The sequence below is a fragment of the Ciconia boyciana genome, chromosome 11 (assembly GCF_034638445.1).
Source record: "Ciconia boyciana chromosome 11, ASM3463844v1, whole genome shotgun sequence".
In the NCBI taxonomy this organism is placed as follows: domain Eukaryota; kingdom Metazoa; phylum Chordata; class Aves; order Ciconiiformes; family Ciconiidae; genus Ciconia; species Ciconia boyciana.
The window spans coordinates 881252-1010142 of NC_132944.1; the positions used below are offsets into that span (position 1 = coordinate 881252).

The following is a 128891-nucleotide window of genomic DNA, read 5'->3' on the forward strand; positions in this document are numbered from 1 at the left end:
AGCAGACATGCCTTTTTTTGTTTGTTTTGGTTTTTGTTTGTTTTTTTAAACCTATATTAAATGTTGACCTAAAGCTTGCTGTGCCTTGGAGATCTGGCTCAGGAGTTAACTGCATGAATTTTTATTTAAATAGCACTTAAGTTTGAAAATAAGACAAATACAGGTGAACAGGACAATTAAATTACAAATTAAATTCATACAAATATCTCTTATTCTATGCACTAAATCCTGTCAATTAGCTGAGATCTTTTAAAAATTCTTGAAATACTTATGAAACATTATTTACAAATTATATAAATAAATCCTAGGTCACTTTTAAACTAACCAATACAACAAAAAAGTCACCTTTTTGTACTGTGTGTACTAAAAATGTTCTTGTTTATTGATCATAACCCAGTTTGCAGTATAAAACGTTTGTTCACTTACATCAAAATGGGTTCAAATAGAAGGAAGGAAGGTATTGGTTTCAAAAGAAAACAAAACAATCTTATAAATGCTTAAAATCAATGAGGCTTCTTAATGTTCTTTTCTGCACAGTTTGCAGTCATTTTTAGAAGTCCCTTCTACAGTATTTGTCTTGTGAACAGGTCATCTCAAAATAGCAGAGACATAGTTTTAGCAAAGGGAAAATATCCAGTACATTGCTCACACGTCACAAAGACCTTTTACCAGGAGGGAAAGGACAGAGAACGGAATGTCAGTGGCCAGCACAAGCCTTTACAACATTTAACTTAAAAGGCAGCATTTATAGAACTAATCACAGACTATACACATCCTGCACTGAACAGCAATCAAACAGACTGGAAAATATACATTTAGGAAAACAAGAGACTGATGGTTTTCCATTACCTTTGTTAAAATTAATGCTTTTCTCCTTGTCTTTTGTTTTAAAACCAGCATCAACACCACCAACAACTACAACTACCTTTGCCTTTAACATAATATATGCCAGGTAACTACTGTACGTGAGAAATGTACAATAAAAGGAGAGAAACCACTGAATTTCCTATGCAGACACATGAAAATATAAAGCCATACAGATTCCAAAGTGCCATGAATACCAAATTCAAGTGATGGTTTATAGCATGTAGGAAAGAATCTAAATGGAACTTGCTCTATGGGTTGCCGAGCCCTTCAGCTGTATCTTCAGTTTCCCCTCTGGCTGCTTTGGTGAGAATTTCCATCCATTTCATCTGCAGTTCTTCATCTTCCGCACTGAAATACAGAGTTTGCTGGGACTGGCAAAGCTTAAAAACATGCTTCACTTCAAACTTCTCACCAGAACCTGGTAAACTGACTTCGTATCCAGGCAGAGGAATAGGACGTGGGCCCCGTCCATCCTAAAGAAGAAAGAACAAATTCAGCAACAAATGGTATTTGAAATGGGAGGAGCGGGGGTATACTACGCGGGGAAGAAAGATTTCCTCTCAATGGGTTTAAAGAAACGCCTGTTTCAAACAGTTTAAAACTTGCTTTGAAGTAGTAAGATGTGATTGGAGATACATTACCCTACACCCGAGACACGGTCACCAGGCACACGCTCAGGCTAGGCGGCTACACCACAACTCTCACCAAACCAGAGTGTCTCGGTGCGTGCCGCTGGCTGACAACCCCTCCGTGCTAGAGCCGCAGCCGGCCATCCCTACCCACAGAGCAAACACGCATGCACACGCTTCAATAAGCACATGAACGCAGTTCCAGAGTAAACGTGCATTCGGCTCCTCGTTTGGTACTGTACTTAGAACAGAGAAGAGGCGATATCGACTGCTTAACTTGAACCAGTAAAAGGCAATGACTTATTGGTGCTTTACTCTTCTTATTTAACAGATTCCCGTTCGCAGTAAGAATACAGATCCAGCAGTGGCATGGCTGGGGATTTTCATGTAATTTCATGTAACTTACGCATGTTGGTTTTTTACAAAAAAACGCTTTGCATTAGGTACAGGCAATCAGATCCAGATGAGAATAGTTCTATGTAGTCCTTTTTGAACCTCATGGGACATTTGTAAGATTGGTTTAAAGGAGACAAATAAGCAGAGCTGGACACTGAGAGACACAATGACAACTACCAGGGAAGAGACTTTGAAATAAAAGAGAATTTCAGATTCTAAATCAATCAGTGAAGCTTCTCAGAAGGTCTTAGGTTATTTATGATGCCTTTCAGACTTGTCAAGGAAGTCGAAGCTCAGATTCCTGAGCATCCTTTAAAGGCCAGATTAACTCACAGATCTAAGGAGCGATACAACTCTCTAAGAGTCACATCTTGAGCATCAACCAGCTCCTCTACTAAGCTCTCAGGAAATGTGTACTTTGGCAAGGCAGGGTGTGCCATGATCAAGCAACTCGTTTCAACTAATGCCATCAAAGCATTTTCAAAGGTGGGTCCCCAAACTGAAGTCTAAACCACACAGGCATCAAACATCTGTAAGAAGTCATCGCCTCTTGTAGCAGCTACTTGTGTAGCAGCCTACTCAAGTTCAATGCCTCATACCAAAGTTAACAAGGCAACCCACAAAGAGGTGGCAAAGTCATTCTTTTGTCACCCCATACTGAATGCAGACAACTTAGTAAATCTGGAAGGGGACCACAGCTCTGAGAACAATGGCAAAAAAAAATCTACTTTTCTAATACTTAGACTAAAGTAATTCAAGTTTCAGAACTGTTCGCATCAATGCAAACACAAACATTAACTAAAGGGGCAAAAAATACACAGTCAAAAATGTGTCTACACATTTTATTAAATCAATACAAGGTTCCTGATTTATTAATCTACTACTTGTTATTGTTATGCAAAAACGCCAGAGTCCATCTGGTTGAAGACCAAGCAGTATTCAAGGAGATTTACAGCAACTTTGGGTCAAACACTAAAGAATTCAGTTCTTATTTGAGTGCAAGTCATTGTGTTAAAAGCAGCATACAATTTCTAGATCCTGACACCACAGCCACATCCGTATAAACAGGGAGATCTTGCACATGCAGAAGTTTGAACTAGTATGTACAGAGTAGCTCTAGACCTGCATACGTGGCAGTGCTAAAGCGAGCAAATATGGGACTGATGAACACAAAATGCACAAGAGCACATGCAAGCTCAACCATACCTGCTTCACTGATCTTGTTTTACAAAAAGAGATACTAAGACTTGTCACATGTAAAATTGGAGGTTGCCCATGACAATGAAAAATGATATCGTTTGTAGCCAAGAAGTGCAGCATAAGAGCAAATTGATGTTTGAATTGTACACGTTACACCTACCCAACACGTGCAGACACAGGCAAATTAAGCAGACTGCCTTTGGTCTTGCTTCCTCCCTTTTCTTAATATGATGCCTTTGTCACTTTCTCTGTACCTGCCTGATCCAAAAGGAAGGGATTTAAATTATCTCTGAAAAGCTGCACTACTGACAGATAAAGGTGAAGCATGCAGCCTCCAGTCATATCACACACCCAAACCAGATCTCTCTGCAGGACCATGAGCATCTCTGGATCTCCTCTGGCACTGAGCCTTCCCCTCCTCCCTGGAGTCCAACAAATCCAGGGGCTGTTCTGCACCCACGAGGAATTCAGGATCTACCCTGAGCACATAAGTAGGATTTACAGGCCTTACAGAGAGATAAATGTCATATTCCATTTTTAAGAGCCTACTGGATTTGGCTGGTTCAGTTTTTTTTGTTTAAATATTTCTGTATGCAACATACTAGGGTTGCATGATGTCAGTATTCCATCAAACCAAACTACCCAGTGCTGAGAAGACCTTTGCTTTCGGGTTGATTTCAATCATTTTCCTGAGACAGCGAGTGATACACAAAAATCTACTGGATGTGTAATACTGTCAGTAATCACAAGCATTGTGCACTTATCCTGACTCTAAGCAGCATAATACAAATGCGTTATTTACCTAGGTAATTACAGCAGCATTTATTTATTGCTCTACTACAGCCATTACAACACCCAGGGTTTAAGATTTGGGAATGGATAGCTCAATTCCACCATACAGGCAGTCCTATTTCATGCACCCCTCCATACAGACATCTCTTTGCAGTGTGTAAGCTCTCTTACACAAATATACAGAACAACAGTTACCCACTGATGGACCACTATCATTCTCCCCTACTACTTTTGAGTAGGCTTAGAAATAATCCTTGTTCTTCCACCCATACTCCACTCTCTACCCACTTATGATCTGATCCCAACTTTGCACAAATCGTTGAGAGACTCCTGTGACGTGATGGCGTGCCAAGATCGAAAGCTCTGCAGGACCATGAAAAAGAACAGGCAGAGTTTCGTGCAGGGCCAATCAAAACTTCACCTAACCAGGGTCAACAGACAAGCCACAAAAATACTTCTCTAAAACCCTGAGCTCAACTTCAAACTCAGCTACTCCCCTACTTTCTAGGAGTAAATCACATTTACATGATGAATAAAAGACTTTTCTTCAGAATTTATAAAGCAAAATTTTCTCTTGGATCAAACCTGATATACACTAGCTCTCACTATACTAGGTTTACTCTCCATATTTCTCCAAAATTCATTACTTCTCTAGCTAGCTGGGACTCCTTAATTCTGCATTTCTCAATCAGGTGTAAGTTAACGTCAGAGCTCTGGAACTATTGTTGCGCATTTTGCAAGGCCAACAAGGGCAGAAGCTCCAGGTGGAGCCCTTGGAAAGACAGACTAATTTCTATAAAACTGCTGATCCTTAAGCTTGAGGTGGTCTTTGCTTATAAGCAAACTCTTATAATTGGACTCAGATAAACATGACAAACAGCTGCCCAAATTCTGTCTCAGTTTGAGGACAGATAAAATTGGTATGCTTTCCATACCTAAATAAGCTGTGAATTTTATCCTCATGCATAAAGCCTTATGCAAGACTTAAACTGTGAACACTCAGGGGATTAATTCAGTCTCCTGGAACAAGGATCTAAAGCAAAAGAGCAGTTTTCTTGCTATTTTAAAACCTGCAAGTCATATTTCCATTTGCACTGGCATCCATTCTTCGGTGTGAGGGCCGGGGGTGCAGAGGACAAAAGCTGTCAGGGCTTTTACTGTATCAGAAGTTCCAGATTCAGCTTGGTTTACTCCTTCCCAAGAGGCAGCTATTCTTTCTGTTCTTTTTAAAAATAATCCCTCAACTTTCAAACTGCTCTAGTCATGCTTCACTTGGTTTGTGTTTCAAGACCTTAAATACCATTGTTGGCAATATTATTCCCAAAAGGCACCTCTTTTTTTAGGCACGGAAATGCTTCTTTGCAGGCCTGAAGAGGTTTGTGAGATGCATCAAGGTGGTTGTACAAAACAAAACAACACCTGGGAAAATAACATTCAAGCACGTGAGTGGTTCCCGACTGATTCCAGACACTCAGCTACCAGGAAAGAAGCTCTGGAAGAGATTTTTCTCAGAAGTCTAGTGTATACTATGTAAGCCAGCACTAACAAGAACGTTGGGTTAACATCAAGGAATGGGATTTGCTTTGTCATTTTTTCCTTCAGTTGGATGCAAATTGAAGAAAGTATGAGTGGGAATGGTAGGCCTTTGAAGAAGGGACTCATTCTTGCCGTTTATAGTCTCAGCCTGCAACTGGTGATTCCTGATAGTAAATTCTGTCTTGGTTATTGAATGTAAGATAGATCAACCTTGTCCTGTATGCTTTCTTGCCACTTTATTGGGAGATTTATCTCACACCTGTAATAGCTGAGGACACTAACCACTAAATTTAACTGTCATAAAATCGACAATCAGTGTCAAAGGCACCCTTTTCCCCTAAAAAATAGGATCTTACTAATAATATCACCAGAGGCTCAAGATCAAATTTGGCAGGACATGGAGCAAAGAATGTAGCATCTGAAGCACAGAAGCTCCTCCAGCTTCCAACCCCGGCTTTGCACGACTGTCAGGAGGGGGCCTGGAGAATCGAGCATCATTCTGCTGTGCACTAAATACAGCTGGTTTATGTCCCAGGGCTTATTAGTTGTGCTGTCCTGAGACAATCGGTTGGGCACTAGGAGAAATTCTCTTTCTAGGGCATACCATGTAAGGGGCGTTGCTTCCTCTCAACTCCTTGTTCCAGTCATCTCTTAGATGACATACGATGCTCCTGGGTGAGGAAGGCCACAGAATTCAGACCCCTCTCCCTCTGTTCCCACTCTCCTTCCCCAAGCTTGCCTGTGTGAGACACTGTGGCTTGGTTTGTATGGGATACAGGGCTTGCACTGGTCCTTTGTTGAGGCACAGCTTTCACATCAGTTGAAAAGTTTCGCAGCGAAGCCATTCTCTCTGCTTTGCTTCTTAAAGCTTTTTTCCTTTCCCCAGACTCTGACTCCAGAGAGATCTAAAGATTGGGTTTGTTGCATTCGTTTTAGCACTTTGTCTGAGGCCGTTTGCTTTTTCAACTTGTAATTTCAGTCATGCATCTCCTGTTGACTAGGAGGGAGGCCAGGCAGCTCGCTGCCCGTGGCATGAATTGGAAGCTTACCCAGTGTGGGGTTTGAATCCCAGACGAAGCAAGTGGGCTGTGTCTGGAGCTCCAAATTCAAGCTTTCAGCCTCTTGAGCACTATGCTTAAAACATGACACATATTTGTTTAAAACCAGAGGTGTTCTTCCTGACAGCAAAACGAACACTCTTCTAAGGACAACGTGTACTTCTTGTTGAACATTTGCTATGGGGTAAGCTTTACTTTGAGTAGCTTTGTAAAATCATGGGTAATATTTAGTTCCCAGACTGTTCCTAGCTGCAGCCATACAAACTGATGCTAATAAAAAGCAAACTCTTCATCTCACTAGAATTAAAGCAGGGTAATGGTAGGCTGAATTCAGACCCACTTCTTCTTCCATTCCACCAAGGACATAAAACAAAGCTGTATATAAATGTGTCAAACGCCAAATACAAAATTGGATATGGGGGATCTCATTTCAGCATTGTCACTCTTTATCTTCAGCACTAAGGAAGCATGACTGATATTTCTATTTTGGATATTCTGTCTTGGACATAGATATTTCTATCACTTGACTTTCATCACACACAAATGCTAGTTAGCTTCAATAGTACACTTAAAAAAAAAAAAGCTTACCACAGTAATTATTTCAAGTAAAGATAAAATCGCATGATGCCACGACAAGGAGCTTTACCAAACACAGTCCATTTTTCAGGCTGAACAACATCTACGTTTCCACAAATTCCTCCACCCTCTCAACCCAGAACTAGGTTTACAAAAAAAAAGAAAAGCTTGAACCAGCAATTGCAATATTCAGACTGCTTTGCAGCTCTATCCTTTTTACAGGAAAGTGCTTTCCCTAATGACAGGGTAATAAAACCTTTGAATATACCTGTCTGAAACCTCTAAAAAAACCAAAACATAATCAAATTATCCTTGTTTTGTCCTTTTGTTAAAAAATGGAAGAGAAAAGCTATGAGCTTAAACATTTGCTCACAACCATATCAGCAGTAACTACAGATGACAAGGAAATCTGAAATCTCTGAGGCTTTGTGCTATATTCAGAATACCAAGTTCATTTTTGTTGTTGAAACCAAGCCAAATCCTTTGACCTATTTCTCAGCTTGACATATTTAAACTTATGCTTTTTTTTTTTTCTGTGCGTTAACCCTCGTGAATGTCATTTTACCTGGCTGCTTCCTTGCAGATACAGAACAAGAGGTTCAGTCTTGGGGATGGTCACCCACATTTTGTACCAAGTCTTCCCTTTTTCAAGGAACTGGAGGTAGCTGCTGAAGAGGCTGTTTTCAGCTGCTAAGATGCTTTGCTTCTGGATGAAGGAAAAAAAAAAGAAGAAATAAAGAGCTGTTTCCATGGATGCTTACGTGGGCAAAATACTTAGAATTAAGTATAAAATATACTTAATTTAGGTTGTTCAGAGTCAAATAATACAGCAGGGCAAACGCTGGGTAGCCCATAACTGAACAAAAGTTTAATCATTATTATATGCCATCAAGAAATAGCACAATTCCATGTAATAGAGGCAGATGCTGAACTACTATTCCCAGCGGACATGAAGTTAAATTCCACCTCCACCAAGTAAATTGAGAATGGTAATTAAGATGATGCAGCTAGTTTCTTGCTTAGCAAAGTAGGCTAGGAGATGATTGCAAATTAATGCAAAAGGTGTATTAACAGACACTCTTGTGCACGGATGCAGGGAGATGTGAGCCAAAACAGAGAGCACTAGGGCAAAAAAAGATTGAAAGAAATTTTTGTCTTCTGACAGACAGCAAAGAAAAACAAAATTCCTGTTCACATGAGATTCTGCACAGAAGTCTCCTGGGGATTTCTGGCATCTGCTAACAACATTTGTAAAGTGGCAATCTCCTCAGCCGCTATTAAGCTTGTTAAGAAAGTTTAACGTAAATAGGAGGGAAAGAAAAAGACTGGCTCTGATCTTTCTTTTTTAGACACCTACTTTCTTGTGTTTTACCTGATCCTTTGAAGATTTAGCAGAAGGCTAGAAGCCTGAGCATATGAGGGAAAAATTACTCTTTTCCTTGTGTTTTTACAGCTTTCTGCTGTAATCTGCTTTCTAAAGGAAAGCCATAGGTCACGTTTCACTGCTTTGCTTTTTGGCTTTTCAGATTAACAGAGCTCTTGGCTGGGTAGGTGTAGGTTTTCACTTTACTGGCAAACAGCTCTGCTGAAACAGTGCTAGAAAGTTTATCATGAGATACCACAGACTATACTGATGCATATTAAGCGCTCATCGTCTGTAGGCATAGCTGTAGTGTATATCTGAAGTTTTTGATGGTATCAAGCTCTGGATCCAGAATCTTCTCTGTGCTCTGCAGACGTGGTAGTTCAGGGAAGGGCAATGTGAATTTGTAGCTTTACCCCACTTTGTATTTCTGAGATGTGTTTGGTACAAAGGATGTGTTTGGTACAAAGCTGACAAAGCACCTGAGCAGCAAAGTTCACTCTGGGACACCGTGCTGGTGTAATTTTACCTGTGTAGGTACATTTAGTAGCCTGGAAAGAAATATGACATGCTGGGAAGTAGAGCCGGGCAGGGTCTAAGAAGACTATTTGGGGAAGCATTTATTACAGAAGCTCTGGATATGCACTGGCAGGTTTACGTTTCTTGCTCAGTCTAGTTCTTTTCCACATAGTTTGGTTCTGACGAGGAGTATAACAAGGCTGGAAGGCAGTCTGATGGCTCTGAGGGGTGGCTTCCAGAAAGACGTTTTTCAAGGTAAGATGTTTTTCAGTATAGGCTGCAACTGTTCCCCAATATTCCATGCGGTGCTCAAAGCAGGATGGTGTAGGTCAGCATATCAGGGGGAAGGATGACTTGCAATGAAGTTAAGTTCTCAGTGTGCCAGTGGCTCTTTCAAGAATCTGATGTCCCTGTGGGTCCACTTTCAATTGAGATGATTGTCCTCTTTTACACATGCAGTGACTTCTGGCTGTATTTCACAGGTAAAATAAATAAAATCCTTTTCTTCAAGGTGGCCCATGAAAAGCGTGGCACGTAATGGTACTCACAGCTCTGCTTGTAGTCTAAAAAAAGCATTGGTAAGAGAAGGTTCAGTTGTTGTGGGTGAGGACAAAACAAATCAGTTTGCCAATATGTTTCTTGTTCTTGTAAAAAATAAGGGTAGGATGTGCCGCTATCATGGTATAAAGCCTGGTGACACCTATGGCAATTGTGAAGCAGTAGTTTACACAGCGTAATTTGTGGAAGTCACGTCTTGGAGAAAAGAGTCTGCATTATAGCAGGTTTGAGAACGTTTCAGTGAATCCTGACAGTCTTTCAGAAGGATGCCATGCTTTTGCACGATCAACTAAGAAAAAATTCCTTTCAGTGATATTCTGACAGGATGTGAAATAAGGAGTGCAAAAGTATCTTCCATATGGAGTTAAAAGTGAAAAAACAAATCTTATTTTGCCAAGTTTTGACGATAGTTATTGTCCACAACTCAAGATTGGAAATGCACCATAATAAAAAGAAGCCAGAAGTTTTTCCTCTTTTTTTGTTACTTTGAAAGCTGAAGCTTAGCTGTATGATCAGCATCCTACGATGAACGCTCGCCATTTACAAACAGCATTCCAGCTGCATGTACATTCAATTCAAGTTATAGGCCAGAGGGTCAAATACCATGGTGGGGGGAAAAAAGATAACCAAACAATTTTATTTGTTTTAAATAAACACATTTTAAAAAAAAAAAAAAGAGAGAGAAAGAGAGAGAGAGACTCACAAGGGCAGCTAGCACACCAAAAGTTTCTTAGCTAAATACCGTACCTCTGCAGCTAGTCTTTTCTTTTGTTCTCCGACTGCTTCCACTCCAGGGCTGCACGGGCTGGCTGGTAACTGCAGAAAACACTCTTTACACACTCGATTATGACGGCTGTTATCTGCAAGTGGTTTAAACTCAGAGCATTTTGCACAGATCACCTGTATCAGAAAGACAGTGCTTTATGAGCCATCATTAAAACATAACCCTTCTCCAAAGAAAGTGACTTGCGGAACAGTTGTTATTAAAGTAAAATCCGGAAAACTAATGTAAGCATTAAGATACAGCGATCAATATAATATTTACTTTATTTACCTCCATTAATAATTAACGTTTTTGTGATCCCATGCTGTGTACCAATATACCTAATTAAAGAAAACATATGCCTTTGCAGAAATGCTTTATGATTAACATCATGCAAGTTTGCTTTTCTTTTCTTATAAGCCTTTCTGAGTCAAAAAGGGCTTAGGTTGACAAAGCAATTAGTGCTTTTTAATGCCAATCATAAAATGGTCTAGGAAGGACTGATTTTCAAAGTAAAGGTGGCTGACACTTCCTCGTCAATTAGGTGGTTCAGCCTGATAGAACTGAGGAATCCAAAAATCACTGACCATTTTAAGAACATAGTCCAATATATTATCTAATAAAAACTATTTGTCTGATGCCAAATTAATAACTTTGACAGAATCACAGAATCGTATAGGTTGGAAAAGACCTTTAAGATCATCAAGTCCAACCATAAACCTAACACTACCAAGCCCACCACTACACCATGTCCCTAAGCACCTGATCCAAACGGCTTTTAAATACTTCCAGGGATGGGGACTCCACCACTTCCCTGGGCAGCCTGTTCCAGTGCTTGACAACCCTTTCGGTGAAGAAATTTTTCCTAATATCCAGTCTAAACCTCCCCTGGTGCAACTTGAGGCCGTTTCCTCTCATCCTATCACTTGTTACCTGGGAGAAGAGACCGACCCCCACCTCTCTACACCCTCCTTTCAGGCAGCTGTAGAGAGCGATGAGGTCTCCCCTCAGCCTCCTCTTCTCCAGGCTGAACAACCCCAGGTCCCTCAGCCGCTCCCCATCAGCCTTGTGCTCCAGACCCTTCCCCAGCTCCGTTGCCCTTCTCTGGACACGCTCCAGCCCCTCAATGTCTCTCTGGGAGTGAGGGGCCCAACACTGAACACAGCATTCGAGGTGCGGCCTCACCAGTGCCCAGTACAGGGGCACGATCACTGCCCCAGTCCTGCTGGCCACGCTATTCCTGATACAAGCCAGGATGCTGTTGGCTTTCTTGGCCACCTGGGCACACTGCTGGCTCATACTCAGGCGGCTGCCAACCAGCACCCCCAGGTCCTTTTCTGCTGGGCAGCTTTCCAGCCACTCTTCCCCAAGCCTGTAGCGTTGCATGGGGTTGCTGTGGCCCAAGTGCAGGACCTTGCACTTGGCCTTGTTGGATCTCATACATTTGGCCCCAGCCCATGGATCCAGCCTGTCCAGGTCCCTCTGTAGAGCCTTCCTCCCCTCAAGCAGATCAACGCTCCCGCAGCTTCCAAGAGCACACAATGACACATTAGTCCCATGAAAGCAGTGCTTGTGAAGAGTGATGGATCTGCAGCTCTGGAACCTGTTTTCACGCTTAAAATCTGACTCTACCACTTGCTGTTGCACAGCTGCTCCAGGGAGAGAAACTGTCCCCTGGGGTCCAAGGCAGGGGCAGTCAGCTGGATTCCACATCCATTCTGAATTTACTGTACGATAGTAAGCCACAAATGCCCTTCAGGTACAAGTATATGTTATTATATGCTTCACTACAAGATGTTAATTACTATATGAAGGTAACTGCCTTAATTCAGCAAGTGTTAAGTGAAGCACCATTCTGCCAAGTTATATAAACAAAAGCAAGCTAGCATTTTTAGAAACATGATAGTCTTTCCTCGAGACGAATTAACTTTAGCTTGAATGCTATTGCCACATGACAAAACACCGCATAACCAACAACTGTTTAACAATAAATTATTAATAATGTAATTCTTGCTATTTCTCTGTTCATGGGGGAAAGCTATTATTTCATTTCTTTAATAATACTGAGCTTTGCAATGGAACATTTTAAACCTCCAGAAATATATTTCATGATTTTAGTAATTATTAATAAAAACAAAACCAGAAGGTTGAAAATCTCATTTCTGGTGCAAAAGTGCCTCCTCCACAGTAATTTTATTTCAATTGCTGAGACTGAGGTTTCCTCAAACATCTTAGCTATACATTTAGGTCTCTCTTCACCTGAAAATTTATCTCCACTTCAAATTAATGGTATTTAAATAACATTATTCTGTACTAGTTACATTAGGAATACTGAACTGTGAAACTCAAGTCACAGAAGGCAGGTTTCAAGTCATATTACAGAAATCAATCTCATCTTGGCCATGGTTGCGATTTTCAGAAAAAAACCCTGAGAATTAAGCTATCGGTGAATGGCACTGGGGAAGGGTGGCTAAGTGCCTTCAGTAACCTGGTCTTGAATCTCCAGGACTGATTTTTTTTTTTTTTGACTTTTCAAGCAAGAGGAAACCACTTTGGCGCAAGCAATTCTTGACAACTCTGCTTTAGGGAAAGAAGAAACCATCCATCTTTAATATTGTACGTTCAGCTGTTTATCCTAGAAAGAGCTGCTGTGTCAAGTAAGGCTGTCAGAAGGCCATTCTGTTTCTGCAAACAAAATATAGGGGACAACCCCCTCCCCAGATACATGCACATCCCCAGAGAAGGCACCACCTTTCTTCTCATCCATGAAGGTGCTGTATTTGCCTTTAAAACAGCACAGACTAGGCCCCTTGCACTGGAGTTTTGCCTTTTTTTCCCCTGATTCCCAGGGGGTAAAGCAAGTGGAAAGATCTGATCTCTGAATGACCTGCCATGAACCAGAACATCTTTTAGTTCCTGCACTGAAAAAATAAAAAATTCTCTTCAACAGTCTGTGCAGGAGAAATTAAAAAGCTCAGTGCATTCTGATACTTACAGCCCCACACTGCTTACAGTGGTGCCGCCTCTTAGTGATGGAGTTAAAGCTTTCGCTGCAGCTCTTGCAAGCCTGTTTCTCCTTGTCTCGCTTGGATTTGGAAGATTTCCTACAGGAATCACTCTGAAATGAAAAGTACAATTATGTGATTTATTTTTAAAAAAAAAAAAAAAGATTGCAAAACAACTCATAGAGTTCTCCTACTGACAAAAGATCCTCTTTCAGTTTCGCGCCATTTTAGAAAAGAATTCACGTCAACTCTGCTAATGGCCTTCAGTTGGATGGATGGCTCAGCCATCAGGTGTTTCTGGTGTGGCATTACATGATCTCAGATTGCTCGAGCCAATTCTTCAAGTCCCTCTCTCCACACTTGTGCCCCTATAGCCACTGAATGACCTCATCTCACCATCGGTTGGTAAGGAGGAAGAGGAACTGGCAATGTGGGCTTGTCAAGAAGAGCTTTCCTTCTGGCACTCACCTCTTCCTCCCTGCTGCAACGTGACTTGGTTAAGGTAAATGTTGTTGACCTTGTGAATGTGTTGTAAACTCTTCTGTTCATGGGGAGGACATGAGAAGGTTTTGGGAAAAATGGCTTGACTGCAGAAGTGAACGGTGCTGGCAGTGGATTTTTGCACCACCCAACTTCAAATGCCTAATTTAGGAGTTTCCTTAGGCTCCCTCCCAGCCCATGATGAAACATAAAGCTCCTCAGGAAGACAGGGACACCTACACCAGGGACCTGCTATCAACTGCTCTTGGCAGAAGACACTTTCTATCAGCTGTCTAGATAGCCAAGCAAGTTTAGCCTCTTAAGCTAAGCACCTAAGCTGGTACATAAAGTCACTCGGTATAATTAAACCCAATTGTACAATTTTCTGATAAACTGAAGAGCATTAACCTGACAATGTGCAGTTCATAAAAATACAGCTTCACACAGAACTTCAGGTAGACCCCCTGGTTTGTTTTCTTTTTTAAAGAAATAAATACTATTCCTCCTTCCCAGTCAGGATGGCTACATGCAAGGGAACAGCAGCTCCCTGAGGGTAAGCCTGGGGCACCCCCAGCCAGGCAGCATCTGCATGGAGATCCCAGCCCAAAGGAGGTGGCTGCATCATGTTCCTCCAGCACAGTTCTTTCATGAGAAGAGGTTTGATAACTCTCTTCATTTTCGTTTGCTTGACACTATCATTTAACAAACTACTGGGAGAAGAAACATTTCCTCTAAATCAAAAGAGCAGAGGATTTCACATTTTTTCTGAAAATCAATCAGGCGAAGATCAGGCCCATTGTAGGTTACACAGATTCCGGACTCCTTGACAATCCCCCCTTCCCTTTAAACTTCGTGCATACTAAGTCACAACTTAAGTCCACTTGAGAGAGAACAATTGGCTCAACAAATTTCCCCTTCTTCAAAGACTTTATTTAACACAAGGATGTGGGCATGTGGGGGCAGGAGGAAAGGCAGCAGCAATCACAATTAGCAGAGGCTGCCCATGGATCACCAGGTAGGCGTCACCAGCACTAGGGAAATTCTACCATTTGCCCTAAGGTCTCACCTTAGTGGTTACAACTAACTTGCAGAAGTCACTAATACAGGTTTTCAGGCCAATTAAAAAAAAAAAAAAAAAATCAAATTTTATACGCTGACACCACTCTCCCATCTTTCAGCCTCCTTGAGTCTCTGCCCTGCCATTCCCAGTTACATAGGAAAGCACACTGTCTTTCAGCAGAGCTATTGAAACCACCCTGTGTAATGGCATTACACAACAAAACCACAACTAATTACTTGTAATTGGATTGGATCTTTTCATTTTTATTACCTTTTCTATAGCTGCAACAGCAATATTTCAAACTTGTATACAAGCACACAGGATGTTTTTGCAATTCAGCTTGGTGAAGCACAGTCATAAGGATTTGTTCATTTGGGAAAATCACTATACCCCCATATACATACATATTAATTGCTCAGCAAAACAGAATGCCTGCAAATCCAAGTCCTCCCACAGACATAAGCGGAGTGCAGTATTTCACTTTTCTTGTGAAGAACCAGATGTAACCAGTACGACATTGAATTACAACAACCGAACAATGCCTTAGATGAATCATTGGCAAAATGATTTGGCAAAAAATCATTGGCAAAAAAAACCCCAACGTTCCTTTGAGACTCTATTAGACCCCTCCAAGTAAGGCGTACAATTAAGGTGATTCAAAAAGCTTTTACTGATCAGCAGCAATCTACAGAGTAACTTCTTTATTTGTATCACATATATTGGCTGAAGTCAGCCATTTCTCACTCTTGATTTTGATGCTAATGCTATTTAATTTTTTAGAAGACTGATTTTCCTTCCACTGCCTAGGGATGGATTCCCCTTAAGTTGTTAGATCAGAGCATTTCGTCCCTGGTCAACCTTATTTTTTCTCTTCTTAATAGTTAAAATTTGCATATAGCATAACAAGCCTTTTAGTTCTTATGCTAACGACAATTTCACTAGTGTTACTGGAACAGCAAGAGCATAAATGAAGGTACCATTTAGCCTTGTGAGCTGTGACTGGACGATAATCTTGATGAATGCTAAACAAAACCAGTTTTTGGCTTTCAATCAATACCTACACGTGCCTGCACAGGAAAAATGCTGAAGTTCCTCTAACACAAATTGAATGGACTGCTTCATGTGGAAATTGGTTAATTTGATTTGTACTTCAACAGGAATATCCATCATCACTCACATGCATGTTTCTATAACACAGATAAGACTCAAGTTGAACACTTCCTCTAATGGATCTCATATTTGACTTCCTCCTCAATCTGAAACAGTCTGGACAGTGTTCACTTTCAGAAATACATGACCCATATATTTGACAAAGGAAAGAAAGCAGAAAGGGTATTATATTGGGCAGGATTTGTTATGACAGTTATGCATGAGCTTTTATTTTAGACCGTTATATTTATTTTAGACCATTATATTTTGACTTGTGCTGTAGCATACAACAAGCATTTAATAGTAACTTCACTAATTAAAAAAGGCCCTGTATAAAGAGGTTTTTAAGTGTTTGATGAATACCAGCAATGTTTCACAATATTTCTCAACATTATGAGAATACAGTGAGGACACAAGAGTTTGAAACATTGCTATTGCAGCTGTAGAAAAGATAATAAAAATGAAAATGTATTTTCTTTATGACTTGGCAAATTCCAATGAGCGATTATAGAAGAAAGACTTATTCAATATTATGTCATTTAACTGCTGACACTGGGAAAGAATTAAGAAGCCCTTTGCTTTCCATCCCTGTGAAAACCATGAGACCTTGCTGCATGGGCAGTCCCCCCATCCCACCCAGAGACGGCTCAGGAAGTTGACCTTGCCACGTACTCTTCACTATACCCCATCTGAACAGAGAGGTTTCTGTAGAAAACAAGGACATGCATTGTGATTCACAAACCTTGTTCATCAAAGGTAAACTTAACAGTCACTTTGCAACTGTGTCCTTTATTACACAAGCTATGTTATTTACTGTTGATATATGTCAAGAGGGGAGCTAATACAAAGCTGCCCTAGCTTCAACTGGAATATGTTGATACTAATGCACTTGAATAATTGTCATATTTCTCATCTTTCTTGGTGCACCCAGCTCCGTTTTGAAGCTGGTGAGTCTTACAGGAAAAAACACTTGCATAAAATCTGTTCAGATCTGTTCAGGATCTATAATAACTTCTTTCAGACTGGGCTGTTTTGACCACTAATTTGCTTTTACTCTATGCTGCATTTAACTCTCTAAATCTTGACAGTTTCCTCCAACTTTAAAATTTTGGTGGAAAAAGAGTGTATACCCCAGTGAGAGGTAGAACTCATGCCTAGAGTTAAGTGACTGCAAGGTGGAGGCCTGTGGCTGGCCTACTTAGGAAAGTAGACATCACACCATTAGTGAACCGTTGGAGCCTCCATTTGCTTCTGAAAAGCAGGGAAGAAACACCGAAGAGCTGGTAGGAACAGCAAGAAAACCAATGGGCTCAGGAGACTGTGGTTCTGTTATTTGTTACTTGCTATATATTTCATTCCATCTGGGCCAGTAGGTAGACATTAAGCCTCAATGCTGTACACGCAATATATACACAGTCTGATGAGACTCTTGTACGGGCAGACGCATGAGCAACAAAGGGGTTTCAAATCTTTTTCTTCTCATTATGCTTATACAGCTGCATATTTTCCATTTAGAAATTACGTATTTGGAGACACCCGCAATGGGGTGGAACATCAGCAGGTGCTTCATGAAACACTGAATCTATGTGAGAAATTAGTTTAAATTATATAGTATATTTTGTACTTTGTAATGCAGCAGAATTGTTTAGTTTGTTTGTCTATATACCAATGTCATACATGCAAGGTTACTTGCAAGACCATCTTCCACTGGCTTGTACTTTCCTCGTGCACGCAGAAGGTTGAGCATAAGCTATGCTAGCAGTGCAGTGCAGCAAAGAGTTACCACAATGCTGTACAGCAAGCAGATTGTACTTCCTGCAGTGGGTTTTCACCATCTGGCTATGCTAAGGTGCAACACAGAAGAAAACCCCAGCAGACTCTTCAGGAGACGCAGCAGAAGCACCCAAAGAAGATACTAGTTTGCTGACCACCACTACCACCAAGTGGTTTGCATGTGTAAGCTGTTAAGCACAGAATGTACTTGCTCTTGCACTCACTGAGATGTTTCTAAAGGGATGTCATCATTAAAAATTAATATTTTCTAAAGTTGCAACTAATATCTGAATTCATTGCTCACGCTGATGTTATCCATTTGCTACAATACAGCAGAATGAGATCCCAGAATCAATAATACACAATTTTGGATATTTTTAGCTTTGTGTTTTTGATCGACTCCATTTTTATTTCTATCTCAGGAATTAAGTTTTTCTTTAAATATACAACTTAAGGAAAATTACTTAATGTGTCAAGATATAGTATGCAAATCACTGACACAACTAGTTATAATCAATTAAAAAGATCTAATTTTTTTTTAATTAGAACTAAAATTTACATTTCCCTAAGAAACTTAAGACCAACAGAAATTTTTCTGTGTTTGTTTTTACATACTATATAAAGCATCTTTTTTCATTCATGCTCACTATAGCATCTGTAACTCAAGGAACAGGGCCACTAATCGCAAAACTGACTACAAATAAATAAAAAACGGCTTAGGGTAAATGTGAAGTGTGAACAAACAATAAATAGCAAGGAGTACACTAATTGCAAACACTTATTTTTAATAAGCTCTTGTTTGTATAGGTCAGGTTGCTGGCTCATTTAACATTTTTTCATTGATAGTCTGTAAACGCTACCAGTACGTACAAGCTTGGCCAGAGGTCTGGAAGAGCCTGCTAAGTGGCTCTTTTGTTATTAAACAGGTCGTGCTCATACGTAATATTCTATAGTATGTCTCAGCAGATAGGGGGGTTTTTTTGGTTGTTGTTGTTGTTTCTTCTTGTTGGGGCTTTTTCAGTAAACTCAGCTGACCCTAAGGCACTTCCTGAAAATCCGTTATTCTCACAAGACATTTCAGAAGGGAGAGATAAGAATGCTAAAAAATAGGCCTTATTAAGGACTCAAAACCTCTGGTTTGACTCCGCAGCAGTCACAGACGTTGTACAAGCAAAATGAAAAATATCTTTAAAAGTGTATTTTGCTTTTGCAGCAGCCAGTCACTTACAGGCCACAGATGTACGAAAGTACTATCATCTCCTCCTCTGTATTGGCAGAACCATGAAAAGCACACTATGAAAGAAGTATTAATCAAAATTTGGTTCTGGAGATGAAATCTTGAGTTACACAATATGACAGTATTTAGCCAGCCAGGTTTCTTTGTCTCTCCTTGCCCAACTCCCCCCAAGCATTCAAGTGTAGCTTCCTATCAGAATTTAAAAACAACCCCCCCCCCCCCAAACAACATCCCCAAGGCCACAAATGTAGCAATCAACTTCCCTCCAGCTAGGTTCCCCGTCTAACTACGTTCACACACATGTGCAGCATATATCTGGCACAGGAGGATTTAAATTCAGCGATGGTGCAAACTCTGCAAGTAGCTGTGGGTGTCACAGCCAAGAAGTTAAGGACAGCACAGCTGCAGCAACAGATAGCAGAATATAAACAGATACACTGAAGCATCTCTGATTTTTTTCCCTGCTACAAAAGAAACATACCCCCCGCAACTTGCTCTACCGAAAGTATTAGCTTCAAATTACTTACCCCTCCAAATGCACCACCACCATCTGCTCCTGGCATCGATTCCACCGAGCTGGTGCTTGCTATCTGAGAGAAACAGAATGACACAGAACAATTTCTACATGGACATTCTTCCTAAAAATATATTAAACATTGAAAAAGAAAACACGGCATCATTTGCTTTTAGCCCCTCAACTATTTGCTTGCGAATACGCTTTAATTGCACACGTACTCAGCCTCCCTCAAACACTGGTTGACTATGAAGTGGGTGACTTTACAGACGGCACTGCATCGCCAAGCCTGCTTTTCGCTGCAGCGTGTGCCTACCCCCCATAAGCACTGCAGAAAGCAAACCAGCAGGTTTTGAATTACACCACTCCTGAGCCCTGCAAGCCAAATGAGCAAGTCCTCTGTGTAGTCAGTGGATTCTGAGGAGGAAGAATATTTACTCCATTCAAAGAGTACTCAGTTAAGTTTTTTCTTAATTGCAATATATCTCTTAATCTCTTAATAAATGAAAACTGGCATCAGGGCAAATAACAAGCTTATGTACACCAAAACCATAGGCTACATGCTAAAAGGAAAACCACCTCATCTGTCATTAATTTACAGGGAGTTTGCTAGTTTACATGTTACCATTGTTACCATTACCACTCAAAGTGGGTAAGGTTTGGTATGGAGGAAAAGAGTTACTCACGCTTGTCAAAACTACCCCAGAGCTAGGGGGAGGAACAGAAATAGGGGTGGGAAATAATGATGACTTAACAGGATCTAAAAATAATGATTTAACTAACAGAAGCATTCCCAACTTTCAAATCTTAGGGATGCCACTTCCACAGAGCTCAGCTCTCTGCAGGACTTTTCCTTGCTAGCCTTCTAATAATTCACAAACCGGGTCCTTCCCCCATACCATGAGCCTCCAACTCTTCTGAGATCAAGCAGTGGTAAAAGAGGTCCTCTTCCTTGGGAACATTTTTAGATGGCTTTAAAAAAACCCTTCACATAGCCTTGAAATGCTGCAGATGAAAACGGAAAACAGGGAAACGAGCGTCCTCTTTCTGAAGGAACTAAGCCACAAAGGGACCCTGGCGTTTTCTGAAAAGACTCCTTTAAAAGACCGCTGCTACTGTCACCCTGCAGAGGACTGACTGGCAATAACTCTGAATATTCACCTCCGGACAGGTGGGAGTTTAGTAATTGCTGTAGATTATTGCACAGGCATAATCTTAAGAATCAGGTCAAATGTCAGATTCTCTGCACCTCCAAGAAACCGCAAGTCTTCTGTAGGCAAATTACAGGCTGCAGATCAACCCTTAGTGCTTGTACGAGCTTGTAAATCAGCAGGGGAAACAAAAGCATGGTAAGAATTGCGTGCAAAGTCATGCACTGGTCATGCAACTGAAATCAATCATAAGCACTGTAACATATCAAATGTATGGCCAAGGATGGGAAAAAGCAATTTGGCTATTTTTCTTCAGGCTTATTAGAACCAGAGTCCAATTTCTAGTAGCTGTTCAGATCCAGCCCGGAATCCATGAGTACATACCTATTTCTTGACTCATGAGAGCAAAAAAGGAAGGTTATTGTAATTTTTTCCTCTAAAGCACGCTGCCCAATATTCCATAAAGATGATGAGATATATATGGTGGATGCTGCCTACAGCCACGTATTGCAACTAAGAACACTCCCAGTATTTGTCCAGTTTTCCTTACAGAACTACCTTCAGCTCTTTCTGACAGCAATTTCTGCCACATTTAGCCGTGACATCAGTTTTCAAAGCTGATTATCTAGATAAGCTAATCTCCTAAAAATGCAGGTTAGCATTCTGGCGTAAAAGAAATTAAGGTGCATACTGCATTAATATCACAGCCAGGAGATAAAACAGGCTTCTGCCCTGCTTGACTTTTATGAACCAGTAGAGTATAAACATGTGGCTACACCATTAACACAGAAGCAAAATAAAATGGAATTTGCAAAGCAAGATAATAATAATAATGAAGTTGAACAGACACTATGTCTTAATTGGATAGAAAGAAGTTTGCTTATTAGTTTGCTTATTAGCAAAAGATTTTTTTCCATCAGAGTATGCTGGTTCTGAAGGCAGCCATGAGTTAACTTAAAAATATAGGCATGAATTGATTATTTTCCAATTTTTTCTGACTATTTTTAGCTGATGAATAGTTCATGATCAGTAAGCTATGCCATATTCTGAAAATGGCTCATTGCTGGCTGCTATCAGCAACAGGATCCTAGACTCTGCGGAGGTTTGTGAAGATCTCTGCTGCCAGTCTGATTAATGCTGGGATGAAAGGAGTATCTAACATCGCTCCTGAGCCCCCTGGGAAATCAGGCAGATAAAAATCCAGCATTATTGAGTCACTGAATCAGATCTGGGAAAGGAGAGGTTTCAAAAATGGTTAGGTACCAACAACAGAAAAAACAAAAAAACCCAAACCAAACCAAAAAAAAGTTTAGGAGGGCAGGGGAGGAGGAAGATAAAAAGATCCCCAAGTTTAATCTCTGCAGATGGACCTTCTCTCCCTGTGCTCCAAGATCTACCATGTTTGACCACCAACATAATCAACACACAGGCAGCTCTGCATGAAATTCCTAAAAATTTCCCTCTCCCAGGCCCTCTCCTCTTCAGCTTGTAGCAAATGACTGTGGCTAAGGTTATCACCATCATTTTCGAGTTGAATGAAGAGACATTATTATCATCCTCACATGAATACTTCCAAAACAAAATTCCTAGCAAACACAGCATAGAGTAATACATGACAGTTGTAGAGAAACAGAATAAAATTTCAAGACTATTTTGCCTATTTAGTGGAAGAGTATTCTTTCTGAAATATATTTATTATAAGACAGTATTTTTAAGATCCTTTTAAAATGCATCAATGTCCTTTTGCCTCTTTAAAACTTTTAAAATAATAATAAAATAAGAAAAAAGAAAGAATCGCAAAACGCGTCTCTGAGGAGATGGGGAAAGGTAATGAACAAAATCTCCCAGGCACACAAACATCATTCCAGACAGCCAACCACTCGTAACATTGAAGAATTACACCTGTTATGCTAAATGAGCCACTAGTCTGGAAAACATGACTGATAGGTCTCTTGCACTGAATTACCCTGGGTAATTTATTCCATACCTGCATGGCTGAGTAACTATGACTGATATGCATTTGAGAGCCAGAGCAATGGAGGTGACTGTATCGTAATGTAATATAAAAGCCATGAACAAGACCACACTATTTTAAAGTTAGCTGTGTAAGTCTAGACTAGCTGTTGGTAAAACTTATAGCAAAGGAGGAGAATTAAGCACTCATACTTACTGAGGAATCAGGAAGATGTTCCTCCTCTTGAGAAAAAGAGCTATTGAAAGCTCTAAATGTCTCACTGTTCTGTTTGTGCTTTTCAATTGTTGCTTGAATGACCTGAGACAAAAATTCCAGCAAAGACAAGAAGCATGACAAAAGGAGCCTTGGAAAAATTCTCTCATAGGAAGATTGTTAGGATTATCATTTTAGTGAAAAACCCTTACACTTGCATAAATGAAATGGAAACTTAAAAACCTTAATAACTATGAGTGGTGTTGTTAACTCACTACTGTTTAAGTTAAAAACTAAAACTGCTATCAGACAGTGTCTCTACAAGTCAGACTGCAAGAATATACAAGGCTAATCTCTTCTCTCGCTGGGCTTGAGGACTGCAGGAATGGGAACCCATTCGCAGCCCCCGTGCACTGCCTGGAGACAGCGGGTCAGCTGTGGGACCCTGACTGCGGCTCCACATTCCTCCATAAGGAGCTTCACCAGACTGGACTACCCAGCTTCCTCGCACAGCCGCATTCATTCAGAATCCCAAAAAGATAATTTTAAAAACAGAAGGTGCTGACTGCATGGTGATTTCCACCCATATCATAATGGTTTTGTATTAACCTGAATCCATTCCCTCTTCTCCTCTTCTGTCCTGTTAAAACAAAAGAAACACACAGAAAACATCATAATTCTACTTCCGATATTTTCAGTAAATTCAATTCACATCTTCACAGCTTTATATCCATCAAATTTTAGTTTTGCTGTCCAGTATTTTATAAACATTATTAATAATTAGTGACCTCAATTATTACCAGACAAATGCCAAAAATGTTTGAATTATTAATACAGCAGAACCTACAAGCACTACTATAAACACCGTAAGCATTCAATAAAGCAAATCAACATAGCACTTTAACACACTCTGACTTAGGACCAACATATTCTCTTGCATATATAAGTTATGCATCTCTGATGCTCATCTCCCAGTTTAAAGCTATGTCATACTAGCACAGCCATATCCCCTAGATGATGAATTTCTACATAAATATTCACAAACCTCAAAAGACAGAACAAGCACCATACCTGGCCTGTAGTTCCAGCAATCTCTTTTTTCCTGTTATTGAAAATGTATGAGCCACATTTTGCTTGGCAATTTCTTGGACCTGTAAAAAGAACACGTCAGCTTCTTACTAGTCTCCATTGTCTTTCAATCATTTTTAATGACTTACAAATATACTCATTCTTTGAAATACTTAGTTGAAAGGATGATTCAGAATACAGTACAGAGGTAGAAAAAACAAAGGATTGGTTCCATAATTACTCGTCTTGCTACAAAACTTCTGAATCTGTATCACCAACCAGTCCCCTACAGCAGCAGGGGGAAAACGTGGCTCCTGTGTCAGCTAGGTGACAAGGGAAGACTTCCAACCAAAGCATGTACAGAGTCACCCTTTTCTTACCCACCTTTGGATGATTACCTCATAATAATTCTAAAAAAGAGAGATGCAAAGCTGGATTTTAGAGTTTTATTATATTTCTACATACATGTATTGTTATATTTTTGGATTCAGAGGGGATCTGATGCTATCGAGTGGGGAAACATTAAAACGAGGGAAAAGAAGAGATGCAAACCTGCAGTCCTGCAATGTCCATCTTCTCTCGAACACTGAACTTCTGGCCTATCAGCCTCAGTTTTGGCACACAGTATAGCACCATGCTGTTAAACTGTAACAAGGGAAGACTTTAAGTTAAGGGATTACATGCTGGATAGAGCCTGCATTTTGACAGTTTAGGACTCTGGTGTGTTTTACTCTAAGATGCAGTTCTCAAGAAGAGACGTAAGGAGCACGCTAGGCTCACATATCATTACTTGAAAGAAGTGGAGAGACAGAAACATGTCAGCCAGTCACTTCCCCCTTCTCCCTCTCTCGCTGGTACCAATTTGACTGTCTTGAAAGCAAATGAGAGCTATTCTCTCAGTGTCAGCGAGAGCTGGCGATCTTACGCAGTACGGTGGTACAGCTGGAAACGCACCTCCTCGGGTGCTTCGCAAAAATGCAGCCTCTGAGGAGGGAGATGGGAAAGACCCCTTTGGGCCTGACAAGCCATCAGCAAAGGCACAAGCATGGAAGAAGGAAGAAAACCCTCAAGGAAAAAGCATCAAGAGAAAACTGCTGCTCAGAGGAAGGAGTAGTTGGGCTCAGTTGGTGAATGCTTTTTGTATTTGAGATTAGGAAGATGGAAATGTACCATTTCACAGCGCAACTCTGAAAATAAGAAAGCAACGAAAAAACTCACCAGGAATAAATACCTATCCTGCGCTGTGCCGTTCTTTGCTGATAGTTTCTGAATGTGTCCTTCTTTAATGAGCTCATTGGCTGGGTTAACAATATCCTCTTCACCACCAAGTCGCTCATAGACTTCCAAAAGTTTGTGCATCTTTTCCTGCAAGTACAAAACCCCCAGCACTTTAAATTACAAAAAAAAAAAATTATTCCACTTGGTCTACTACCCACAGTATCATTTCTGTGGTAAGTGTAAATAAGTAGGAAAGAAAATAGTCTTGAAAATAGTCTTTCACTTCTGCTATAGCTTTGCATTTCCAAAAATTAATGAATACCTGTTCCATACTCTTCATTATTCTTCCCCACTCTGTATTTGTCACTTATGAGTCATGCTTGGATTGTATCATTTTAATGACATTTTGGGATCAAGCTGTGATATTTGATATTTCTAGATATTCCTATTCAACAATAAATACGTATCTTCAGAAGCAATGGCATTGGGTCCAGTAAAATCAATGGCCACACTGGAGACTAGCACATTACCAAATTGTTTCCAAGTTTGAATTTATTAACTCAGCTTCCACTGCACATCTCAGACTAAGATTTCTGCTACAGTATGATTGTTTTGCAGCTTCTGAGAAGTTTCACCTCTCGTGTTGTTGCTGATACAATGGCAGGTAGGTCTCCATCAGGAAGCATGATCATATTCTGCATTTCTAAGCTAAGTCTAAAACCTCAGCTGTATGGGCAATGCTGCAGTCCTACGCAGGGGCCTCGTTGGCAAAAAGTACCTCTGAAATAGGCCAGGACAAAATGCTTAAAATACAGTTTTAATGTCATTCAGGCATCCTTTTGTCTTGGTCAAAATTCCTTGTGAAGGGATTACTTTTTCCTTCTCAGCAAAGCCTTGTTTCTACTTTATATCAAGTCATCCAAATATCGAAGTCCCTCTACACAGTACTCAAATGGATAAAGGTAACTACTTCACCCACTTGCAGCTGCTATATTAAGCACTGCAGCAGCTTTAACAAGTCAAAACAAGGTGTGTAAATCTTGCTACTGAGTTATAGCATTTGGAAAGGTTTGGCTTTCAACCACAACCTGGACTGATGTGCTCCAAATGGCACCGTCAGCAAATGGTCAGAAAGTGAGGACAGAGATCTATGCAATTACACTCAAATATATTCCCAAACACATCCCTAAATCATACCTCTACCTATCTATAGATTAAGCTGGAATTTCAGGTCTTTACACACTTTGTTTACCCCCATTTGACTTGAGAATTTTCACCACAAATATACATCACACCAGCTCCTGTCCTAATCAATTCTTCTGACCAACAATTAAACAAATGAACAACCAAAAAACCCCACCAAAAAAAACCCAAACAAAACCAAACCGTCAAAATAAACACACTGCAAAACAAAATGGAAAGCGGGGGGCTGTGGACTAAAAACTAATAAGCTAATCACCTAAGCCCCAAAAGGCAGTAGATTTTTTCCACCAAATGGGAAGATGAACAAGAGATCCCACTAATTTAAAAACAAACAAACAAACAAACACCAGTGAACTTATGAAGCTATTTTTTTAAAAGGAGAAACTAGTAAAAGCAGATCCAAAACCTGAGGGACATTTGCACTTCTAGGAAAAGTCAGCTTTGGAAGCCTGATTTATATCTTCTTCTACACCACAACAGGAGGAAGCAGGCAACAATTAATTCAAACCTCCACTAACTTTCAGAGATTTTGCTACAGCCCTTGCTTTTCTTTTGGTTTGGCTCCGACCTCGCGCAGCCGTTTGCGCCATCCTGCTCTCGCACTGCATTGCTCCCACCAGCCCTCACCAACTGCCCCAGCACACCTGTGGCACTTTCTGCTGGGACATGCGAGTTGGGAAACCACGAGGTCAAACCTGAAATTCTTACTCAGGTATTCTTCCTTGGAGTCTCTGCTCAGGCAAAACCTATTAATTACAGAAGAACTCAATGCAATAAGAAGCCCTGATTAGAGGCTTCAGGTTCTTATCAGCAATAAACAGGGGGCGCAAAATTATTATAGCAGCCTTTTCTAATAGGTTTTTGTGTACTAATAGAAAAAGCATCCAACAGAGAAAGCAACTAGCTGGTGGCTTCATATTCCTGCTGTCTGTGGAGATACTGTACACAGTCCCCAGCAAAATAGCTGTTCAAGGCCCCAAACCAGAAAAATTTCCACCCAAATATATCCTTATCAAGACACCACGCTAGACTGAAATAGAAATAGATGGTTTCAAAACTGGTTTTCACTGAGACATAGTGAAAATACACAGACATCAGCTGGTTACTTCCCCTAGCAGCCACAGGAAACGTGGTCTCATGGTGTCCCCGCTGACCGGGAGAAGGAAGTAAGCATCCGATACGGAATGGGATGTAAACCTTGTACCCACATGTGGTCAGCGAGTGTTAAGCTGGATACACAGCATTTCAGATTTACTAGATACAAAAGCTCCTGAGGCACTTGGGTGCACAAAAGGGATAATATCTGTAACTATAAAGTCCATTTACTTTAACAGTAATGCACTAGCTGTTCTGTACGTAAAACGTGCCAACGTTCAAAATCTCCACGGTCTCAGACTGCCCAGCTTTAGAGGTATAGCTTACCAAAGCTACTGACACCCATTAAATGCGCACTCGGTGCATTTCAGATGAAACAAAATCAAACCAAAACAACCTCCAGTCTGGTGAAGACCTGTAGGACTACAAAAATAGTGTGAAAATCTGCAAGGGCACCTTATGAATGGACTTAATTGGGATACTTCCACACTTTTCAATGAAAAGCAAATAATGAGTTTTATGAAGACCTCCTTTTTCAACCCACTGGGTCCTTAAGAACAAGGAAAGTGAAATTTAGGCCCAACAACCCTGGTAACTGCAATAGGATCATTGACGATAAAAAGAACTCAGATATCCAACTGATGTTTAAAGCTCGACTCACTGTATTTGAAAATTCTCCCAGCCTACTTTACTGAGCCTATTGCAATGGGGGACCATTGGTTCAACCAAGTGTTTCAGTCAGATTACAATTCCATTATGCAATTTGTACTCACCATCTTTCGGATGGCTGCATTCGAATGGTTCGCTGCTGTAGATATGAGCTCCAGTGACTCTGCAATAAAGGTAGCAACAGTTACGCATTCTCCGGATTATATCTGTTAATAGCACCTTGGGGGTTTTTTTTCACCTCCCTGATTAGCGTTTTTCCCGCAAAATTGCTGTTGCAAAAGCAAGGACTGTATTTTTTCCTTCCATAAAGTAAAAGGAATGCTTTTAAGCAGTTATATATGCAATCACGTCTGCATGTTCAGCTGGTCCATGCTTAATCTTTCTCTCCTAAAAGTCTAGGCGAGCCAAGGACATAGCGACAAAAAAAAAAAAAAAATCACCTCGGAATCAATCTACTGAAAGTTAACTTAAGTCTCACTTAAGTCTCAAAAGCATGTTTTTAAGAATGTTTTCCTAAAACAGGGCTTGTGTGCTTACGGTAACATGAACCCTGTTTTGGCCAAGATCTAGAAACCAAACTCCTAGAAACCAACAAAAGTCCATTTCTCCTGTTTCTTTGTGTTAACAGAGTCTAACCTGCTTTCCTAGGCAAGCATATACATTTAAGACCATTCTTATTTTCTTCCTCTGGCTATTGCAAGGATGTCCTCCCATATTTGTTCTTGGCCATACAAAGGATTAAATAAAAATGCCAGATGTTCTACCATTACAAACTTCAATAATTTGTCATTGTTTATTTGCCAAAGCTCCCTTCATTCCTAGGGCTGACATATCAATCCTTTTCTTCTCTACTCTAAGAGCATTCAAAATCCCTTTGTGCTTTGTTTGGCAATAATTTGATTAATTCAAATCTCCATTTCTAACATAGCCCTACTTGAAAGTATCTGAACACGTGAAAAAAAAAACCTCTCCAAGATTTTATTATGCTCATTAGACAGAGAGGAGTTTACATGTACTTTCAGCATCTTTCCTGTCTGGAGACTCTTCTGGAAGTTTCTTTAAATAGTCCTTTAGGAGAAGCTCATAACGAGGAATCCTTTGCACTGGTTCAAGCATGTGATGCTGTAATGTCAGGTTTCCACACACCTCCTGTTTCTGTAACAGAGAGAAAACAAGCACAGAAGGGTTTGGTTTTGTTCCTGCCTTTGGTGTTAAACAGCAATGAAAAATGACCATTCACACAGAGTTAGAGAAGTGTAAAACAACTTCTCAAGCTATCATAGAATCATACACTCATTTAGGTTGGAAAAGACCCTTAAGATGATAGAGTCCAACCATTAACCTAGCACTAGTCCCTAACCTAGCACCTAACCTAGCACCTAGCCAAGCCCACCACTAAACCATGTCCCTAAGCACCACGTCTACACGTCTTTTAAATACCTCCAGGGATGGTGACTCTACCACTTCCCTGGGCAGCCTCGGCAACCCCGAAAGGGTTCCAATGCTTGACAACCCTTTTGGTGAAAAAATTTTTCCTAATATCCAGTCTAAACCTCCCCTGGAGCAACTTGAGGCCATTTCTTCTCATCCTATCACTTGTTACCTGGGAGAAGAGACCGACCCCCACCTCTCTACACCCTCCTGTCAGGCAGCTGTAGAGAGCGATGAGGTCTCCCCTCAGCCTCCTTTTCTCCAGGCTGAACAACCCCAGGTCCCTCAGCCGCTCCCCATCAGCCTTGTGCTCCAGACCCTTCCCCAGCTCCGTTGCCCTTCTCTGGACACGCTCCAGCCCCTCAATGTCTCTCTGGGAGTGAGGGGCCCAACACTGAACACAGCATTCGAGGTGCGGCCTCACCAGTGCCCAGTACAGGGGCACGATCACTGCCCCAGTCCTGCTGGCCACGCTATTCCTGATACAAGCCAGGATGCTGTTGGCCTTCTTGGCCACCTGGGCACACTGCTGGCTCATACTCAGGCAGCTGTCAACCAGCACCCCCAGGTCCTTCTCCACTGGGCAGCTTTCCAGCCACTCTTCCCCAAGCCTGTAGCGTTGCATGGGGTTGCTGTGGCCCAAGTGCAGGACCTTGCACTTGGCCTTGCTGGATCTCATACAATTGGCCTCGGCCCATGGATCCAGCCTGTCCAGGTCCCTCTGTAGAACCTTCCTCCTCTCAAGCAGATATAAGAGCTGACAGGTTTCATGTGAACCTTTGTCCCATGTCTGGCATTTTCTGCAGATATGCAACAATCTTTTAGATTTTGCATGTTTCTCCACAGGCTCAGGAAAGCTTTTCCCATCCATGGCCCTATGCAGCATTTTTCCCCTCAAAGACTACATAAAATCAGAAACCCCACAGGGATATATTGCTTGCTAGAGCTTAGTGTACGAGCAGCAGATACACTGCTCACGTACACCACCTCTGAAGGAGCTGCCTCGAATTCTCTTTTTTTTTTTTACTTGACCAAGAGGGGGAGTAGGTTTGAGACTGATTACACTAAATATTACCCGATAAGGCACTGATCTGCTCTGCTTGCAATGGTACTGACTGTTGCAGTGTACTTATTTTCATAGGATCCCTATGAAGTGAAGGGATATTTCTATTTAAAAGAGGGGAGAAGAAATGAGAAACACAGTAAGAATAAGTAACTTGTTTTAAAGCACACAAGAAGTTTCTGTTAGCAATGTAATCTGACTCCTGAATCCCACATCAGCATGTTAACCACATATACACACACACACACGCTCTTCTCCATAGCATTATTTTACGTCAGCGCACTAATGCCACGTCTTGGGCTGTTCTAGTGTAAGCAACCCCTCAACAACCACATTAATTTCAGTATGCTTTTCACATTAATTTCAGTATGCTTTTCCTCAGAGAAAGGTGCTTGTTTCAGGTATTTGCAATTTTCCTCATAAATATTACAGGCCACGACACACTGCTGACTCACCCAATTCTCAAAGCAAAGCCTGGAGATAATGAGATTAATGTCCGATAGAAAAGTATTAGCTATCCTTCTAGAAATTTGAAGATGTAAATTTGCTTTTAAAAATATCATGTCACAGTGTAGCAGGGTGAACAATATTTCTGTTTATAGGAGGTGAAGTGAATTTATTATCTCTCTGAGTTTTACAGCACCACGATTCCCAGAAAATACAACTGGGATGGAAAGAATAAGAGATTCCAGGAAGAACTAGAAGGGGCACAGAACTGCACTACTGCATATTAGCGCTTGGTTTATATTCTCAAATCCACTTACTATAACCTTCTCCATTGTCTTTTTATTCTTGCAATAGGATGAACCTTAACACTGAATAGCAATAGGGAAGCAGAGGAGGAAGTCACTTCAAGGCTCACGTCAGTGATATTCACATGCCAAGTGTATTCTCTGTGTATTTTCCTATTTGGAACAGTTTATTTTGTCACTGCTGACAAAATAAACTGACAAAAAGTCAGCAGTGACAAAATAAACTTTTCCAAATAGGAAAAGTTTAATGCTATGCAATTTTTAAAAGTTTACAGAGTTTACACTGCAATTCAAATGACTTTACTAGAGGAAGGATAAATGTGTATTCTGGGTTTAATTCATGTGACAATCCAAAACACAGAAATATATATTAAAAGTACTTATGTGATGGCATAAGGAGAAAGCTGACAAAAGAAAAGTCTTGATAAACTCATCAGCTATCAAGTTTTGGCCCCAGTAGGTGGATGTGAACCGAACAGAAAGTGTGTTTATCTTCAAGGTCAGCTAAAGTAAACTTGGTAAGTCACAGTCATTCACTTGTAAGTACCATTTGATTTTTGCTTTCTGTTTTCCCTAGTTTAGCATAATTAATAACTGTTAATGCCTTAAGCTGTATAACTATTCCATTAACAGCTTAGATCGACAGTGTGTTATTGCAGGATCACAACAGACTTCAACTGGTATTTTGAAAAGTAACTGTGGCTTTTGATAGCACAGAGATAGGTCAGATGAGTGGACTAAGTATTCTGGGTCAAATCCGCCTCCTGCAGCTACGGTCATTGACAGAAGCAAAAGGTGCTGCGATGTTGCGCTAAAATAACCTACAGTGAAATACTGTCATCAGTAGGCTTCAGCGTTGCATCTCCCGTGTGCATTGCCTGCGTTCATACTGCCTGTCAAAGTTTTGCTCAAGCAACAGCAGAAATACTCATGGTCTCGGACAGCTGCAGACCAGTTTTGCAGACTGACAGCTAACACCAATCGTTTGTGTTGCTAGCTTGGTGGTGAGAAGAGACAGATGCATTTGAGGGTGGGCAGATGCCTGTGCTGTAGGGAAAACAGTCACAAACTGATTCACACTTCAGAAAGCCATGTCAGCGACTCGGCACAAACCGGAGACAGCAACACACCTGCGCGCTTTTTTTTACAGTGCTTGCTGCGCAGAACCTCAGTGAGAGCAGGCTGGCTTCAGACAGAAAAAGGTTAAGAAAAGGCCACGTGGAGCGAGAGCCTGGTGGGAGAGGACCTTCCCCAGTTCCTGCTTCTCCAAGCTTCTGTCTGAGTCACGGCCGGCAGCCCTGACCCTCCACGCAGGGCCTCTCCTCTCCCAGCGTGCTGGGGGATTACTTGATTCCCGACAGCTGGCCCAGCCACAATCCTCCCATTTAGGGCAAGCAGCTGCGCTCCCTCCTCAGCTTAACCCGCTCGCTGCCAGCCCTCCCCTCGCCTCCCAAAGGACGGTATCTGCTTTCCCACCACTGGCGGAGGGCTGCTTGCAAGCGTGCTGGAGCCTGCTGCATCCCTTCGGCTGGCCTGAGGGGGAGGTTTTACGGATACGCCAGCATAAGCAGAGGCCTTCCCCCCTCCCCACGTAGCTTTTTGTATAATTAAGAGAAAACACATGAAAATCCATGCTAAGCATCCTCCTGCAGAGCTGCGTGCCACTTCGTGAGCCTCAGAAAAATCAGACCAACAGCAGATGCTGCCAGTGACGTGCCCAAACCCAAACACACCCACCTCAGAATGAAAACGTACTTCTTAAAAAGCAATTAAAATTAGTAATGAGGAAGAGACATCAAAAAGACTTTATAAATGGACATGTTCGGAGTCAGAATTGCCAGGCGAAGTTTCATTCTGTGACTTCTAATACTCCTCTTAAATACGTGAGTGGAGAAAAAGCTACCTATGTGAAAAATCTGTGTCACACAGCAAAAAAGAAAGGACTGCCACTAAAATTGTATCTTTTTAATATTAGAGCAGTATTATCTTGTAGCTAAACACTGTGTGTCATGCACTGGAAAAAAATAAACTCACACAAATAAATGAGGATTTCCGAGCCATATTATGCCAATTAACAACATACCTGTATGTTCTGAACAACATCTTTGAATGGAGAGGACCTCTGCATACATGTGTTCACCATGTCCATTGCCCTGTCGAAGTTCTTTACATATTCTCCATACATCTTCAGAAAAGGAGCAAGCTTCTGTAGGATATCTCCTAGCCGTGGGTTGACATTCCTATCGGAAAGAGACAGGTAAGTACTGAAATATCTGGAAATCAATACTATCTTCAGAGAGAAAACACAACTGTAAGACTTTCACAGTTGTCTCCCATATGCACAAGCACTTACGCGCATATGCAATCAAGATATTCCAGGCTAAGTTTAGTTTAAAGTAATCTAAACGGTACCCCAGATGAAACCTTAAACATTAATCTAGACGTACAAAGGATGTATATTTCTGCCCCCCCCCCCCCCCCATCACTCTCTTAAGTGAAGATCAGATTCAAACTGACTACGCATTGTTAAAGAAACATCTATATATCTCTGCTGTCCAGCACAAAACCTTGTGGGAAACTTTTACTTTTTAAAAATCATCTTTTCCACCATAGCCAAACATCTGAAGAGGTTTTAATGCAAAGAAATCGCTCAGTTCAGCTGGGTAGTCGCAGGGGGCCAGGCACACGTTTGCCTAGAGACCCCCCCAGGCTGGGAGCAGCAGTAGCCACGCATCTTTTTCTCCTCAAAATTTACAGCCAGGCACAGTGCCAGCCATTTTTCCTCCAGCTTTTCTCCCCCGCTGAACTTGTGACTTGCAGTCTGACCGCACTAGACCCCTTTTAGCCATATAACAAGCTTCTGTCCTCTTCTGCCTTCCAGACTCTCCAGTCTTCCTCCCCCATTATTACAGCCATCCCTGTAAATGCAAGTCAGGTGCAAAGGTGCTGAGACTCATTTATTCCTTCTGGTCATTGATGAACTATGTGAAGACTGGACTCAGCCAAGACAGATGTGAACTCTGGTCTTGTCTTCATCACTCAGGGTACTTGGAAAGGTGCAGTGTCAGCACTATCTGCACCTTCCATTCCAGGACACTCTTTGCAGCCAGTGTGTCATCTCAAATCAAGTTTCCCAGATCTGCCTTACAATTCACCTTTCTACCTAGTGCTGCATTTCTGCATCATCTACAACTTATTACAGTTGCCAAATTTTAATTGGTATTCGACCATTATTACACATTGGAAAAAAAAAACCAAACCAACCCACATCTATTTTCTTAAAGGAAGTACATATACACTGTAACCAATAATATTTATTATCTCCTAGAACAGAAGGCCAACAAATTCTGGGGTAAAAACTTGTGCAACGCTGTGTTGCTCAACAACAGAAGTGGCTGCATAACAGACATAAGCAGATTTACAGATATGACGTCATCTATCTTATCCATCTAGATTTTCCATTGGTTTGCTGCTGTAATGCTAATTTTAACATTAAATTAAATTTTATATAACCGTAACAAAATTCATTAAAGAAAATATAAAATGGATGTTTCTCATGAAGTCACCAACATGGCACACAAAGTCTAGACTGTGACATGAAGATGCATTTTCCTTCCTCGAGAAGTAACTGCGTTTTTTTAATACGTCACAGTGGGACCAAAATACTTCATCTACACGGCCAAAATAAGCAATTTCCTTCCTTCCTAGTACTGCAATTTCACAGTACTGCAATAATAGGAGAGTGGAAATACAGTAAGGCAAACAGCTCTGGCAATACTTTGGACTGAAAAAACTCTCACAATGTACTCTAGAAATTTTGAGTGCTCAGGCCTATTCCTGTATTCAGAAATGCTTAACAGACTCCACACTAATGTATTAAATAACACGTGAACTACTGCATTAAACAATTAAAACTTCGGAATTAGACTAGGCCTTATGGTTGCTATGGTTTCTTGAAAACATATTTTTTAAATAATTGTAATGACAGTTACCCACCATTCTTGTGTAATTCTTGTTTTGAGCTCAGGAAGAAGAAATTGTCCATGGAAACAATAGATGGAAGAAATATTTGAAAAGATGCCTGTTATCACTTCAGATGAAATACCTGCTTCTGACAACTTAGTGCAAAAAACCTGCATGAGACAACAAGACAGTACCAACACATATTTACAAAAAACAATCCTAGACACACCGGCTTTAGATTGCAATATTACAAAGCTGACTGCCTTAGAACAGAGCTACAGTTTTTGACTTCTGGTAGTCAGTCCTTGGGGTCTTCGGGAGGTTCACAAAATGTAAGCCCACTGTCAATTAGGGTTAGATTTACGACTATGGGCCATAGATGTAAATTAGAAAAATCTGAGGGGTAAGTAAAAAAAAACTTGAACTACTGAGAAGATCAGACATCTCATATTTGGGAGTGCAAGTTGCAAAGAACAACCGGTCCCTAAAGAGCACTTACTCCTATTTACATGAAGCAAAATAAACCATGTGATTATTTTGTTTCTCTGTGGGAAAAATTACACTGTACTGAACAAAAGGGAAAGACACTCCCTAGATTTCTAAGGTCTTGAAACAGTCTCTACCATCCAAAGCAAACACTGGAAAGTCTTCCATAGAGGTCCTGGAGTCGGAGGGCAGGGGCCTCTGCAAGTTACAGCTTCTAACAAGACTTCTAGTAAGGTGACAATTTTCTTTTCTTTTTTTTTCCCCCCCCCTCATTTTTAAAAAGCACTTGATTAGCAATGTGACTCATCCTCATTTTTACTTCTTTCCTGCACATTCATGGGGGGTTTTTTTGAGATAATTATAGAAATGCCTGAACTGTGTAGACTCACCTCCATGTTTATGTGGAAGAAAGTTCAGACTCATCACACCAGTTTTACTTTACCCCCATGTGTAAATGTGATGGACAACAATTACGAAACACAGTGGGTAAAAAAAAAAAAAAAAAAATTCACTGTGAGCACGGGGCTGACCCATGTCGCCTGATTTTAGTAGAACTCAAACCTCTTGCACATTAAAGAGCAATCATGGATTTCATAATTTCTCAGTGCCTTCAGCGTCCCCGTGATTTCCTCTCCACGTACGCTCAGGGAGGAACCAAATGCTGATGGTATCTGTATCTTGGGCTGCTGCTTTCCCATTCCTCTTTCCAACATCCTAATCCTTGGGTTTCAGCTCAGGAAACCCACTTGCCAAAAGCTCACCTCTGGGACCCACGGCACACAGCCTGGCAAGCAAACTCCAGCTCCCACCTACAAACAGTGTTTTCACGCTATTGGGCTATAGGTTAGGGGGTGAACAGGAGACATCATTGCTGCTCACAGAAAAGAAAGCAGAGTTCATTCAAAATTGAATTACCTGGTCCAACAGATGGAGTCTTTTAACATATGCTTCTTCTGTATGGAGCAGTTCATTTGCGATGTTGAATAGCTTTTGGGGCTCTGTACACTGAAAAAAAAGTTACAAATAACACAATCCATCTGCACTTACAAACCGAAGTTTCATCAACTCTTCTCTTTTCCATTTTTTCAGTGGGCCAAATTCCCTGCCAGGAGAGAAGCTTGAAGTGAAGGAGGTTAACACATTTCAGAATCTGCTCTGCATCCCTCATCAAAGGATCAGTTTGCTCCAGAGATATTTTTAAAGCTAATTGCTGAAAGAGCAATTAGTGCAGTCAATGGCTGGTCAGGACATCACTTTAGTTCATTATGGTTTTCTGTAAAGAACCAGAAACATCCTCCAAATCTAGAAATACATCTAGTCTATTTGGTAACTAAGGCACTAGACTCTAAATCAACTGTTCTCCTTTTCGGATTCAGGTCCTGTGACTACAAAGAAAACTAGAAACCAGACCTGTTTGGCCACAGATTTCTCTCCCTGGCCAGCGCAGCATTACTCTCTGTGGCATATTTCTAAGATTTTTGTGCAGCTTTAAACACCAGCCAATTCCCTGGAAAGAATTTTCGGCAATGGGACCCAAGTCACTCAGTGAAGTCTTTCATTAAGCTCTTTTAAAAAAATAAAATGAGAAAGGACTAATTAAAAAACTTGAATGCAGTTACAAAGCACTGACTTTATTCACAGTTTAGCCAAAAGCTACATAGACTCTTTGCTCTCTAAGTGCTAAAAATACTTGAATTATTAGGATACAGGCTTTAGCTTTCTGACAAACTCTAGATACCTTTTTAAGGGTCTAGACTTTAAATGCCATGCTTACATATAACCAAACCAAAACTAGGGTCCAGAACTGAGGGCTGGCTGGTTTGTGTTCAGGAATACAAACATCCAAAAGGGGCAGCAAGGATTATCAAAGGTAGGGAAATTTTACTGGGCTGGATCTGGAAAAAAAAAACAACCAAACAACTGCGAGGAAGGTAAGAGAGATGTATAAGTGATTAACGGAACAGAGAGCATCAACTGGGTGCAATTATTCACTATTTCTTCCATGGGAAAACTAAAGAACATCAAATAAAATCGCCAAGGTGCTGCTTCAAGACCAAGAGCCGCTTCCTCGAACAACATGTCACTGCAGACGGTAAACCTTCACGCAGGTTCACAAAAGGACCGGACAAATCCATGGAGTAAAAGTCCAGCTGAATTCTGTTAAACACACAGGGCTGTTTCCAGTTCAGGAAGCACCTGGGCCCCTCACCAGCAACAGCACTTTCTATCCCAAATGCCTATCACTGTGAGCTCGCTGGCATTTGTGGCAGGCACTTCTAGACATAACCCGGCTGGCCACCATCAGATTGTTAGAAAATGTCAATTAAATGCTCTCTTTAAGCTTCTTCAACATCATCTTGTTTTGTTTCTAAAGAAAGTTGACCAGAAAAATTTAAATACACCACCCTCCACCCCCCCCTTTAGGCAAACTGCAATACAACTGAAAGACCTCAAAAACTTTTCAAAGCTAGCCATGAATTCAAACAAACCAGACCCACAGTTGTCCTACATGAAATGAGGTACCACTTAGCATGAAGTACCCAGAGTTCCATGATATAAGTATTTATTGAAGGAAGGTGACTAGCTTTTCTGGATTTGAAACAGCATCAGTCTTCCTTTAAAGCAATCCCTCTCTTTCCAGGCACAAACCTGGAGACAGGCAACCACGCCATGACTAAACCTTTGACACGTACTCTGTCTACCTCACTACTCAAATTATTTCAAGCAAACTCAAGTACTCTTTTAAGCTATTCTAACATGCTACACATCATCCTGCTCCATTCATTCATGTGATATATATATTAATATTTAGGGGGAAAGGAAAAAACAAATCACAGCACAACAAAGCTTTGCACTTGTTACAAGCAAATACAACATATTACAGCTTATAATGAAATGCATTGCTGCCCATTCAAATTCCAGTAACTACGAGGATCTCTCACTGAGAAAGAATTTATTTGCCAGTTTTGCTGGGCACAGAAGAGCGCCTGAATGAAAGGCACTGATGTAATCAGGCTGGCATGCCAGCCGCCAAGAGCATCCTTTGATTTGTTTGAATTCAGAATTCAAAAAAAAATTATTTCCAACCAAATACATTTGGTCTCAGAAGTAAACCTTTACATAGCGCAGGCACTTTTTAACCTCCTGACCTTCACCATCTGCAACTCAGTTTATATTTCCAAAAATCTTGCTGACATCTGCTTAAATAGCAAACAACGGCTGAACAGACTCTCAGCTTGAGCGCAGTTTTAAAGAGTGACTCTATCTGCAGTTGCTGTCTCTGCTAGTGGCAGAGAGGCACGTTTTTTGGACTACTTTGCAACATGTTTGCCTTTCAGTGGACGTAACAGTTTAAATGAAACAGTAGATTAATTAAACATGAGGCAGCCCCATTCTTCTAACCTTATTTTGTGCCATGGCAGGAGAGCTTTAACAAAGCCTGAGCCGTAATTCAGTTCACTATGAACGAGATATTTCATGGTCTATGTTTCTAAAGGAAAAGTAAAGCAAATGTGCAAACCCAAATGTGGATTATATTCCTTACGTAACAGTCTTATTGAAGGCTTTAAGTCACACCAGTGAAGCATATTTAACCTTACTAAAGACGCCCTGGAAAAACAACGTGCCATTTACGAGGCACGTAAATGACACAGAAATGTAAAATATTTGTAGCCTTCCACCCTATGCAGATTTTAGGCTGTTCGATTCTTGTAAATATATTTCACTCCTGCTTTGCCCAATGCGCTTGCTGACTGACTGTTCGGCACGGCCACAGCACGTTATGACTGTCCTCCGCAGCCATACATTACAACTGTACATCTACTGCAGAGTCTTGTTCAAACAGTTTAGCTGGCGGGGTGACAAGAAAGATGAGAAAAGGGAAGCAGTAGGTGTTGACTTCACGACACAGGAAGCTCACTCCAGTGCTCAAAGCAGCAGTCGCACAATGCTCTTTCACTACTTTGCGTAAGGTTCAAAAATTCATTTCCAGTTGTAGCTGTCCATAAAATATTTTAAAGAAAAAGGAAACGCCAGCCTGAAAACAAACAGAACTAGCTTCTCATCAAGGTCAGATTCACACCTGTGGTGGGAATACATTTGCACCTCAAATACCCCAATCCCAGATACAAATTGGGGAATGGCACATGCTGAGCTGATTTGCGCAATTAAGTGGCCACAAGTGCATCACTGCTTCCTGCGAACCCGCTCCCCGACCCAGCTGGGCGCCTGCCAAGCATGCCTGGGCCACAGATTCACAGATGCAAAGACTGACCTGGCTATCATGAAAAGCAAATTTGAAATGAAAATTTAAACTAAAAACCAAAGGCTTGATAGGAGAAAACTTGGGCAATACCCTGCAGCAACCGTTTTTCATGCAACTGGTTGTGCGCAACCATATTCAGTTAGCATCTCTATCACAAGAGGCTTTCAGCAAATCTTGCAAGAAAGCTGCTGGGATATGGCTTAGGTTAAAATCGTATACGGTTATGCTTTAAAACCCCACCAGTCACTCCCATAAAGAATGCAGAAAGTCCCAGAAAGATTCTGCACAACTTCCTACTCAAAAATGCTGAAAACAATATGGAAAAGTTATCCTATGCTTGGCCGTCTTCTTTGTTGTATTGAGATCTCATTTTCCTTACGGTATTTAAAAAAAAAAAAAAAGATTATGAGAACATATCTCATTTTTCTTAACCAGCATTATGACTAAAACATTGACCTATGCAAATTTTTTTCAGAATATACATGGAGATAATCTTACCCAAAGATCTGACTTGCAGGACTGCAGGCCAAATTTTCCAACACAAACCGTACAATGAAATCAGAAGTGAAATTCCAGCTACATGCAGACAGAATGGAAGTGTATGTCAGTGACTGTATGAGGCCCACGTGGGACTTCATTATTACTATTTTACCCAGCAGGAAGCAGGACAGATAGAGAAAGGCATTTTTTGGTGATTACTAATGAGCACATATTACTCTTAGTGAAAAATATCTAAATAAAAAGATACAAAGAAGTGTTAGCCATCTCAGAAGCATTACTCAGTTGCTCCCAGGCAGTTGGCAAAAGCCTTGGGTATATGACTATAGAGCATGACAGCCCTTCAGTCTCACTTTTACGTGATTTCTTTTTTTTGTAACCATCAAGGCTAATATGCCTCAGTTCTTGGAGCTCCTGACATTTTCTGAGACATTATCAAAACTAATAAGCTCCCCTTGTTCATTTTCATTTTGATAAAAGATAACTGGAAATCCCAGTAAAAACTCCTGAGATTTTAAAACATATTCCAATAATTGTGTGCTAATAGTGAGACCCGCTAGACTGTACTGCAGACTCCCAACGGAAGCCACATCATACTGCGGAGCTAAACCTAGACTAAATAAAACAATACGAGTCATGTATCAGGCAATGTTACTTCCCTAGCCATGGGATGTGTGAAAGCTCGGGTGGTGGATGGAGAGATATCTTAAGTAGAATATTAGAGAAGAAAAAAGCACATCTGATTTTTTTTTCCAACTTATGTTTATTCATGAGCTTCACTTAACTTGATACCCTTGGAGTTACTGAGCCATCATTAAATCATTCTGCAGCTGTACTTCTTATGCATCCTCCTCCAACTATAACAAAGCTTTCTGGAAACTTGCATATTTAATGAGAGTGCTGGTTACCTCCATCGTGCAGCTGCAAAGCCTGGTACCAGGGGTAGGAAGGGGGAAGCAGGAAAAAGATGCTGGCTCCTGAGACAAAGCTTTCTGGAGGAGTTGGGGTTTCCCCAGCTCTCATGCCAGCAGCTGCTGCCGGCTGAACTCTCCTCTCTTCCTTCCAGCGGGGCAGGTACCTCATTTTCTGGAAAATTACCAGTTTTGTCAAGGGTGGTGGGAACTTCCAGCCTACGAATAACTACCGAACAAGTCAACTTTGAATCGTGCTGGCTCTCCTCGCTGGAAGCCATGGCCCTTTACCCTAACCCTTAGTCCACAGCGCCCCAAATCTGCAACAGAATGAAAGGGGAGAGTGGGAGGATGATGTGGACACCTAACACACAAATTGGCTTCACACACTGCATCCCCAGAAGAGGGCACAATCCTTACTCTGTAGAACAGGCAGCAAATCTCTAAGCCTTCCCCCTCCACGTGGCTGCAAAAACAAGCTAACTTAGTGTAGCTTGGTTAGTGTCAAAAATGCCTTTTTGAAGGCAAAATCAAGTCAAAATCCAAGGGAGAACCTGAAGTGCATCACATAAATGCACTTCAGGAAGAAGAGTAGCACAAGAAAACAAAAACAAAAAGTCTTCCTCTAGAGATCTCTCTTTTATAAATTCACCAAGCATGCTACAGAGAAGTATGACCTCGTAACTCTGTATTTTATCAGCATTATTTCATACTATATGAATACTTAACCTAAGGAACAAGACTTAAAAAAACAGCCATCAAAACTCTGATGTCTTACAAAACATTGGTACTTGTCAGCAAAGCACTTCTTAATCATATGGTAAAGTCTTCTGCTTGGGTTTGCCACAGTTGATTTGACACTACGTTCCCAGTCCAAACAGTAAATTTAATTACCAGATTCAAGATTTTTTTAATTTAAGCATTATTTTCTTGCTGAAATGTTGCAACTAATAAAGAATCTTTTAAATAATATTTCAGTTGCACACATGCACATACATATATATTATGAATATAAAACAGTTAAAGTATTTCACAGTGTGTGTGTGTATGTATGTATAAACACACACGAGGGAAAACCAACATCAGCAGGCGAGAAGCCTTGCACCGTGATGGGGATGCTGCCCATTTGAGATGTAAACAAGCTTTCACCCGCAGACTACTGAAGAGATACCAGATGTCAATGGCTGCATTAGCTGTTGTGTTAATAGATGCTAATAGATAGATGTTAATTGGAGTCTCCATCACTTAAGATGTTTCCTGCCAACTGCCCCATTAAATTCTTGCATACAAGATAAAAGACAGAGGTCTCCTTTGGCAGTACAGACCCTGCAGTCCTGCGGGATCCCCTGACTCGTATTGCCATGGATTTACTCCTGCGCAAGCCCAAGGCAATCTGCACCGCAGCCTTCCATGCCCAGGCAGTCAAGTCTGATGTACGCAGTGCCAAGGCAAGGGTGTCCTCCCTGGCTCTCAAGGAGGTGGGACAGGTCGACGGGTTCCTCCTCCTGACTCTACACCAGCTGCCAGGTGGGACTGCAGACTGGCAGAGAGGCAAACGAGATCACATCCTCCCCATCTACGGAAAGCGGTTGGGTTTGGCCAAACAGACCTGGTTCATGCAGCCCTCACTGCTTCCTAGTCTGCTGGGTCCTTTCCACTTCCCTCTGACTAACCTTGCTCTAGCACCTGGCGGGTTTGACATTCACCGAATTTGCAGAAGCAGCAGCATGGCAATGAAGTACTGGAGAGTCCCAGGCTACAAAGGCAGCGTCTGAATGGCATAAATGGAAGGTGAGTCCAGTCACACCAGGCTGAGCCTGAGATAAAGCAGCAGGAAGAACGGCAGCAGAAAGCAATGCACTCACGAGAGAAAGTCTGGGGTTTTTTCATACCTTCCTGTTGGTATGATTGCCTCATCAGGCTGGCTTCCATTCTTGGAAAAAAAGGGGACACCACAAAGCATTAGTTGTACTCTGAAACTGTACTTGTCAGCTCTGAGACAGAACCTCCTGCACACCACATACCTGCATGCAATTTTCATCCCTCTTCAATAGTCACTGGCCGATTTGACCCAGAAGCTACTGAATGAATTTTAACTGCCACGCTTCCCAAGGGACAAGCTCTTGACATACACAAATCAGGACATATTTGGTGATTTCAACAGAACCACCCAATTTGTACAAACTGAGGTGTGAACGCTACAGTTCACTAGTTACAGTTCACTAGTTGCTAGTGCTCATCATATTGTTTTGAAGAAACAAAAATCCAGTATATTAACTTTACTGTCATGATGGCTGAGGGGGGAAAAAGAAAAAACCCAAAACACCCCCAAACACAAACAAAAAATGGAACATTTTGCAGACATTTTGCTCAAAGCATCTTCTGTTTTCTTTTTCTGGCAAAATCTAACCCATTCTATCATCACTATTTCTCAAAATAACTGTCTTGATAAACAGATAATCCATCTGTCATTAATCTTATACAGCTGCAACAAATACACAACAGCCTGGACTACATTACTCTGGATTCAAGGAAAATCTCTTCTAGCTACAGTTTCCTGAAGAGTAATTCGATATAACTACCCTCAAAACAACTTATTTGCACTCAAAAGTAGTCACACCAATAGAAACGCGGGCTTTGTGTGTAAAAAAAATTTAAAAAAAAATTACTGTTAGAGGAGATTTCCATCAAGCATGTCCTTCTAGGATGCAAGGCCCTGACCCTGCAAGATGCACTATCCAATCAGCCCCCTGCATATCATGGAGCCCCGCTGAAAACAACATGATCTAACAACTAGAAGCTGAACCTAAACAAATCCCAACAAGAAAAACAAGGTGTGAGTCTTTACCTACAAAAGCACTTAAATTTTAACAACTTCTCTCTGGCTATGATGGATTCTTTTACATGAAACTTTTTAAATCAAGACTGGGAACCTTTCTAAAAGATACTATCTAGGTCAGGAACAAGTTATGACCTGCATCAAGCAGGAAATTATAACGACTGTCATGATCCTTTCACATAAAACCAACCAAACAAAAAAGCCCAAACAACATATGAAAGTGATGCAAGGGATCTCTGGCCAGAGGCAGGAACTGGTTTCAGAGCACTTAATACTAACAAACAAACTACCTTACCTTGTTTACATCCAAATACTCTAACTTTGGCACTTCTGCTGTCTCTTGTTCCTCACTGCTTCCTTCATCAATGTCACTGTCTTCATCCTGCGTGGAGTCTCTCTTCTGCTCCACACAGGAAGGTTTGGTGCCCTTTTTGTCGGGTTCCACCTCCCCTGGATTCCCAGCCATGCTGGGCTTCTTTTGCTCTGCACCTTCTTCACTAGGGAAAGTTTCCCCTGCCACGCTACAAGAAGGACTGTCGATGCCACTGTCTCTGTTGGGAATTTTACCGTTACCGTTCAGTTCTGCAGTTGAGTCTTTACTGCCAAGCTCTCCAGAGGGCTCTTTGCTCACACTCACAGCAGTACAGTCTTCATGGCTTTTGTTATCGCCTATGCTTAGCTCTTTAATTTTCAGTATGTCTGTGCTTGATAGATCCGTGCTGCACGGCACATCTGGCTCGTTTTCATCCGGTTCACTTTTTTCATTTGTGGAAGAGCCACTGGAAGCTACCATGTCACAGTCACACGAGCTTGGTTGTTTGGATGAGTCCAGGCCAGGTTCCATCTTAAGAGCTAAATTTAGCTGGTTTCTTTGAAGAATATGTACAGGTTGCCTGCGGGTGAAGAGAAAGCACCACAGTCATTCATATTAACACTCAGAGGTTTCAAAAGTGTCCCCAAAAGAGAGAGGGCCTGATTATAATTTGGTTCAAGTTGTATTTCTTGCACTGCCCTGACAATCCTAGGAGACAAGTGTGTGCACATGGGTGAATAACATTCACCCAACAATTTCCGATAAACACGCACCACCCCTAGCCATAAGTTCTACTGAAATGGCACCACTAGAATCCCAGACCTTTAGTACTCCCCATGTTGCCCTGAAGAACAGTCTGGTTTGAAGGTTCGGGGAGGAAGGAATCATCTTTTAAAAGAAGCATTTGGTTGTGGGTTCGTTTAAACAGGAACTCATGTTCTTCAACAGAACAAAGCCTTTGGGGCAAGGTATTTTCTGACAGAGAGGATGTTTCTGAAGCACAAGAAGGCACTACTTTTTCTTTTCAAAAGACACCTTACCAGATCCACCCAGGTGATAATATGCTCCAAGGCACAGTACAGTGTCTCTGTCTCCATCTCCCTCTATGAAAAAAACCACTTGGCTCCATCAGGCAGATTTGGTCTTCAGAGAGAATTTTCATGTGTTTGTAAAACGAGCTGGTTTTACAGCAAAATACATATATTTTATCCTATTTAATGTCTCTAATGCAGAAAGTTTCAGAGGAAATGCTGTTCTATATGATATTGTTTCATAGTACATTGTGATTTAACTCTCCCCTGCCTCCAAGAAGCAAGCTAACAGTGTGTCTGATGTTTATTGAATCTTAGACAGAAAATTCAATTATTTTGTATCACAATAATCAAGTTCCTGTAATGCAAAAACCAGTCCTGACATCAAGTCAACTTACTGAAAGCAGACTCTGGGCTACTAGTTTCTGGTAGAACACTTACCAAATTCAGCAGGTCTTAAGCTCCTTAAGAACAACTGTATGTTACAAACTAAAAGTCGTTGAAATACATGCTTTTATTAAAAAAATTAATAAATCATTGCGTAGTCAGTCAAGTTTTGCAGTTCCAGTAGAAATCATCCCAAGAGGAGTTTCTATGTGACAATTACAATTAATGTTTTCTATTGTTATATTCTAAGTTAAAAATGCAGAACAGGGAGATTAGAGCAGATCTTGCAAAGCCATATTTACCTAATACTTTCAAATTTCTCAATGAGCGTGTTGACTCCTGCTGATATTGGTATTTCTTCCTCTCCAGGCGCTAAGCTCCTTGATGACTTGGGATCAGCTGGCAAAGGCCGAGAAGGTGCAGGAGGAATTCTTTCCTGCCCAGGTTTGAGATGGACAGGCTTAGGAGGTACTAATAAAAGAGAGGGGAAAAAACGGGAGGATAAATCTCCATCTTCTTTATCCTAAACTGGGAACAAAATCCAAGCGCTCAATGCAGAACGAGGAGTATCCATCCTTTCACGAGCCTTTCTAAATTGCACAGGTGCAGTCCCGAAGTATGTCTTACACCAAAGCAGGCTGCTGTACGCTAAAGAAAAATGACAGGCTTCTATTTTGTATTTCTACAGCCGTATCAGATGTGTTAACGAACCGAGAGGCTCGCAGAACTTCACCGCTTCCTTGTTACCAAACAGGATGCACACACTTCGTTTTTGCAAATGTGCTCACCATCTCAATCACACTAACGAGTTTCCCCTCCCATGACTTTTCAAAACTCAGGCACTCTGTTGAATCTCTTACACTGGGAAAAAAAGAAAAAAAAACAACAAACCCCAACCCAAAACAAAACACCAAAAAACAATCCCACCATGGATTTCAGTGCCTTGTGTTTGCTTGGTCAAAAACGCCACAGGCAGTACATAATAGCTTTTCTTCCTTTCATTCTCCCTCCCCCATCTCTTCTGTGGTGTAGTCTTCAAAAATTTCCTTCCTCTTTTGGTTCTACATTGAGTTATATACGATATAAATAAAGCACACGTTGTAAGAATGTATACATTCTGCTTAAGGATTCACTGAGGCAAAGGTACAAAGTTTAATACAGTATTTTAAAAAAAAGGAATGTAATTTACATGTAATGTAATTTTTTAAAATGTATTCAGACCTTATATTGATTGCAGCGTACATGGTTTTGGACATACGCAAGCAGTAACCCACGGCAACAAGTTCACGTGCTGTTATAGTTCCATACAGTGAAAGCAACCTCACATAGGCAGACCTGACACTCGAAGGTAGGAAAACCGACTGTGCAATTACTCCCAAAGCGCACGCTACTCGGAGCGGTGCTGCCAAGTATCCCCTCTGGTCTAGACTATCCAAAGAGTTAACACATTAAATGAGGAAACTCTAAATATGTGTTTTACTAAACAACGTTTTCGAGAACAATTTATTTCAAGCATTTCCAATTTTTAAATGGTCCATATGGCACATCAGCATGATATGATTAACATTGTAATGGAGCTTTAATTAGCAACTGTTCTGAATGTAATTTCAGGGTTACTTTCTTTAGGAGGCTAAACAGAGGCATATGCACCCAAAAAGCCAATTCCTGTTGTCCCTACCCTACAGAAGGCCCTGCATCTGCTCTAAGGTCCGCATCAGCCCAGATGTCCTCCCTGTTCCAGCTATGGACGGTCGTTGTCAGAGGTCAGTGTCGAAGGACTGTTAAAGAGTTTTTGAGCTCTGAGTAGACATCAGATTTTAAACTACCTACATTACTGAGTTTATTTCAGCACCAAAGAATAAAATCAAATCTTCTAAGGATTTGAGCTTTAATGGGACACTTCCTATAAAAGGACTGATTCGCCCAGTCTCCAAGACCATCCGGAATTCCTGTCTTAAAATGAAGGTGTTACAGTTCAATCTTGGAAACACCACCACAAAACCTATCTTACCCATCAACACAGGTAAGCAGGAAAAGAAAATAATCTGGCATATAAATGGGATGGTGGAGCTCTATGCTTTGTTCACCAGGTTTTCACTTGCACATTGCATGATCAGTGAGTGCCCGACCACACCTCTCCTTGTAAAAACAAAACAAAACAACCTAAAAAGAAAAGTATCCACGCAACATCTAGCCAGAAAAGGCAAGCTCTAGGCTCTTTACAGAAGGTGCATAATGCAGCAGGCAGACAGGCAAGAACCTACCCCACATCCCCTGTCTGGCCCTTCATCGTTTCAGACTGGTCCACAACACTCAAAAGCTGAACTTCACTGCCAAAGCATTTAGACTAATAGCAATGGGTGTCACTGCTGTCCATGCAAACATTTTATTTCTTTCCTGTTAGTGGACTCCACCTGAATCACCTGAGACAACACACTCTGCACTGGACAAAAAGGAAGGGGAAAACACTTCTGTTAGTTCTGAATTTTTATTTACTGAAATAATTTTGAGAAATGGCGACATCAGCACAGAGGCAAAGCTGCTGAACTTACCAAGCACTGCTTATGAGGCAAAATTTAAACCACACAAGATCATAGAATGGTTTGGGTTGGAAGGGACCTTTAAAGGCCATCTAGTCCAACCCCCCTGCAATGAGCAGGGACATCTTCAACTAGATCAGGTTGCTCACAGCCCCGTCCAACTCCAGAGCTGGCACAAACCCCCTACGTTCAGAACTGACAAGGAAGTGGTGTTACAACACAGACTTTTGAACTCAAAACCACTTTAGACTTCTACGAAGGAGTGAATTAAAGTTCTACACACTAAGAACAAACAACGCTAGATGAGCTCATCGGTACGTGCGCCATCATCCTAAGTACTAAATGAACAGTCAGCCCTGGAAAAAAAGTAGGTGCTGCTTTTAGGTAGGGATCCAGGACCCAAAGTAGGAGCCCAAGCAAAACTCCTGCTCATGCTCTGAAGCCGCTTTCCACGAGTCCTGGCCCGCACAGGAGCCAATGCTGCTATTTTCTCACTCTGGGTCAGACACAAACCAGCTCGACCTTGGATGCAGCTTCCAGTGCCCATCCTGCGTACAGACAGGTAAACTGGTGGAGAAAAGAAAGCAAGTCAGCTGTGCAGAAGAGATATTAGTATTACGGAGCATGTTTCAGGTGGCGCCTGAAGCCATGCACTGGAATGGTATTTCCCCAGTCCTCCTCCTCCTGAAGGTTTTACATAGCAGCCCACGGTGACTTGGAGGAGGCAGGAACCAAGACAAAAATCTTTGTTGCAGAAGGAACAAGTGAAATAACAAGAAGCCCCCCTTAGAAAAGGGAAAGGCAAGGTTAAATATGTGGGAGAAGGTACAGCCCAGGCTTGGCCCTGCGTCTGTAAAACAGCAGGGAATAGGGACCCTTCCCTCACTGCAAAATGAGCATCTTAGCCTTTGCGTTACCTCAGCTCCCCCAGCCTGTGAATTTCTCTCTCACAAGTGCCTCCTCTACAGCAATATGCAAACAGTCAACACACATTTATTAGTAACTTGAAGGAGGCATTCCCAATCAATCATCCCAGCAGTGGTGGGTCTGTCATAACTCACTGGGTAAGCTGGAAAGACCTAATAAAGAGGAGTTCAAGTGGTGTGAGTCGCACTTGCAGATTTACTTACTTCAGCTAAGGTCCCTTGGCAAGAAGAGACCTAAAAAAATATACATGATGAAGCAGATTTTGAAGGGTTATCCCCTGGGAAGTGAATACACTCAAAAAAAGAATAAATGACCCAACAGCACAGCCTTGGGTGAGGGTAGTGAGCTGCTTCTAGAGTCCCAGGTGGTGATGCCAGCACATCCCACCCAACAAATCAACAGGAAACAGGCCTTAATGAGGCATCCATGTAGCTCTAGGGAGAAAGCCCTGGGAAGAAAGGTTCTTGCATAAAAATACCAACAAAAAAACTGAGGAAAGATTTAAGTCTGCTGCAAGGAAACGCACCACACTGTCACAACTACGTTTTTTGGACACGGCCATCAAGAGGAAGCAAGGATGGCTTACAGGAAAAATGTCAACTTCAATACAGTCAATTTAATAAAAACAACTTTTTTAAAATTTTATTTTGATGATTTCATTTTCCTGGAGTGGCATGAAGTGTTTTCCCTTCTTTATGGGTAAACAACCCATACAGTAACAGGAGACCAATGAACCAAGGCAGAAAAGCCATTTCAAATTTACAAAGTCAATAAAAGTGAAGAGAAAAAAATTGTACCATCTTCCCTTCCTTGCAAAGCATCATACGTATTGTGCTCTCCTGTCATATGCAAGCTAACTGCAGATTTACTTTTAAAAAAGTAGTTTTATTCTAAAGAAGTGAAGTGAAATAATAAAATAATTATTTAAAATTTATGACAAAGAAGTGTCTTTCAGGAAGATGACTGGCACATCCACAACCCAGACTCGTAACGCTGATTTGTAGCTTTGGCTAACCTGGCCCTGTCTGAGACATTAGGTGATTTTCGAGTATTGGGTACTACACAACAGTGTCTCATGGGAATTTTCATTGGGACTCCTATTTCTTCTTGGACTACTTTTATAGTGACATCAAGAAGCCCAGCAAACTGAGTTCTGTCAAAAAAAGTATTAGGAAGAGTAACTACTCAAGAAAGCATTTTACCTTTGGGTGTTTATTTCACCTCATTAACACATTTCCATCCTTTTCAGAGCATTAACCAGCCAGTAAGATACACTGACTTCTTTGGTTCTACGCTTATGGCTCTAATGGGAGAGAGAGCTTGGATGTGTGTGAGCAGCAGAAAGAAGTGGTACCTATCTCAGTGATCAAATAGGTTGTCCTAATCTACTTGGGTAAGTTTTAAGCATGATTTGAATCAAGCTAAGTAGGCTCCCTCCAACTTTTCTGAAATACTTACACATAAAAAACAGGCTATGTCCTCAGTAATTAGAAATCAGTGCAATCAGTACAATAGCAAAGGATCTACACCAGCGGAATTCATTCTATTTCTTACTGAACAGAGACTTCTGCTATTCCTTTTTATTGTATTAACAACATTCATGGAACAGCCAGTAATTAACCCTGGACAATCAAGACCTCAAGGTAAAAGCTCCATAAATACACAGACCTCGTGAGATGTTTCAAGCATGAACTACTATACTGATTTAATATTTAAGGTCTACTTCCAGAATCAGAAAATACAATGCTTTCTTTACAGTTGTTTAAGGCTAAATGCGTATCAGAAAATTGCTTTTGTATAGGTATTTGAACTGGGAGGGGGTGGTGGTGCAGAGGCTCAGTTTGTACAACACACCCTAATGGTGACCAAAATATCTTTACTCTTTTCCTCACATGACAATGACCGTCTATCACATGGACATGCTTCTTTTAAAAAAATTTTGGTTTATGAACTTAGTGTCTTCTTCAGGCTCTACTTACTTCAGGCTTTACTTACTTCAGTTAAGGTCCCTTGACAGGAAGAGACCTAAAAAAATATACATGATGAAGCAGATTTTGAAGGGTTATCCCCTGGGAAGTGAATACACTCAAAAAAAGAATAAATGACCCAACAGCACAGCCTTGGGTGAGGGTAGTGAGCTGCTTCTAGAGTCCCAGGTGGTGATGCCAGCACATCCCACCCAACAAATCAACAGGAAACAGGCCTTAATGAGGCATCCATGTAGCTCTAGGGAGAAAGCCCTGGGAAGAAAGGTTCTTCCCTTTGTTCAAACGCCTCTCAAACTATATGCTTTCTGCATCTGCAATTACCTTTAGGCAAGCACACATTATATACAATATTTTAACCAATTCTACAAAGCAGGGGGTGGTGGCAGCGGAGGCACTTGACAAATTGACATTGCAAAGAGACACCATATGTCATTTCACTGATGGCGAAACATGAAAACAATTTACTCTCTTTCAAGAAATTTACTGCAGTCTTTTTTTAGCATTCAGAAGTTTTAGGGAAGAGCAGCCTGGGGAGACCAGAAGACCTGCCTGGAGACCAGCTGGAACATGCTTCTTCCTGGCTTCTCTTCTACCATACTTTGGGATTGCCACCTATTTGACTATGAGTCTGGCAGGTCTGTGGAATTACCACAGCCCACATGCATGTGACTGTTTCAGCTCCTATTTCTCATTTTTAAAATATATTCATTCCATTTAGGCATTTCCTGTTGCTATGCATAGTTCTTACAATAAATGGAAAACAGACCAGGTTTAAACAATAAGCTATTCTTACCTCATACTTTAAAAAAAATAATAATAAAGAATGAAAACAATATTGCTAAATTAAACTTACACTTCACAGCTGCATGAGGTATAACAACAGTACAGGAAATATAAATTGACAAGTATCTCTTATTCCTGAATCAATTTCTTCTTGAAGGCTTCCCAAAAGAGGTCATCTAACATTGGAAAAAATGAAGATAATAAAACCCTACCAGCTGTACCTGAACCTTAGAACATAAAAATAACTACTTTGCTGTGACCTAAAAGTAAAACAATTAATTTAAAAATATTACACTTCACGTGCAATAGAAGCTTGTACAATTGCTAGAAGGACAAAGCCACTTGCCTTGGGGTTTCTGCAGAGGATGCATTTTGGCCAGTGGAGTTTTGGTTTTGGGCTTCCTTCCAGTTTGATGGATACATTGCGCCGGGCTGATGTGCTGCAGTTCCCCACATGCTTCCAACGCCGGATTTGAGTCAATGTGACATTTGATTTGAAAAGGAGAACAAGGGCAACCTGAGGGGGGGGTGGAAAAAGTCAGTATTTATTTTGTTCTATTAATCCTGAAGAAAATTTGTGCTACTTCTAGAAGCATACCACTCATCCAAGTTCCTGAGGAAAGGTGGGGGGTAGAAGACGGGTGAGCCATTCACTCACAGGTTACTAAAGCCAATATATCCAGCCTTACTAATCACGTCAAACCAGCTGACTGATACGACAGCTGGAATTTCATACTCCTATCTTCAATTAATTACTTATTTCTCTACTCTGGACACCCAAACTAAAAGAGTAAATATAAGGGATAAAAATCATTTCAAAAGGATTTCTCCAAACAGAAATACAAGTGCCCCAGCATACAACATGAAGTTATTTGGTAAAATGCACCTAAGTTATGGTGAATTAGAAATGTGTCCCATGTGGGGGCAATGGTACAAGCACCATTCCTTCAGGAGATTTAAGCATTCAAGCTGCATTTTACCGCTATTTATTATTCCTCCTTACATAAAATATCAACATTCCTTCAAAAGGCTCCAGTCTAGAAGTTGCCATTAAGATATGATCCAGTGGGAAAACAGAGAAAGAAGTGATTAGTATGTTTGTTTGTATTTTAATTTAACATTCTTGATTCATTTCTGTGGGCACTGTGGAAATAAACCCATATATCCACTTTCACATAGTGGATACTGCATTTTTTGATTTGGGGTGGTTTTGGTCTTGTGGCAAGCCTACAGCTACACGAAATCCTCATGCCAGCTTTACTAGTGTGCCATAAGAAGGCAAAAAAAGGACTGCGGTTTAAAATTGCTGCATATGAACACATGAATATATATGCTTCCGGCAGTTCTGAGAAGCGGAAAACGTATCAAATGTAGAAATTTGAACGCTAATCCATAAAAAAAATGGCAAAGAAAACATGACAAACATTCTTTCCATATTCCCGTTTTAAAGTGGACTAGCTGAAATTACCAGCATCTTGCTGGAGCCAGAGGTGACCCGCATCATGTAGAAAGGATTAATCTAAACGTGAAAAATCAATCTTCGCCTTCCTGTGCTGTGTTCAAGAACATGGCATTAGCTTCACAAATGCAACCTACTCTTGGCCAGACTTATATTAAGATCAAAAACCTGAAGTGACAAGCACCTCCATCCACATCAACTAAATTATCCTGGGTTTATACTAATGGTATTAAATCAGGATGTGACCTTTTGAATAAAGACTTCGAAATCTGAGCTGTACAGACTGCTTGGGAAGATTAGCTGAGAGCTGGCCTCACAATGCAGAAACTTTCACATCGATGCAGATTTTTTTTTTTTTAAATAAGCATAAAATATTAAAGTCAATTTTGCTGACAAAATAGATTCAGATGGCACAAATCTATTTACTGATCTCGGACACCCAAATACACAACCCCTGAATTCCTCAGTACAGCTGCCAGTTGTTGCTGTTAAAGCTTCATTAGCATTTCTACCATACAATCTGCTTTTCAGCAGATTTGAGACCAGCTATTAAAACATCCTTCCAGCTGAAACCAGGAATTTATAAGTACTAGGTTTTATTCAAATATAATTTCACTTATCAGGAAAATGCAGTGAAAGTAGAGTAGATTATTAGAGCAGATTACAGATTATTGCAAACACATCATCACAGAAAGAGCTTACACAGATGCTTCACATCTGGGTACCGAGAGCTCCCTGTGACAGCAACAGCAGTGCTGTGACGGGCCAGCTTGTTAGGGAAAGGACTGAGACTTCTTCCTTACTAACAGGAGCTCAGCACAGCAAGAAATTAAAATAGTGCACAAGGGAAAAGCTCTAATTCAAGAAAAGAAAAAGGGCAGCATACAGAAGACAGTGTTTCAGCAGATCTGTTTCAGCAGATATTCACCAATGACCGCGACTGGAAGGCAATCCAGCAATGTTGTATTTTCCTAAAATTTACTTCAATGATCCAATTCTCAGTGCACAAATCTCTGTACCTACAACACCTTTCCAGAGGTTGCTTAACATAGCAAGGTTAGAGGTGTTTTTGCCAAGGCTGTTTTCAGCCTCGTCTCTGGCGAGTGCTGAAGCCCCCAGGAGATGCTGGACAGCCACAGTCCCCCGCTGCGGCTCAGGGAGGAGGGCCATGGCTCCTCCTGTCCTCAGGTACTGCATCCCCAGGGTATCCTCAGCTGGGCATCCTAAGCTGAGCTCAGCTACCCCTGTGCTGACTTGGGATAAGGTACCGGTTGCCCTAAAGCATTCCCTGTTCCTCTTCAACCACTGCCACAAAAAGGGACTGTCTTGTTTACATTTTGTAAAGTTTCAAAAGGAACTAAAACCCAATTCCTTTTTCTTTCCTACTGCAATTCATCGTTGGGAAAGCAGGTCCAAGGACCTTTCTTTCTTACTGATAAAAATAAGAGCTAGTGGTTACTTACTTGCTTTCAAGCGCACGGCACCACTAGCCACCTCTTTTATGTCTAAGCTAAAAGCTCTTATGACTTGCTTATGTTACTGAAAAGTAAAGTGCTTTGATCCCTACTTTATAAATCCACATACAAGTTTTTCTATTCTACTGCATAATCCTGTCAAACAATCAAGACACAAGATCCTCCACTGGTAATTACTCAACAAATGCATCCATCGTGCCTGAAACAAGCTCTGAACTTGGCTTCGAATGCTCCAGGACTTGTGCTCAGAGGCATTTGCAGAGTAAATACTTAGCGAAGCCTTATGCTACTTCCCATTAAAAAAGACCTGATATTAAAAAAAACCAACCAAAACCCAAAAAACCATCATCCTCTAAACATACAATATTTTGTATCATCTTGTATATTGCATATAGAGGTTACTGCTGAAAATATATCACTGTTCACCTACTGCTTGCACTTAAGCCATGCGTTTATTGATGGTACATCCAAGGAGCAAGTGGGCACAAAGCAGAAACTAAAACTGATAAGTAGTTAGAAAGACAAGGAACTTGGAAAGCCAGAAGTGCCTTAAACACCAAATGTAGCGCTGGCCCTAAATCAAGAAAAATATGCATGGGTGAAACCACAGAAGTGGCTTTCATTCTTTTTTATTTAATTTAAGCCAAGATGGTTCTCTCTATTTATCTCTGATGTGGCCCCTAAGGGCTGCTTTTTTGCACACAAGACAAAAATCCACTTTCGTTACATATTTTTTCAAGTGCTATACAATGATCTGTGAAAACAAGATTTACTGGATTATTTCACATGGAATTCTCTGAAAGTAAAACCCACTGTCTGCCAAGCGTGCTCCAGGGTGCTCCTGGGAATGGAAAATGAGAGGGACAACATAAATAAGATCCAGGCGTAGCCCAGGTAGCCCTCCTGCCCCCCCCAAGATGTCCGCAGTTCTGCCAGACACTTCCAGAGGTGGGAGCGGGTGTCGGGCCCCCGCATTGCCTGCCCTCCCGCATCCACCGAACCTGCAGGACCCAATGCAGAAACCACCTCCTCTTTGCTCTCCGGTCCAGCGTTGGATTGTGCAAACCCTCCCTAGGCTGGATTAGCCGTAACTGCCATGGAAGCACTTGGGAAGTGTATGGGTATGTGCAAATTGACAAAAAATGGTTATTTGTGTCCAAACCTTATAAAAGGCTACTAGTAATAAACTGTTATTCCCAGAGAGCCTGACTGACACTGACTTCACATCTGATCCTTGGTTACCTGACAGCTCCGGGCAGAAAGTTACGGCCCGTCTGGACGTGGAGCGTGCCTGCGCCTCCCAAGCACGCACAACAGGCAGAGCTCTAAAAACCTGAGCATGCACTTCCAAACATATAAAACTCTGCCGTAAAACTCAGCTTTGCTATGCCCAGTCCTTGCGTCTCTAATGTATTTAAGCTCAAGTAGTTCATGGCTTATTCGTATTTCTACTCACATGAACAATGCTGCTTACAATTTCTCTGTTCAAAACCAATCCAAGCAGAAAGGGACAAAGATGATGCTTTCCAGAGACAATTTTTTGTATTATATTAATAAAATAATATGTATTTAAGGCTCCTCCTGATGTAAAACTTAAACAAAACTTCTGAAAATGCCAGAGATAATGTACAATTTGTATTTTCACTAAAATGGAAAAATAACTTCAGTCTTTCTGACAGAATTCAATGCCACCAGGAAACTCTTTCATGGCACAGATAAATTTCTCAAGTATCTCCCCTTATCCTCACTAAGCTGTTTGTACCCAGAAGAAAGCCTGTATTTTTGAAAAATTTCTCTTAGACACTGTCGCAAACTCGAAGGCTATGATATATTTTTCTATTAGACCAAGATAAAATATAAGGATTTTGGGTGCTCCACTGAGCATAGTAGTAAAGAGACCAGTTGAACCCAAGCGGCTGAACTTCAGGTCGCAGGCTTTTCTCCCAACACACACGCCAGATTCAGATCTTGTGCTTGGCACGTAGTCCCCAGGTAGCAGCATTCAAAAATAATCCCAGTTTAAAATTAAAAATATCCTGGAGGCCTGTGATAGACAGCAGCAAGAAACAGAAATGTTATGACAAGCTACTGGTTTGGCATATCCTACATTTGCTGATCCAATAGAAGGACTTCTCACCCAGCCCTCTTTCAGAGGAAGAGATTTTTGCAGTATTCATCTGAAATGAAGAAAGCCTAAACCTCATCAGGCTAGCCCACCTCTTGCACCCCCACACGAGGCACGGAGGGTGCGCAAGGAGTAAAAGGGATGATAAACACTGGACTAACAGAAAAACGGTCTACAGACTAGACACACTGGAAAGGCATTATAAGCAACACCCACTTCAGAAGTTTGCTTTCACCCAGAATTAATACCATTAGGGAGTTTCTCCATGCATCCAGAATGATGAGCACGACTTTAACAGCGTAACTGGAATGCCTGCTCACGGGAGGCTTGCCCAGGGGCAATTCTCAAGCCCTCTGCCATGCCCCAGCCTGGGACGCCCAGGAGAGGGGAGGCTCTCCCCAGGGCTCCCAGCTGCCCCGCGGGCGGCACAGCCCCAGCCGCAGAGCTCCCACTGCTCCTCCAGGGACCGTCCCTGCCATCTTGAGGGAAGAGAAAACGGTCTTGGCAACCAGCGGAAGGGCTTTCCTACTCCTGCCATCACTGCTATCACCCACTGCTGTTGCCCACAAGTTTAACAAGCTCTGGAAGCTTCCCGTTTCCTAATTCTTTGCTGATTTAGGCTCTCTGCAACATAAGTGGAGTCAACAGCTCCAAAAGGCAACTCAGTGTAATGTGACCCATCAGGTCCAACTCTAAACATGGGAAGACATTGTAATTCTCTAATCATTCTTCAAGCATCTAAAAGTGGAACTATTCCAGATGGAAACTGGCTGTTGCATCCAGAAATGCACCTAGTAGTGGTGCCTCCATTTCTAATGCTGTTTTGTAACACACATCATGCACATCAAATAGATTAGCAACCATAACCAACATGATTAAAATCCTGTCTGCAGGAAAATATACAAATATAAATGAACTAGAATCTATTTAATGGTAAAAGACATTTTTGCAGCTAACAGGAATCTGGACAACTAAGCATGTGCCCAGAACTGACCAGATTTAAAAGTAACAACAACAAACCCCTCAGCTGTTAACATGTAGAGCTATTTTGAAAGCTATTCCTTGCATAGCCACCTTAACAGACATCTTGGCTCTTCCCAAAGTTTGGCTACAAACTGAGCACGTGCCATGTCCCGCTAACCTCTGCTGACAGGTTTTCATTATGCCCAGGTCAAGCATCCCTGCATTTTCAGCTGAAACATCCACTTGGGCATTCCCTAACGCTGTCACTGACAGTGAAGTTCTCTCTCTCTTCATCCCTTCCTCCTTAGGAAAAGCCTTTCAAGGAGGGGAGGCTGCTTTTAAGACAGAAACCTACTGCTAGAAAGCAAAGGGCTTCAAGGGCAGAGCTAATGTATGTATCTGAATAAAATAAAACCCTGCTAAGAGGAACTCTGACACAAATTAAAAGGTGCCGATTAGGTCTTCCTTGTGTCAGCAGGAATCTGGCGAGTGGTATAATACTCCGTCCTTCATGCTCAGGCTGTGTTACAGACACAGCTGGGTAAGGACTTCTTTAAAGAAGCTACAGCACTCACTACACTGTTGGAAAACCCAGTGTCTACAGTCTTACCTGCAACACAGTACAATGAAATTTATCTCACGGTGTCAGGTCTAGTAATGGCACAAGGTTATCCTGCTTGTTACAGTCAATTACAAAGCACACACCACCATCCTCAGAGTGGTCCACGACCGACAGCTCCGGAGCCTGTGTTTTTCCTCATCTCTCCAGTTTCACATGTTGCCCTGCACCAGACCTGCTGAGCCGGAGGGAGCAAAGCCTTTCCCACCCTGCCACCAGGCACACCTTCTTTTCCTTCTTACACTGCTTCATTAGCTTCAGCATTTTCCTCAAAGCCACTTAAGAACTCACCTCGTCCTCCTGCCCATGGCCCATAGGACCCCCTAGCAGGGGTGTAAAGCAGTGTGTGCTGGGGCCGTACGCATGCCCTTCTATCAAACCCAGCTCAACAACACTGACAACAGTTATCTCACACAACATCTATTTCTCTGGCATTCCAAAATGTCAACTTCAGTAAAAAGAGTGACAGCAAAGTTTCCACCATAGGCTTTCAGAAACAAGATACAATCAAGAAAAGATTATGTTTGAAAGCAAGCGAGAATCTGGCATGGATTGCAATTCTGTATCACAAGAGATGTATATCACTTACTTGTGTTCCAGCAGAGACCTCCACATTTTTTCTTATTTGCTCAAGCTATAGGACAACCAAAAATAAGGGAGACCAGCTCCTGCTGCAGCTCTCATTTCATGGCTTAAAATGCCATGCTCACAGGAACTGACCTCCCCCATCCCACTTCCTACCACCAGTGCGGTTAGGTGACTCAAAGAATACAAACGTGGCAAACGCGAGTGGAGGAGCTTTACTAAGCAGAAGTTACAAGAGATTGCTGCGAGTCTGCAGAAAAAGACTTTGGTTTTAAGTTTCAGACGCGTCTGAAACACAATACATAGTATGTGGATGGTTTAGAAGCCTGAATCTTTCTAAAGTAGAAAAGAAGAGAAAGCTAGATCTCTTTAAAAGGCTTTCAGCTTAGACACAGTTCTATATTAACGCAAGAACGGTCAGTAACAGCAGTGACACGCCACGGAAACAAAAAAAATCCCAGTTCTCAGCACTCAAACTCTCAGACTGCTTCACAGCTCCTCTGGGAAATGAAAAGCCCAAGTGCAACCACACGTAGTCTTCCCAAAAGGGTTCAATTGGGGTGTCTAAAGAGCTTTCTGAAGGAAAAGCTGCTAAGTCTGCTATGAAACAGCCCACAGAAGTGACAATAAATGTAATTCAGCAGGCATGGGATGGAGCTGGTTAAAAGATTTCCATCAAGAGTCCTGAAAATTTTCAATGCTCCTTCTTCCCCTCCTCCTGCTCTCTCAGCAGGATCCTACCTCGGGAAATAATAAAGGAAGAAGCAAAATATAAAATTTATCTTTTTCAACTGAAACGCTTCATTTTAGGGCAAGTGCCGACCCTGGGGAGCGGCAGAAGGGCTGCTAGTTTGTGTCCTTACAAGAAAAACACAAAGCCTGCAAACCACACCAAACGGTTTAGTGTGAGGAGGGCTGCAAGAAATTTGGTAAATTCAGTTTAACACACTTACAACAGCACAGAAATATATCCAGAAAAAAAGAGGATTTTTTCACAGAAAGAATCAAATAGCTAAAATAAACAAATTTGTGCATATAAAGCACAAGAAGGACCAGTAGCTTCCCCAGACCTGTACTGCTAGGATTTGGGATTTGATGTACTTTTGTCCTATTCTGACTCCTTTTAAATGCCTTAGGTGAGGACGCTTCCTTTAACAGACATTTGTGTAGTGTCCTGAGGGTCGCTACTGAATATCACTGTCATAGTATTTTCCATAAACTTGCATGAAGATTTCCCACCTTTAACCCCATCAGAATATTTTAAAGCGAATTCCTGCACACTAACCCCAATAATTCAAGGCGATGCTTTACCGGCACGGGTACACACATTACGCCTCCATCATCTGAATCACAACCGACACATTCTTGAGAAACCAGTTTTCAGTTCTGACTTTTTCTGCTCTTCTCGAAACCTGTCCCAAAGGCCCGTCGCTCTGTTGAGTATCGCTCCTAGCAGTGAGCTCCCCAAGTACAGCCGTACCGCATGCTCATGCTGGAGAGCTGCAAATGGAGGTAGCTACACAGCTTTCATTGAAATTAAGGGTATTTGTCTGACTGCTGACTATTTCCCTACTGTCTTTAGAGGGGGCTGAGATTTCACTGTTGATTTATAACTCTTTCTAGAGCTTCTCTGTTTTTACAAGCTCATTTCAGTGCAATCTCCGTGTCTCTCATTACAATCTTGTTTTTATTGCCCCATCCAGAACAGCATCTAATCCAGGTGCCTGTGCAATGCCACTCGAACCCTCCTCTGCCTCTGGGACATTTCACATGCAGCCAGGGATTACTCCACAACTGCTTTAAAGAAATCATCACAGAATTTCAATGATTCTTTTAATCTGATTTAATTTCATTTAAAGAATCAGCTTTTCAACAGACCTACATCAGACCTCCCCTCACAACGCGAAAGCAGGCTTCTTGTCCCACTCAATGCTGCCCGTACAGGGTACAGGGCACAGTCCTCATTTTCTGTCCTGCATGTCAATTAAAAAAACCTCACACCCCAGACCCACATTTGTCCAGGAAGAAACACTGCTGGTATTGTTAGTTTAACACAGAAGGCAGGACTGCAGGTGTCAGCACGGGCTCTCTTACCTCCCAGGATTGCTGGGTGCAGCTTGGTCTCTAGGGCTTCTCCCTTAGACGTGGTTAGCTGGCAAACCGCTATTAAAAATTGGCTATAGAAGTGATTCTTAAGTGTTTGCTCTACATTTAGATGTATGTATATAATTTTTATATATTTATGTAATGTACAACAGTCAGAAGAAGATCTCTGAGCGATAGAAATGAGGAGCTTCACATGTAATTCTGTAGTACAGCACCACTCAACATAGGTGTGTAAACCAAACTCCTGCTGAGATCTTTATACTTATTACGTGACAAGGTAAAGGAAAGGCAGAAACACAAGCACTTCTTAGAAATCCTGCTGCTAGAAAGTCATTACACACAACCCCACACTGGGCAAGGGAAAAAACCAAGCAGGCACTCCTAGTTTTAGGCTTTTTATGTTGCCCCGAATACAACTGGCCACCACACCATCCACAGGCGACACAAAGCAAGGACTCTTTAAAAGACCGTTCAGGTATTCCACATTCCCACCAAAGTGGGAATGACAATATCTGCCGAGATGTAATACAGGATCAACTCAACTTGCCACCAACAGAGAAAATTTAAACTACTTTCCAGGATAAAAAGGCAGAATCTAGCATTAACTGTATGGAAGGTCCTTTTTCCCTAGCAAAAAAGTGGTATTTATTATTTTATTACTATTTTCTAGCAGGCTGCCAAGCCAATTCTTGCCAAAAATGAGGCAAAGGGAAAAAACCAGCAGCTGAAAGGGAGCAAGGACTAGCTCCTGACCCTGGCATTCCAAGGGGGCTGCAGGAGTGGAAGCAGTGACCAGAAAAACGATACTGAGAACAGTCTTAAACAGAATAAAAATACGCTCAGTTAAAAGGAAAATAAGAAAGAAAGCAAAGTAAAGCACCACAGAATACGTTCCCCTTCAGGATTAACAATAGGCATATTAAAGCCCCGAAACAAAAACATTTTCTTTTCCCATACGAAACAGGATGTGGTATCGTAGTCAGCAATTGCTTACCTTTGCCTCCTGAGGTTATCAGTGACATGAAAAAAAAGGCTTTTGTCTTTTTAAACCAAACAGAGCCCTCTGTTAACCCGCATAGACACTGAGGACATGGCTGGCCACACTGCACAGCCCCGACCTCCTCTTCAGCCACAAGAGTCAGCCCCAAACGTCAGGGTCGTACCGAAACCTCTCCGCAGCAAGGCACCCGACTCTTCCAGGCTCACACCCTGGGGACACCTCCCAGCCTCACCCCATCTCATTCAGAGGACAAGGGGTCGCGGGGAAGCAGCTCCTAGCCATGCACCACCGTTATCCGAGCACTGGATGGATGCAAGTCCCAAGAGTGGAAAACTCCACGTGTAATTATTTCCTGGCTAATAAACTTGTAAGTGAATTTAATTTCAACTCTGCTGGAGTTTAGGTGGGAGCTGATGGATTTTTTTGGGTTTTGGGGCTTTTTTAAAGTAGTCATGTGTATTCTCTCTTGTGGCTTAATTCAAATATTTTAATTTCTAGCTCCGATTTCTGTTCCTGCATCCGTAATGCTGCTATCTGAGCTACGATAACAAACTACACAGACAATGACCTGACCAATGCCAATGTTAAAACGTGTGCTTCCCCGCGTTAGCTAAGTGGCAACTCTCAAGCTCTTTCTTGATATTTTGTGACAAACCTGTACCAAAGTAATTATTTCTTATTTTGCTTGTATTTTGTACCGCTCCAGAGAATATCAGTCTGCCCTTAGCTTTCATCTCCCCAGCTGTCTCCGACAAAGGCGGCTGCCAGTAACCTTCTCAGTGCAATAGCGTTTCTATCACATCTCAGAACCTGGACACATCTTACCAGGTCTGGTCCCAAACTTTGACAATATAATTTCAGCCTCAAGTGACATTCATGCAAGGGATGCAGGAAATAGATTTTCAATTTAAAAAAAACATGTTTAACGTCTCACTCTAGTGTTGGAGACTATTCACAGGTAAATCAATTCCTGAATTTAGCTATAGTTTTCCCAAAATTTACACTCAGCCTGCTTTTCCTAAAGGCATAGAGAGAGTAAACACTGGGGGATACTGAACATCAAATCTCCACAACTGGAAGGCACACTTATGAACTTTTATGATTTAACAAAGTAAACTGGACAGGCTATGAAAACATCATTCTTCTGAAGGAAGCATTTAGCTGACTTTCCTCCCCAAATGGCATAATTGAATTACTCTAGGCTAAAATAATAAGCACAGTAACTTTCTGTGACACCAAGATCAAAGGCAGAAGGAAAAAACCCCTGAGACTCTTCCATCTAATAAGGAAAGCAGCTTAAATGATGTATAAAGACTGAGGCATAAAGAGTGACAAAGTAAAGGAGAAGCAGCCTGGGGCAGATGCCAGCCAGCGTGACATCGCAGGTGACAAAAGCCCTGCCAGGAGCACTGCTCGCAGCACACATCAGGAGATGCGGCCATCAAGCGAGGCTGCCGTGGAACGCTGTGGAACGCTGTTCCTCTACAACAGAAAGGTAGGCAAGAAGAGAAGAGCAGCCAGACTCATCTCTTTGGTGCATACAAGCCTTGTCTTATTTTTGCATTCTGAAGTGCAAAGCAACTTGTTTAACTTCAGCACTGGATTTCAGACTTAATTCCTGCAGCAGGCAACGTCCAGATATCAAAAGTCCAGCTTAAGTTGTTGGAGGTGCCTAATTTAGAAGAGGGAGGGATAACTGGATTTTCATTCATATATTTCATTACAATTATAATGAAACCCAGAATTCATTAATTCAGAAAACCTTATTTTGCTTTGTTTTTCTCTTTTGCAAAAAGATTCATTGAAGATGGAAGATAACACTCCTCTTGTCCTAATTTATTCCTGATTTCTTATTACAAAAAAATTTAGTGGTACTATATAGTACTGGGCAGATAATATACCTGGAGCAAAAAAATTAAGGTAAGCACTTGACACAGACTAGAACACTCTATAAAGAAATCTTATTGATAGAAAAGCATTTCTCACCATAATTTTACCATCATACTTCTCGTTCTAGCAAGGTGACAAGAAGAAGGGGCTCTGACTGACAGGTTGAGTCCCACATACCACCACCGCAGGGTCCTGCAGCAGAGCAGCAGTGTTTCAACCTACCTTTCCCTCCCTCTTCCTCTTCACACTTCAAACTGGCTTCTCATCCCATCTTTTCTGGTTATTAACTCAGTTTAGCTGCGGTCTCCAGATTTAGCCTGCATGTTTCTTGCACTACACGAGGATGCTTACCCAGGGACCACCCTTGGTCCCCCAGAAGGAAACATGCCATACAACACTGTCTTTGATTCCTATATACAGTGTCCTCAGATATCATCTGAAAGGCCGTCAAGGGCGAAGTGCAGTATGTAGCAACTATAAATGCATTTTCACCACGGATTTCCTAAGTCAAAGCTATCATGTTGTCTATCTGACAACATCAGAGCCCCCACCTACGCCAGATGACTGTAACACAGCCTCTCCTCTGGGAAGATGCACACGCTGGATCCCTGATGAAGGCATGCAGGCAGAACCGTTATTCAGCGTTCCTGAGACTTTCCTCTTAGATGAGCACAGACCTTCCTTTTTTTTCTTCTTTCCTTTTTTTTTTTTCTTTTTCCCTTGACAGGTAACAGGTTTTTCATTATGATGAAAGAGTCCTGGTTTATAATTACACTGATTATGCAAATCAAAGAACATATTTCAAACTAATAACACTCCTGGGACTTCACATCTGTACCACTTTAACACAGGAATCACAACACCAGCGCAATCCACTACTGTAAAAACCTGAAGAGATTTTATACCAGTTAGACACAAACAAATTATGCCAGCCAAAGCCATTTCAATTTGTTCCTTTCAGATTACCTGCATCTGGGTGATTTAGTGTCTTGGGGATTCTCTCCCAAGAACAAAGAGGAAGACGGCAGATCTGCGATTCCCAGAATTGTTTATATGGTGGGAAGGGGGGGGGGGGGGAGCATTACACTGCCCACCTTCCATTGATTTAAAAGACTATTCTACACAAAGGCTAGAAACAGCCAGATGCTAGTCCCTATAAGCAAGATTCCAGCCTTCATTTAAAACTGTCAGGAAAAAAGGCTTCATGTGCTTCATTTCTCCTTTTACTAGAAGCTTATTAAATTTTTTTGCTAATGACAAAAGCACCATGCAAGACACTCTCACACTGCTCAGTTGATGTGCTTGTGAATCTTCTTAATGGCACACATCACAATGAGTAAACTCTCATATAACCAATAAGGAGAGTGAAAATTATCCTTCGCTTAAGATTTAATGACAATATAATGCATCTCCAACAGTGTCCCAACCAACTGGCTTTCTTTTTAAATCTTGAATTGTTTTATTAGTTTTAGTAAACCAGTAATTAGCCTCTACTCATTTAAAAGTCTATTTAGGTACTAAACAAAAATAGGTAAAACTGAGCTCAGATTTTTTGCTATGGAACTGAGCTTTGCAGGGGAGGACTAGCGTTTCTGTGTTACCACGATGTGCTGTCACTCCATACTGCAGAAGTTAAGAAAATTTAACTTCACTATTGAAAAGCATAATGAGTATTTTTACACTGATACACTACTTTGGTAGCAGAGCTGCACATTGCAAAATACAGAACAATTTCAGAGGAGTGTATTTCTAGTAGTTCACAATAACCATTAAAGGAGAACATATTTCAGCGCTTAGTGCTGCTTGGCAACTCCCTACTTGAAGTTTACTGCCTTTGCAGAAAATGACCAAGCCGCAGCGCCTTAGAGGTTGGAAGGGGCTTCTGGAGATTGTCCAGTCCAACCCCTCTGCTCAAAGCAGGGTCACACAGAGCAGGTTGCTCAGGACCTGGTTTGACTGTCTCCAAGGATGGACACACATATAATGGTATGACATCTATAATAATAAAATAACCTTTTTTTCCCTATTTAATACAAATGTAATGAAAGAACAATGTAAATCGTTCTTTCTCAATAAAGCAGCACTTTATTGAGAAAAGGAGTCAGAAGAAAACAATTTATTTCTGTCTGATGAGGTTGAACATGGGCAGGAACTGGAGAGGAGCAAACACGTCACTGTGGTACTCTCTGCTGCATGTTGGAAGATTGAGCACCACACGGGCCCACAACAGTAACTGCAGTTTAGAGAAGCCTTTAAAAGCCTGTACAGCACTGAGACGCTAAAAGCAAAAGCATCCTTAGTTCTGTGCTGCTTCCTAATGCCTGTACTTCAAACAAAGCAATCCCACATGGCTACTGCAAAGCCAGTGCAGCGGAAGCCTCAGAGAGGTCCAGCCACCAAGTGCCTAGATACCACTTTTTGGAGACTTTGGGCAGCCTACAATAATGACCAAAGGCCCATGCTACACTGCCCTGGTTTCTCAGCTAACTAGAAAACACAATCCTTACCACCACCTACGCAGCCTCAGGCTCTGCACGCTGCTTCCACCAGAGAGACTCGTGCAGCAGATACAAGTCCACCACGTTATTCCACAGGTGCTTTACACTGCGTGCTCCTGATGTCAAACTCCACGTTGCTTCCGACTCCAAGGGGATACGCAAGCATTTTCTGCACTTTCCAGATGGAGGAACAGAGAGCAAAGCATTATTTCCCTTGCACTAACATCTTCTTAGCCTAGATCAATGCTTCTTTACTCTGTGATCCACAGTCTCTAAGGACTAAAGGAAGAGCAAGAAAAAGAACCTGGAAAGGTTAAAGGTGTTCCACAGAAACAACGCACGGATAAATAAATTGGAAGAGACTGAAAAACCACTGAACCAGCTCCAGTATTTTGGACTCCAGAGTGGACACAGGATAGTATAAAGCATCCTTTGTATTTATTTCAGCCTGGCAAGCTCCAAAGAAAGTAACACCAGCTCAAAGGCCTGTAACGCAGACTACACAAAAAAGCTGCAGTAAAAAGAACTGTTATTAGTTTTCCCCACAAAACTCCAGTTAAATTATTGTATCTGTAGCAACCATTTAATCTCTCCTGTTATCTATAATTGTACTTTCATCAAATCAGTAACTACAAGATGTGAAAACAAGGAAATTTTGTAAGCACCTGGTGATTATTTGGGACAACAGTTATAAGTCACAAACAATAAAATCCTTGTGACTGACTGTTGAATCTTCATTCTAAAGACAAAACATATCATACTTCATCTCAAAATTGGATTACAACTCTACCAGTAATGGTTTTAAAGAAATTTTGAAGAAATCTGAAGCTCAATATGAACATAAACACGTAACAATTTCAGAATAGATCGTTAACCCAAAATACGTATTCAAATTAATACCTTGAAAACAGTATACCTTTGTCTTGTTTAGGTGATAGCTTTCAATCCTGAAATAAACTAAGAAAGGGATTGGTCTATCATTACATGAAATGTAACTAGCAACTAGCATTTTCAAATATAAATGTATAGCTAATAAGGATAATTATAAACCATGTTACTTGCACAGGACATATCTGAATATTTGTGTTTAAAATTCTATTGCATAAAATGGCATTTACTGTATGGCAGTCACTGTTTCAATAATTACTGGTTTTCATGAAATTTCTGCATCATTATTCCATACTGTCCTTTTATTGATGGAGAATACTCAATGCATACAATGTATGCTCGCTGGCAAAGCTGCATTATTAAGGGAAAAGGATGCCTGGAAATAGTGGAGGGATCTAAGAACAAAAGTGACTACAGAAATTTAGAAGCTATTAAGACAAATGCAAAGAATTTTCATAGTAGAAGAAAAACTAAAAAAAAAAGAGCATTACGAGATTATCTCAGATAATGAATGACTCTTGTAATGAATTTATAATTCTGAGCTCTTACAGTCATTGACAGTGGAAGTGTAATTTATTTATATCATCACAGTTTTATCAGTTCCTTAGAATGGGTTATGGATAAATGATTTTTGGCTTGGTTTGTGTTTTTTCAGATATATTATCATATATTGGCTTCAGCTAGCCTTAACTGCTGCAAACATCACATCACAAGGACATGAATGAGACACCTTTTAGAGCAGTATCTTCACACCTAAAGTGAGCATGTGAGTTAGCATCAATCAACAAACAATAAAATAGTAATACTAGTACATCTCCAAATTCCCTAGTACACTTTCTGCTTCCTTGGCAGCACACTGCTCAGCGTCAGCAAACACTGCAAGCCCCCCAAAGCCCTTCCAAAAAAAAAAAAAAAAAAGACAAAGCATATGCCTACACGAATTGCAATAAAGTCTGATTATGCCCTTATGCTTGCTCCAGCCCACATTGCTCCACTTCGCAAGTGATTGACATGCACTCGCCGCACAGTCGCTTACCCACCACTGACCCGTGGCACTAGAGGTCTGCTTTTGCATATGATGAGCAACCTCCCCCCAAAATACACGATGACTGTCACCAAACAAAGTTAGTGCTCAGAAGGCGCCTTAAGCCATGTTATCCTGCTCATAAATAAACTGGGGCTAATTAGGAGATGCTCAGGGCTTAGGCTTCACCCCCCCATATGCAAATCTGGCATTCATAAACATATGCAAAGTCTGCGTTAGCCATGTCTTCCCACCTCCCTTGTTAGGGAGTGACAGCTCTCTGGAGAAACTCAAAGAGGAAGACTGCAGCCACAGCCGATTTCTAGGGTTAAGCCAAGGCACTGCTAGCGTACGCAGCCCAGCTTTGTTACTCACTCAGGCAGGGCCATCGCGACGCTGTGCTGCTCAGGAACAAACTCCAGAGTGACCAGCCGTGATCTCTAGGTTCCCTTAGGTGAAGCTGTGCTCTCAAAATGGAAAAACTCTGGCCAGGTTTTATTATGGACTGTGGCAGAGGAAAAACTGTCACCATCAAGCAAAATAATTGCTTAGAGGTGGTTTTTAATTTAAAAGCTCATTTGCACTAATGATCAGGAAGAATGCTATATTTTGTTCACTGCAAGATGCATGGTTGCTGACAAAACAACCAGAATAAGACTAGAGACAAATGGAAAAAATTCTAGTTAATCTCTCTGATTTTTCTGGTCACAGATCAGAGCGGATTTCTTCTTTCTCACCATGGCGCAACTTCTCCGCCTGGCTAGGTACAGGAATGCAACTTCTACAGCCTTATTTTCCTAACCAGGTACCTAGGAAAACCATTCTTTGACTGAACAGAAACTTCTTCCTCCCCACAAAGCAGCCAGTTTTGGATTCTCAGATGCACAAAAAGGCAACGTGCCTTGCAACAGGTTTATGTTAAGAGAAAGGCATAGAGTGCAATATGTACAGCAGAGAAATACTACATTGATCTTCCATCTCCTGAAACAAGGAGATGCATTTGATAAAAGAAAAGCATGACTGGCTTAAGTGCAACAAGCATTAAGTGTGTTAATCGTTGGTTCTTTTTGCATTGACAAGTTTAATTTAGTGGATACGCAATACAGGTTTTAGTAGTCTTAGAATTCTGTACGTGTCATCTAAAAACATTAAATAATATTTGAATACCAGAGTGCATAGCATACACAAAGTATGTGCAGTTTTCAAAATAAGTGACCCAACCAGAGTGTTCCCCAAATATTTCAGGTCACTGATCTCATTCGATGATGGAATTACAATGGTTAGATTACAGTTAAATAAAATAATTCATTCTAGCCATGAAAATTATATAAACTTTTTCATATCAACTCAAATTAAATTTATCACACATTCTAAACTGTATTATATACTGGCGTTCCTCATTCTTCTATACAGTAAGATATATTTTATTTCAAAACATTTTCAGAATTACAAATAGAAAAGCAGGGGTCATAACAATACATTAGTTTCTTTGAACGTAGAACTTAGATCGTAATTACATCTAAAAGCATAAAATTCCAATCTACTCAGCAATCTGTTGGAAATACAGACAATAATGTTAAATTAAAATTACTGGGCTTTGGCACTTGAAAAAACAGATAGTTTTTAAACATTAAAAAAATCACCTGAAAGGCAGATTGCAGGATTCATAATGACTGCATATGAAGTGGCAAAGGCTGCCAAATCAGGCAGTTTTGGTGTTCAAAGAGGATGCAAACAGTCTATTAAGTCACCACCATCTGGACATCAGGGACCGGGAATGGTGGGGCAGGAGTCTCTGTTCTCCCCAGGGAACACACCACATTGCAAGACCATCATTACCATTATTATTTACACCACACCATAGATGTTCAATGACATTTTACAGACAGATAAAAGACTAGAAAGCCCTGCCCTTGGGAATCAAAATCTACGAGGACAGAGCAAAGCCATATGAGCAGAACTTGCATAAGCCTTTTTGAGCAAGCCCAAACACACCATGTACACATTGCAACCCATCCCTTCGGCACACTTGCTGCAGCAAGCACAGAGGACAGAGTCAGGACTCTTATTCCTACCTTGTTTGACTCATTGTGCAACACTTAAAGAGCTTGGGCTGTGCTGGGGAGGGAAGAACGGATCCACAGAGAAAGCACTCGGCCATGTGGTCCTCCCTGTGATCTGGGGTCAGTAGTAATGGCAGGGAGAATTTGCAGTGAAGAGGTCTAGAAATTTATTCTAGCTTGAATTGAAGGTCAATGTTTTCCCCCATGTCTAATTTTTCCTTGTTTGAGGAAGGAAGGAGACCACAAAGTTGGGAACTCTCTGGAATAAGAAGATGAAGCATTGGAAACACTCAGACACTACAATGACAGCCACAGTGTCAAACAGTAATAACTGTGAGTTATAACAGGGTATCAAATGGAGGAGAGGGAAGGTCAACCTGTGACTAACAGAAGGGCACAAGTAGGTAAGAACCAGCAACAACATGAAACACTCTGTTCCTGTTTAACCTTCCTTGATGGCCTTTATTTTCCCTTGCAAGATGACTGTAGAAATTAGTATTTTAATTTGCTTATATTGCTTTAATTTGCTTATTTGCATATCCATCGTAAGATAGATATAAGCAATAAGTGCTCCAGAAGTCGGCAAGCAATGGTAAGAAATGCCTGTAAGCATTTAACACCAAGAAAAACAACTGCCTGCCTTCCCCCTCTGATGCCGACTCCAGGCAGGAAGGACGCAGCACCAACATAGCTCCGATTAACTCGGCACCCCATTACTGCAGCTTAGCAAATCACTGCCTCCTCAGAAGACCTGCCATCATCGCCTGTCTGATCATAGACAACAAGAAACCTCAAACTGACACATTTTATCTCAAAATTGGGGCAGGCTAAGAGCTCCCACGTTAACCACTGAGGACCTGAGCTGACAGATGGTAACTTACTGTTCTGCCGTAATTTGATCGCAAACAGTTGCATTCCTGGATTCTTAAAAGGTTGAAATTCTTATTTTGGTTTAGTGCGTTCCTTAATTTAGGACAAATGAAAAAGAACAGAAAAGAAAAAAAAAACCCAAACCCCAAGCCCCCCAAACTTCAATAGGAGCGTATCGAAGGCCAGTTCAATTAAATTAACATTTTCAGGCTACCTGAGAACAGATCCAACATCTAAGAGCACAAAAGGATCCTGTATCTCGCACTGCAGAAGCCGCATTTAATCCTCTTTTCTCACTTGATTCAAGAGGTTAAAATGGGGGGGGAGGTGGGTGGAAATCATTCCTGGAGATTTTTCAAATGTTCTGTTTTCCAATAAAAATAAGAATTTCTTTTGAGAACTTAATAGAGGGAAGTCTCATTAAGCAAAAATAAAACTCCCACTAGCAGCACTCATCCACAACCAAAAGAGAATCAACACTTCGCTATTTCTAAATCCACTTTACTTTGTAGGTACTTGGATAAGGGAGCAGATCAGATTAAGCAAGACAACATGGGTAGCAAGGTGGTTTGGTAGAAAGGTAATCCTAAATCATTCAGGCCCTAATCTTTGGCTATTAAACATAAAGGGTAACAGTAAAATTGGTTTAAAGATCTTGCATGTGTCCCACAACCATTCACATGCATTTCCTAGATGAACAAACTTTTGAAGTTGTTATTATGTTAGAAAATGTGTCTCAAGCAAGAATGCATTCACTAGCTACGAAGCAGCACAACGTTGCATTTATAAGGTCAAGAATGTATTTTATATGTGCATTCACCTCCTTGCTCACAATCAGAATAAATCTGTGTGCTGGATTCATTGCTATTGTTACCGTAGCTTACTGTATGTGCACACATATATATACAGAACCATCCCCCAAATCTGACATAAATCAATTCCCAAACTTGTTCCAACACGCAGTTTAGGCACAGTTGTGAGCACCCATTCCCCACCTTGCCAGCACTACTTGTATAGCACAAAACCATGAACAGAAATACTGAAATCAATGACACTTTTGAGAAGGACTGCAAGATTCAGGCCAAGTTTTAATTAGCTTGTTTTTGTTTGTTTATTTTTACAGGGGCACATGACGAGTTTTTCTTTTGTCTTTTAACATCAAGGAAGAAATAGGCTAGTATTCATATTCACTACAGGTAATTATCTCAAAAAGCTAAGCTCATCTTTCTGCACAGTGCTTTCAAAGGTAGACAGACAAATTATAGCAGATAGTATCAGTACCATTCACAATTCCGTATTTTGCAGAAGCTATTTATTCTTCGCTTTGTCCTTAACAATGCTTTAAACCAATTGCTGATTTGTCTGGATAATTAACATCCAAAATCCAATTCTTCACAGATGAACTGGAGCGAGTTTGAGTATCAGAGAATGCAGCTATTCATCAGCAGACAGTCCTCACGCGTGGACAATGGCTTAAATTTTACTGCACATTGAAGACGATGTAATTACCAAGCTTGAAAGGAATGTAATCTATACCACCAAAGAAAGTATTAATAATGGTATGATCAGTGAATGGTAAACAAGAAAGCAATATATTTTATCATTGCATGAAACAACAGTACTGATTTGCAAAACCCAATTGCCTACATTACGCATAGCCGTATTGAGAAACAGTAAGTACTTAGGTGGAAAACTCATTACGAAGGGAGCTGGATCATCCAGGGCTTAATGAAAATATATGAAATCTGGTATCCTTAGGTGGCTCTCTTTAGTCCATTCACTCATATCAGTCTATTTCTCATTATTATTTACAAGTAAACCTGTGGCAAAAGTATTTTTAACTCATCTCTCCAAAAGATATATCTGAATTCTTCCTCTGTTTTGACTTCCCTCATCAAAATTTTAACCCATAAACTTGGCAGATCTGGCAGCACGGAACCCGTTTTGGGCTAACACAATCATGCAATTTGCAGCCAGTAGCCCTGTAATAACTACTAGCTAGCCCTGCTGGTGGAAAAAAAATTTCAGCGACTGCAGGTCCTGTCCAAGATACTCTTTTTGCTGAGGCAAACTTCCTCTACATTAAAGAGAATCGATGGTCATACCTGCTGCATTTCACATATTAAATACGCTTCTATTCTTTCCCCTAATTATGATTTACAGTATTATTGGGAGCTACTTTACATGTAGCAATGGATCTGTCCATACCTATCAGAGGAATTATTCTCCCACCAGTAAATTTAATGTCTTCTTTTTGCTTCACTGCTGAAGCCATTAACACCATGTTGGTAAGTCGGTGACATGTTAAACTTGCGTTCTTGGTCCTCACTTTCCTTTTCTCTGCTTTCCTCAGCTGAGCTCCACAGACACCATATGGGCACACGCCGTAGATCATGGGAGCGGGGGTAGGAGGGCAGCTGCCATCGCTTTCGGCAGGATGACTCTTAGTTTGCACAGCACAACTATCTTTTTGTCCATCTGACTGGTGAGTTTTGATCCATAAACACAATACAAATTATGCAAGGATGGAACCATTACCCACTTTAAATGGAGGCTCTCAATCAGTTACTCTGAAGAATTCCTTAAAACATCGAGCAACACCATAGAGACAACATGATGTAGTAAAAAAAAATTTTTTTAAATTAAGCTGAAGTCAACAAAGAGAGCATGTTATACTGTTTTTCCTCTATTTGCTCCATTCTGTAACTGAGCCAACAGGTAAACCAATGTTGGACACCACTGTTTTGAGCAGAAAATGTGCCTGTAGAAAGCTCCCGATAGACACAGCTTCATTTTCTTAAATGTTTTTCTTCTGACCTTTTTCAGTTATTTTTTTTCTTTAAGGTCAAGACAACTTTCTCCCCACCACTTACCTGCTAGCACTCTGACCCAAACCACCCAGCATACCACATGGCTGCCTGACCCCCCAGACTTCATCCGTTCTCTCTGGGCATGCTTCAAACTGGCAGCAAATGCGTAGCCTGAAAGACTTGCGTGGCCCCCCAGATTTAATTAAGTGGCTTAGAAATAAACCCATTTCACGTTAATTTAATAAACAGATTCACATACTATTTGAGAGAGCTCTTTAGTTGGTTTCCAAGTACATAGGAAAGAAGAAAAAAAACTCAGGATTTTCCCTACTTTGAGGTCTTCTCTCACCCTACCTCAACATAAAAATGAACATTCGTCCAAGTTGCTGTACTTCAGGCACACAACATGGGACAAGCACAGGAATAAATTAGTATGTATCAGTTAGATAATTTAGCTGTCAGCCGAGTACTTCAGGGTGCCAGATTGTCAGATTCTATTTCTACTTTTTAAAAATAGTAATAGAAAAAAAGTTAATAAAATACTGCCATCAGATTACCCTGCTCAGAACAGGCACAAGAGACTGCTGCTCAGAAGATGCATATGGTATAAATGACTTATTTTCATGTAAAAGACAGAACAATCTTTCAAATCAAGGTTACAGATATTCTCTCAAAGCTCTTTGTTTTGAGAACACTAGATACAGCTACATTTGAATTTTGTGAACATTTTGTCTCTCTCAATTGCAAAGACGCCACCATTTCATCTAACCAGCAATGCCTCTGCCTTGATCTACCCATGCTAACAATCACTGCCAAACAAAATTATTATGAAAGTAGGAAGACATGAAAGTTAGTGTATACAGCAAAGTATATGCTATCTCTTTTTCCCTTAAAGTTTAAAAAAGCATGTAATTCCATTTCCCTGGTAATAAAAGAAACCAGGAGAAAACACCATATTAATGGGAAAGTTTGCCTGTCTTTCCTTGACATTTTAGTTACCTTTCTAATCATGAGTGCGGGGGGTATAGGGGCTACTCACGGTTTACACCTATACTAAAGTTGTTCTTCATTTCCTATGAACATTGATAATAGTGTAGTTTGAGCAATTCTCAACAATGCCAAGCAAAAACCCAATCCATTCCAAAATACAGATAATCCTCTTCTGAAGCAGACAAGAAACTAATCAGAAACACCAAGTCCAGTAATAAGAACAAAAAATTCATTACCGAGAGTTATTTTCACTGAATGACAATTTACAAATTCTAGCACCATGACCAAAGGCATGAAATAAACCTATTTCCAAAACCGAACTTTACCCTTTCAGAAACATGGCCACTTTTTTGCTACAGCAGCGTTTCGGTGTCCGTTACTCATTCCCACCCTAGTATGTAAATACAGGCACTAACCATAAAAGAAAAGAAGTCCTATTAACGTAGCATTTTCAGTAAGCTTTATTCAGTGGATTCTTCTCCAAACCGCTGACACCCAGCCCTTCTCACAACACTATTAAAAATTCTGGACTAATCTGACTTCTTTTCTTTTCCAGCCATATTAGCATGGCTGTGCTTGGACGAAAGTCTCCCTGAGAAGAACTGTTTCATACAGGCACAGTTGCAGGCAAGCATGGTCAGACCGAGCTTCTAGGGTACATCTGGCGCAGACCAGAGAGAGGACACAACAGACCAGACCTGACTATTGCAGACCTTACCCAGGATGCTAAATTAAAGGTTTTCAAGCCTGAATGTGGACATGGCCAGATGCATAAGTAATCCCAGTGATTTCAGGGGGACTGCTCACAGGACTACAATTGCAACACATACCATGCAAATGCTCACCTACAGTTTTCAAAGCCGGGACTTACCTATATGGTTGACAAGTGGTCTATGGGTCAGAACCCTGCAGAAAGTCAGTAAGACATTGAATTTTGTAAGCATTGCCTCAAAAAAGAAGATAAATTGCCTGTATTCAATCTTTGAAACGTCTACTATTACTAGGAAGTCAACTCCAACTGGGCCATAGGACATGAAGCAAGACACAAGTAATGGTTCCAGAACGCCCATTTAGAGACCCACTGCACACCTCACCTCTTGCAAAGACACAGAAATGCAACTAAGAACACAAACACAATAGAAAGTACAATTAGAAACTCAAAATCTAGTGTTAATACTAGATAGAAGATATTCTCCAGTCTTCTACTACCAACATAAAAACCACCAGCTGCCAGTAACGTTCAGTTTTTCTCCAATCAGTCCTCCATGACCTAAATATTCACTGATCAGTACTGCTGCACATTTAACTCTTTAAGGGCCCAGACCTGAAGCACCTTTGTATTTCTCCATTCAGGCTGCTCAGAGGAAACACAAGAGCACTGGGCAGCTCCTTTGGAAGGGAAACTCAACACCTCGCAGGATCAGCCCATGAGCTCCATTAGCCCTTTGTGTGTCATATCTATTTCCATGCTAGTATATCAAATTAACGGCAATTGCCATTCATTCTGTTTCTCACGGCAATGTTTCCAAAAAAGGACATTTTAACAAGCCAGACCAAACATTCAACAGCAGAAAGAAATGGTAAATCCTGTGCTAAAGGACAGAATTTAACACACGTGCAAGATATAGATGGTGGGACTATTGGTGCAGTTTTATACTACAATTAACCTCCTCCAACTGAAGCAGTCTCCTGCCCTGCTCCCTCAACCACACACACTATATTATTCTTGGTTAGAAGGCTTTTGTCAGGTCAATAAAGTGACCCAACTCTGAACTGATTCAGCTCACCCCATGCACGGGGAAGTGGTGTGAAAGCAGGCTGCACTTTGGGTGGAAGCCAGCAAGACCACAGGCAGCAGAAAGTGGAACTGGGCCCCGAGACGTCTCCTACCATGGTGCAACAGATAGGGCTGCTATTTTGACAGGTCCAATGCTCTGCGGAACCCTGGGAATGATATGGTTTACAGCAACTCAACTGGCCAGTAAGCAGAAGCACTGCGTCTCAATTATTTTTGCATAATGGCATGGGAAAAAATATAGAAACCTCTTGTTGTGCAACAAAATACTTTCACTGGCAATCAGCAGTATTAAAAAAACTATTCAAAAATTGATATTTTTCTTTCTTCTTAAAATCAAAGTCACCTTTACAAGCAAAATAACCACAGTTTCATCTTCCCACCTTCTCAGACCATAGCATTTTGGCCAGTCATTCAGTAAATTTAACTTAAGTTAAAACCAGCTTGTCTTTGATGACCAAAGAGGTCGAGACCTTTAGCTTTTTCAGCAAAGCGTTTTTTCCAGACCTCTATCATTTTTGTGGCAAGGGTTTTTTAATGCCGCATCTGCACTGTAGATCTGCAGGGGAAATGAAACTTCAACTGATCCCATGCTTAAGTGAAAATGCTCAATTTTGGTTTCCTGTTGGAACTTGCAAATGTGGAAACTCTTTTTTTTTGGGGGGGAGGCAAAGAACAATAGCTCTATAAAAACAGGATTCAATTTTAACAATGAATTGTGAATTTATCCACTATGGTGAATTCTTCACTTTTTTTGGAAGCATTGGAGGGAGGGGCCCTATAAGTTGGAAAGAATTTTTGGACCTTGGATGCAGTTCTTCATGGCAGTCCATATGCCAGCACTCCCCATGTACTGGGAAAGACCAAGAAGAAGGATTACACTGCAAGCTAGTGCCAGTCTCTGACACAGAGCAAAACCAGGTTGTTCCTAATAAGATACTGAAAAAGATACTATTCTGTACTTGAGACAACTGAAACCAAGTCCTTCCTTTCCCCACTTAGAAATGGACAAAATTAATAGGGAAAAAAAATACAAATGCCTTCAATTCAGGTGAGTGCCAGTGGGCTCTTAAAGCACTACTGCTAACATCAGATGGAGTAAAAAGCGTAATTTCAATCTCCAGGACCCTTAAATACCAAGAATGCTGGAATGCCATCTTCATTGCCCATCTGTCCTATTCCCATTGGACAGTCATACATCTATAGGGATTTCTTTTGGTTTGGATTTCATTACAGCACCAAGCTTGGCTCAAACCTTGGGAATAAGAGGGGTTTTGTTTTGGTTTGGTTTTCTGCGGGTATTTTTTGGGGGGTGGGGGGTGGGTTCGGGTTTGTTTTATTTTGTTTTTTAACTACTCCTAAATTCATGACTTTCAAGTTTCTGCCTCTAGCATTTATGGTACGTTTCCTAACTTTAAGGATCTTGAAAGCAAGGTATGTAACCACAAAAATCTGTATAACCTAACTCCATCAGACTCTTGCTCTTACTTGTTCTCACCACTGATTTATCTCATTGTTTTGAGCCTCTGGCTCAAATGAAATTTTTTCTCAGATACTCGAGACAAATTTCCAAAGGACTGGATTTCCTGCACCATTGCTATATTTGAAATGATAACATCAGGTAACATTAAGGAGAAGGAGAAATGTCTGTGTCATGTAGACATGTGGTTCTTCAAAGGACACAATCCTACCCAGCTCTAGATAATTCCTGTTAAATGTTACTTGGAACTTCAGCCCCAGCATTAGACAGAACTCAACACTTTTCCAAATTAAAAAAAAGTCATTATATTATTCATGTGGCAGCAAGTAAAACATCAGGTTGATGGGAGTGGAGAGGAAAACCTCGACTTCTTCGCTTTCTCATGCCAAGCAGGTAGGGTAATAAGACAAAGACAAAAGTCACTGTCATGTTATATTTGCTTTTCAATTGCCTCAATACTGAAACATGCTCACAACTCTGCCACAAGGGCAAGTAAATCCATATGTTCTCCGAAGATGTCACAGATACTTCACTTCTTCTCCAGGTTTGCATAGGATAAGGCACAAGTGACAACTGCAATGATTTTTACTTCCATTTATCCAAATTACAGTGGGTTTTTTCCATCAAGAAGTATGACAATATAATATAATGAGTATATAATTACCCTCCTCTGCTGACATCGAAACGTCACCTCCACAGAACAGCTACCGCTACTTGTTATTCCACTAAATTCACTATAAATTACACAGGTTGCTGCTACAAGTATGAAACAAACACCTTCCCTCCCATCCTACAAACCCTGCCAAGAGGAGGCAGAAGATGGCACTAGGGAGAGATCTCCAGGTAAGATGTCTACTCCCCAAAGTAAATACTCACCTTGAAGATTCCTGAGTTGGGTCGCCCCAAAACACTAACCACAAAGTAAGCACCCGTCTAACTCCATGCACGTGCCTGCAGCTGTGGGAGACCAGAAGCCAGATGCTCTCCCACCACCACTCCCCAATAAAGCCTCTTAACCACTGTGCTGCAGCCAGTGCCTTTCTTGCATACGCTCTCTAACCCGCTGAGTCTTTCATTCCCTTCTAAACAGTGCCAGTGCTTCAGAAGAGCCTGAAGCGCCCTGTATGGTCTAACCCTTGGGAGGCTGGAAAAATTTGCGAGCGGTGAAATTCGAGTGCCTCAGACCGAGACGGGAGCTGAACACAAATCTCGCTGCACTGCGGGCAGCGTGTCTTTAGTAAGTCCCAGTGAGTGGGAAGGAACGGCTAGCACTACGTCTTGCAAAAACTTCCACCCTCTTCCCACCTGGGGGGTGAACCGAGTACCCCTTAGCAAAGAAGGGTAGAAGAACTGTTTGTTTCATGACCACGATCAGACTTTTTTCTTCCCGTCCCCGAGCTCATACCAGACTCCAGCCATACCTGAACGAAGGTGCTCTTCCACCTTAGCTCATACATAACTTTCAGAAGTCCCCAGGCTCCATGTCACACACGACAATGCCACGACAACACAGGAAGCCCCAGGACTGTGAAAGAGCTCAGCAGAAGTTTTCAGAGCTGCAACAGGGGACCTGCAGGAAAGGTAGAGCCTTAACTCCTGCTGGAGGTGCTCCTGTCCTTGTTTAGCTCCCACCTTAGCTGTACAGCAAATTATATACATTGGACTGTGCTTAATCAAAGAAAACAACCCTTCAAACATAATTTACTTTAAGAGCTGGTTATCATTAAAAGTCCTGTACCAACCGGAGCTGTAAGATATTCCCTCAAACATCTCAGAGAATGCATAAATACCAAATATTTAGAAAACAACAAAACAGAAAAAGGGCGGAGGGAAAAACTGATCCAGGTCCCCATGTTGTCATGGTGACTTCACAGCCATTATGCACTTCAGACACATTTAGAAGAAAGCTACATTTTTACCCCTCCCCAGCCAAATAATGCAAGGAAGGAAAAACAAAAATCCTGCCAGCTTGTCACAAGCCAATCAAATGGCAGTCCAATCCTTTGATCAGGCAGCACCCCTGAAATATTGTAATCAATACTATTACTGCACTGTGATTCATGTACTCAGACAACATGGAAATGGACATAAGCAGAAAATTAAAAATAATAATCTGTCCAATCCATTTATCAAACAAGAGGAGGATACTGTTCAAAATGTTTCCGGCCACGCTTGTATCACACAGGTTTCTGCTTTCAGAATATTTAAAAAATAATTACTTACAACATCATTTCATTCTTCCCCATTTGCAGATACAGTTCGCAAAGCAATTGGTTTTTCTTTTACCAAGTACTACCAGTTCCACATGCTACTCCTATCACACACAGCAATCAAATAGCCTTATCCTGCTCAAATATAATAAAATCCTCTCAACATCTACAAGCAAATGTTGCATAAATACGGATTTTAGAAAGCATGCACCACAGAGATCATAAAATCAATCCAGCTCATTATGGCAGGAAACACAGCAAACGCTTTAATACCAGCTTCTAAATTGCTCACACAGAGCACGCATTGCCAAATGCCGCTAAATATCCCCGCTTCTACACCAATAAAAGGCAAATGCATAATATAGTCAAAGAGCAGGCATCTGTTAAGACACCATTTTCTAAACGATACCTGAAAAGGCATTAAAGACTCCACGAGAAAGCAAGATTTGCAACAGATCACAGCATGCAAGCTTACCAGCGGCTCGCCAGCACAGCCTGGCCAGCCATCTGCCCCTTTCCCCCCCACCTCAAAGCTGTTTCAGGAAACCGCTGCATTCACTTCACAGAAGGAGAATTCTGATAACCCCCACCCTCCAAGTTAATCAATTAATGAAGCAAGACTGTTTTTTCCTTACTAAGCAACGTACGGACACTAGGTCACTTGAAGGTTGCCCGTTCTTTCCTGCTCCAGGGCCTCCCAAATAACAACTGCCCATCCAAATTCAGCTTTTTTTTTTTTTTTTTTTAATATATTCATTCAAAGCTGTAGGAATACACTCAGCCCTTGACAATGCCAGCTTGCATGATGAAAGAGCAAAAGTAGTTTTGAGGCTGCAGAATGCCTTCCCCGGGTTACCATGGAAATAAATGTGGGAAGGGGAGGGGGCTTCGCTGATGGTAATGCTGCTACTCGGTGGAGATGCTTTAAAGCCAGGCTGCGCGGGACTATACACCAGGAGAAGAAAATGTGTTTTACTACTACCACTATAATTTTACCTGCACTTACTTTCATTTTCACCAAATTTGACGTTGTTGAAAAACATTGAAAAGCATTCTCTGAGACGCTGGGAGGACGCTGTTTGAAACAAGTGCGGTGTAAGAGCCCTCCAAAGAGGAGCTGGAGAACTGGAACTTTATTTACATATTGGAATTTGCACAGATGGGAATTAATGCTCAATCACAATTAAAAATTGGTTGACAAGGATGAACCTGTTGCAGAGCTGAGGCTGTAGCAAGGATGACTAGTTTCAGGAAGGCTCGATAAGGAGCATCAGCTTATCGTTAAAATGCAGAGTAGCTTTTCTGTTACGGACAATTATCACACATAGGATGAAACATATCACCTCAATGATTTTGCTGCCGTTTGCAGAATCGAGAAAAGCCCATCGGCAAAAGCAGGGGGGGCACTGTGACACACCGCTCCACGGCTGCTCCTCTGGTGAGACCCCGACTCCACGCCAACGCCATGCTCCCCCCCTCCTTGGGTTTTGTCAGAGTTCCCATTAAATGTCAACCAAAATAATCCATGGTAGGCTGAAGCCAGGCACCAAAATCCTGGCGAGGATGGCCAATACAATTTCATCAAATTGATTAATTGGAGATTCAAGAGCTGCTAGGTACAGTGACATTAACGCAATGCTTCTGACCAAAGCGCAGTACTCACTGTCCAGTATTTGCCACAAAGCAACAGCAACTTCCACAGACGTCACTTTACACTGAACTATTACTAATGTATTTAAATTCTGCATGTGAAAAAAGTCCCCGTGCACTGTCTCCGAACACATAGGAATTGCTGACAGTTTTTAATAATAGTTATTAAATAGAGAGCTCCACCTTGGCACACTAGCCAGACTGCCTGTTTCCTCAGCCTCTCCTAAGAGGACACCAAGAAGCCTGCATTACACAACAGACCACTGTGGGTTTGCAAGCACGGCAGCTAAAGGCGATCCACTCCAAACTCCACCATATGTTTACTTATCATTTCCAGCGTACTTGTTTAAAAAGTTAAGCCAAGAAGAGAGAAGGGAACCAAGCTGTGGGCCATACAAAAGGACAGACATGGAGTAAAGCCGAGGTGAAGACACTGTAAGAATAGTTACAAGCCAGCTGGGTACAAGGCTGGAAAGACCTATCGGCTGCAGAGTCTCTCTGCAGAAAACCCAGGCAGTGGCTGCTCCCACAGCTGCTCCAGCCAGCCCCAGCAGCAGCTGCCTTCTCCCTGGAGCTCCCTCCTCATCCCCCCAGTCCCACGTCGGGGAAAAGAAGACAGCACCGGGGTCCCAGTGCTCCTAAAGAGGTGGCTGGTATCTCCCACCCATGTGGGGCCAGGGGAAAACTGGTGGGAGAAATATCCTAAGCTAGGTCCCTTTCCGACTCCTCTCTCACTGCAGCGATTTCTGCCTTAGTTTGAGTTGACAATATGCAACTTGTGCAAGAGCAGCTTTTCTTTGAGGAAAGAAAAAAAAAGTAAGAAAAAATGTTTTCCCTAACATCTCCCAGCAGGAAGATGAAGTAATATTACATTTATACATCTACCACCCCTAGAAGCCATACTGCTGGTACAGGAGTGGAGAAATCCCAGAGGGAAGGTAGTCCATCTTCCTGCAAAGCAGAGAGCAAACAGCCAAATCCACGTATTTCTACCTGTTTTCCTCCCCAGCCAAACAGGATTTCAACATTTCTTTACTAGGCCACAAATCAAAAAGCCTAATAAAAATAAAATACAAATCTTACTTGGTTTATGACATCACAATAAAAGTAAGTTTTGCTGATGACCCAGTTTTGCTGGTACCCAGATGACACAGAGCACAATTCTCCATGCTTTCCTGTGCTCCTACAGCTGCCCCCACCACACGTCTTTATAACCACTAATAGCAAAGTTTCACTCAAAGCAAAATCCGAATTCCTACACAAACTCAAGGAAGAGCAGAACTAAATCTGCCAACACAAACAGCAGAACACCATAAAACACCAACTGCTACAAACAAACAATGGGGAAGGGCTAAAAAGGCTTAAAAATCCAAACAGCCAGAAACCAGAGTAGCCCAGCTACTGCTGCAGCCAACAGCCAAGGAGCAGCTCTGCACAGCTCACCTAGCCTAGTCTTACTTGTTTCCGGCCTCATCCCCTTACACCGATGCCAGCTTTCCACTGTGCCCCGCTCACGTCCCCAGCAGGCACAGAACAGCACAGGATGGGGCTAGTCTGGAGCAACTCATGTGTCCATTGCCCAGCTGGCAGCTGCCAACCTGATGGTTTTGCCCACTTGTCTCCTCCTCTCTAGGGACCTTCTATTTGGCTAATGAATTTTGGAAAAACTGAACGACAAAAAAATTATTCTGGAGCTCTTCACTCCTTTATCGACCTGGTCTGAAATGAGCCTGCAGTCTCAAGAGTGACGAGGGACAGGCAGCACGATTGCATAAACCTCACTTCCTCAGGAAACCAGCTTAAAAAGCCACACTGTCGACTACCAAGGAAGCTCAGCAAGCTCAGGGGAATTCACATGGGAGCAGCTCAGATGTATTATTCTTTTGTTTAAAAGGTAGCCTGGCAGGGAGAGACAAAGGTAACAACTGAGGCACAGTAGAAGGCCAAGAAATTGCAGGAATAGCATATATTATCAAAAGTCAAAGAATATATATTTTTTTATATGTATATAAAAATCACACATATCCAGGTATGTCTGGGAAGGATTGCCAGGAGGTTTCTTCAAAGACTCCCTGAACAAACAAAAAAGCATTACTGTTTTAGACTTTCTAACAGCTAAATAGCAGTAGACTCTTACCAGCCTACATTCCTGTGATTAAGTGGCTAATACCACTGTGCTCGAGGAAAGTAACATACGTATCATACCACATCTCCTAGTAACAAGGCGAGATATGAGATGTGCAAAGCTGACGGGAAAAAAACAGACTTTAGTCTTTTATTGAGAAAGAATAAATGGAATAAAAATGACAAGTGAATGGCTACTTATTACTATGTGATCCTCCTGTAATGGTCTTGAAGCTTTTTATTAGACCTGTTCACACTCAAAGAAATTAAGAATTAATCTCTGGGTTGCTGGTAGCTTTTAGATTATTGATAACCTCTTGCTGGAAGAAGAAAATAGAGATATAATTAAAAAAAAAAACAAGAGGCCATTGTTAAGGATAAACTAACACTTCAAATCATGTACGCAGCAAAACAGGGAACAAGGATATACGTGGTATTTGTTTACCCTTTATTTAATACTCTGACAACTACATTCACCTGTGAATGAAACAAAGGAAAACACTGTCAGCTTGCCTAACTGCAACACTATATATCTGATGCAGAGACTTGAATTTCTGTGTATTAATCTATCAGTAGTTGCATGCAGCAAAAAATCACCAAAAACCCCAGAAGATGCAACGAATCGCTCAAGCCATATGGTAACACTATGCAAGAGAGCCATTTTTTTGAAGGGAGTAATAACTTCTAAATAACCAATAAAAAATTTGCAATTATTAGTTTGCCTGAGAGCTACACAAGCGCACCCTGTGAATACATTACAGCTTCCCAAGTAAAACAACTAAAAGTGAAATGGTACACCAGCTCATGAAAATGGAGATTTATAGAAGTATCCGCTACATCCACGGACAGTCCGTGGTTTGCAATATGTATTTTTACAATTTTCTCCTGTGCAGAACTGGCTGTGTGGGCAGACAGACAACTCGGGATCCTTTTTATGAGCCATACAGGTTTTCCACATATTCTAACCTAGTCCAAGTCACTAGAAAGGAAGCTGAAGTGATTTTTCAAAAGATGACTTTTCACAACCCTCCTTAAGTTTTCAACATTTGAAAACCCATCTCTGCTAATGGCCAGCATTTCCTTCTCATACAACAGCAGAAAAATTCCTCATATGCACTAACAAGGCTTCCAGATGCTACCCTAAAAACTAAGACTGGTTTAAAATGTCAATTAAAAACTTTTTTATGAAACAGTGTTTATCAATTATTTTTCTTCCCCCTGAATCTGCAGTTACTACAAGGGCATTGCAACCTTAAAGCATGATTGTTCCAATCCACTTGGAATTTCCTTGGCGGCATTAAGCCAACAATGGAGTTTTATCACTATTCGGTTGCAAGATAAATTATCGAAAACCAAATAAATTTTGAGAAAATGGAACTAGCTTTGCTGTCAGTCACCTCTGCTGCCAAAATACATTCCTTTGAGAACTCTGCATCTTTGCTTTTTTAGGCTTAAACAAACTAAACAGAAAATTTTGCCCTGGTCATACAGCTTTCTGCACTTACTTTAGATGCTTCCCCTTAAGATCCTGCAGGAAAAAGAGAGAAGTTTAACTCACTTCTAGAGTGTAACTGGTGTCAAAAGAAGGTTACACACCCAAATAACTTCAGCTTGCTGATTTTTCTTCTAAAATGAAAAAGATTTATTCAGCAATAAAACCAGATGAACAGGTCTTTATATAAGAGATGTTTGATACATCCATTTCATACCACATGTTCAATAAGTGTATTAAATTTCACTGTACTTATGACTTATTTTATTGTTGTTAGTATTACTAACAACTTACAGGCAGTGTTGATAATTACCTTAAGCAGCAAACACTTACGACAGACTTTAAACCTAGGGCTGCGTGTTGCCAGAGTGCTCTACACTAGAAACCATGGCAGGGAGTGTCAGGAGAAAACCAAGAACAGAGCCAGTGAGAGTGGGGAAAGGGAGAGGCATGGTTAGTCATGGAAGTACAATTAAATAAAATCTATCAGAATTAATATGAAAGGTGTGAAGTGCCTTTTTCCATTCTCATTTTATTTCCATGGTCAGCATATGCTTTGAAAGTAAGTAGAACTTACTTGTATGAAGACACCGATGTGAGCTTTATAATTTCTTCTAAAACATTTAGAAAAGAGGAGCAAAACTGGAAAGAAGAAACAATAAAATATGACATGCATATTTATTCACAGTTGACTTTGCAATTTCCAATTTGGTTTTTATCAGGACAAAAACCCATGAACTCATTTCCTCCAGTTTCCAGCAAAACTCATTATTAAAACACAGAGTTTTAAATAGATCATGAAAAACAAAGATAGCCTTCGTACACGGGGAACCACAGTTGTGTGCTTTGAATGGTGCATAACACTGCACTGCACTGCTTTAGCAAGAGCATGAGCCAGGCCAATTCTTTTTAAATTTGTACATATGTAATTCTTAATTTTATACATATATACACACATGTGCACATATATTATATATATGTGTGTATATATATCTTGACAATTATTCCCTTTAATAACTACAAACTGATGAAGAGGGAATTTGCTGCTGTTACAGTAATGTTTCATGATTAATTTTATGCATCATCTCTTTAAGACCAATAGGAATAAAAACTTATTCATGAATAACGCATCACTGAACAATTTTCTTCCAAAATCTCCAATCTCTGCTGCCATAGCAGACAGTGCAAGACAGCAGCATGCTGTCAGTACTCAGGTCCGTGAAGTTCTGAAACCATCCTGGTATGAGAAAAAAGTCCAGCAGTAAAGACAGGCTGAAAAATGCTCACATTTACCTATTTTGCCAAATAAGAAGTGGGGCACTTAATCCATGGATCCATTGCTCATGGGGCAAACTGCAAGCAGACACCTTAATTAGAGGCTGCATTTTCTAAAGCTACTTTTATTCATCCTCCTGCCAAATCCCGGACACAGTTGGTCCTGCAGGATCTCATGGGCATATCATCCTCCCCCCCAAAAAAAAACCAAAACCCACAAGCCAAAAAACCCACCACCACCAAAACACAGAGGTGGTCTCCGCTGAGCCTCCCCTCTGGTGCACTGGTGGATGGTTACGGTCTCCTCCACGCGGCACTGAAGCTGGACGCAGCGTTTGGATGTGCTTCAAGGGGTGCAGGAGGGTGTGGGGAGGGGAAGGCAGGGAAGGGGCAGTGAAGAGAATGACTCTCTGCAATTAGCTGTATATGTGTATATGTACGATGTAGGTAGCCCATCATCTGCATTTCTGTGGATTTCACACGTTTTTTGGAAGATCAGCCCAGGGATGTGGAACACCAGCCCTTGCTCTTAGTGAGAGCACTTTGATAGCAGCTTGTTTGACCAGTGTCTAGTTTTAATTTTATGATTACTACAAAAGCACTTAACAATCCCAAAGGAAAGCAGAGCCCAGCGAGATAGGCACTGTACAAATACTTACTAAAAACAGTCTTTGTTCACAGTCCAAACAAAGAATGCTTGAAAATGAAGGAAAAGAAAAGAAAAGAAAAGAAAAGAAAAGAAAAGAAAAGAAAAGAAAAGAAAAGAAAAGAAAAGAAAAGAAAAGAAAAGAAAAGAAAAGAAAAGAAAAGAAAAGAAAAGAAAAGAAAAGAAAAGAAAAGAAAAGAAAAGAAAAGAAAAGAAAAGAAAAGAAAAAAGAGGAAAGTGTTGCCAAGGTTTCACAGCAGGAACAGAACTGGAGCACGGACTCCTGGCCAGTGGTCGTCCTACCCAGCGCCCACGACAGGGCACCAGCTATTGAGCTGGTAGTATCGCTTCAGAAAAAAAAAAAAGTAAATGGGAGCCTTTGTTTTCCCACTCCCCAAAGTAAGTAAATGAAATACATGTATTCTTGATGCACACAACTCCTCACTGGCACACAGGAGAGGCAGGGAAATTCTTGTGGGAATCCCCTGCTAAAACACTGGCAGAACATCACTGGCACTACAGAAAGCAAATCCGTACATTAGTCATGGTCCAATGCAAACAGAATATGCAATTCTGCAGGGGAAAAAAAAAAAAAAAAAATGTAAAGGAGCACGCAGAGAATAGACACCGTGCAAAGAACATAGTACCATAATAGCATTTCATGCAAGAAGTAGTAAAAAGAACACAGTATTCTACCATACAGATTCATTTGCACTGAACAGTAAGTATATTTGCAAAGACATTGTTCCCCTAAAAGATTTAAATTAGTGCTTCCAAGCAAAACTTCAAGCCTTTCAAAGAACATGCTTCCTCTTCATGCTACGCTGAAGCAGGGTCATTCCACAGCTGCCGTTACATGGTTTAGTGTTTGAAAGGTCTTGTCCTCCACAAGTAGAAGAGCATTCGGTTTACTTCCACAACTCTATTAAAAATTGCTTTTAAAGGTATCCATTGGCACACAGAAAGAGGCAGGTGGGCTCATATATAGATTTATAACAAAGTAATATTATACAGAACAGAAACCATATTTTAATAAGGATCTATATGTAAATACGGGATGCTCCAAACAGGGACAAATTCTCATCCACATGCCAAAATACAGCAGTCTTAGCCAAAGAACTTGAAAGGTTTAATTGAATTAACAGCTATTTTTCATGAGTAAAAGTGACAGAACCCCGCAACAGGAGAGTCTTCTCCTCTGCTCTAGTTTCAGGCTCAGCGCAAGCATCTCCTGCTGCAGCAGGCAGAACACTACGCTGCTTTCCTCTAATGAAACACCCAACTGGACCCCGAGGTCTTCTGCTTTCTCTTGCTCTGTTTTCAAATTGATTCAGAAACAGCAAAAATGGTGTTAGACAAATTACTCTGTGGAAATTTGCACAGTAACAAAGAGACCGTGACCGTATTAGCAATTTTAGTATGGGCTATTACTCTACTTCTGATTTATGAAAAAAGCTTTTGCATTCAAAGCTTTATTCTGCAGCTTTCACAATTATCTGTACATGTGTATGCTTTCATGTAAAACAAAGCAAAGGTCTTTTTTTAATTTTCCCCTTCATTTTATCCTTTGCTGTAAAGGGAAAGGTTACAATTCACCCAATTGCTCATTTCCGTACCAGGCTTAAGAGGTACAAATGACCTAGTTTCCTTGCCGGGAACCAGGAGCAGCACACTTGCCTGGCATGGCAAATCAGTGCATCTTGCTACACCAATGGAAAAGTTAAAACTGCATTGATACAAATTTAAAAAAAATAATAATAATCTGGGCATTCCTATTAATTTCTGTATTGCATGGATCAAAAATCAGTGCTTGTACAAAGATCTGTAAAATTACAATCAACTCAAGCCTGTAGTTTCTAGAGCCTTCATCTTGGATTCTGGAATGTGTTCAATCATAATTAATCAGGCTTAATCATAATCTTATTATACAAAAGACTTTTTTTAAAAAAAATCACAAAGTACTTTGTGAAGTAACATTTCTATTGACATGAAATAATGTATCAATTACAGAAATTCGATCACCTCCCAGCTGAGATTTAGCAGGTTTTTGCTTAAGGGAACCAGACAAAGGAAACACAAATCAACAGACTGAATTCTTTGATTTTTGCCAGCTGCTATTTTGCAGCATTATGGGGCGCCGAGCACAGCTATTTGGAGGAGCACTGCTCCATGGCCAGAGCCCGGCCTGAGATGCTTTGGACCCCGAACAAGCTCAGTATTTGCAGAAGGATTTACTTTTGTTCTCTTTTTTTCAAATAGCCATGAAACTACATCCTGGCTTGAGGAATAAAGTTACCAAGCCCTCTCATCTTGCACTAACTTGCCTATTTTATGGCACCCAGGGCTTCTATTTTGAATGTTGTTCTTTTAAGCACAATCTCTTGCATGGGTTTAAATGTCTGGCACAAGACAGTCAAAAGAGTTCTTTGTTCTAGCTTGCTGCCAAGAGGTTTGGATTTGGGCTGGTTATCGTTTGTTTTGTCCGTACTAATGACATGCTTTAGACAAACATTTGGCAATGCATTCTTGGCTCGAGAAATCCATTTTCTCGAGGAAATATCTTTCCGTATTGCTAAATGAATATGAAAAAAGAGGATCCCTGTACAGAAAAGGTGGAAAACTACTGTACCGGTCACAAAACAAAACGGAACTTGGACCTGTTGGACTACACGAGGGAAAAAAAAAAGTAGGGCACAAGTGAAGCAAGGAAAGGCAAAACACTATATTCAAGAAATGCCCAGGTTTCCCACAGTGAGAAAATGCGTGCACTGTGGAGTCAAACAAATTACCCATGCCCTCGGGTTACTTCCAACATTACTAAACCAGAGCTTCACTGAAACACCTTGTGAGTGCTGTCCCACTGTACTCTTCTCCAACCTGTAAAACACGATTTTCTGCTCAAGTAATCTCAAGTTCGTATTAAGTTAAATATTTTGTTGCCCTTGGAACTTTACAGCCTTCTGCCTGCCTTCAGGATCTGTTCAGATCCCTTTAATCAAAACGAAAATTAAGTTTTATGCGTTCTCTTTTGTCCCCTTCAGTCGTACACTTTAGGAAGGTTCTCAATCACTTTTTTTTTTTAAATGAAACAAGTTGCTTTGCTTTTAAGAAGGATAAGGGACTTTCTTAACTCTTGCAGCAAGCCTTGCACAATGGACACAGCCCCAGGATTGCTGTTACTGGTCCCACAAACACATCGTGATGTGGCTCCTCCAGAGCCCTGCAAACACCCAGTAACTGCACCTCGGGCGGCAATAATCTGCTGTAATTTATTAAGTTGGGCTTCAACAGATGTTTAATCAGGGCTGAGGTTTATCATCAATAAATTTGTCATGCCCGCTTAGCTTTGCTTCTAATTAGGGATGCATAAACTCCCATCGCCTAATTTCAAACCTCCTTTGAACACACAGTTTAAAAGTTCGGCTTGTCTGAGAATTACTGCTTTATGTTTAATTCCTTTATGGGGTTTTGAGACACAACTGAAGAAGAGAGTAACAAAAGAGCTGACCATAAGCAATACAAGAAAAGAAAAAAAGAGCGACAGTGAAAAACAAAGGATTTGGATAACAGATGGAAAGGGAAGAGGGAGGGGAGCAGGGAACATGACAAATGCATACCATGGCCTGTAAACTATTTCATCCCAGCTTAGTTTTTGTGCGATCGGACGTGGAATTCCTCTATTTTAATATACAGTCCAGGTATGAGGGGTGGAGGAAGCGAATGGGGAAGAGAGGTGAGGATGCATTTTTAATCTGTGCACAGTATAAAAGACAAAGGGAACTCAGATTTAAATTACAAAGAGTACCAATTATTGAATTCAATTTTGCCAGCCCTCCAAACAAACTTTGATGTTCCTCCTAACATTTAAGAGCTTTCTAAGCTGTGTTTAGGGCTGTCCACCTCTCATCTAAATGGAGGTACCCTGACAGTCAGGTCTTGTAGTATCTCATCCAGAGAGACCACAGAGCTTTACAAGTGACGAGTTCTTAGCCATACTTCCAAATTGATCCCAGACCAACCCTTTGACTGAATTAGACAACATTTGAACTTCTGCCTGGGCTAAAGACAATGTGTATCACCTGAAAAACGTAGAATTGTAGACTTGCAAACGTCAGCCTAAATCCTGCAACCATAAATAAAATAACTGTTCATTTACGTTGAATACTACAAACCTGGACCTTAGCTAAAGGAATTGCTAGGCTGACAGACAATGCTGCTACCCGTGCACACCTTCCTTCAGCTCCAGCAGCTCTTAATTTAGCTCTGAGAAGCAGCTCTCCAGACGACACCCATCCTGCCGCCCCGGTCTGCTCTCAGGAGCTGCCTGCAGCTCCACATGTCCAATCTTTCCCCCCTCCTTTTTTTTTTTCCTACAATCATTTAGAAAGAAACCTACCACTAGGTTAGGTCAATATCTATGGCCAATTCTCCAAGCCTTTGCTGTATTCTCTTCAACTTAAAGAGAAAAAAAGAAAAAAAAAGGCAGTGGAAACCTACAGGGTGGGCCACGTAGCACAAATCTGCAGCTCCTTAAAATCAGCAGTTGTGAACAGACAAGCAACCCAATCTTTCCAACTGTGCAGACTGAACTAAATTCCTGAGCAAGGGTCCACTAATGAAAATGACCCATCCTCAATTTTCCCAAGATTAATGTTGGGACAGATTTCAAACACCGGTGGACTTGCCAACGTATATACTGCAATGTCACTAACTGATCATGGATTTTATCAGGGGAACTCAGTCATTGTATCAAGAACGTGCATAAATCCATGAGCTACACACACACTTATAAGCAGAATAGTTGCAAGACTTATTTTAAACATCTGCTAAGCAGATGATTCCCATGTCTTCAGCAAGAAATAGAATGTTCCTTCACGTCTCCTGTTCTGCAGATTTTTTGCCCTTTACTAGTTGTCCAGAGAGAGAGTAATAGGTTATATTGCATTAAAATAGACAAGGTAGACTAGGTTTATCAGGTGAGGGGGCTTTTTTTGATTCATTTTTACTAAAAAATAAAACAAACAAAAATACTGGCACTGAATTTGAGATTTCAAAATTTCCCCATAAAACCCTAAGTTCTTCAGACTTTCTACTGTTCATCAGAAAAGGTAATTTCAAAGAGCAAAATACAGCACCGAGCACTGAGGACTGCGAGTACAGCCCACGGTTTGCAATCTCCCAGCTCCAGCAGCGAAGCCAACAGCCGGGACATGCCTCGGGTTCCACCCCCTCTGTGGGTCCACAGAGACCTCCCCGGGTGCTGCTGCCACCCCTTTGCCTGCACCTTGGATGCTGAGTATGTTTAAGTGCAAAGCATTTCGGAGGAATTACACCAGGTGCCATGATTTGGTATTTTCCAACCGGGGGGGGTGGGGGGGTGGGGGGGGGTGGAATCCAACTGGAAATGCCCAATTATCACTTCGGTCAATCCCGTACGATTCCCAAATCCTGGGACCATACCCGAACGTGTCAGAGTGAAAATGCCTCTGTTAAACATCTGTGCAGCCTGTGGCTCCTTTAATCATCAAGAATTGCATTAAGAGCACAAGCCCTGTGAGGAGCGGCTGAGGGACCTGGGGTTGTTCAGCCTGGAGAAAAGGAGGCTGAGGGGAGACCTCATCGCTCTCTACACCTGCCTGAAAGGAGGGTGTAGAGAGGTGGGGTCGGTCTCTTCTCCCAGGTAACAAGTGATAGGACGAGAGGAAACGGCCTCAAGTTGTGCCAGGGGAGGTTTAGACTGGATATTAGGAAAAATTTCTTCACCGAAAGGGTTATCAAGCACCGGAACAGGCTGCCCGGGGAAGTGACTGAGTCACCATCCCTGGAGGTATTTAAAAGATGTTTGGATGAGGTGCTTAGGGACATGGTGTAGTGGTGGACTTGGCAGTGTTAGGTTAATGGTTGGACTCAATGATCTTAAAGGTCCTTTCCAACCTAAACGATCCTATGATTCTCTGATTCTAAGAGAAAAGAAACAGGAGAAAGTCACTTGAACCACTAACGCCAGGTCACAGCCACATAAACCAAAAGTGCATCCCTGGACTGAGGGCCTCAAAGCAGACACTTTGCTGAGCAATGCAAACCAGCTGCTTAACAAATAAAAAAGGAAATACAAATAAGTTACCTTGGAAAACAAGTAAGGCACACCCACGGATTCATGTTTTCCACTGGAAGAAGAAACATAGTTCATGTACTAGCTACTTAAGTTGTATTCTTTCAAAGATAGTATCAATAAAATGTTAGATTTAATCTTAAAGCTGCTGATTAAAAACACCAGTAAGGCACGTAACGTCCAAAATCACGGTGTAATTGCTCACATTGCTTAGGCACAGTACCTTAGTAATATGTTCAGCAGAGGGCAAAGAAAGAGACATGAAGAGAGCAAAAGCTGCAACAAAATAAGTTACTTGGCGGGAGGGGGGTTACTTCGTATAAAATTACGCATTTTACTCACAAACCAGCCACTGACCCTTTTTACCCAACTATAATCCTCGTAAATACTACACAGTTTGAACTGGAACAGCTAAATGTGACCCATCTCGTACTTCCCTCTCTCTAATGATGAACTGCTTCTTAGGATGAACAGCAGTGAGAAACTGTTACAGGTGCACAGAAGTATTGCGGAGAGAAATACAGTACAACCGCGAAGATACGGATGTACGTGCCTCCAGGATCTGTCGCAAAGGGACTGAGCCCCACTTCTCTCATCACTTATGAGCCTTCTGGTGCTCACCCCAAGCTTGGTATCTGATGGTGTGAGTCCAGGTTGATAAAAACCATCAGCCAGAACCCTTTACAACATATTATTTTATTGAAAAGAAATATTACGACAGTAAAATTTTCTGGCTCATTTGTCTACTCCGTTTTCTGTACACAGAAAAATACGCACAGGACGTATGCTAACACTGGATTGTAATCCTCTGGCTTATCACATCATTGCTGTACAGTGAGTTCAGCTCTGCATGGGTACAAAACAGAACAACCTTCCCTTGGTTTCACATCACAGCTTGGCTTGCACGGACAGGTATGCGTTTAAGAACATTTTGCATTGACAAAGCTGTGTCTGAACCATTTACATATTTGTAATGACTGTCAATATTGTGGTAAAGCCTGCAAAGGCACGAGGACTCCACCGCACAAATGGATCACAAAAACACTCCCCTTCTGATGAGCTTAACAGTGTAAGAACACATGCTTCTGAGTGTCTTTGCTCCCACCATTAACCTCTCATTCAACAAGAGTATCAATTCTAATAACAGTTCATCAGAAGGTGACGATGATTGTGGTTTTATCTTCTGCACAGTTTTGTTCAAAGCCTGTATAAAAAGCGTCCCCTCAATTTTATTTTTTTTCTTATGGGCACATGGGAAAAGCCCAAGTAGAGCACATATGCATTTCTGATACACACACCTAAAATTTTACAAGTACCATATGAAAACATTTTGGAAAGAAAATGTTCTTAATTTTACTATTTTTCTAAATCAACAAAGGAATACAGAATTCTTAATGCAAGACCACTCATCTTTCCATCTTTTAGCATCAAGTGTCATCTGGTGGATTGACACAGAACTGCACTGAAAGTAACCTTTCCTTACAGCAAATTTTACTAGGGAAGTAAAAATAAACTAAGCAGAGATAGTATTTACCTATGACCTCAGAGATGCAAATAATAGAAGTACAAACCTCTATCAGGTGCAGGTGTTTAGAAGAGGATCAGCTGTAAGACTCTCATAACACATCTAGGGATTTGATGGACTTATCTCACTGAAGTTTGCGAAACTCCAGTTATTTACAACGTACTGTCCAAAAGCTACTAAAAAGTATTCAGGGAGATGCTAAAAAGCTGTATGTCTCCAGCAAAGATATTTAAAAAAACGTAGTCAAATTACTTACTTTATTTTAAAATGTAATCTGAGATCTGTAAATAACTACCTGAATCTGGAACTGGAGCTTTAGAGGAAAACAGTCACCTTCGGTGATATGTCAAACTGTTTTCCCTCATGAGGGGAAAAAAAAATAAGAATAAAAAAATCAGATGCCTTAATCAAGGCCAATGAGTATGCTGCAATGCTTTAAATAAAAGAGAAAACACTTAACTAGAAACCAAACTTCCTCTTTCTTTCTGTGCCTTTTCAACACACATTCTGGTCTCTTCTCTCTAAACCAAGATGAACTACTTCTGACATCATGATTTAAAAAAAAAAATACATCTCCTTTCTTACCACTGAAGAGAAGTAAGAGACCTAGACAAGAAGAGAAGAGAGACTACAACAGACTTCTAATGAAGCTGGGGGGGGGGCAGGTTTAAAAAAAAAAAAGCCTTTGCCAGGATCACCACTAAAAGATTAACTTCTTTCGGTTTTAATGCTTCAACTCTAAAAGTAACTCTCCCCCCAATGAATGTATTACTTTAAAGACATTGATTTTGAAATACGTTACTTAGCAGGCTTCACAAGCAAACCATGGGGCAGATACCTTTGGGAAACAATCAAGTTTTTAGGAAGGAGAAGAGTGTTAATCAAGTTACAAGGCAGAAAAATCAGCAGCATCTTCCTGGCCTTTCAAACAATTTAATCACTTGCCATGGAAGATCATGGCTATCGATGGCACTGAAGTGACTTGTAACTGTTTGAAACCACTGCAAAATCTGATTGCTGGAGAAGGCAACCCAGCCTCCACAACATGGTCCTGTTTGTTGAGGTCTACAGAAGTTAGACTCCATCAAGTTCAAGTATTAATCTGAAGTTAACTTCATGAGCAAAGTACACCTTTTGGATACAGAATCAATCCATGCTCTGACGCTCCCTTCCTGTGCGGGATCAAAGGTTTGGACAGAGTATACTGGCCAAGACTCAATTTGAGCCCTGCCAGCACAGCCCTGCCAAGCCGGCTGTCCAGCCCTGCCATGCAGGGCTTCAGCGGGGCTGACGATGGATGTGTCACCACCCCCATTTTAGTTCTGACCAGAGAGCTCCTTTGAAGCAAGTCTCCCAACTTGCCTCACCCTACTGTGTTTTGCTTTGTAGCTCAGCACAGGCTTGGAGCATATGACCTGGACTCCCTTCAGAGGAAATGAAATTAGAAGAGGCATTCAAGGAGTGTGTCTAGCACACAACAGCAGCTAACAGGCATTCCGTCCACAGGGCCTAACTAGAGCTGATCTCATATAAAAGCCCTTCAAACACACACAGGGCAGATGTAGGGTCCTCAGCACCAACTTCCTTCCACAGATCCACTTCTATAGGCTGCATTTATTGCTGATATAGACTTAGCCGACACAAGCTATTTTTCCTTTCTTTCACATTTTTAACCTAAAAATAAATGTTTTACCTAAGCAAAAACTATTGCTAAACATTAAAAACTAAGAATACATCCTAACAAGAACAATACCAACTGGAACTGCTTCCTGCTCCTGAACCAGCAACAAAAATACTCCAAGAATTGTTTATATGTCTCCCTTACTAACCAAATCCAGTCTTCCCCCAAACCTGACACAAGAGAGAAGCCAACCACTGCAGCCTTTTGTTTAAATGAAGTCCAGGCTATTTAGGAGGAGGTGAGAGCAAGCTTCTCAGCAGGGATTTCTAACAGGCAGCACCCACTGAAAAAAAGTTTGTTAGGGACTGCTCACCTCCACATCCCACGTCACAGTTGCCGTTGATAGATGCTGATGCCACGGATAGAGAGCTGATCCATTTGGCTGCAAGGGAGACTATGTGTTTACACACTCTAAATCAAGTTGAAACCTTAAAGGTTAACCAGAACACCAACAGACCCAGTTCTTCATGCAAAGAGCTGCCTTGCTGGTAACAAGCTAGCGTAGGTCTGACCCAAGCTTTTAGGCAGCCTTAAAGCTGAGCCTCCCAAGTCCAGCAGGGTTTTCCAGTCAGTTCAAATAACCTAATCCTCTTTTTTTCAGACTGTAAATAAAGTCCTCAACTGCCCCAGATGAGGTAAGGAAGAGACAAAAAGCTTCAATAGATCAGAGGAAACAAAGCCAATCCTCTTCTCAACTTTCTCAATAGCTGTCAGAAGTCCAACTGAGCTGACAAAGACCAAAAAGCATTACCTCAAGGCTCAATTCAAAGGTAGCTGATTCACAGCCAGATTAAGTGCAAGTACTGTATACTAACATCTAGAGGTTCAGTTGTTTAAATTATACAGTGTAAGTCAGTACTTGAAATAGGACAAGTTTCTTGTCTTCTGATTAAAAACTGTCAGGCAACTAAGTGCAAAACATGGTCTGCCTAACTGCTTTTTCTAGCTGAAACAACAGTCACGCGAGCAGCACCTTACCTCTCAGTAACCTCCTAATTCCATGCCCAGTTGTTTTGGGTGAAATCTAAAACATACTTAAGGTAACTAAGGAGGTTAAAGTATTTATTTAAAAAAAAAAAAGGTAATAAAAATCAGTATACTGCCCCATGCACGTACCCCTGGTGCTCTGAGGTGAAGATATGGTCTTGCTATTAGTCCTAGGAGGATAAAAAGCCCCTAACTCTGCATATATGATAAGAGGAGCCCTCCTCCACGAACTGCAGTGCAGTGACAGTGCCAGAATCAAGTTGTGTTACGGCTCAAGGCCCCAGAATGTCTTAACGCAGTGCCAAGGAAAGCCACTTCAATGTGGTGTCTTCATACCCCATTAGGGATTGCAAACCCTATGTTTAGGGGCATGGAAAGAAGCTGAGAGATTTACGAGAATTAGCATGGCTATGTCCAGAGTTTCCTACAACACCCGCTTTTTCCAGTAGAGGAGATCTGTGGTCTTCTGAGGACTCAATTACATGCCAGTTTATTCAATACAAGCAGACTGAACTCCACCAAGGCACCAGCTTCTAGCTAAAGAAATCTTCTCCTGACATACATCTTACAGATTCCTTAAATACACATCTTTCTAGTGTTGCCTTTATTGTTGGTGCCAAGTATGCTGTCTGCCAGCACAGTAGTAACTCAGGCTTCCTAAGTCAGCATTCCTAACAATATCAACAATTAGGAGTTTCCTGCAACACCAGTGGAACACTGGTGAACAGCTGTAGAAATGCAGAAAATGCTTTTCTTCTCTTAGACTTGATTAGCCATTATAAGATGCCAAGACAATCTCTGCTACCACTGTGATTCCCTGCAAGACACTGAGAATTGCTGCAGAGGAGTCAACGCTTCAGAGTATTCCCCATTGAATAAGATCACCGCAAAGCTCCTTTCTTCTACAGAACCCAAATCCCCCCCACTTTTCAGCATCCAGCATCTTTTCCCACTGCCCTCGTAAGTATATATGTAACCCCGAGCAACTGATCCTTACAGTCACCACAAGAATGACATACCTTTGCTGCAATTTTTCCTCGTCTCCCAAGTTCACGGAAATCTAGCCTTTCTAGATGTACCCATGTTCTTCATAAGCAGAACCGCAAATGGAGCCTCTTCAACTAATTTCCATTGTAATGAACTCGCACCCATCTGACAAAGAGGAAAATGAAGGGGGGGGGGGAAGTTTTGTTCCTACTTTTATTTTCCCATTGGAACAGAGGGGTGTAGCAACAGCAAGCATCTGTCCCTGTCATTTCCTGCTCTTATTGACCAAAGTCCGTCATGCCACCCAAACAATAAAACCCGTATCAAGCCTCTAATTAGAGAGTGGAAAAGGTAGTAGAAAAACAACCTATAATAGCCTTGTTTTTTTCCTAACGATATTGATATGTTGAAGAAAATCATTAACTGTTAAGCACCCTAGATCTTAAACACTGACATGACTTTACCATCTGTACCCTCAAACACTTTTTAAAACAACCTAAGGATTACCCAACATTCGAATACGAAGGAGAGAAAACCCATGCCATCACTTCTGGGGAAGTCTAAATTTGCTTCAGATCTCTGAGCGTACTTACGACCTAAACCTGAGCAAAATAAATACCAATATTCTTACAAAGCTGGATATGATTGCAAAGGAATATACTGAATCCCCAGAAACTCAGAAGAATCTTTTGTTCCCCTGACAAGACACTGGTAAGCATTTTATCTTCTGCTGTACTAGGTCTGCTTAGTATTGTAGGCCGCCTAGAGCACTAAAAATCAAGTATCAGTGCTTGTTTTTGAAGTGCCATCCTGAAAACCATGAAACTAAACACGATTGTGCAGAGAGCAGAAAGCATTTCACTGTTTATAATAATCCTGGCTACATGATATAAGACTATGGCGTGCCCTAGCTTACAAACATTGCAAGCCCACTTTTAATAGTGGGTTAGCCAACCTGAATTCAGAAGATAACGATCCTTTTCTAGTGGCAAATCCATCCAAGGATCTGGCAACACATAATACAAACTAAAGCTGAGCTCATATTGCCAAGGATCTGCCATTGCCTCAACCGGGATGGAAGTATTTAATCATGTGTACAACAGATGATGTTATTTTTGAAGGTCTTCTTAAAAAACAAACACACGAAAAACCTCCCACACCCCCGAAACACTACTTGTAACAAAGATTTTACTGTCCTCCAAGCCAGCAGACCCTTAGCTACCCTGGCCATACCTAAGCCCAGTCTACATGTTCAGCCCTGAAGAGCCAGGTCCTGACTACCTACAAGCTGGCTTAGCAGAAGAGAGCTTAAAGAGTGCTCCTAAATTTGGAGACTAGCAAAAGGAAACAATTCCAATTTAAACACAAATAGTTATTTTTACATGGTCAGTATGACAGAAGTTGAGGGAAGGAAGAAACTGTAAGTGTTTGCATTAACCTTCTGGAAAAGTTACTGTGCCGGGAATGAATTTGGAAGCAGGTCTGCCTGATGGAGTGTGAATCTGCCGGTTTGGACCAAATATTTAGAAGACAATTGTCAGCGCTGAAAAACAGCCCGGAAGAAAGGAAGTCATATTCCTGATTGCTGTCAAGAAGGGATCGTGCTGCAATTAGTAGATATTAAAAAAAACAAACAAACAAACAAAAAAACCTACAAAACCCAAACCAAATCCCACGCGAGATAAAATTTCAATAGTCAATCAAAAACTGAAAAATGCGTTTAACTTGATTTTAGCCCTTATATTTGGACTACACGGAGAACAGATTTAATGGGTGGGCCTGAAGAGAGAGCAGAAACACCTACCCATTTAGACCCGCTCCAAATAAGAGACCAGACATGTCAATATCTTTACCTAATATGCTACATATTTCAGCCAGGGCACAGCACCAAATACTGTCATTACCCAACTTCTACAAACGCTTCCAAGCTCTCTGAAATTCTGCTTGTAGAAATCCACAGCTTGGCCTATGCTACAAACCCTACATAAACGAGACTTTATCATGACTGCTATTAAACAAACGTAAAAATAACAATGCAGAAAAAATGCAGACTTCCAGTTTTTGTTGGTTTTTTGTTTAAACAAACTAGCTCAAATCCTGCAATTGTGAGATCCAGCATGGAGCTCTTAAAAATACATTTAACATATTTTAAAAGGAGGAGGAAAAAAAAATAATCAGACACTACAGTTTAATCAATACCAGCAAGTTTAAATGAAGACTCAAGCTCTACACACCATTTTGAGTAGGCCAGCTAGGTGCAGGGAGCAGGGACAAATTCAGAGTCAGCTGAAGCGTCAACTAAAGACACAGCAACACTTTTTCATCACTAAAACCCAAAGCCAATAAAAGTCAGAGCACTCTGCATACTCTGCTTCGAAGTGAAATAAATGACAGTCTTCTCTTTTGCATCACTACACCAGACTGAAAAATAACAATTTTGATTTTAAGGTCTGCCATATGCCTTTTCAGCAAGGGGACACCACTGCAGTCAGGATCATCAACTTAAAAAAAAAAAAAAAACTTAAACCACCACCAGATTTTCAAGTCATAAAAAAATAAACAAAGAAAACCAAAATGGAAGTTACAGAATTGAGTTACATTCGAACCACTCCCCTTTTGTAAATATGCTGCCTTTGAAAATCCTAACCAACATTTTAAAAATAAAAACTTCAATTATATTCCACAAAAAAGTATTTTAAGGCCTTCAGTGCAAATGATGATTTTGCAGTATTTTTAGAAACTAAGGCACATGACGTTTAGATATCTTTAATGCATTTCAAAAGACAGATCAGTATGAGATACCAATTTCTACTCAAATGGATATTAGATGAAGCCTCATTTTTTTTTGCCCACTATGTGGCAAAATAAAAAAATCAGTTTTCAGTGCGAAGCGCCTCCTCGGTAGGGCGCCTGAAGGATTCTCCATAGGATGCGCAGTTCTAGGGAATGATGATGATCGATTTCATTATTTATCATATCACCACACCCAGAATTCTGCAAGCTACACCCACAGTCTACATGCTCAAGTCTGATTTAATACATAGGATTTTTTCCATCGCAAGATAGAGGAACATAAATTCTGGGGGGGAAAGCCAAACAAACAGGGAAACAGCAGCACAACTATGCATGTTATCAAAACTGCACGCGCATGACCTATCTAAACCTTAAGTTTTTGGATTTAAACCCAAAAATTTCAGAGGGCTGAAAGTACAAATGTGCATTTTTTCAATCTGGCCACCAGAAAGATCTGAAGATCAATGCTAAGTTAGCCTATAACTGTAGCAACTCAGGTTTTATTAATTTTTATTACAGACTGTCAGCCAAGCAGATGCCACAACAGAAACACATCTTGGAAAGAGATGTCATCAGGAGTATCCTGAAGGTACCACAGAACTGCAAGATGTCAGGAGAGGTGAGAGACCAAGAACAGTGAGAAATGGGAAAAGCGAGTGGGAGGCTGATGCTGAGCCTCATCGGTAGCACACAAGGGTTCCTCAGTCATCCTGGAGGGGGACAAACAGGCGACCAGGGCTCAACAGGAGCTTGAGGTTCATCCAAGGAAGCTGATGGAATAAATCAGGAAACAGGAGACAGGATAATCTAAGGCGTTCAGCAGATTTAGAATATTCTCTTAGCAGCTGATACCTGCGTGGCTCGGAGACACAAGCAATGTAGGTGCAAAAGCAGTACTGGAAATCAAATAGCCAAGTTTAAAACCTGTGCTCTCAGGGTTTAAGATCTTTAAGCACAGTTCACCAAGCCATTCCCAAATTACAGGCACCACCTACGGCTCCTGGGTTTCCCACCCTCCATCAAACAGAAGACAAAACATCACCCTACGGAGGCTCTGCTGCCATAGATAATCATTAAGCAAGATCCTGATCAATTTTCAACAGTGGTTCTGTCTGAAACCTAATTCAGCAAGGAGGGAGGAGAGAAAAGGCAGCATCAAAACAGGGCATGCTGTGCTCCAGTTGGAGGTAACTTATCTGCAGGCTTCTTACTGCTTTGGCAGAGTCAGCTTGAATTCAAAATGCAACATTTTGCCTGTGCACACAGCAGCGGGGCTGAACATCCTCCACCTCCCCAAGTTTATTATCAAAATACAATGTTTTAACACTTTAAACATACAAGTAAAACAGTGGCACCACTCTGTATATATTTTCTCAACAACTAGAAATGAACTTTTTTTTTTTTTTATAATATGTACTAACAACCCTAAATCCGTTACCATCTGTAAGAAAATTTGTTTTTCAGTGGAGGCCATGGGTTCTGCGAGTTTATGAACCCTCCTGCTTTAAGACACAATCCAATTTTTAAACAATTGGGCATGGGGGGAAGAAGGAAATAAAAAAAAGAATAAAACTACCTCTTGATGCCAGCTATTCCATAACCATTTGTTACAAAGTTTTTCACTGCTGAAGCAGTGGCTGTGGCCAGGGGCAGAGCTTGAACCCTGGACTAGATGGACGATTAACACAACAGTTCCTTTACCCTCAAAATTTGCTTCCACAGTTTCTTTGTCCTAACAAGAGGATTAGCAATTTTTAAAATAACTTTTGGGACTTGCATGGTCTGGGAAATACAAAAAAAAAAATTAAGACTATCCTTTCAAGTGAATAAGAAAAGCATCTGTTCTGCATTCCAAGCGAAGCAACTTTTTCAACTGCAAAACCATCAAAATCAAGCAGCCGTAACTCAGACCGACGACCCAATTGCAACAACTCCAGACAGTATGGATGAGACAGGCTCTTTTTATTTTTTATTATTATTATTTTACTATTTTGAGGAAATCTTACTCTCCCCTAGCTGTGAACACTTGAACCTCCATTAGTAAACTAGGAATGGCAAGGCAAGACAGGTAATTGCTTAAGCTGAAAAATTTTTTAAGAAATTCATGTGTCAACTGCATAATAACTAGGGGGGGTTGTTCCCCCCAACTTTGATATTTGGCTCTGCATTTTTACAGCTGAGAAATAGGCTGTAAGAATTTCAATAGCAATTAGTAAAACAGATTCAGGAGGGCTCAGCAGGCAGCACTGTTTGTTCCTTCATGGGAAACTTCACTCCGAGTGAACAACTCCCGCAGCCGGTGGGAGCGATGCACGGAGGTGGCACACCTGGCTCCAACAGGAAACTGGCATGGCTGAGATCTTCCTCCAGGCAAAATTCATCCACCCCCAATCCGGGGCCTTGCAGATATTCAACAAACAGGGAAAAAAGGGGAAAAAAATTTAAATAGAAAAACCATATATGCAAATGCAAACCGTAACAGTTCCAACATGTAGCTATATGCTGTTACAGCCCGGGGGCTAGACCTTTAATCAGTGTAAGTTATTGTAGCTTCAACTACAGCTCCAATAGATCTGGGCAGAACTGCGTCAACCAACAGTACAAATTTAGCTGCGGGGGCACAATCCCTTTTCCTGTCAAATTTAAGAGGGAACACAATAAACAGTTTGCGCTGGCTTCATGCATTCAGCTCTCCTATGCGAGCGCGTGCTCTGCCGCGCTCCCAGCAGCTTGCCATCAGCAACACTGCAGCTGCAGTATTTAGCCCAAGGCACAGACCACTACCGTAGAGCTCCAAACATAGCCCCAAGCAGTGCGTCAGAGATAGGCCGGCGGAGAGGGAGCTACATCGGTGTTCAGCCTCTGCTGAGAACCGTCACGAGAAGCCTGCCTATTTCTCCCACAAAGGGTGTGAGAACTGAGTTCACTGTCATCCTTTCTTTCCCAGAAACGGTGCAGCCAGCACAGGGCACGCTGTTGGACAACAACGGTAAAAATCTAGAAAACAAAAACACAGGAGGCTGAGATCTGCTGGTATTTTCATCCATTGGTTTTGGGGGAGATCACTGCCTCCTTTGCCTTATTTATTCAGTCCTCTGTTGTTCTTTCCTTTATTTCTGCAGTGTTCACAGGTTAATTTCAAACAGTGTTTTGTACAGGCTTCCTCTTTTACAAATTTCAGATTTCTTAACTAATTTTGACTTTAAAACCCTCTTTCTTCAAAATATCTTCCTACACCCCTTTTAATGTTTTTTGCATTGTACTCACCACTTTTTCCTTCTTCTCCATCCCAGTCTTCCCTTCTACTACTCCATTCGCTTCAGTTTTTACACAAACATTTTTATTCAGCATTTTGAAGACGTGGGTGAAATTCAAATCACAAGCACCCATCAGATGCATAGGGCCAGTGGCATGAAATATGGTATCTCTGCAAATCTCATTCTGGAACACGGCAATGTTTGTGGAGCGACAACCAAAATACACTGAACAGGTGATTCCTACCAAACATGGTAAAACTGTATTTGGAGGCTTCTTCAGGCTTCCTTTCCCCACTCCTTCCCCAGCCCCAATGTTTGGTACAGTAACTTTCACCCTGTTCCAACCTCAAGGCCCAAAATGATTGCTGAAGTAGCAAGAATTTCATGAATGTAAATATTTGTTCAGGGTTAAGTTACCAAGAGAGAATTTCTGCTCAGAGCCTGCAAGCTCAAAAAGAGAATAAAAAGAGGCCAAGAGTTTAAGAAAACTAGAGCCTAGTGTTAAATTCCTTCATTATAGTCAGACACCTGCCTGCTTTTCAGAAGTCTAAAATGAAGAGCAGAAACCTCTGACATCCAAGCGATATCTAGATGTCTCCCTGCCTTCCAAAAACTACTGGGACTACTGGGCTCTTTGGACTTTTAGAAATCAAATTCTTTAATATGAAGGCTGGTAGCCTCCAAAAGTCTCCATCCAGATTGCCACGATGATGTGTACAGATGTGCATGCTGCATGCATACACTGTACCCAAATGGTCTGTCCAAAGCATAGAGGTTGGGCTTCCAATAACAGGCTGACATCTAACCAGAGTCCAAAGTGTCAGTGTTTTAGCCTTTCACATTAATTAACCAGCTCAATGAGTAGCATAAATTAACAGCAGAGGTAGCTACACTTAAAGCAGTGGCTCTGAATACTTCAGCAACAGAATATTCAAAATGCTTGAAGAGAGAAAAATGGCAAATATAATGCAAAATTGATTCATTCAGCAGTTCAGCACAAAAATATTCTCTCCTTGAATCTTCATTAAGCCAAAGAATTTCTAAGCAGCAGCACCAAATCAATCTCTGAAGAAATTCAAGAATTAGAATTATTTTTCAAAAGGAGATGCTTCAGCATTTTAAAATATAATTTCAGTAATATAATTATTCACGGCCATACTGAAATTCACAAGGACCTACAATGTTTAGCAGTTCCTCGCCTCTCACAGCAGTTGCCAGTGGTCTGCTCCATCCCTCTCTGTTAATGCCTTGAAGACTCTGCCATCCCAAGAGCTGCCTTTTCCAACTACTAACAACAGATTTGAAGACCATAAATTGTACATTACTCCGTTCACTGCCTCGTGACAGCTTCTCACCCAACGTCAGAAGCTTGATTCAGAACAGCAATCAATACTTCCAACACATTCAAACAGACCATAGAAGCCTGTGCAATTTAAAAACTTAGAAATGGTTATTCTTGCTTTTAATAACACTGAGCTCTCTCAAAATTCACCAGCATTAAGGTAGACACAAAATTTGGTAATGCTTGACACATTTCCTCAAGACAAAAAAGCTGCTTCTCCAGGCTATTACTGCCCAACACCAGTACAGAGGGGGACCCAGGAAGGTCCATCTGACCAGCCTCTCGGGGACGCCATGCAACAGTAAGCCCAGACTTCCCAGTCCCACCACCAACGCACATTACACCGTTCAGGCAGTACCAAGTGCCTTAATGCAAGAGAAAAATCCCATTTTAGCACTTCTGCAACTTTTTTATGCTGACAGTTGACTGTCAAAGAGCCACAGGTTTTTAGAGTTTATAACTAAAACACTAATCATACTCAGAGGGAGAGAAGACAGACAGAGGAAGAAAAGTATCCTGACGATATCTGAAGGGTTATTCAGACAGCCCGGCTCCAAGGTAGGAACCTCAGCCCTCAGTAAATGGAGCTTCTGGAGGTGACGAGTTGATGAAATCAACTCTCTGAGCCCCCCAAGGACCCTGCAGGGAATCCTGCACGAGACGACTGAGGTTATACTATGCAAACAACCTCCTCTCCCCAAGCTTCCTGCCCAATTCCCCACCCAGCCCTCCCACAGCAGTTAAATCACTGGCTTTCTGTCCCACACCAGGGTCTTAGGCCTGGCCAAATAATAAGAAAAGTGCAACCCAGAAGACAAGGAAGTGGGTAATACCAATAAACTCTGAAACACAATTACATTTCACAGAAAGACGAAAATAGCCACAAAAGTCAGTGACACCAGAAGAAAAAGCAGGGAGAACAGCATTTTGAGAGGTAGCGGTCAGGGACCACAGAGGCAACGTGCTTTAAATAATGCCATTTAAACTCAGTAACTTAACCCTGAGAAGCCAGGTCACAACTGCACATCCTGGGTATTTCTCATAGAAGTACATGGTGACTACTGCCAGAAAAAGCAATGGCCATACCAATGAGGGAATGGAGATGAACATCAGGCTGTCGCTCCATTTAGCACTGCAGGAGAGGACACCATGCATTAGCATTTCTTCTCTGCGCTGGCTGGTACAGCATTCACCCCGTATCAAGGTAAAGCAAACACGCAGTACTTCAGTACCACAAACTCCTAATGATAGCCAGTACAGATAAGGTGAAAAGCCACAAACTGTGAAATAAAATTCAAAGACCCATAAAATTTTAAGACATTGCAAAGCGTAAAATGCAAATGTAGTTATACTAAACCTTGCTTTTAGGAGATGGCTGGGGAATGGGAGGGGGGAGAGTAGAGGGAGGGGCAAAAAGTTTCACTGGAAGCACTTTCCAGTGTACCTCCACTATTGTTCCACCAACAAAGGCCTTCTCAAATTTCACTACTCATAACCTCCAAACCAGCCAGAGTTTCGTGCCGTGACTGACTGCCTTCCAATTACCGTATGCTCCAGAGAACGCAACACTGAGCTGCAAACATCTATTCCCAATTTCACGGTGGATTTTCATGGTAGAGGTCCGGGGTCGTGTGCTCGGGGGAACCGGGCTCGGTGCTCAGTGGGGAGTTCGAAGGGATTGGCAGAGGACAAGAAAATGAAAGACCTCGGAGCTGGTGGTGGGTATGCAGCATGGCTTGAGAGCTGCCACATGATGGAAAGAACTAGCTGAGGAGTTCAATGATACTCCCTCATAATGTCTCTCTCCTCTCTCTCACTTGTACCTTAGTCCACCCTATCTCAGGCTCTCTCAAATTCTGCCTCTGTTTCCACATCTGAAAAATATATGAAGTTATTTTTTTACTTAAAAGGCACTTTCAACTAGTTCAGAGAATTTGGAACAAGAGACATATTTTCCAAACGGTATCAATATTCATCATTATGCAAGAATCGTAAACCAAGGTCTCTCAAGTGAAACATACATTTTCACATTAAAATTTCATAACACTGACAAAAATTAATACCGCAGTAGTTATTACTACTTTTAATCTGCCACACTATTTACTCCACTCAGACAAGTTAACATCTACATAATCAATAGCTCAAATCTCTAACACAAGACCTGTACCCAGTCCTGGGAGCTAGAAGTATTTATTACTTAGGTTTTACCAGCCACCTCTTTTAAATAATTTCAAATTCTTCGAGTATTCAGTATTTAGTAAAACAGCTTTAAGAAGAAAATGAATCTCACTCAAAGCATTGTACTATTTTACAGCTTCAGTAGAAACCGGTGTACAGTCAGCGAGGAAATAAAGTATTAATCACATCATTGTTGCACTTGCACTCTGCCCTTTCAATTCTCATACAGACCACTCGGTCTCACTCACTAACCAAAGCAGGACCATTTGCACCAATATTACTAATGTTCGATAATCTTAATGAGATCCCTAAAACAAAACAAAAAAAGGTACAAACAATTTGAAAAAAACCATACATTCATTATTATTGAGCTGGGTCGGTAGTAACAGACAAGCTCCTGTCAGGAATATCCAGTGTCTGTTGAGCTGGACACTTTACAGACACATGGAAGACAAAGCTGTTCCCAAAGACCTCCTACAGAAGTTGTTCATTTTTCATTGACAACCAGTGGGAAACACACGGATTTTAGATAGCATTTCAGAGGGCAGCAGTCCCCAAATCACCCCATCTCATACAGCTTGTTTGAGGACATGGCTTCCCCAAAACCAAACACATAGCAACCTGATCAGGGCGCTCGGAGTATAAAACGCTTGGGATGCTTTAAAAACCCAGCCACAAAGCCTGTCCTGAAAACACTGCAACGCTAACAATGCACAAGTAAAAAATCATCACCTTGGATTCTGACTTCCCAAGTCTTTCCTTCCCTGTGTCCCAGGGTTTTGACAACCCGCTTCCACAGCTACTGACCTAAGAGAGTCTTCCTCGTTCTGGATCACACTACAGAAGCTCATCCCACACAAGAAGCCACGAGGACCATCACCACTCTATTCTGATTCCACCATTTTTATTGGTTTGAACATAACATCCTCTCTTGCATCTCTGAGACGCTTCAAGAACAAATAAGGTTTGAAGTCCCAAGCTCCTCACACATTATCACCCCAGTTGACATTTGGAGTTTGGGGGACATCCACAAGAACTCTGCAGGTCAGTATTTCCCATGGCGTTACTACACCATACTGGATTTCCTTAAGGAAAGGGCAACCTGGTATCAACCCCCTATCTGTCTTCCCCATCTCTGTGGAAGATACCTGGCAGGGCTGGCATCTGCACATTTGGAAAGAGGCAAAGCGCCTCTGGGAAGAGTGAGTCCTGGCTTCATTTTCAGCAAGAGTTTTAGACATACAGTTAAGTGCAAGGAGCTGCATGAAAAGGGACTGGACAATGGCAATTCTAGCTCCATTCAAGAATGGTTTGAGCCAGGACTACAGAAGCAGGGCACATTTAATCAAAGTCACAAGGGCAAGCAAGCTTAGCCTCTACAGACTTCCATTAGATCACCATACTTGAGGCGCCGTAACTCTGAAAACAGAAATAACTCTCTCACTGAAGACAACCACAGTCAACAAAACTACATACGCATACGGTCAGATATGTATAGCACCTATCTACAAGCACCTAATGTGAGAGCCCCAGCTCCTTCTATAACTAATCGAGAGAGAGGGGCTGCTAACACAGGTATTGCAGCTCCTGTAGGCTCCAATCCATGCGGGAAGACCCATCTCCAAACTTAACGTACTGAAGATTGGTACCCAAATAGTTCAGGAGGTGCCAGAAGTCAGATTATCTGAATACCCCTAGATCCAGGGCAGACGGGAAACCTCAGCGGGTCTGCAACTCATCATAATCTTTCTTGGGTTGATCCAGCCTTTACCTACCCAAGAAGGGCAGAGAACTTCCATTTTTAAAAAATAAGGATTTATTTCTTCAAAAGAAGGAATTCCTTTAAACTCAATTTCATTTTTATCATTTTTCTCTAGCTTTATTAAGGTAAGGAGACATACAATAAAAGAACTGGGTCGTAAACGAGCTACATCAGGAACAAACCCAGCTTGCTTATTTCAGGGCATGATTTTATAAACACAGCTCTACTAGTTTGAGTATGAACTGTATAACTAAAACATCCTAATAGCATTGTGAAAACTAGCTTTATATTAAAAATAAACTTCTTATAAAGAATGCAATAATAGTTTTATCAATGGATTTGTCACCCTACATATCCCGTTTACATTCTGCATACTTCTCTGCTTGGACAACAAAACCAATTCTGGTCATTAACAATTGCCAATAGTCTCTTCCACTCTTTGGTGCTGCTGCGTATCAGGCACTGCAAGAAGTGGTTAGTCCCAGATTCTTTTAAATTGTAGAGCCATTTTCCTTTGTGTTAAAATTCCCTAAAGCTTGCAAGGGAACTAAGGTAGAGTATATGCCTTTAACATAGTTTAACCACTCTTAATATTTGGAATGGAAAATGTGACTTAGGTACTGAGGTTTAAAAAACAGCTACGATGTATGCAGCCAATTTTCTAAACATGAATCTCATAAGGTTTTTTTAGTTTTTTTTTTTTTCCTTCTTTCTTTTTCTGCATGAGAATGTAGGGCTTACATGAGACAGCCAGCTAAATGCAACAAACCATTATGGCTCAGAGGTTTCCAATTTGGAACTAGAAATGGTTTACATTATAAGTACTAACGGCTCCAAAAGGTATTTAAAAAGGAGAGAGTGGAGAAAAACTTGGCATTTCATAAGTGCCTAAATATGGATTGGCAGGAAATAAATTTGATCTATGCAGTTAATAATAGTCTTACTAAAATAAGTGTTTAACAGAACTGGTTTTATGTGGTTTTAGGAGAACTAAAAATATATTTACACAGCTTAGTACTATATTTACACAAAGGTGCAATCTCTGAGCATTGTCAGCCGTGCAGGGACGAGGCTCTCCTAGGTGCCTGCAGACAACCACCAAGTTTGCAAGAGAAGCACAGCGGGGTAACTCCCCGCAGCCAAGGCTACACCTCCACGAAGGTGGAAGACCAGGGCAGCAGCATTTGCCAGCCGCAGCTGAAGAGCTCAGGCCTAAAGAGGGCTGGTTTGGACCCCGCTGAGAACGGGTTTGCGTTCGAAACACACCAGCCCGCTCATGGGGGGAGGGGGAAAAAAAAAAAAAAAGATTTAAAAAAAAAAAAAAAGTTAAGCGTCACCCCGGATCTGTTCAGGCTGCTCCGCTCCAGGCCGGGCCCCCGCCCCCGCCCCGCGGGGCAGCCCGACCCCCGCGGCCCCGCCGCTCCGGGCCGTGCCCGGCTGCCCGCTGAGGGCCAAGGGCGGGCGGGGAGGAGCGGGCAGAGGAGGGCCCCGGCGCCGGGCGCAGCCGCCACTGCCGGGGCCGGGACCGCGCGGGGCAGCGCCCGCCGAGCGGCGAGGGGAGGGGGCAGGCGGGGGGGGGGGAGCGCGCAGCGCCCGGGCGGGCCGCGCTGCCCCTCCGGCCCTCGCACACCTGGAGCGGGGCCGGCCTCCCTCCACACCCGCCGGAGGGACCCCGCGGACCCCACCCCGCCGGGACCCCCGCCCGCCCCGCTGCGCTCCGCTCCCCCGCCCGGGCTCCCCGCGGCCCCTGGCCGCCCCAGGCTCCGCTGAGGAGAAAACTTGGCGGGCGAGCGCGGAGCTCGCACGGAAATCTCTCCCCGGGGGCGCGGGGGACTGGGGGCGGCAGACGTGCCGCCGCCGGGACACCTCCCCGGGCGGGCAGCGGGGCCCGGCCCGGCGGGCGCAGCCTTACCCTCCGGCTCCATCTGCTCCCGCCGCCGCGCTCCGGCGCTCCCCGAGCTGCTGCGAGTTGGGCCGGACGGCGCGCCGGGCTGAGCGGTTACAAAGGCGGCCGCCGAGCGAGGGGGGTGGGTTTCCTCTCCCTCCCACTGCAGCTGCATCGCGCCATGAGGCGCCGCGAGCGGGACAAGGCGCCCCCAAAGGCGGCGGAGGCGGGAGGTGCCTCCCGCCGCCGCTCGGCCCCGCGCCTCCCGCCCCGGCTCGGTCCGGCCCAGGCGGCCGGCGGGACCCGCCAGGAGGGACCGCGCCGGCTGTCGGGGGACCAGGTGCTGCTCCCGGCCCGGGGGCGACGGCGGGGGAGGAGAGCACCCGCTCGGCCTAGCACTTCGTTACGGCCGGGAGGCGGGGACCCCGCTGCAGGCCGCGGTGGCGGGGAGGGGGGTCTCCTTCTCGCCCGGCCCGCCGACCGGCTCCCGCACCGGCCGCGGGGAAAGTAATGTCCACCGCTTGCGTGGCCCCGGGGGACAGCGCTGCGAGGGGCTCCCGCTGAGCCAAAAAAGCCCCGTGCTGACAGAGGGCCCCCTCACGCAAACCGGGTGGGCTCCCGGAGGCCCGCCCCGCTGGACGCAGGCGGCTGGGAGGAAGGGGCACACAGGCCCCTCGGGATGCCCGCGCACACCACAGAGGGGGTTCTCCCTGTTCCGTTGGTCAAAAATAGGACGCATCCCCAGGGCAAAGCCCAAAATCCCGTCGAAAGGGAGGCTTCAAAAGGCTACGGGCTCCCGCACCAGCTGTTGCCTTCAGAGCCAAAAGTTCTTTGGTGTAGCAGCTGGGGGGCAGCTGTAGGGCATGTGGCAAGGCCCAGCTGAGACCGCGCGTCCCAGGGCCATGGATGGCTCCCCAAGCTGGCATACTGTCCTTCATGTATGTGTCGGAAACCCATTCGGATACGAGCCCAGGTGTTTGGTCCCCTCGGACAACCAACCTCTTCCCACCTCCCAGAACTGCCCCTCCCTGCCCCCCCAGCCATAAGGTCTTTCAGGGCTTCTTGAAAAGTCAGGCCAGGAGATGCCCCCCGACGCACTGCTCTGTGCCTCGGTCAGGGCGCAGGACGTGCCAGGAGTGATCACAGCTGAGCCGAAGGGTGATGCTCTCCTTCGGGGGCAGCAGGTCATTAACGCAGCGCTGGTGAAGTGCTCCTTCCGCAGAGGGTGTGCTGCAGCGGAGGAATGACCCTGCCTTTTCAGGTGAGGTACATGTTTCAAGGAGAGCTTTCTGAGAGTTAAGATCTTCAGCTCCTCATTGCAAGGAGCAAATAATACTGAGCAAAATGAAGGTATTAAGCTTAAAAGCATATATTAAGCAATCTGTCTCTGAAAGAATGCAACCATGTAAAACTGTCTTCACAAAGGCATTTACCTTCAGGAAAAAATGCAAAACAGCAAATTCAAAAGTTAACTATGTTGGGCTTTAGTCTATTTTTTATTACCCAGTAATTGGTCATTGCTCCTTATCTTTCCCCAGAAAAGTTCAGCTTTGATGTAGGCCCCATTACGGAAATACACTTTTGGGTAACTTCAATAGTGTGGTGGAATGGAAGAGTATTTGTTAAATTTCTTTGGACTAATTACTCCAGAATAAAAGGAGTAGCTGTTCTAGAGTACCTCTATGAATAGGGTCTAGTTAAATAAGAGTAAGAAAGCAGATTAATCAGTAATGAACCAGCCTGGATTTCTTGATGTTACTTTTGAAATCTTACCTGTTACTTTCAAAATCCTATCTCAAAGCATTCATATACATATACAAATTTAACATACAACTAACGATTTCAGAGATTAGACTCCCTGCATTTATTGCTGTATGAAATGGTGATAGCTCCCTTAAGTTAGTCCTGTCCTTTAGGACAATGAGGCACATCACCTCTGAAGTGCTTTCACCAGAGCAGATCTGAGCTTACCAACTATTGCTACATGGTTATCGGATATAGCTGTTCAGCAGCAGAAACAAACTTAAAAAGTGTTGAAAATTACCCAGGTTCTTTGCTCTCAAGAAAGCAAGGTCCATGCTATAAAATATAAAGCTGAGACAAACAACTGTTTATTTTAAGCATTTAAGCATATTTGATATAGCACCAGAACACCAAATAACCACTGTTCTTTAAAAGGATTGTTTTATTTCCTGTCCAATTCTTTCCCCGCCCTAGCCAGCATTTTGGTTTGATTTGTTTTTTTTCCCCAAGAATTAGAGCATTTTTCAATGTAGGTGCTCTCAACTCTTACAGTCTGGGCATTTGCAATATTTAATTTGTATCTCTGACCAGAATCAGTGGAGTAATTCTGGAGGGAGTTTACCATTTAAGCAAACATTAAATTACAGCCATTACTTTTGGCCAGTTAAGATTGTAACAAAGGGCCAGTATAAGTTTCTTCACATCTAAGAATAAGTCATTTCTTCAACCAACATAAGTAATTTCGAGTCAGAGAGCAGTTTCAGTAGATAAGCAACAAAGAAAAGGGCTCTTTTTTTGCAACTTTGCTAGGGAGTTGAAGGAATAAAAGCTACTGAGAAGGTGGGCTGACACTACCAGCAAAAAAGCAGAACCATACAGGATTGATTTTAGAACAGGAAGGTGTTTGCTGGGATATTTCCTCTAAATATTGTAAATTTTTCCCCCTGAATTGAGAGGCATCCAGTCCTTTAAAAATGTGAGGAACAAAACCTGGAATTGTGCTTTGTGGCACGGTTTATGACTCTTCCGAAAAAGCATAGGACTCAACCTTTTACTGAGTTGCAGGCTGTAGATCCATATCTAGCTATGTTAAGCCCCTTCCTCCTAACCTGACTATCTCAGGCACCCAAGCGGTTTCCCTTCAGTCTCTCATGAAGGAAGTCGTAATAGGAACAAGTCCGTCTTGTCAACATTTCTGTCACTTCTGCTGTTCTCAGGCTTAATCTTAAAGAAGTCAAAGCTCCTATTAAATAGAACAGAAACTGATTGGCAATCTTCTGCATTGAACTGGATCTTGCTGAGCACCTTAAGGTCTTAGTTTTATTAAATCTTATTTGCAAATGCAAATTGCACTTTGTACCCAGTACAATATACTTCTTTCCTTTAAGCTTTGAAGCATTGGGCAACGTCCATTGAATGTGGTCTTTATCGTGGGATATTTTTTATTGTTTTCAAACCCTTGATGTCTAATGCAAGGGTAAGAGAAAAGGGTCAATAGATGCAGTGTAAGCAGTTAGTAAAGTTCACACAAATACTCATTCTTTCTCCCCCCAAAAAGAAAAAAGTTGCCTGTCATACCACATTAAAATTCTTTTACAAGAAGAGCTCTCTCAACACAAATTAATTCTCCCTCATGGTAGGCTTTGCAGTTAAATAAGGATTACCATTGCATGCCCAGGAAAGATAAATCTAAAGAGGGTAAAAATAACCTCTTATACATTTAATGAGACATTGGAGACCAAGAAGCTAAGGCTTTGCAAATACATGGGTTTTGTCTGACATCCTTTTCGTGTAAGAGATGCATGTTGTGTTCTCTTCCGGATGATGTAATCCTCAGGGTGACCCTCATGTGCTTTTGCCATCATATGACACTCTACTGAATATACTAAGTTCCTTTGTGTACAGAGTCCTTATTTATAACTCTCAGAATTTTGATCAGAGCATTTTTTTCCTTTCTGAAGAGACTACTTTTCATTTGAAGATGCAGATTTGAAGATTACTGTAACGTCTTTTGAGTATTTATGCAATCTCATTTTCATGAATTTGAAACTGAGCCTTTTCGATTGCAGAGAAAGAAGTACTGCTCTATTTCTCATTCACAATGAGATTAAACCAGCAATTGCAATAAAAAAATAAAATTTATGGCAGCACTGAAACTGATTCTGTTGCTTTCACTTTAAATTTGAAAAAAAGTGGAAAAAAATGATTCATCAAAGGTAGCTTTCAGGGGAAATATTTTTAAGCTGAAACCCTACTGAGGTAGGGTTTGGGTTTTTTTTAATGATACCTTAGGCAAAAGCAAGTTTATTCCATATTCACCAACACCAGTTACCAGAGCAGCCAGGAATCCAGAGGAAAAAAAACACAGAACAACAGAGAGACAAAAATAAGGAACTGTGGATAAAAGTAAAGCGGTCCTCCATTCAGGACACAAGTCCCGTAGCAGTTTTTATGCTCTCGCATAAGATGTTTATAGCAGAGTGGAATACTCTGTATTTTATCCCCACTTCATAACGGAGTTGAACTTAAATATTTACGAGGGCTTGTATTCTGAATCAATGTTAATTCTCCTTAACACTGAGGCATTTAAAATCCTGGACTTTGTAATCTCACTGGTATTCTTTATACACCGGCTTAACAGTTTTTTCATATAAATTGATTCGGATCTTCTTAAGGTAATACACATCAAAGTTGTTATCTGGACTCTCTGAAAGCAGAAGTAGGTTCGTATCACAGATAATGAATGATCCGAGTGTGTCACCTCTTTCCAGAGCCTGATCTTCACAACAAAAAATGTTCTTCTTGGAGTCCCAAAGGAGGGCAACAGAGCCATTCTTCATCTTTTAAATGCTGGGCTGGGGAAAACAATAATCCTGTTGCCCTTCCTTGACAAATAACAATGAGCTACAAGGGTGGCGGATCCACTTGCTTTCTTCTGTGCCTCTGGCGTAAAATGAGGGTAGTACCTGAGATCATTAGGGGACTCCTAATATCCTGACCAGAAAGGCTACACTTAATCTGTGACTATCCACACTCACAGGAGAGGATGATGAGAATAAGGAGGTGTTACTGACCTCTTTAGCTAAAAGTCAATGTGTGGCAGCCAGCAGACTCTTGATCTCTTAGTGAGTGTCTGCTCTGTGAGTTCTGTTGCTAGCTGCAACCAGAATACCAAGGCTAAACTCCCAACAGAACACAGCAGTGTTGCAGAAACCTCTGTGCATATATTAGATTCTGTTTACTGTGGGTTTGCATTTATATTTTTAGATTACTGAAAGCTGTAGACTTGTCAGACGTGTATATTCATCTGCAGAATTGGGGATGAACTCAGTGACCCAGAAGGTCCTTGCAACTCCCATGTTCATAATTTATTTTGTATCACATTATAAAGTAAATGAGGAGTTATAGCTTGTCACCATTCGATTAAACATTTCCAAACAACACTGACTTTCATACTACCCTCAAAACCAAGATATGCCTTATGAATTGAATCATCTGACATGGCACAGATGCATTGAGGGTGATAGTTTTCAAAAGCAATGTCTTTCAGGAACATAAACTCCATTACTCAAAAGGAGAAGGACAGAGGTACCTAAATGCTCTTAGTGTTGAGCAGGATTTAGGTTAAGCCTTTTCAGAAATTATTGGTTACACATTTTAAAAATCTAAAGGGCATTGTAGATTTTACCCCAAAGTTTTCAGTAACCTAAAATCAGCCAAAGTGAGATTCTGTCAGTTTGTTGCTTTGATTAGAGAGGTACTAAAACTGGAATCTCTGTCAAACAAGAGCGGGAAATACTGTTTTTCTGGGCACCATTAGATTAGAAATTTACTCCAGCTTCAGCCTGAACGAGGCTAGAAATGTTGACTTTTAAGACATGCCACAATGGTCCAGCAGACAATAAGTTTTACCTTTTAAACAGGAAGAGAGAATTACAGCACTTGATTTTTGTCATCCTTTTCACTGTTAATCTGGGTTCAGAAACAAACACTGACTTATTTTGAATTTTGATAAAAGCATTTCTCATCTCTTTTTTTGTTACTCTAAATACATCACATCAGTTATGTAATTATTCCGTGACTCATGGGTCACCCTGCAAATCAGCTGAAGCCAAAATATTTAGTATAACTTCTTTACTCTGGAAAAAAAAAAAAAATCACCAAAATGGTTAGTAATCTATTACTAAATCGTCCAGAATACAAACATATAGCCTTTAAAAATAGATTCTCTTTGACCCTTCATGAAACTACTAAAAGGTTCTCATACAATAACATTCTCAAATAATCATTTATAAAAGTTTCAAACCAGCTATCGTCAATTACTCTTCTCCCAGACCTAGGCTGTGTGTTATCAGGATCTTGATGAATGCAATAATATCAAGAATTACCCACAGCTTACTCCTGCAGCCCTCAAAGCTGCCCTTTCAACCACATCTTAGTACGGTGATAATTACAGTTCTGCCCAGCCCACGACTGGGCTTAGCTAAGTCATAAAGCAGAGCGGGAAAGAAAGGTCTACGTATAGCTCCTGCCCTGCAATGGTGTGCCTGTTTTCTGTCACATGGAAGATCTCGTGCCATATCTGTCCCCAGGAAAGCCAGTAAGTAAACCTGATTTATTAAAGCGCAGTCAATTTGCATCTCCTCTCTTCAAGGAGTCAGATGGCCAACCCATAGACTTTATGGGGTAGAAGAATCAGCATAAACATCTTATGTGACCTCTTCAAAAACAGTGTTTAAAATCTAATCTGATTTATATACTTGTATAAAGCCTGAACTTCCTTGAAAGTCAGAATCTGTGAGTGGCTTTTGAGCCAAAGGACTTTTATTTCTAGATCTTTAGCTACTGAACTATACAGTACATGTAATTTTTACCTTGTGCATACATTTTGGATATACTTAATAGACAAGAGATGTTAGACTATCTATTTTCTTTATGCCTATATTTTCTTAGATGTCACTGTAACGAGAAAAGGCAGGCTTTAAGTAGCATGGTCTTAACTAGGGATCCATTTGCGAGGCTTAAATACACCAACTATTCTACCACATGACTTTACTTGTGAAGGAAAAAATACAATTGAAGATGAACTACAGACCCAAGCCTGGAGTTTCTGGTGGAGTTTCTTTAAATCTCTGAGAGAAATCAAGTCTTTCCTGGAGCACTATTAGCCTTTAATTGTTGATTAAATAATAGAATTATTTAATACTTTGATGTAGTAGGTCCATCTCCTGTTGAGAAATGACACCAATTTTAGCAGGTATACCACTGGAATTAATTACTGTAGTTTCTCCATTAGCACTAGGTAGCAAAACTTCATAAACCAATGAAACTAGGCTTTTCATTCCAGTACTAGAATTTGATCACCTAGACCTCAATTTCCTCAGCTTTGTTTTTCTTCCCATTATTAATAATAACTGAGTAACCTATCTCAGACTTTTTTCCACCAGTGTCCAGAAAGGAACAAAACATGTCTGTGTGCACATCCTTTCTCCAAAAGAGAGGAAGACTCCACCTCTGTGAAGACTGAACCATTAAAAAAGGAAAAGGTGGCAGAGTTAGTGCAAGCCATTAAATTTAGGTCCTTTCTGTGTATTGATCAAATTCGCTTGAAACATTCTTGGGCCAATTTTTGCCCACATCTCTATGGACATCCACATCTTACCATGATTCCATAGCAAAGTTCCATCCTCTTTTTCTTGCCTTCATACCTTAATGCTCCCCACTGAAGTCTAGGTTTTCATTCAGTCTTATCAGAGAGACAGGCTGTTTGGCACTGGGGGTTGTTTTTTACCAGACGGTAAGAGAAATAATGTGATAGATGCTTTTATGTGAAGAGTGATAGTAACCAAAAAGGTACACCATGAGTTCAGGTCCAGTGCAGAAGAGAGCAATCAGCTAGATGCATCTTTCTTCGTAAGTTTTCAGACTAGTTGATCATGTTGTGATCAGACACCGAATTTTCCTGCAGTCATTGAAAGAAGGGGAAAAAAAGATCCGTAAGTAAGGAAATCGCCATTGAAGGCATAATGAGTAGGACAGACAACCAAAACCAAAGCACGTAACATTACATAGGCAAAGCTATCCTATCCCTGAATGATTCAGTGCATGGCAGAGCCCTGAGGTGACAGGTACACCTTTCCCAAAACGTATGTTGAAGCAAGCTAGAACAGAAACAGCAAGAAACAACCAATGAGGAGACCAGAGATGCAGGAATTCACCATTGCTCCTTAATGGAAAGCAGCTCAGGGGTGGCAGGAAGCCCAATGTACGTCTCCCATCAGCTCTAAATCTTTCCCTGATCAGTTGCAAAGGAAGAGCAGATTCCTGGTTCTCTGACTCCTAAAAATAGCGTGAGATCCCAAACAGTGATGGCATGACAGGCAAGAGAGCCAAAGCACAACAGCTTCTATAAAATTCCATATTTAATTTTCTTCTATCTGCCATGCATGCATGGCCATGCTATCCATTAGGTAATGAGATTTAGGATTTATTTCAATAGTTTTAGCTTTGTTCCTCTCTCTACAATGGGACTCGATGTCTGCTGCAAGACCCTCTGCAGTGCTCGCCTAGCTTCTTACCTTTCACAAAGACCCTGTGCAAACTGGTAATGCTGGTAAGTGATGAGCTGAAAATATGTGGAAGTGCTCACTTATTTGCAACCGCCTCCCCCAGAACTGGCCACAGTCTGCTGTACTCACCCACGATGAAATCTTGGCCATGCTGTTTTGAAACAGTGCTCTCAAAGTCTGGATTAAGGACAGGCAAAGTGGAAGATGCAGGCTGAGCTCTTGCTGGTTGACAACCACTCTATCATCAAGCCTGTTGACCTAATGTGCAGCTAGAAACATAGCTTTTGCTGGCCCACAACCCATTCCTGCTAGGCATTAAAATTAGCAGGCAGGGCAGGTTCCCGGTCACGGCAGGTCCAGCGCAAGCCCGAAATAGTTGATTATGTCGCATACTGACAAATGGCATACACTGAAGAACCAAGCTGACTTACCAGAGGGATCAAAAAAAAAAAAAGCAGAAAATTTTCTTCGCACTTGTGGTTCCATTTATTGTCTATCACGGGATTCTTAGGGTAATTCGTTGCAGCAATGGTAACCATTCGTAAAGCTTTATGTTCTGAACCTGCCAAGCTAGCAACTTGCAGAAGAGCAAGAAATACATTCAAGATGAGCTGTGAAAAGCCATGGGGAACACTGGCAAAGCTAAACAGAGGAAGAAGCTGTGGGGGGGAGAAGAATTCTTGAGACAAAAGTCAAATCTTCTAGCGTGGAAGAAACGTGACAATTTTTGCTTTGCCGTCAGCTCACATTTGCTCTGCAGCCCGCCAAGGACACTGCGTGCAGCCCGGGCTGCTGAGCCGCTCTGGACTGCGCTGCCATCTCCTGTTTGCCTGGCAGAACTGCTCCAAAACACAACAGGCGATGCGTTGCAAGCAATGAGCGTATCCCTTTTAGATTTTTTACCATTTAGTTATGAACGGAAGTATGTCACATAGAGCTGCGAACTGCATACAACGCTTTTAAAGTGCTCGTTGCAGGAACATACCCTTAACCTGGAATTAAAGAGTTAACAAGGATCAAACAACCCTTTACAAGACTGCAGAAAGCCAGAGAGAAGGAAAGAATTACCAGGGCATCCAGTCTTTTCCCAGTGAAGTTCAGTGAACTTATTCATGGTTTGCCTTTTAAAATATTTTAATGTTCTATAGGCAAGACCTCAAAACCAGCCACTGGCACTAAATTTAAGCATTGGCATTTGGGCTTCTGTAGTTTTTTGTTGGTTTTTTTTCTGTATCCTGCTATCTGGAAAAGAGTTCTTGGGAAGATGGGAACAAGATTTACCTCCCATTCTGGATTCTCCTCCCTTCTCTTAGATCACAGTCAATCTTATTTCACAGAGCTGCGATTACAAGAGAGCTGTTCCAGACATTTAGCAGTTCTGTAATTAACAGAGCATGAGGGGGCTGAACTGAAAATTTGGTGCTTTCAGCACAAATGCCATGTAGAAGAAAGAACAGTTCAGATCTTCAGTGGTGGCCAGACTTGTAAAGAATACAATTTAATAGGCACCTTCATATTGGCCAGATCCTCCAGCCATGCTGCATAAACTGATCTGCTAGTACAAATTTTAACTCATCTGTCCAAATTTATGCCTTGATTTGCTGGGTATCAAAAATAAAAAACTCAGCCAGCAAAGGTCAAAGATCCAGCATTCCTATCAAGTCTTCGACAGGCAGGTGTCCTGCCTAGCAAGGACTTGCACTCTTGCCTCCCCTCTAGTCTCTTGAAGCTCACTTGGAAAAATTTTTTTCACACTACTTAAACCAGTTTTAGACTGCCCAGTATGAACAACTACACATGAGAATAGTTGTATTTTGTGTCAGGAGCCCTAGTAGTCTGTCATCACACAAAACCTGCAACCTTTCTTTGTAAACATACCACCGCAGCAGACTTACAACAGCATCTGCACTTACACGTTTTAGCTGTGTGCACTGAATGCAGGCTAAAGGAGGGACTTCCAGTGAGGACATTGCAGAGATGCAGGCTCTGAATGAATAAGGTAGAGCTGGGCACTATGTGGTTATCACAGTGATATCACAGCTGTGAATATTAAGTTCTAAAACACTCAGGGACCGACTGCCCCATTACCCATACCAATCTTGTGGCTCCCTCTCTGTGGACCTGTCCTGCACTGCCTGGTTTTATTGCCTCTCTGCCTAATTGCCCTTCTGTTTCTCTCTGTCGATGACTTTCTGCACAATTTCCAGAGGCTCCTGAAGGTCACAGATCCCCCAGCCCTCCCAGGAGTGTGTCCACCACTAGGATAAGGTATCGCAGTGTTTGGGCTGTTTTAGCTTTCCATTGGCAGCTGGGGCAACAAACTTAGTTCTCTTAATAAAACAACATAGAAACTAATTTAGTTAAAACCATGTTTAAAAGCAACCTAACCTGGGGCTAGTCAAATGTATCTGCTTACACTTGATATTGACATTCAGATAAGTACAGCTGTATTGACTCAGATATTAATTAGAAGAAATATATTGATATACCTTGATAGGAAATCATTCTATGAACTGAAGCTTAGAGAAAGAGGACTGCTGCAACCCAGGAGACTTGCATGAGACATTCTAAAACCACACACAAAAGCATTCAAATATGCCAGGGAACATATTCCTCTCCCACATGTTCTCCTCATTTTCTTGCACTGGTCCTTCTTCCTGTAGTCTCATGTGCCTCTTCCTAGCCCCCGATGGCTAATAAATGTGCTGGCTGAACCCTTTAAGATGAAGAAATGCACACTATGCAAGTCTGTACTACCAGACTGCACTAAATTGCCAGCTGCTTTTTTGGAATTGAGTTGTTCCTAGGCTTTATGCCAAACAATCCCTGCCCACAGCAGATCCAGCTGCTCCAAGTTGCTCAACAGTCCTTCCTAATCCATTGCTGCCATTTTTTTCTTGCTGCTTCTTTCATATTCTTGCGTACCTCCCTTTTTTCATTGTTTTTTTTTTTAAATCTGCCTCATGCTTACACACTTTCCCCCCACTTTCTCATTTCTCCTCCTGCCACTTCCCCTTCTCCTCACCCCCACAGAAACACATCAGGTTTTCTGTGAAGGGGTATTTGGGATTGGACCAGGGGCTGCTTTTGCTAGATTTTTTCTGCCTCCATGAAAGTAACATCCCTTCTGAAACAGGACACTGGTGAAAACTGGCCTTCAGAGGAATGGGAGAAGCAGTGATGACAATTTTGCCTCCTACAAATGACACAGAGATGGAAGAAGATATATTTGTTGCCCCTTTGCTAGCAGATGTTCTGTCACGTTTCTCCAAAGAGCCCTGAGCTCCGTAGATATGATGAAGCAGCAAAAGTGACAGTCTCATTTTACACCACTGGGAAAAGCCTTCCAGATGACAATGAAGAGTCTAACCCAAGTCAGAAAAGGAATCAGGAAAGCTCATAGTAACACGAACTCTAAAGGTAATAAGAAACAAAGGGGAGGAGAAAGAGGCATGTATTCTTACCATACTTTCCACTGCCCAACCAGCTTCTGCAGAAGCTGGTTCTACTTCTAAATTAGAAAGGCAGAACACGAACATCATCTTTAGCTCTCAGCCCTTCTCTGGGCTGTCATTCGAGTTCTGCTGTGGACTGTTGATAACTTAGCGGGGTTATGAACATCACCAAGAGCCTAACTGCATATTTTACTGAGTCAATGAAAGATACTGTAGCCTCTGCATAGCAGCTCTTGGAAGAGTGTTCTCAGCTACTCCACACCCTCATTGTTCCAATTAAAGGCTGAACAAGCTTTCAGCAATTTTTTTTTTTTTTTCCAGAAAGTAAACATTCAATCAGACAGTAACTAAAAGCAGTAACTTAAGAAAACCACAAATCCTAAAACCCACTATCAGTGATGCAAAGTCAGGCATGTAGTTTCATTGGCAGCCTACAGGAAGGTGCAATTCAGAGACATCTAGAAGGTGCCACCATCTCTGATGAATTGCCAGCCACAGAAGGTGTCAGCCACAGTGGAGTGCCCTGTAAAACACCCAGCAGGTAAGATGGCTTTGTTTCTGCAACTAAAAAACAAATGACATGGTGCCTGAAAATTGGATTCATTCTTGTTCCAGCTGGTTCCTAAAGTAATGTCAGCAAAGACCAAAACTGATACCTAATGGCTGCTCAGCAGCTTGCACAAACCCAACAGCAGGACAAGAACCCGCAAGAGAAAAGCAGTGCTCACGTTTTTGCCAACAGATGTGAAGCATGGCAAACCTCTGGCGTGTCAGGCTGCAGTGGTGAGTAACTACCAGCACTAAACCAACTAGCAGTAGCTGCAGCTCAAACCATGCCGGTGACTCACTGCCAGCAGGTTCCTCGACATTGGCTGTTCTGGTCATGCTTGAGCTCAAGTATTTGCACTAACCAAAAAAACCTTGCCACCCTAAGCATGAAAAGCATGAAAAGCATGAAAAAAATGCCACCCTAAACATGTGTATACTGGTGATAGCTGATAGCTAGGAATTCGGTCCCTATGGAGAAAGACAAAACCACAAGGAACTTGCTTTTACAAACCAAATCTTATTTTTGAGAGCTGTTACTAAATAACCACGTGACTACCAGCTAAAAAGAATTAATGCTTTCCCCATCCTCATAAGGCACAAGTTCAGGCTATTCTTTAGATCCAGGTAAGATCACGCTTTAAAAACCTCCTCCCCAAGCTGTCAATAGCATAGGCTCAACAGTCTTCTCCCTGACAAAGATGTTTGTCTTCTAAATGGAGAGATATTAATGCTTGGTATCTGAGACTTTGATAATTGGCTTAATAAAGGCTCATTGTTCATTTGGCGATAACAGGAAGCTAATGTTCTACTGCTGGATCAAATACTTTACTCTTTATCCCTTGATAAAGCCTTGAGCTGCGTTAATTTGAATTCCAGGGTAGAAACCATACCGGAAAATAAGCTAAATAACATTTCAGATTAGTAGAAGCTGCTTGAATGTTTACTCAATATAATTTGGAATAAGGATACAAACTGTCCTAGTTAGGAACAGTCTCCTCACCAGAAATTAGGGGGAAAATATTTGTGATTATGAAATTGCCAAATTGCGTGTTTTCCTTAGCTTTGAGTTAGCTTGCACCTGAATACTGGGAGACTGTTTTAACCTAAAATTTCTGTGTAAAAAGTAGGGAGCAAGGTTTCAAGGAGAAGATAAAGGAGAAACGGTCTTTTTAATGTCAGGCAACTTAAAGCAGCATATACGAAAATGAACAGTTGTTTTTCTTCTTAAATATGAAGGTTTGTAATTCCTCAAATATATTACTGTAAATAAAAGCAGAAATAATCAGTTTCAAAAAAGATAAAAAATACTGTCACTGAGAAAAATGGATTACGCAAGCGCTAGCAAGAATTTCTTTTAAAAAATTCTGCTCTTTTTATATGTATGATCTCTTTAAAACTGTGTACTAAATCATCAGTTTTAAAGTCTCTCCTGCCTGTTACACACGTTACAGTCTTTTAGCATAGGACATTCACAACTCAAATGTCCACCTGCTGATATTTTTAAAAGTAACATCACAGAGATATTTTTATAATATAAAGTTGTTCAAAATTCTTGCAACATAAAGAGAATTGGGCAGGTACATTTTTGGCCTTCACAGAGTGTCCTTCTAACCCGACATTTGATGCAGTAAAAAGCCATGGTATTTGTCGTTCTGTCCATACAGTCATTTTCAGCTTGGTTAACCAGCTTCAACTCTTATTTGCTAAGCTAGTAGAAATCTGGGTGTGCATACTTATAACTCACTTCAGCCTAGCTTAAATTCACTTCATCTATATGTAGCTAACTCAAGCTTTGCTTATGTATGTAGCCTTAATCAGCAAGTAGTACATGACACATTGTCCTAGTTAAATATCAGTATATACTATATTGTATAGTATAGATATAGTATAGATATAGTATAGATATAGTATAGATATAGTATAGATATAGTATAGATATAGTATAGATAGTATATACTATATTAGGTTCTAAGTAAATTTTAAACTTCCTCTCTGGTTTTCTCCAGCATAATCACAAAAATCAGCTTTCATTACACTGCTCCCACTGGGTATATTATCTTAACTTCAGAAATAATCTACTTTCATATCTAGAACCAGATCCAGCTTGTTTGTTTGTTGGCTTTTTTTTTTTTAAACACAGTTACTGGATCTAAGACAATTATCAAGTGAAGTGGTTGTAAAATATCAAATCTGATGACTTTGTTAAGAGTCAAAGTCATCAGTCATCAGTAAATGTCCCAAAGTCACAGGGCTGGATAAGGTAAGGCTGGCTGACGCAGATTCAATGTACAAGATCAGGTCTCAGATTACCGTGGAGATACCATGCTCCTTGGTGTACAAGGGAAAAAAAGTTCACTCTGCAGCTGTGATAGCTCCTTCTTGTGGAAATTTGCCTTTGCACTGAGAAGCTGCAACCCCCCTCCTTCACTGGGAAAGGACAGCAACTCTCTCGGAAGAAAAGAAAGGAATAGGATGAAGTCATCTTTTGAGTAGTTTGTACATGAGTGTTTTTCCCAGCAACCACTAATGAATGTTTGCTTGAAGCTTTTATATATAAACATTCAATATAATACTCAAAATAATCATATTAACTGGCAGCTTTGCTTGCTTTTGAGCTCACAGAAGTGATCTTTATAGTTTTTCATTGTTTTTGCTAAGCCCTTGGGTAGCAGAATAACTTTTCCTAGTCCTGCAGGTCAATCTACATCATCAGCCTTTAAAAAACACAAGAATGTGAATACATTTTTGAAACTAACTTCCGTAAATATTTGTGTAGCTGAATTTTACCATCTTATCCAGTGGGATCTCCAAGAAGTACCTATGTCTTAATTTTCTTCGCCTTCATCCTACAAAACTAGGTACACAGGGACTTTCAGGTCTGCTTTTCTTTATCTTTACATCTTTATCTAAGTACATCTGAAAATCTGCCCTGTTCCTCCTCTGGGAAGTTAGTAGGTTTTTTTCAAGCCTTCCTTGCAAGAAACAAATGGTCACTACTGAATTACTGAATCCATGACAAGCAGGAGTGTTATATTAGCTGGCAGATTCCTTTCCTGGAGACTAAATACAACAACATCTGCAGTCTGGAATGTAGCTGGTGACCCACCCTCCCAACTCAGCATAGGCGACATTCCCTCCAGGCACTGTATTTTTGCTACACAGAAAAGAGTCAAAGAAATTGATGTTTTAATTAATAGCCATTCACTAGACCAGCTTTTAAGCTAAATATTCTCCTTCTCTTGTTTTTATTATTTTTTTACTAAAGCATTTTTGAACCACACTGTTCTACTATTTCAACAGGTCTGTTCTTGTTCTTCTGTCATTTGCATGCATATACATATATATATATTTATAAAATGCTTCTCCCTTAGATCACCCTGCAGATAAAGCTCCCATTACAGCAAATGCAAAACTATACAATCAGGGCAAGTGTCCTAGCAAACATGCTCTGCTAGTTTATTGCACACAATTCAACAAGTATTTTCAATGCCTAAGTAAAAATTGTCATATTGCTTTCCAGTTATAATATAAATTGTGGTGATTAGCTGGTGTAATGCAACTGACTGCTACCAAGTATATAAAAAATAAGCAGAATAGTTCTAGGAGTCCTACCTGGGGACATAAGAGTTGTTAAACTATAGTATAAAACCATATTTAATATTTCTAGGGGCCAATATCAATTCATCAATCCAGGAATATCCTTGTATTGATGGGGCAAACCTTAGCCTTGCCCTCAAACTTTAAGCATACTCCTTCAGGGGTTTTCTGGTGAGTTAGTTTGTTGATTCTACCAGATAAACATCATCT

General features: G+C 41.5%; 1 protein-coding gene across 4 annotated transcripts; it reads right to left on the reverse strand.

Moving 5' to 3' along the window:
• Positions 1-295: 295 nt before the first annotated feature.
• FGD3 (FYVE, RhoGEF and PH domain containing 3) lies at positions 296-113360 on the reverse strand. Of its 4 annotated transcripts, none has more exons than XM_072876035.1 (19): positions 112796-113357; positions 52569-52739; positions 46287-46455; positions 44549-45146; positions 36657-36746; positions 35289-35425; positions 33376-33532; positions 29063-29201; positions 28151-28209; positions 25080-25226; positions 24414-24506; positions 23865-23944; positions 23403-23433; positions 22797-22898; positions 19489-19551; positions 13253-13375; positions 10242-10394; positions 7620-7760; positions 299-1340 (listed from the first exon to the last, which is right to left on the reverse strand). In XM_072876035.1, exons 1-19 carry the CDS (start codon positions 112941-112943, stop codon positions 1116-1118), a joined length of 2826 nt encoding a protein of 941 aa, XP_072732136.1. In that variant the 5' UTR covers positions 112944-113357; the 3' UTR covers positions 299-1115. The 4 variants fall into 4 exon arrangements, with proteins under 4 accessions (XP_072732138.1, XP_072732136.1, XP_072732139.1 ...); XM_072876038.1 differs by lacking the exon at positions 112796-113357 and adding an exon at positions 59453-59562 and having other exon boundaries at positions 303-1340; XM_072876037.1 differs by lacking the exon at positions 52569-52739 and having other exon boundaries at positions 296-1340.
• Positions 113361-128891: the final 15531 nt, after the last annotated feature.

Coding starts and splice junctions, on each gene's coding strand:
- FGD3 (XM_072876035.1), bottom strand. CDS start 112,943: ATGCAGCTGCAGTGGGAGGGAGAGGAAACCCACCCCCCTCGCTCGGCG. Junction 19,552..22,796: donor AACATCTTCCTGATTCCTCA/GTAAGTATGAGT, acceptor TGTTTCTCTCAG/ATAGCAAGCACCAGCTCGGT. Junction 1,341..7,619: donor ATCTGCAAGGAAGCAGCCAG/GTAAAATGACAT, acceptor TTTCTTCTTTAG/GATGGACGGGGCCCACGTCC.